Source organism: Arvicanthis niloticus, chromosome 6, assembly GCF_011762505.2.
Source record: "Arvicanthis niloticus isolate mArvNil1 chromosome 6, mArvNil1.pat.X, whole genome shotgun sequence".
Taxonomy (NCBI): Eukaryota; Metazoa; Chordata; class Mammalia; order Rodentia; family Muridae; genus Arvicanthis; species Arvicanthis niloticus.
The window spans coordinates 35,564,245-35,708,423 of record NC_047663.1 but is presented as its reverse complement, the minus strand read 5'-3'; the positions used below and the strand labels follow the sequence as shown (position 1 = coordinate 35,708,423).

General features: G+C 42.3%; 3 protein-coding genes, 1 non-coding gene and 1 pseudogene across 13 annotated transcripts; 3 read left to right on the top strand and 2 right to left on the bottom strand.

Annotated features, from left to right (window-relative positions):
* Positions 1-23,752: 23,752 nt before the first annotated feature.
* LOC117712111 (U6 spliceosomal RNA) lies at positions 23,753-23,858 on the bottom strand. Its single transcript, XR_004607188.1, has one exon. It is a non-coding gene; the product is annotated as a U6 spliceosomal RNA (small nuclear RNA).
* A 29,285-nt stretch (positions 23,859-53,143) lies between these two features.
* On the top strand, positions 53,144-53,484 carry LOC117711718 (large ribosomal subunit protein eL33 pseudogene; annotated as a pseudogene).
* Positions 53,485-65,330: 11,846 nt separating this feature from the next.
* Positions 65,331-76,470, top strand: Rnft1 (ring finger protein, transmembrane 1). The gene is made up of 9 exons (XM_034507778.2): positions 65,331-65,502; positions 66,814-67,264; positions 67,411-67,487; positions 69,372-69,472; positions 70,629-70,782; positions 71,619-71,777; positions 72,760-72,825; positions 74,697-74,798; positions 75,565-76,470. Exons 2-9 carry the CDS (start codon positions 66,865-66,867, stop codon positions 75,697-75,699), a joined length of 1,194 nt encoding a protein of 397 aa, XP_034363669.1. The 5' UTR covers positions 65,331-65,502; positions 66,814-66,864; the 3' UTR covers positions 75,700-76,470.
* Positions 76,471-76,566: 96 nt separating this feature from the next.
* Rps6kb1 (ribosomal protein S6 kinase B1) lies at positions 76,567-120,613 on the bottom strand. Of its 8 annotated transcripts, none has more exons than XM_076936092.1 (15): positions 120,365-120,605; positions 112,595-112,644; positions 111,173-111,293; positions 110,051-110,119; positions 101,800-101,947; positions 99,352-99,409; positions 97,857-97,957; positions 95,208-95,298; positions 94,962-95,052; positions 94,210-94,317; positions 93,559-93,621; positions 93,326-93,403; positions 86,806-86,913; positions 84,201-84,313; positions 76,567-76,752 (listed from the first exon to the last, which is right to left on the bottom strand). In XM_076936092.1, exons 1-15 carry the CDS (start codon positions 120,503-120,505, stop codon positions 76,707-76,709), a joined length of 1,386 nt encoding a protein of 461 aa, XP_076792207.1. In that variant the 5' UTR covers positions 120,506-120,605; the 3' UTR covers positions 76,567-76,706. The 8 variants fall into 8 exon arrangements, 7 of the variants coding, with proteins under 7 accessions (XP_076792207.1, XP_034360397.1, XP_076792206.1 ...); XM_034504506.2 differs by lacking the exon at positions 76,567-76,752 and adding an exon at positions 81,470-83,121 and having other exon boundaries at positions 120,365-120,604; XM_076936091.1 differs by lacking the exons at positions 76,567-76,752; positions 120,365-120,605 and adding exons at positions 81,470-83,121; positions 119,745-119,854.
* Positions 120,614-120,741: 128 nt separating this feature from the next.
* Positions 120,742-140,966, top strand: Tubd1 (tubulin delta 1). 3 transcript variants are annotated; one of them, XM_034504503.2, is made up of 9 exons: positions 120,742-120,926; positions 124,635-124,854; positions 125,158-125,305; positions 127,791-128,007; positions 129,955-130,186; positions 131,829-131,993; positions 134,686-134,826; positions 138,475-138,658; positions 139,849-140,966. In XM_034504503.2, the coding sequence occupies exons 2-9, from the start codon at positions 124,683-124,685 to the stop codon at positions 139,949-139,951; spliced, it is 1,362 nt and encodes a 453-aa protein (XP_034360394.1). In that variant the 5' UTR covers positions 120,742-120,926; positions 124,635-124,682; the 3' UTR covers positions 139,952-140,966. The 3 variants fall into 3 exon arrangements, with proteins under 3 accessions (XP_034360394.1, XP_034360395.1, XP_076792211.1); XM_034504504.2 differs by having other exon boundaries at positions 120,760-121,027; XM_076936096.1 differs by lacking the exon at positions 120,742-120,926 and adding an exon at positions 120,997-121,133.
* Positions 140,967-144,179: the final 3,213 nt, after the last annotated feature.

Genomic DNA, 144,179 nt, shown 5'->3' with positions numbered 1-144,179 from the left:
AAGCATGGTGATCACAATGTGCAGATAGACAGATAATTATAACCCAGTGTAGGACGGACAGTAGAACAAAGGGCACAAAGGTGTCTTTCAGAGGAGTAGCTCATGGTGAGCCTTATCCAACATCATCGGAAGGAGTTTAAGTGAGATGTTGTATATCGCAAACAAGAAGACGCTGTGCGCGAGCACCTTTGTGTTTAAATATATAGTCACTGCTGAGGAGAGTCTCAGTGTGTATGTGTGCATGCTGAGATAATGGGAGAACCGGCATTTGGATCCCGGGAACCCATGTAAGTGTCAGGTGGCTATGGTGGCTTGCCTGGAATCCTAACCTCAGAAGATGGAGACAGGAAACCCCAGAGCAAGCTGGCTAGCAAGACTAGCTGTATGGCTGTGCTCTGGATTTGAGTGAGAGATGCTGCCTTGATGAATAGGGTGGAAGAGCCATCGATAATGATTCCTGACATCAATCTTGGGCCTCCACACATTTGCACACACATGTTCATCTCCACTTGCACATGCATGTGTGCCCACTCACACATAAGCATGTATGAATATCACATATATGAAAATGAAAAAGAAAAATGCCTGTACATATTGCTCTCTCTTTTTCTTTCTCCTCACCAGGAATAAATAAGAAAGCAGAGTGCAGGGGCTGGAGCAACAGCGGCAAAGTGCTTACTTTCCAAGCACGAGGGCCTGGGTTCAAATCCCTAGGATCAGTGTAGAAAGAGCAGATGTGGTGGCCCATGCTTGTAATCTTAGTATTGGGAGACAGAGACAGGAGGATCCCTGAGGCTTACTGGCTAGTTACCCTGACCTAATTGGTAAGCTTCAGGCTAGTGAGAAACCCTGCCTCAAAAGAGATGGCTGGAATTTTTGAAAGTGTCTCTTGAGTTAACCCTCTGGCACAGACATACACACACACCTACATAAAACAATAAATAAATAAGCAACTAAATTCATAGAGCTTCCCTGGGTTAGTTCTGATGGTGCATGCCTGAAATCCCAGCCCTTGGAGGCAAAGGCAGAAAGATCAGGAGTTCAAGAACATCCTCAGCTACATAGGTAGTCTGTGGCTAGCCCTAACCACATAGGACTCTGTCTCAAAAAACCAAAGCAACAACAAAACCCAACCCAAAAGGCAGATACTTCTCTAGGTTAGAGTTTAGGCTCCACCACATCTGCATATGACCTGACGTATATTACATAACCTCCATTTTCCACTTACCTCATAGTATTGCCCTGAGGACTCAATAGGTAATTTACATACAGCGTGTACCTGACATTTAGGAAGTGCTCCACAATTGCTACCATTTTTATTATTGTTGTTGTGGCTGTCGTGAATCTATTCTTGTTACAATTTGAATAAATGTCAGCTGGGGAAGTCTGCATAGCGGTGCAGCTATGCTTGCCCAAGTTTAAGGTCTGGTCTTCAGCTTAGTTGCTATACATGGAAAGCAGCTGACCCTGGGCAAGCTGCTACATACACACCTGTTATTTATCACAGTACATTTTATTGCCAACTAGAGCGTCTGGAAAAGGTAGTGACTCTGAGTCAACTCTGCTCTCAGACCCAAGCAGACCATTAACACACTCTCCTTAAAAGTAAAATCAAACGTAATATTTCCTTAGAAATAACTTCATTTCAAGCCTGCTCCCTGAAAGTACCCACAGGCCCCCATGGTTGGTTTTTCGGTACACCCGCATCTTTGGTCTTATTTTAGCGGTAGGTTTCTTAGACTCATCATTCTTGCTGGTGGATAACCTCATCCATCATCCCTTGCATCCTTTCAAATTGTATTTCTCAGAGAGAAACCTTGACTTCAGGTCTAAGGTGTCGTCATTCCTAACATGAAAAGATCATATCGACTATTTAAAAATACCTTAGTGCAATTTAAAATTACCAGGTAAGGACTGGAGCTATGTCTCAGTGGTTAAGAGCACTTATTGTTCTTTGCAGAGGACAGGGGTTCCATTTCAAGTACCCAAATGGCAGCTCACGACATAAGCTCTGTTACTTCAGTTCCAGAGAACCCAATGTCCTCCTCTGGCCTCCCTGAACACACTCCTGCGTGTGGTGCAGGCAAACCTGCAAGCAAAAACACCTATACACATAAAATAATAATAGTAGTACAAATTTTTTAAAAATTACTATGTGTTTTCAGCCACGATAAAATGAACTAACGTTCTTTAAGCCGAATCTAAAATTGTCTTCCTCCCATCTTCTTGGAATTCTTACCATTTCGATAACTCCAGAGAGGCAAATGCTTTAAGCATTGACTCATCTTCGTGTGCGAGCGTGCTTGGCACTGGAGTATGCTTTAATAGCTATCACTCTGCAGAGCAGATGTTTGTATGTTTCGTGGGCATCATAAATATTAAGAGCGATGCTTGAAAAGCATTTCCCATTAATTGTTAATGTTCACTGCGTGGATGAAAGAGGGGGAAATCCTTGGGGGGGAATCAAGTCCATTTTTATGTCTAACATTCCAGTATTTCAACTCCAGGGCCGAAGCTAGGGAGCATTAGTCTCTGGTTTCTGGACTATCATGTGAACACTCTAATTAAGATGATGCTCCAGCACCCCTCTCTTCAGTGCTCCACACCAAGACACAGACTGTGTGGCTGCCATAGGAGACATGTGGAGAAGGAGAGGCAGATGTGAATTCCAACCCAAGCTCCATCTCTTCCTGGCTCAAGGAGAGTCACAGGTTTACCTGGCCTCCCTGAATTTAGTTATTTAACCTATGAAAGATGAGAGTGGTAATTAAAATAAGAGAGATGTGTAGCTGGTCTTTTTGTTTTGTTTTGTTTTGTTTTGTTTTGTTTTTCGAGACAGGGTTTCTCTGTGTAGTCCTGGTTGTCCTGGAACTCACTTTGTAGACCAGGCTGGCCTCAAACTCAGAAATCTGCCTGCCCAAGTGCTGGGATTAAAGGCGTGCACAACCACTGCCCGGCCATAGCTGGTCTTTTGTTTCTTTGTAGGTTCTTCTTTCTTCAGCCCTTCTCCCTTTCAACTCCCTACCACTAGAAAGGAGAGAAAAGGATAGAGGGGGACAAGCTCCCTGAATAAAGTCAGGGGTCAGAAAGGTGGGTGACGTTATTGTTAGACTACTTCCTGGTCGTTAGAGGCATGGAGTTCTTTGGTGGCAAGTTTGATCTTTGCTGTCAAGATCTCCTTCTCCTTCATTTCTCCTTCTTTTCCCCTTCCCCTTCCCTTTCCCCTTCCCCTTCTCCTTCCTTCCTCTTCCCTTTCCCCTTCCCCTTCCCCTTCCTTCCTCTTCCCCTTCTTCTTCCCCTTCCCCTTCTTCTCCTTCTCCTTCTTCTTCTTTCTCCTCTTTCTCCTCCTCCTCTTCCTTCTCCTTCTTCTCTTCTTCCTCTTCCTCCTCCTCTTCCTCCTCCTCTTCCTCCTTCTCCTTCTTCTCTTCCTCCTCTTCCTCCTCCTCTTCCTCCTCCTTCTCCTTCTCCTTCTCCTTCTTGCTGCTTCTTTTCTCAGGACTACTTAACAAACCACAACTAACAACAACCAACAACTAACAACCATCCACCCAGCTTCTCAGGGCCCTAGCATTTATATACTCTCTAAAGTCTCCAGAATTCTAAATGTCACACAATTGCAGAAGTATCTGCATCTGGCAGAATCACACTTCTGCTAGAGCACGAGGCAAATCATAGTCTGCTGCTTTGAAGTAGCCCCACACATGAGATTAAAACAAAAAATGTATTCTTCTACTATTTCTGTGTTTTTTAAAGAAACCAAAACTCCAAAGTTGTTAGTACAGGTATGTGTATGTCCTTAGTTAGGGTCACTATTGCTATGATGAAACACCATGATGAAAAACAAGTTGGGGAGAAAAGGGTTTACTTAGTTTACACTTCCAAGTTGTAGTTTATCATTGAAGGAAGTCAGGACAGGAACTCAAACAGGACAGGGACCTGGAGGCAGGAGCTTATGAAGAGGTCATGGTGCTTACTGGTTTGTTCCTTATGGCTTGTACAGCTTGAGATATATATATATACACGTATATATATATATATATATATAACCCAGGACCACCAGCCCAGGGATGGCACTACCCACAATGGGCTGGGTCTGCCACCATGTATCACTAAATAAGAAAATGCCTTATAGGCTTGTCTACAACCTGATTTTACGGAGGCATTTTCTTAACTGAGGCTCCTCTTCTCAGATGACTTTAGTTTGTGTTAAGTTGACATAAAATCATCCGGCGCAGTGAAACAGTGGATATACATAAACACACAAGGGGGTGGGGAGTGAAGGGGGAGTGGTAGGGGGAGAGGGAGAGGGAGACAGCCTCCTGAGTGCTCAGGTGAGCATTGTGATGTGTGGCTATTCATTGAGGGTCCATTAGTGATCTCTAACTTAAATAAATTCACATAATAAATTAGCTAAAGGCCAGAAACGACAAGACAATTGTATCATAATGAGTATTATAAAATTCAGGGGGAACTTACAGCTCTGTTCAGGTAAGGACAGAAGTGTATTTATTTAAAAAAAAAAAAAAAAAAAAAAAAAAAAAAAAAAAACGAGAAGCCAGGTGTGACCGTTAAGACCTGTAATTCCAGCATTCAGCAGTAGAAGCGGGGAGACAAGGACATCAAGGTCATCTGCAGGTACATAGTGAGTTTGAGACCAGACTGAACTACATAAGAGCATGTTCGAGGTGGGGTGAGGTCCATGCCTTTAATCTGCCTTCAAGTATTTTGGAGGCAGGTGGATCTCTGTGAGTTCAAAGATAGCCAGGGCTCCACAGTGAGAGAAAGAAAAGGGATCCAGACACCTGCACTAGGGATGCCACAACACCCAGCATTGTACAGATCACTCTTTTGTACCAAACACCTTACCTTCCTAGTGCAAGATTATTTGGTTCCGCGCGTAGCTAAGAAGACAATGCTTTCAGACAAAAATGAGAGGTCCATGACCGTCTCCACCCCTAAAACCCACAAAACCTCTCTGGCGCTGACCTGTGTGTGCTGAGTAGTTTCACCATGAGCAGCTGCAGATGAAATCAGTTGAAATTCTAAAATCAAATCATGCAGAGCACCAAGCTGGTTCTTTTTTTCCTGGGATGAATTTTAAATTGTTGCAAAGTCTAAATTTTAAGTCCTTCAGTATATCCCCCAAAGAGTCTGATTCAGTAAATTGCAAAGAAAATAGAAATGAGAACAAAAATTACAGAAAAAAAATGAGGTTTCTTTTTAAACAACTTGGACTCCGTATCCGCCACTGGGAGTGGTCAGCCTCCTTTACAGGTTAGTTTTGCTTTTGTTTTTTGTTTTCTTTTTGCAGTTCTAGACTGAAATCCACACTAGCCAGATACTCCACCACCGAGCTACAACCCTAGGCTCCTGCTCTTTATGTCATAAAAATATTGCTTTCTCTGTAACCCAACCTAATAAATACTTTAGACGTATTGTGTTCAAGCAGGAACTCCATTATTAGTTTATGTCCTCGTTAGATTTGTCAACTTGATGCAACCAGAGTCACCTGAGAAGGGAGTCTCCATTGAGGGATAAGCCAGATTACATTGGCCTGTGGGCCTATCTGTGGAGAATTTTCTTCATTTTATTTTTTTTTTAATTGATGAAGGAGGGCCAAGCCCACTGTGGGCGGCGCCATCCCTAGGCAGATTTTCCCAGGGTATATAGGAAAGAATCTGTGAGTGAGCTAGCCAGCAAGTACTGTTCTTTTATAGTAACTGCCCTGGCTTTTCTCCATGATGTATTGTGACCTGGAAGCATAAACCAAAGAAACTCTTTCTTGACCAAGTTGCTTTTGATCCGTGTTTTATCCTAGCTACAGAACGAAACCAGAACTATCTAATTCATAGTTCCACCTTACCCTGGGAAAGGACATCAAAGAGAAGGTGAGCTGAGGCTATCTCCAGGGACCAGACTGTACCTTCCTAGTTGGTGAGTGCAGTGGGTAATTTTGAGATCTTCACTTCACTGTTTTTTCTGTTAAGAGCTTCACTTTTCTGAGGTGCCTTCTTCCTCTGGCTTCTCGCAGTTACGTTCTCCTGTCTTCTGGACGCTCTCTTAGCCTCTTTCTACATCTATCTTTCTCCAAGTTTCACGCAAATGCCCTTTCCTCTGGCCCTGAGTCACAGGCTTCAGCCAAGCATGTGAGCATCTCCTATACCTAGACAAGTGACTCATAGGTTGTCAGTCTATTTACCTGAAATTCAAATCCTGTATCCACTTAGCTTTTGCATGGCTCATGGGCATCCCACGCTCCAAAATGGACCACACCATTTCATCTCAAAGTCTGCCTCTCTAGACACCAAGTATGGGGGTACACACCTGTTGCCCAGCACCTGGGAGCTGAAGTTAGAAGACTGCCTGAACAGTATAGTGAGGCACACCCCCTCCCCACCCCACTACACTTTTCTAGTGTTACCTAGCACTTTAATGACACGCCACTCCCTCAGGTAACCATGTTAGGAACTTGGGAGCCTTCCTTCAGATTGTTCCCTCCCTTAACACTGACTATTCTAACCAAACAGTGTATTTAACTTTGGCCTTTTTTCAGATAGGATCTCACATAGCCCAGGCTAGCCTCAAACCCCCTATGTAGCCAAGGATAACCTGCTGACCCTGATCCTCTTGCCTCTACCTCCTAAGCACTGCACCTTCACACCCCACCAAATACTGTTTTCAAGAACTAAGTGTTTTCAACACTGAAACGCTTGTAGATGAATGCCACATTTGTTTTCCGCTTTAGTGAAAGTGAAGTGCAATGTTCTGTGCTTTTATCACATAGCCCTGCAGTCAGTGACAACACGCATCTCTAGATGATGCAGTTTTCGTCTTCCCCAGTGGAAACCCTGACCTATGAAACATTAACTCTTCATTGCCTTCTCCTCCACCTGGTCCTAGCAACCACTACTTTCTACCTGCATTTAACAATGCCAGTCATTCATCCCAGGGGAATCGCAGTCTGTCTTTGTGGCTCATTTCTTTCACTTAACATGGTGTTATCAGCTAGATAGCATAACAAGTGTTCCAGGCCGGACCATATATCAGGTTATTCTTCCTTTTCTGAGGTGAGTAGTACTTCATTTGCAGATACCTGGCACGTTATTTGGTCCACGCAGCTACTATTCTGACTATCGGAAACAGCACTTTTGTGAATGTGTATGTACATTACATGCCCGAGCCCCTTTTGAAATGTATTCAGAGGTGGGATGGCTGGGTTATACAGAAATTCTATGTTTAATAATTCTTTTTAAAATTAAATTTATTTATTTATTGTGCATGGTCTAGGTGCGAGTGTATTCATGACACTGCGTGTGTGTGCATGCATACCAGAGGACAACTTGCAGGCATCAGTGATTTGAATGCACCTTGTCAGGCTTGGCAGAAAATACCTTTGCCTGCAGAGCCATGTCATCTGCCATTATTCTTAATAATCTTGAGGACCCATCACACCACTTTCCATAGTGGCTGTGTCATAGCACACTCCCATCAGAGTGACTTTGATTTCTCTGCTCACTTGCTGATGGTTGAGTGGGATGTTTTTATAATGGTCATCCACGTGGTGTGAAAGGGTCATCCATGTGGTGTGAGGGATCCTATCGATTAGGATTTTGATTTGTATTTCTCTGGTAATTGTTTTTTTCGTTCTCCCTGCCCCTCATGTTTGTTGGTGATCTGTTTGCCATCTTTGGGGAAAACTCTGTTTGTATCCTTCCCCTATTTTTAAATTGGATTGCTTAGGGGTTTTATTGTTGTTATTGAGTTATGGGAGTTATTTATACATTCTAGATCTCAAACCTGGCATGGTGGCACATGCCTTCAGTCCCAGCACTTGGGAGGCAGTGGCAGGTGGATCTCTGTGAGTTCGAGGCCAGCCTGGTCTACAGAGTGAGTTCCAAAAAACAGCCAGAGCTACAAACTGAGAACCTGTCTCAAGATAAATAAATAAACTCTAAATACCAACCTTTTTTCAGATAAGTAATTAGCAAACTTTTTTTTCTTTTCTTTTGAAAGGTGGTCCTTGCATTCGAAGTCCTTCCTTTATGTGGGAGGTGGGGTGGGGGGTTGGGGGCGGGGGTGCTGCATGTCAGAGAATTACACACAGGGATCGTTTTCTTCTTCTCGTTTGTGGGGTGTCAGGCTTGTGTCCACTGAGTCGCCTCACCAGCCCCTTTCCTCTTCTTTAGAACTTCCAGTGCTGGATCAAACCCAGAGTCCGTGAAGGACAAGCACTGTATGTGAGCTACGTCCGCAGCTTGGGAGCCTCGCAAGTGTCCTTTCAAACACAAAAGGTTTTTTCCCCCAGATTTTGATGAGGTCCAACACATCTATTTTTTCTTGTCTTGTCTGGACTCAGTATCATCCAAGAAACTGTCACCTACTTCAATGTCATGACTCTTCCTGTGTGGCTTACTGTTTTGTTGTTGTTTAATGAGAGTTTTAGTTCTTTTTCTTTTCACTTTTTAAAAACAGATTTTTTTCATACAATATACTATGATCATGTTTTCCCTTCCCCCAAGTCTCCGGCTCCTCCCCACTTCCGGCTCCTCCCCACTTCCGATCCTCCCCACCTCCCACCACTCAACTTTATGTTCTTAGATCCCTCAAAATAAATAATAAAACATAACAACAAAAACAACAAAGTCACAAAAATGGAAATCAAAACAAATAAAACAAAAATGCCAAAATAAAACAAAAAGTCTACACATTTTATTTAAAAAAAAAAAAAAAACCATAGAATTCATTATATGTTGGCTAACTACTCCTGGGTATGGGCCTGCCATGGAATGTGGGTGATACCCCCAGGGACACACTAGAGAAAGCTGATTTTCCCTTTGCCAGTGGGTATCAATTGCAGATACCTTCTCCACTTCCCCACCTCAGTACTGAGTCCACCTGGCTTGAACCTGTGTAGATCCTATGTGTGCTGCCACAGTGTCTTTGACATCACAGCGTCTGTGACGTCATGTGTACGTCAGTCCTTGTGCGTGCTGCCACAGCATCTGTGACGTCAAAGCATCTATGATGTCAAGTGTGCGTCAGTCTTGCTGTGTTCCTGGAGTCATCCACCACTTCTGGCTTTTACTATCTTTCTGTCTCCTCTTCTGAGTAGATCCATGGGCCTTAAGAGGAGAGATTTAACAAATACATCCCATGGAGAACCGAGTACTTCAATGTCTCTCACATTTTGCACGTCATCCAGTTACGGGTCTCTGTGTAAAAAAAAATCCCATCGACTGCAAGAAGAAGCTTGGCTGACGTGGGTTGAGCAACGTGTGGAGATTAGAGGACAACTTTCAGAAATTGGTTCTCACTATCCACCATGGAGATCCTAGGGAATGAACTCAGGTCGTCAGATATGTCAGCAATCACCTTTACCCATCTCGCTGGCCCCAATAGAGGCCCACCGTTCTTTGGAAGAAACTATCCATAACAGGTTAGTAAGATCGTTACTGCTCTTACAGTGTGCTGGTAAAGATAACATAATAACTGCCTAGCTGGCCTTTGTGTTAAATATCAATGCAATGAACATGGGTTTTTTTTTCTCTTTTTAAATTTTTATTTATTTCACGTGTATGAGTGCTATGTTTTTCATGCACATCAGAAGAGAGAATCAGATTCCATTACAGATGGTTGTGAGCCACCATGTGGTTGCTGGGAATTGAACTTAGGACCTCTAAAAGAAAGCAGCCAGTGCTCCTAACCACTGCGCTATCTCTCCTGCCTCACGTGATTTTTTTTTCTAATTAAAGATATGGTTCTGAGGACCCAGGTTCAATTCCCAGCACTCACATGATGACTTATAACCATTTATAACTCCAGTCCTAGAGGGTCCGACACCCTCTTTTGGCTTCTATAGGATGTACGCTTCTAGGTGCTCACAAACATACATGCAGGCAAGCACACATACATGTTAGTAAAATAAAAATAACTTTAGAACAGTCTACCTGAGGCTAAGCATGGTGATACATGACCATAATCCCAGCACAAAAGGGAGACTGAGGCAGAAAAGTAGCAAGTTTGAGCCTGTGTTGGGTGATAGAATGAGATTCTGTCTCAAAGAAACAGAATGAAAACCCCAAAACAAACAATAAATAAATGTAAATAAATAAAAAGCTTATCTTCTTTGTCCTACATTGCACGAGTTTTTAACATTTTCCCCCAGTTGAGACTTTAATTTAAACAATACATATAGGCAAAGATGGAAAAAAAAAAAAGCCAAGCTTGTAATTTATTCTATGGTATGTGTCATAAGCAGCACTAATAGCGAAATTCTTAACACGGATGCTTCCCAAAGCATTTGAAAGTTCATACAAATTTATGCGTGGAAACATACGAAGGGCTACTATCAAAATGCTACTCTCCATCAGCTCTGGGCGCCAGCAGAAGCAGAGGCAGATTTTTTTTTTTTTTTAACTCCCTTTTCTCTGCCCATATTTTCAGATTTTCTCAAATAAACCTATTAAAGTGTAGAGATAGTTCTCAGGAAAAAGAAAACTATCGTATGAGAAATGATCTTTGCGATATTAAATCTGACATTTGAAAAAGTCTAAGTCTTCACTTAGCATATTTTATCACTAGGTACGGCCTGGAATCGCAGCTCACCTGGCCATCGGTTAGATGGGACCGACTATGGAAAACAACTTTCTTAAATTGTTACTGTCAAAGCAGCCAGGAGCATTTAAAGCCCTTACAAGGGGTGGAGGTGCTATTTTCTTAGTGAACTGTGGCTTTCATTATTACTAGTATATGCTAAATATCTAAAAATAACCCCCCTTGGTGCCCTGGAAGCTTTATTTAAACATGTTTCCACACCAACTCGAGGCAGGCAAACGTTTAGCTCTGTTAGAAAAGGAAATCTGAGAATTAAGTGTTGTGTTTCTAAGTTGTCAGCTAATGAAGCATTTCAAATTCACAGACAAAAGAAATCCACCCACTTTCTCTTTCTACTTATCGGGGAAATATCAGGACTTGGAAAGTCCTCTCCTGTCCCCTATTTCCCTGCAGACAGTCACTGCCCCTCAGCTGACTTCAGACACATACTCATACTTTATATACATATGACCTACAGCCACACTTTATGCTCATAAATAATAACACTTGTTGTTATATAGTAGAAGAAAATCTTTATTATCTATGTGGTTTTGCTTGTGTTTATGTTAGGTCCGTGGTGCTTGAAGCCTGGGCCCCGTGCCTGTGAGGCCAGACCCCACCACCTTGCTGTGTCCGCCCCGCTCACTGATTTCTGTAGGGAACTGCAAATTCCAGTCAGAAATCCCATCCAGTTGGAATGTTTTTCGTCCTCATTTTCTCATTGTAATTCTACATCTGTTTTCATAAAGCTTTGCTCTATCAAAATGGAACGACTCCCATTATAAACCCTGATTTTCACGTTAGCCCATGCTTTGCTTTAAACTCAGTAGTTTCGGAAGGAGCCAGAGCCACCTGAGGCTGGCTGTAGAACAGCAATGTATCCACCTTCTAATTGTGACTGTTAAGACACAGGACTTAGAAAAGTAATCACAGTCTAATAAGTTTGTTCATTTGTTAAATTGGGTTTTGTTCTAAAATATTTATACTCATATGAACACAACAAATCAAATCAGTCAGTTTAGCCAAGGGACCACAGCTACACATAGCAATAAAATCTCTCTCTAATGCCTTAGTCAAATTGAAAGTACCAAGGAATTGTTGGGAAAGAATTAGCAATTTTCCAAATTATTATAACAATCCTATTATTTTAAATTTTGTTATTCAATCTTTTAAAATGTGATTTATGGTGAACGGGTATCATAAATTGTCAAGTAATTTAACCTAAAATACTGAGTTAATTAGCTAATTAATAAATAGATGTCGGTTTGAATAGTGACCAGTGTGGCCCCTAACGGACAGCTCTCTGTTCCTCAGTAACCACAAATCACCCACTTTGAAAACCATTCTTGGCTGCAGCCCACAGTGGCTGCCAAGCTCACTGGCAGTGTTATAGAATGGAGTGCCGTGTGCACTCTCAAAACCTAGTCCTCAGGCTCCCAGGCTAGCTGCTGTGCACAGGTGAGAGAAAATAATTGCAACAAATGAGTCAACTGGTTGGTGAGATTTTCACTCTCAGCTTGAATCACTCTGAGCCAAGAGCTTTAAAGTCAAAACAGTACCTATCCTCTTAGCATCATCTCCATGGTCCCTAGTCTGGTCAGAAATACTACTTTTTTAAAAAGCCCCCCCTTTTTTATGTCTATAAGTACTTAGCCTGCAGCTAGGTATTTATGTTTGTGTACCATGTTTGTGCCTGGTGCCCATGAAGGTGAGAACAGGGCCTGCATTCCCTGAAACGGGAGTTATCCACAGTTATGAGCTGCCATATCGTTGTTGGAAACCAAACCCTGGTCCTCTGTAAGACCAGCCACTGCTCTTAACCACAGAGCCATCTCCCGAGACCTTCTTCAAACCTTTACATTGTATCTCTCTGTCTCTCTCTGTCTCTCTCTGTCTCTCTCTGTCTCTCTGTCTCTCTCTCTCTCTCTGTCTCTCTCTCTCTCTGTGTGTGTGTGTGTGTGTGTGTGTGTGTGTGTGTGTCACAGCATGCAAGAAGAAGTCAGAGGACAACTTGCTACATAGAGTCAGTTCTCTAACTGTGGAGGTTTTGAGCATCCAACTTCGGTTGTCAGCTTTGGCTCTCGGCTTCTACCTGCTGGCCATCTCTCCAGACCCAGAAATACCCTTCTGTCTCAAAGCAGCAACATAGTACACCTCTCAACTCTCGCTTTTCAATTGACATCTATCATCTAGTCCAGAGTCTAGTTGCTGCCATTGGTACTAGAAACAAGGGAAGGGGCTGGGGCTGTAACTCCATGGGAGACTGCTGGCATACTATACATACGGCCAAGGTGCATTCCCCAGTAAACCCCCCAAAAATAAAGATTAAAGTCAAGAATGAGCCCAGTGGTGGCAGGGCATGCCTTTGATCCCAGCACTTAGAAGCAGAGGCAGGTGGATCTCTGTGAGTCTGAGGGCCAGCCTGAGTGAGTTCCAGGATAGCCAAGGCTATGCAGAGAAATCTTATCTAGAAAAACAAATGTAAGAACAAGAGAGTTAGAGGGACTTCTCCGGATTTTCAGTTTGCTTTGGTTTCCATCAGAAAGACTCTTGCTATTAACTCGGACAGCCTCAGCCGCACAGTTGCTGGGTTAAGTCATGCCACTACGCCTTCCAGTCTTTTTTTTTGCCACTGAGAAACAAACTCTTAAAACCCAATTTAAAAACAAACCGGCCTGGGGAGATGGCTCAGCAATTAAGAGCCCTCACTGTTTAACTGTTTAATCATGAGGCCTGGAGCTCCCACTCCAGCAACAAGCCAGGCAGACACATGTAACTCCAGCTCTGAGGGGTCGATGCCTTCCTCTGGCCTCCTCACACACACAAGTGTGCACAACCGAACATACATGTGCACCTACACTCACGAAGAAACATCATGCCCACAAATACACGAGTAAATAAATCTTTGAAACAAACAACACAATTAAAAATGAACAGCCAGGTAGTGGTAGCACGCACTTTAATCCCAGCACTCAGGAGGCAGAGGCAGGCAGATCTCTGAGTTTGAGGCCAGTCTGGTTTACAGATTGAGTTCCAGGCCAGCCAGGGCTACACAAAAAAACCTTGTCTTGTAATAAAAACAAAACCAAAACAAATAAACAAACAAAAACAACCCTAAGGATCAAAAGGAGACATACAGAAACGGTCAACATGCAAATGAAAATATCTTTGTCTTCACTAGTCCTTAGAAAAATGCACATCAAACTACCGTGAGAATCCTCTTCAAAACCCCTAGGGTACAGTTAAAAGGTCCAATACAAGTCCACACAAAAATGTGTACACATTTTTTTGTATGTTCACAGTAGCCAGTGCCTGTCACTGATGGATATTTACGTGGGATATGACATCTACATAGAATGAATTCTACTCAACCATCCAAAGAAATCAAGTGCTGTTGTAACCTTCAAAAGCGGTACAGACTTGAAAGTTTCATACTAAGTAGAAGCCAGTCACAAAAGACCACTTTTCTGGACCAGCAAGAAGGCTCGGTGGGTAAGGGCATTTTGCATCCAGTCCAACTACCTGAGTTTGATCCCCAGAACCTCCGCCGTGGGAGAAGAGGAGTGAGTCCAACAAGTTGTCTCCTGACCACACAGGTGCCATGCCTCATGTACACCACACTCACACACACACACACACACACACACACACACACACTCACACACACACACACACACACACACACACACACACACACACAAAACAAATATATTTAAAAAATGTAAAAAATAAACTTAAAGATAGCCAACTAGAAGAAAGAAAGGGCTTATTTTTAGCTTACAGGTTACAGTTCATCACTGATGGAAGACAGGGCAGGAACTCAAGGCAGAAACCTGGAGGCAGGAACTGACGGAGAGGCCACGGAGGAGCCCTGCTCACTGGCGTGCTCTATAGTTTACATTCAGCTAGCTTTCTTCTAACCACCCCGCCCACACACCAGGACCACCTGCCCAGGATGGGCTGAGCCCTTGGACTTGAATCATACTCAAGAAAATGCTCCCACAGAGTTGCCTGCTGGTCAATCTGATGGAGGTATTTCCTCAATTGAGGTTTCCTCATACCGGATTACTCTAGCTTGTGTCTAGTTGACCAAAAATAGATAATAAATAAATAAATTTAAATTTATAAATAAATAAACAAAGCCAACACAGAAGATAAGCATTTCTCTTAGGATTTAAAGTCACTAGGGATAAATAAGAAAGTCTTTTTCTTTTTTTTTTTTTCCCCGAGATAGGAGTTCTCTGTGTAGTCCTGATGTCCTGGAACTCACTCTGTAGACCAGGCTAACCTCAAACTTAAGAGATCCACTTGCCCCCTGCCCCCTGCCCCCTGCCCCCTGCCCCCTGCCCCCTGCCCCCTGCCCCCTGCCCCCTGCCCCCTGCCCCCTGCCCCCTGCCCCCTGCCCCCTGCCCCCTGCCCCCTGCCCCCTGCCCCCTGCCCCCTGCCCCCTGCCCCCTGCCCCCTGCCCCCTGCCCCCTGCCCCCTGCCCCCTGCCCCCTGCCCCCTGCCCCCTGCCCCCTGCCCCCTGCCCCCTGCCCCCTGCCCCCTGCCCCCTGCCCCCTGCCCCCTGCCCCCTGCCCCCTGCCCCCTGCCCCCTGCCCCCTGCCCCCTGCCCCGAGTGCTGGGATAAGAAACTCTGGCCAAATAAGAAACTCTTTTGTTTGTTTGTTTGTTTTTTGAGACAGGGTTTCTCTGTGTAGTCCTGGCTGTCCTGGAACTCACTCTGTAGACTAGGCTGGCCTTGAACTCAGAAATCCGCCTGTCTCTGCCTCCCAAGTGCTGGGATTAAAGGTGTGCGCCACTACCGCCCGGCAAGAAACTCTTAAGATAGCATTCAAACAGGAAGTTGAAATTGTCTGTGTGGTCAACCATGCTTGGTGGTTTATCAACGATGCGAATTCTAGAAGACAGATGAGCTCTGTCTCATCCATCCTTGATTTACACCACTGCTGACATAACAAATGTCCCATAAGCGCACAAATAAAGAAAGAAATAATTAAATAAAATTACTTTTAGTAAAGTTATATTCTCTGGCCTGGTTTATATACAATTATCCCAGACTGGTAAGACCTTTCTAAACAATAATGTCACTGACCAGCATTTATATTTCTTTAATTCTGATAATATTTTTTTCATATAACAGTACTTCTGAAATCATAGTGCCTCTCTTATGAGCGATTTATCTAGATAATGTGATGTTATCTTTTTTTTTCTGAAGAACTGTTATTAAATCAATGGTGCATCGTGTGACCATTGGCATCCCAGAGCTGCGGGAACTAGCTTGTCAGTAATATCTTGCTGTAAAAGCTTTGTGTCATTAGAAGTTGTAGAAGGCATACATATGAGTCGTTTAAAATGTTATATATGTAGAAGACAGACAATCTAACATGGATAAATATTACAGAAGATCCTAACCGGGACCTAAAAATCACCTGCATGGGTTTAAGATCAAGAGTGTGTGGGTTAACAGTAGCCGTGGCATGAAGGCAAGAAGTCTAGGAGTTTCAATAACCTTCAAGGTTGGCAAAATCACTGATGTAACCAGGCGTGGTGATATACTCCTGTAATCCCAGCATTCAGGAGGTTGAGGTAGGAGAATCATGAGTTCGAAGTCAGCCTAGGCTATATAAAAACAAAATTAATGCTTGGACTGGAGATTAATCAGCTAGTAGGGCACTTGTCTACCCCACATAAAGCCACGGATTCCCTCCCTGCAGTGGCATAAACCGAGCATGACAGCACACACCTGTAATCCCAGTGGAGACAGGAAGATCAGAAATTCAAGAATATCTTCAATTATATATAGTCCAATCTGGGCTACAGTGAGACTCTGTCTCAAAAAAGTATTTTGCTATCAATAGTCAAAAGTTATCAATATGAATAGGTCTCAACTCAAATTAAGATTCATCTTCTCCGAACTCTTGAGACAGAGGCAGGTGGATCTCTGAGTTCAGGAATCTTCTACCCACACGCTTGAAGAGGGAAGTGTGCCTACAGGCAAGCAATAAAAACAAAAAATGACACCCACCAAACCAATGTTATTACGGTTCCTCTGACTTTGGGAGTCAATGATACGGCATAAGATGACAGATTTGTCTGCAAGACTTCTTTTTTTTTTTTTTTTTTTATTCGTTTTTCCAGACAGGGTTTCTCTGTGTAGTCCTGGCTGTCCTGGAACTCACTCTGTAGACCAGGCTGGCCTCAAACTCAGAAATCCCTCAAATTCAGAAATCCGCCTGCCTCTGCCTCCCAAGTGCTGGGATTAAAGGCGTGCGCCACCACTGCCCTGCCGTCTGCAAAACTTCTAACCAAAGGGAGTTAGCTTTAAACAGATGAAAACGAATCACCACGGATAGGCAGTAGTTTGTAACTGCAGGCAAGTTCACCATGTAGGTTCTTACGTGGCAATGAAGTCCGATCCCTGTGGAATGGACCTGGATGGCCGGAAGTACTCCAGCCTCCAGAGGCTCTGCAGTTCAAGGATGAGAAGAAACACTGGTGGCAAAGTCTGGCTCATGAAGAAGCCACATCGCTGTGTCTGGGCCTCCACTCAGCTTGCCGCCTGCGTTTGCGCTCTTTCTTTAATGCCCGTTGCTTGGTTCTGACTTCTTTATCCAGATGCCATCTCCTTTAATTCTCTCTACAACCCCTTCAGGTAGGCATCGGTATTTTCCATTTTGGGGGCAAGAGTGAAGGCTTCGATTCCTAGTTATCCAGCTCTTTGCCTATTGCTCTTGCTGCCGCACCCCCACCCCGCCGGGTCTCTGCTTTTAGAATCTTTCTTCCAGCCCGGCCAGTTCAACTACGCCATCCCCTCACTCGTGCTGCTCCTGGGCCTGTTTTATTTATCTTTGTTTAAAGGGAGGCTTTGCCCAAGCCTGACCTGTCAGATGGGCAGTATTAAATCCAGCCTCTCCTTGCTGCCAGGATGCTTAGTCTTGGCATGTAGAATCTGACAGGTACAAAAATGCTGGCACACTTGGGAGTCTTCTGAGGGAAGGCTGCAGGGCTGCCTCAGATCTGCAGTCTCAGATAGGTGTTGTTGCTACAGTTCCTTGGGGGGTAGGGGGGAGAGGGGCGACATTTGTTGACTCTGGAGAAGTAATGATTTTTTTTTTTTTTTTTGGACTTAATTACAGAGCATAGGAAAGGGGGCTCCTACAGGAGTGTGGGTGCTCACACCAAAAAGATAACACAGGAAAGTCTTTACCTGAAAGATGACGGCTTTCGGACAGCCTCAGAGATGGATACCCACACATCCCTAGTCTTCCCCAGCCCACACTATAGTCCCTCCCCAAGGCCATGTGCAGTCATAGCAGTTTCGTTCAACAGGTGGGAGTGAGCTGCTGGATATTCAGGAGAGACCTCAAGGTGGAGGGCGTTTGTTTCAGAGGGGCAACTTATGGCTACCAAGGCCCAGTCTGTCCAGAACACTTAGTTTCTGCTCTAAACCTTGTTGTAGATGCTGGATCTTTCTTTCATGTAATATCTTACATGATTATTAAAGGTCTCTTCTCCGACAGAGAAATGCTGAAACAATGTTTAGATATTCATTTATATAACCACTCATTTATAAAATTTTAAAACAGTCTAAGAGCTATGGCACTGGGCATAGCTCCAGGCTCCCAGGATGAGCTGATTAACAGGATGCTCTGTCTCCTCCCCTTTCTCCTCTTCCTTCCTCTCCCTCTCCTCCTCCTCCCTATTTTCCCCCTCCTCTTCCTACCACTCTTTCTTCTCTCTTTCTCTCCCCTCCTCTTCTTTCCCCTCCCTCCTCTCCTCCTCTTCCTTCTCCATTTTTGGAGATGGGGGTCTCACTGTATCGCCTGGACTCCCCTCAGCCTCACAGTCCTCTAGCTTCACCCTGCACCAGGGTTACAGGCATCACACCTGGCCATGATACTTCTAAGGATATAGAACTGTGACAGAATAAGGCTCAAAGCCCTAATAAACACACAAATATCTACTTGAGAGTAACCAATTCCTGACTGTTTGCCTTGGCAGTGGTCTCCAAGATTCATGATTTCATGCCTGACAATTTTCTTTTTTTATTCCAATATGAAGGTAAATCAGGCAAATTCATATTGTTTTTTTTAAGACTCTTGGGCAAACTTGTGTCTACACCAACACCAACAGCTGCATTAAAAGTATGCGAGGAAGCCATATTTGGGATGTCCCTGTAAAGTTCTCATGGATACCCTGTCTGCTGCACAGTCACCGCTGACCACTTTGATCCTGGCTGCTCCAATTTCCATCCCCTTCCTCATCTGCAGGATTCACCCAGTCTATAGATACAATCTTGCAGAGACCTCAGCAATCAAGAGGCAACGCCACAGCCTCATTACCAGACTGTTCTGCCTTATTTTAGCACCTTATATTTCCCTCCCGCTTTACACCGTGTCAGTCCTGTATTGAGATCGGTCTGCAAAACGCTCCATGAAGGAAAGTGGTTGTCAGCCTCAGAAGATCTGAGCAGTCACACACCTGGCTCTTGGCAGTGGGCACTTCAAAGGCAAAGCAATCTAGCCACAGAGGGAGGAGAGTTCAACAGAAATTATGACTTTTCAGGGTCTGGATTACTTTGAAGACCAAAGCGTGTTTGATCTTCGCTCTGATACTGGCTTTCTGATCACATCACGTGTGGATGGCTAGTGGCTCATTCTTGCCCATGCCACCTTCTAAACAATCAGCATAAGCATTAAGACAATGTGGTGCTTAACAAACGCACGGCCAACACAGACGTCCTCTCTCATGTAGTGCTCTCAGTTCACCAGTTAAAAGAAATAGGCACTCATTACAAAAAAAATTAAACTGTCAAAAATAAGAAATCTTGAAGATCATATTTATAGATACCATCCAAAAAGATATTCCACTGCATCTCCTTTGGGGCTTTTATTTATACATTTTTAACAGCACTGGGATCATTCTAAAAATACTCTTATAGTGAGTATATACAGTTATGTCCTATTTTCACTTCTAATTATAACACAAGAAGAGCATACTTTGGGAGCTGATATGAGTTCAAGGTTTAGTAAAAAATATGCCTTTCTTTGGAACTGGAAGTTGGGGTTGTAGTTTTCTGATGAACCTCCTCATTCTGCTGGTTCCTTTTGCCTTAGTAGATTGAATATTTCATTTTTTCTAGATTTTAGAGTGAGATTTTTGATTTTAGATTTGGAACAGTGAATATGATTGCTTTGCGGTTAAGCTTTACAGAAAAAAAAATACATGAATTTAAATGTTTTGGGAACCAGATGTGGTGACGTCAGTACTCTCAACACTCGGAATGCAGGAGGAGCCTGTAGGACTGCATGATGGTATTCTGTCTTTTAAAAAATGTTTTGGGTTTAGTGAGATGGTTCAGACAATAAAGGTGCTTGCCAAGATGGACAGGGTCTTCTGCCCTCCACACCTGAGCTGTGGAGTACATGCACAGACCATGCACACACACACACACACACACACACACATATTAAATAAATACGTTTTAAAGTTTTAATTTCTTTTCAAAATGCAAACCAGTTTGCATTAGGTTTGATACTTATAAAATACATGTATTTAGCACATTACTGACACCTAGCACTACCTTCAAGATGAAACCAACCCACTTCCTACATAGGCTTCCCTGAGCAATGGTTTAGAGACTCTATATTACAAATATTTATTAAACTCTTGCATGTTATATCAGTTTCCTCCCACACACCCATACTGCAGACCTGGTATAAGACACATGAGGAGTGGTAATCAAGAATTAAATCTTTCTTTTAAAAAACTGTCAAAAGCTTGCTACATCAGCATCAAGTGACAGGAGGAGAAATGTCTCCAGTCTACTATACGCCCCTGCGAGCCAGGTTTTAATTTGTTGCGAACGAAGGAAAGAGCCTATAAAAAAATCTTGGCAAAACACAGAACTGCTAATTTAATCAATTTTAGTAGTTAAAGCAGTGACTCCAAGCGCTAACACAATCTGTTGAAAGAACTACTTTCCAAGGTAGGGAGATTCATTTATTTCTGCGTTTTCTTCCCAGTTTTCCAATCTAAGGATATATATGTGGGAAGCCATGGCGCACCCACTGAAAGCCTCCTCCCAATTAGGAAACAGACCCCGACCCAAACCGGAAGAGGCCTAAGAAGTAGCTCTCGAGATCTCAGGGGGAAGATGTGCAGGGACAGACTGACGATGGTTGACCGTGAAGGAAGAGACCCCTCTGACAGTACAGAAAGACGTGAAACTGGAGAAGGAAAAACAAAACTGGAAAACCAGTCACAATATATCATATGAAAATTAAAAAAAAAAAAAAGAGGAGAATCAATGAAGTTTCTGAGACAGCAAATGTTTAAGGTTATAATTTTAAACTGGTATATGGGTTAAAGCTCTTGGTGGCATTAATGCTCAAAAGAAAAACAAAAACAAAACCCACCTAACAAGTTTATTCAGAATAACCTGTAAATAAGGTCTTCCATTTACCTGTGAAAGCTGGAGGCCAAAATTCACTAATTCACTTTTTAATTAATTAATTTACTGGCAGTGGTGGTAGAGATTGGAGTAAGACAGGGTCTCTCTATGGAGTCTTGGCTGTCCTGGAACACTATGTAGTCCAGGCTGACCTCGAATTTACAGAGATCTGACTGCCTTTGCCTCCTGATTGCCAGAATTAAAGGTGTGTGCCACCATGCCCAGCTAAGAATTCAGGATTTTTTTTTTTTAACATAAAGCATATGAACTTGTGTTAAATACAATTTAGGGGCTTTAATCTTCATGAACAAAGTCTAAGTGTGCAAAATGTGCATATCGTCACAATGGCATTTAATTGCTTTATCAACTTTATTTCAAATTCCTTTTTTTTTTTTAAAAAAAGTTATTTATTTTAAAAAGTACAGCTTGGTTTCCTAGTGAGTTCCAAGGCAGCCAGAGCTACACAGCAAGACCTGCCTTAAAACAAAAGCAAAGAAAATTTGCAATGAACCTGGGGATGGAGCTGGTGGGGACTTCCTCTGCCCCAGATCAAGAAGGCTCTGCCTCTCCCTGATGCTGCTACTGTCCTGTCCTCCCTGCCTCTCAACTGGATTTCTTTGGCTGCAGTATTGTGGCGCTAGGTTCTCAGTATGTTTGTCATTACTGGTGCATCCTTTGTGGGAAAAGCCATACTCTCGATGAGCACTCAGTACCTGGGAAATGGTTGCTATAGCAGAGAAAGACTTTTTGGGAACAAGAAATCCAAACACTGGAGCTCTCAGAGCATGAACAGTTTGCAAGATCTGTGTGCCACCTGAGACTGGGTAATATGGATGTGGATTAGAGGGATGAAGAATTAGCAAGCAGCAAAGAAGGTTTAGACAGTAGTCTAGTCATCAAAACATGAGGGATCAGCCAGATGTGTTGCATGCCTGGAAGCAGAGGCAGGCAGAGCTCTGTGAGTTCGAGGCCAAGGCTGGTCTACAAAGTGGGTTCCAGGACAGACAAGGCTGTTACACAAAGAAACTCTGTCAAAAAAGAAGAAGAAGAAAAAGGAGGAGGAGGAAGAGGAAGAGGAGGATGAAGAAGAGGAAGAGGAAGAATTCAAGAGTAGAGCGTGTGATACAGACCCAAATAGAGCCCACAGGGGTTCAAGAGCCCACACCTCTCGCCCAGATGTACCTAGGTTGTGAGACTCACAAGTAGGACAGAGGTCGTAGCCTTGAGGCATCCTCTTGGGCTCAGTGTGTTATGCAGAGAAATAAAAGGCTTTGTAAACACCTGAGAGTAGCCCTGACTTAGGAGAGTGACTTGGGTACCCCATTTACTCTTGTACAGCTCAGGAAAAGTGGGTCATTAAAGTAGAAAGAGGCTGTACAATAAACTTCCCTGTCAGACAATACTATTAGACAAAGACTGAGGCATCAGATGGGAGAGGGACACTAGGAAGTTGTTGATGAAAACCAATAACCAAGGTCAGGGCACTGCCTACCCCACCCTGATGCTGTAGTCAGTCCCCAGGAGTAAAGGGAGAGAACAGGAGGAACTCTAAGGTGACTGGGTGACATGCAAACGAACAAACAAACAAACAAACTGGAGGGCTGGAAAGATGGCTTCAGTGCACAAACATGCTTGTCAGGAAAGCGTGAGCCCTAAGCTTGACTCCGTAGAATATGTGTAAAACTAAGCGCTGTAGCTCTGAGTGTCTATAATCTTAGGGCTCCTACAGGAGAGCAGAGAAACCCTGGAAGTCTGAGGGGCAGGGAGCGTGGCGTGTGCAGCAGAACAAGAGCACAGCGACCTTGTCTCAGACAAGGTGGAGACCAAGGTCCAGCATCCAAGGTTGTCTCTGACCACTCACAGTGTGCACACATATGCCCACACTCACACAAGTGAATGAGCACGCATGCACATCACACACACACACACACGCACACACGTGCGCACACACGCATACACACGTGTACATCACACACACACACACACACACGCACACACACGCACACACATGCACACGCATACACGGGCACACACATGCATACACACGTGCACACACACATAACACATGCACAGAGAGAGAGACACACACAGAAGATAGATATACATTTTTATTTTAAAAAAAAAAAAAAAACAAAGAAATTAAGAGGCTGAAAAGATGGCTCAGCAGTTAAGAGTGCTCACTGCTCTTATCAGAGAACCAGAGTTCTGATGCCAACACCCACATCATATGACTCAAAGATGCCTTAACTCCAGCTCGAAGAGATCCAGAGCCCCCTTCTGGCCTCAGTGGGTGCCTGCACCCACATGTTCTGTTTCTCTCTCTCTCTCTCTCTCTCTCTCTCTCTCTCTCTCTCTCTCTCTCTCCCTCTGTCTCTCTCTCTTTCTCTCTCTCTTTCTCTCTCTCTCTCTCTCTCTCTCTCTCTCGCTCTCCCTCTGTCTCTCTCTCTCTCTTTCTCTCTCTCTCTCTCTCTCTCTCTCTCTCTCTCTCACACACACACACACACACACATAATATGATAATAATAATAATAGAAATAATAATAAAATAAGTATTTTTTAATTTATTATGCTTTAAGATGATAATCTTACATCATTCCCAGTTCTCTCTCCTCCCTCCGCCACCCCCTCTTCCCACATGCCTCTCCTTGCTTCTTCAAATTCATGGCCTCCTTTTTCATTAATTGTTGCTACATGCACATATGAGACTGTAGAACTTACTTCACAAATGTGCATGTCATCTCTTTGCAGGGCTACACTAATCTTCTCTGTATTATTCCAATTTTAGTATACGTGCTGCCAAAGCAAGCACTAAAATAAATATTTATTTTTAAAGAAATCAAGCTGGAGAGAGGTGGAGCCAGGTCCGTTCATGCAATCTATCATGACATTTGTGCCAGTATATCCCCATAGATTCCCAATGGCGGTTCACTTTTTGAAACTGCTGAGTGTTTCAGACTTTGAATACGCGTTGGACGTGCCGTAGGAGGGAGAAGAGAGACATCTTTGTTGTGCCCTGATCAGAATCATCTTCAGATTGGAATCACAGCTTTGCTGCGTCTCTTTGGGGGTGGGGTAGCTTTCTGATTCATCAAGATTCTAGAAAGAGCCGAAGGACTGTATTATGCCACCTGCTTTCATTAACTGCTCAGTTGGTGGACTGACAGCGATGCAGCCATTTCTTCTCCATTTCAGTGACAAAATAATCCCACGTGCTGCTAACATCCTCTGCCTTCCCCACCTACTTTGACATCCCTGCCATGCCCTAATGCCCTGGGATACAGACAGAGGGGAGAGGCAAGCAAGGGTTGGCAGGGGAAGTTTCAGAAATGTACTTTTTTCAGAGAGTGTTTCCAAGCTGGTCTGTGTCCAAATCATTCAAGATGAATGACTGTTTATTCGTTTTCCCCCAGCCCTGGGGATCAAACCAGGTCCTTGCACATGTAGTTCCCTGACGCTGAGCTATAGCCCTGTGGTTCTTTTTTTTTTTTTTTTTTTAAGGAAGGCAATCTCTATTAACCTGTCCAACATCTGATCTATATTTTTTAATGTTCTTCCTTTTATCAAATCTAAGCCTAAATTTGCCCCCTTTGTTCTCCTTTCAGTGAATTGTGATTCTTAAAAATATACAATTTCATCTTGAAATCCTGTTTGCAGGTTATGGTTTATAGATAGCATTTATTCTGCCAGAGATGCCGGACCATTTTTTGAGATGTCGTCGTGAAGAGCCAGACACAGGGCAAAGAGGCAAAGAGGATGCTGTTCACAGTGCTGTCTGTGCTCAGAAGCTGTCTGTGCAGTGAAACCAGGAGAGGACCAGAAGGAGCTAGCTGCCTCGTCAGCTGTGAGGACGGGAAGACGGAATAAGAAGCCAAAATTAAGTTGTGTGTGGTAGATTCTTATAGTCCTAACACATGGAAGGCTGAGGCAGGAGGCTGGTAAATTTGAGGTCAGCCTGGGCTACAAACAAAGTCAGACACTCTCTCAAAATAGCAAGAGGCAGAGGAGCTCCCACCTGAGGTAAAACACCTCAGGCAGGTCAGAACAGAGACTTGGTGGCAAAGTGTCGTGAAGAATAAATATTCCAACGTCTCCACTGGAATCCTAGATGCACATCTGAGACAGTGTGCAAAGGAGTTAGAGGAGAGCATATTCCATTCAAGACTGAGGAAAAGCCAGGAGGATGCTTAAGAGCTGAAGAATAAATGTGTGAAGTGGACATTCGTGCTTTGTTTTCCCCAATGATATTTTAAGTTACACATGTAATATCAAAACAGATTATCTTTGAATATAGCAGAGTAAGCGTTAGGATTATGGTGACATGTGCTTGCTCCTCACCTGCCGCCCTGATGGCTTCTGAGAGGAGGGACATCCTTCTCTTTGAACATGACAAGAGCAGCCCTTCATCCTGAGGTAATGACAGTGGAAGGGGCAGAGCATGGGAGTAATTTTCTCTGTTCTTGGACACATAAAGGCTCTGAGGAGAATGGCTGAGCGTTGAAGTCCAACCCAATCATGGCACAATTAGGAGAAAGAATACATTATTTTGGCAAAGTATTTTATTTTTTAAATTTACAGTGTCATTAGCAATTTGGGTTTTTAAAATTACATTTATTTATTGTATAGCCATTTTGTGCCTGAGGTGCAGATCAGAGGACAATGTGTAAGAGTTAGTTTTCTCCTCCTACCCTATGGGTCCTGGGGATTGAATTCAGTTAATCAGGCTTAGTGCCAAGTGTCTTTATCCAATGAGCCATCTCACCAGGCCCCAGTTTGCTTCTTTGTGTCTTCACAGCTTCTTCCTTCCTTCCTTCCTTCCTTCCTTCCTTCCTTCCTTCCTTCTTTCCTTCCTTCCTTCCTTCCTTTGTTTCATTCTTGTTTTTTAGTTAGGTGTTGGTGAGACAGCTCATTGGGTGAGAGTGTCTGTACCAGCTTGAGGGTCTGAGTTCAGATCACCACTCCAGGAGAAAAGTGAAATGCAGCCTGGTGTGTTCCCTTAACCCCCAACACTGTGAGGAAGACACTGAAGGCTCTGGGCTCACTGGTTGCTGGCCTAGCTTCAGGTTCAATGAAAGAGAAATCTGTTCTCAAGGGATAAGAAAAAATGATAATGGAGCAGAACAAGTGACAGCCTCCCCTGGCCTCCATGCACCCCTTACACACACACACTCACACATACACACACACACACACACACACACATGCACTCACACATATTCACACACACTCTCACACACACACATACACTCACACACATACACACTCACACATACACACTCACACACATACATACACTCACACACACTCACACACGCATTCACACACACGCACTCTCACACACTCACATGCACACATACATACACTCACACACATACATTCACTCACACACATACATTCACACACACACACACACTCACATGCACACATACATACACTCACACACATACATTCACTCACACACATACATTCACACACACACACACACACACACACACGGTGAAGACAAACACACCTGTCACTAACAGTCCACTACAAGCTTTTTCTTCTCTCTCTCTAGGGTACTGTTAAAATTTCAAATGGAGTCCCTTGTTCCCTAAATCCTTAGCTACCCATTTTTCCACCCCTCTGATTCCTCCACACACAGTTAAAACATAAGCTACCACTGTTACCTTGTCAGGCAGAATGAAGTCTTGGTCGCTCAGACTGGCTCGTTCTGGAACATTCTAGATAAGTCCTACAACCTCTTTAGTTCTGGTTCCTCCCCACCCCTCCCAACACACACAGGTCCAGTGGGTCCACTCAAGATTTTGGTGTGCCTAGACCCTACTTATTGTCCCTGCAGCCCAAGAGAAGGTGACCTTAGAGAGAGTGTGAGCTGCCCTGCAAGGCGGAACCCTCCTGTGTTTTTTGTGAACGGGAGATGGTTGGTGTTTCCAGGAGTGGCCTCCTTCTTCAAGCACATTGATCCAGGAGATCTTGAGTTCAGTGATCTGGATGTCCCTATCCCAGGTCTCAGGGCTCCGTACCTGAGGTGCTAGAGTGCAGCCTGCATTGGAGGTCTGCTGCAGTATAATGAGGTCCGGCTCCTCGAACCCACTGCGAGTGAGGGGACAGTATTTGCTGCTGAGGAGCCTCTGTCTCCACACTCCACTTTGTGTAGGGGCTTGCTAATTGTTAGCTTTCCTGATCTTTTTCAATTGCACCAAAAGCCAGGGGGAGGGGCTGGACAGCTGGCTCAGTGGTTAAGAGCACTTCCTACTCTTCTGGAAGACCCGAACTCGGTTCTCAGCTACCAAGTCAGGTAACTCACAACTGCCTATAATTTCTGCTCCACAAATTCCAACACCTCTGGCCCCTGCAGGCACTGGTACTCCCATGCACACCACACACATATACACGTAATTAAAAATTAAATTAAATTTAAAAGAAAGCCAGAGGAAGCAGCCATCCAATTCCCAAATCATTATAGAAATATAATTTCCCTTGAAACTCTCAAGTGCCCTTCCAGTTGATCCACTCGGCGTTCATCCAAGCCCTCAGAGTCGAACCCAGTGCATGCTGGGTAATCACTCTTAACCTCTGAGCGCCCCCTCCCATGCCCTGTTAAAAATCTTAACAATTATACCACAATCTCTTGGAGTCAATATTTATTGTTAGTTTGACCAGGGGTTCACAGTAAGCCGGGGCATGATCTTGTGCGAGACAGTTCATTGCCGCTGAAGGCAATTCTCAGAGACACTTCCTTTTGAACCTTCATCTGCGCACAGCCCTGGCCAACTGGAGAACATGTGGCTGGGTACTGAAGAGTCCAGTCCCAGATTAGCACGCTTTCAGTACAGCCATTGAGCCAGATTCTTACAGGATCTCCCCATGATGCCTCTGCATATCAAAGCCTTGGAAGCATGAGTGTACGGGTCAGCTTTCTGTTGTTACGAGACCGGGACAGACAACTTATTTAAAAGTCTCATGAAGAGGTTTATTTCGGCTCATGGATTTGGAGATTCTAATCCAACATCAAGTGGGCCCATTGCTGTGGGCCTTGGGCAAACGGAGTATGCCTCATAGCCAGAATCTGGGCAAGCAGCAGAGGGTGGGAAGTAGGAAGAAGGGGAGATGAAAAGAGAGGGAGGGAGAGAAAGGGAGAGAGACAAAGATGGAGAAAGAGAATATTCCTCCCAGTGACCTAAAAACTTCCCACAGAGCTCCTTCTCAAGATCCACCACATCTCAAAAGTCCCACCACAGGGACCACATCTTTTCCCTCGTGGACCTTTTCACGTGGACCTTTGTTGGGGGAGCTTCGACATCCAAACTATGGTTCTTGGTTTAAAGCTGGTTCGCAAACTTCTGCGTCAGGGTCGTATGACAAGCTCCTTAAACTCCAGCTTCTTCTTGTCCTCCTTCAGCGCTCCTGGTGGCAGGGTTGAGCACTGAGGTTGACATTGTTGGTGACTGCTGGGCACTGCCGAGCTGCTTCACAGTCCTGAAGGAGGACTGGCTTAAATATCCAAGTACCGGTGGCGCACTCCTTTAGTCCTAGCACTCAGGAGGCAGAGGCAGGCCGATCTCTGTGAGTTCGAGGCCAGCCCGGTCTACACAGAGGACCATGACTCGAAAAGCCAATATATATATATTGTATATATACATATATACAATATACATATATATTGTATATATATATATACAAACATACAACGTACATATACACAAGTATCTAATCCAGGCATTGCTGTGCGTTTGAGGGTAGTCTGAACTACTAATTGAACTTAAGACCAACTTGGGCTACATGGACCTGGGTTACATGGCAGAAAGTCCTGTTGCAGAAATAAAATATAAATATATTAAATATATCTTAAAACATACCTAGAGATAGCTAGGGTTGCAGCTGGTTCCGTCTGCTCAGCTGCTCAGCCAGCACTAGTAGATTGGCCTTCTGACTTCAGGCAGTTCACTTCTGGTTTCCATGTAGCTGCATCTCCAGTTAGCACGCCTACAGTCAAGGCAGTGGTGGTGGGCAGCTGGGGCAGTGGTGGTGGGCAGCTGGGATCTGCCTCTTTTAGGAGGAAGCAAACACTTCTTTGGAAGTCCCCTGCTCATGGGGACTGCTGGGCTTTCTTTATTGCAATGATGTCCGTATGCAATGCGTTCTTTCAAAAGCCAATTGATGGGACGAGGGCAAGGCAATCCAAAGTCCTCAGTGCGAGTGTCACTCAGCGGGTAAGGAAACACCCTCCACAGTGTGCTCTTGTCCTGGGAAGGAGGCCTGCTATGATTATTTGTGGAGACGGGAACTCATGTATCCTATGCTGGCCTCAAACTTGATGTATAGCCAAAGGTAACCTTGAATTTATGATCCACTGACGTGCTGGGATTCCAGGCATCTTAGGGTTTCATGCTGTGATGAGACATCACGACCAAAAGCGACTTGAGGAGGAAAGGGCTGATTTCATTCATTTGTCCACAACATTGTCCATTATCAAAGGAAGTCAGGACAGGAACACAAACAGGGCAGGAACCTGGAGGCAGAAGCTGATGCAGAGGCCATGGAGGGGTGCTGCTTACTGGCTTGCTCCTCATCACTGTTCAACCTGCTTTCTTATAGAACGCAGGACAACCAGCCCAGGTGTAACCCTACCCACAATATACTGGGCCCTCCTCCGTCAATCACCAATTAAGGAAATGCCCTACAGTCTTGCCTCTAGCCCATTCTTACAGAGGGAATTTCTTAATGGAGGTCTCCTCCCTCAGATGATTATAGCTTGTGTCTAGCTGATACAAAACTGGCCAACTCAACAGGCACGTGCCACCAGGCTTGATTTATGAACTCCTAATTTAAAAAAAAAAAGAACATGCGGACTCAATTCAAGGAAACTACTTTTCTCTTCTATCCTAGACCCCCCCCTAGTGAGAGAGGGGAGGAATCTGAGTTCATTTCACGGCTACTATTTCATTAGATCTCCAGCCTAGGACACTGGTGTGGGCACCAGAGAAGACAATTAGCCAGAGTTAAAAGTGAAAGATCCATCTTCACTGAAGTCTCTAAAGGAATCCAGAGAGATAAGCTCGTGAGAGGACTGTCTGGGTGGCCTGAAATCTGAGTGTAGCTCCAAGAGTGTGACATTCTGCCCACAGGCCTCACAGGTCTGTGACAGTAGGAGGCCTCTGAAGGGCAGCGTAGCTTTGATATACCACAGCTTCAAGATCATGAGAGTCTTGCTCGGTGTAAGCCCAGCCCTGAGGCTCTGACACCAAGCACTTTGAATGAGAAGTAGAGCAGCAGTCTGGTGGAATTGCGAGAGGGCACTGCTGGCTGGGGATGTAAGTTAGTTGGTAGGGTGTTTACCTGGCATTTATGTGACCCTGGGTTCAATTCCCAACACCACATAAAACTGGACATGGACATGGTGAAGCATGACTTGAAACCCCAGCACATGGGAGGTAGAGGCAGAGGGATAAGACATTTAAGGTTATCTTAGGCTACATGGTTCACGTAGCAAGTTTGAGGCAAGGTTGTGACACATAAGACCCTGTTTCAAAATAGAGGGAGAGTGGATATCTACGCCTCATCATTAGTGGTCACTGCAGTATCCGAGAGCATCCTCACAGCAGTGAGCAGTTTCAGGGTTAGCCTCCCTGAGCTTCCCACCCAGACTGCCACTTACCAGTTCCCAGCTCTGCCTTCTCCATGGGATATTGACAGAATCCACTCTTAAATGCTTAACTGGAGTGCCTCTTCATGGCTGTCTCCCATGTGGGATTCATCAGGGTGTGGAGACCCCAGGAAGGCCTTGGCAAAGGCCAGTGATCAAGGGAAGAGAAGACGAGCCCCAGCCATAACAGCATCCATGCAGGAGAGGGGAAGGGGACAGGCCGAGCTAGGAGAACGCTGTTTGCTTTTATGAAGGTGAATAGATGTTTTTTACTCTCAGGTCTTAGACCTCAGAAGACATAAATTACTCAGGCCAGACAGGGAATAAAGCTGGAATTGATGGAGGGTTTTGCCTGCTTAGCTGAGGAGCCCGAGGTTTCATTTCAGGGGGTCTGAGGGACAATGAGAACGGCATGACCATCAGTCTAGAGATCTGTGCAGAGAAATCAGAAAGGGGAATGGAACCTCTGAGGAAGAGAAGCAATTAAAAGATGGTTCTCATGGACCATGGGAGAAGGCAGATGGTCCTGACATCCAAAGGTGTCACTGAGAACGAAAACACAGGGACAGATGTGAAGGAGAAGCTTAGCCACAGAACCATCCCAGGCTATATAAAGCACCTGCTCGCCCAAGTCTTCAGTGTGTTCAAGTGCAAGCCCCAGAGTTTTAGAGACTTGTATCAATAGAACCTTAATGTAGGTAGCCCACAGGCCTCTGGGCTGCTCGCCGCTGCTCATAGATACTGTTTTAAACAACAGTATGGTTCTCTTCAATTAGAGTTCTGATTGTTTCCAGTGAGCCGCACACTGCAGGATGAATTCTCCAGCACAAATGTCTCCATTGATTTCTTGTTCCCAAATCATTCTACATGTGTGGATATTGTGCTATTTTACCATCTGCTCATATTTAGAAATCAAATAAATTATTAATAAAGTACATGATAAGTAGCAACCAGACTTAATAAGATCATTTCTGGGATGTTGCTGACAAATGTCCATTCACACATCAGCGGTAGATTTTCCCTATCTATTGATTTAAAATATTTACTCTCTATAAGGGAGTAAGTTATAAAAATCATGATAAAAAATGTGACAAATTCACTAAAAAAAAGATAACCAGATTCCCAGTATTGAGGAAAATCTATAACATGGTTTTCTTATTGCCACTATTAGCCACTATTCTGGAATTCAGTTTTTTCCTCATGTGCCTGTGTGTGAGTGGGGGATGGGTGTGTATGCATGCATGTGAGTTTGAACGTGTGAGTGCATGTGTGTGCCCAGATTGCCCATCATGTGTGTGTGTGTGTGTGTGCGTGCGTGTGCGTGTGTGTGCATGTGGAGGTCTGAGGTTAACATTGGAGTCTTCCTCCATCTCTCTCCACCTTATTTATTGTGGCTGGGTCTCTCAGTTGAACCCAGAACTTGATGACATGGCTAGTCCTGCTAGCCAGCTTGCTCTGGAGATCCCCTGCCTGCCTTCAGAGTGCAGGAATTAAAGATAGGCCGCCATACCACCCAGTATTTACATGGTTTCTGGACATCCAAACTCCAGAGTCACAGTTAAGCAGCAAGTGTGGTACCCACTAAGCCATGGCCCCAGATCCTGGGAATTGGAATTCTGATGCTAAATTCAAGAACCAAGAATTAGAAATACTTAATCCAGGAGTAACAGCACATGCCTGTGATATAGGAGCATACGCCTGTAACACCAGAACCCCAGAGGAGGACGCAGAATATTGGGAGTTCAAAGTCATCCTCTGCTACATAGAGAGTTCAAAACCAACATGGGCAACATGACACTTTACCTCAAAAAAAAAAAAAAAAAAAAAAAGAGAGAGAGAGAAAGATCCACTTGAAATGACAATGCCAATGAGTACATCTGAAACTGTGACTTCTCTGGTCACCCAGAAATGGTACTATTGATATGATTGATATCAAGCTTGATTTTAAAAAGATTGATATATCCTTATTTTCTGTTTATGAGTGCTTTGTCTACATGTATGTATGTGTATCGTGTGCATGCCCGGTGCCCAAGGAGACCAGAAGAGCACGTAGGGTCTTCTAGAAATGAAGTTACAGATGTGTGAGCTGTTATGTGGGTGCTGCAAATCAAACTTGGGCCCTGAAAGATGGCTTCTAAACTCTGAGACATCTCTGGCCTCTAAGCTTGACTTTTCTTCTCATCTGTTAGCATAGGGAAGTACTATCTCCCTTCCTATGCTAAGTGAATGATGAAATATGATAGAGGTATTAATATGTTATTTTTCTAGTTGTCTAAAATACAAATACTGAGTGTGTGGGACACTAACAGTCATTCAGAAATCTAATTAATTTTTAAATCAAAACACAAGGCAGGGGTGGTACTGGTGAGATGGCCCAGCAGGTAAAGGTGCTTGCCATCAAGCCTGGAAACCTGAGCCACCCCCCACATGGTATAGGAAGAGAACTGAGTCCTGAAAGCAGTGTTCTGTCATCCTATGCTATGCTATGGTATGCACGCGCACACACACACATGCACACAGACATACACACACATACATGCATGCATATGTGCATGCATGCGTGCATAAAAGACAATAAGGCAGAAAAGCAAAGTAAGTAGGAAAATACCCAAGGATGCCGCAGATGCACACATACACATGAACAACATAGCCAAATGTCTTTTACATCTCACTGCATGCACAGACGACATCCGTAGTGACCCAACAGAGCTGTGAGCATTTTCTGAGTGGAGAGATTTACCTAACTGAATAGCTGGGTGAAGGGGAAACATTCTGTTGCTCACTATGTGTTTGTTTGCTTATCTGAGGCATGGTTTTCATGAGATACACCAGCCTGACCTTGAACTGACCTCTTGCCTCGGCCTCTGGAATGCTGGGATGACTTGCATGCGCTGTGCCCATAGTTGATGTTGGTTGTCAACTCGATAGCATCTAGAATCACCTAGGAGGCCAGTGTGTGGGCACGCCTAGGATGGGGAAAACCCATCCACTGTGGGTGGCACCATTCCCTGAGCTTGGATCCTAAACTGACTGAAAGGAAGAAAAAGCTGAGACACAGAATGCTGTGCTTTTGGACCATGGCTGAGAGGTGGCCACCTCCTGCCACCTTGAATTCCATGCCATGATGGACTGGATCCTCAAACTGGAGCCAAAATAAGCCTTTCCTTTTTTAATTTGCTTTTTCCAGATGCTTTATCACAGCCACAGCAAAAGTAACCAAGACAACCACCATGCCTGGCTGTACACACTGAAATAAGTTTAAATTTTTAGATCATGTTCATCTGTGACCTGTTTAAATTCTGAGTCGGTTTTCGAGGACATCACATTTGATACTTTTTATATCACAAACGAAATATGTGTTGCTCAAATATAATCCAAAAGGTCCTGTCACCAATCTTTAAGATATTCTTATTTAAAATAGCATTATTCGCTTTGTAGCCCCTTGTTCTTCCGTGGGAAAATCCTAAAGGAATATTTTGTTAACTTGAAGTTAAAATCGTGTCACTGCAGTTATCGCCCATGACTGTCCTAAGTTACTAAAAATATCTCTGCAGCTATGTGGTGCTAAATATGCACCCTTTCACCTTCCCTTCTACATTTAACATCCCTTGGAAATGCTTCATACTACTTCTGAATTAAAGATGGCTACAGAAAGTTTTGTTGCAGATTTAACTCAGTGTGTAAAGAGCTTGCTGCCACACCTGATGACATGTGTTTGATCCCCAGGACCCCAATGGTGGAAGGCAAGAAAGGACCCCTGCAAATGTCCTCTGAGCTCTGTATGTTCATAAGTACGTGCGTACACACACGCTTACACACACACCATGTAATAAGCTGAGTGTGATGATGCACACCTTTAATCACAGTACTGAGTAGGCAGAGGCAGGGGGATTCTCTGTGAGACCAAGGCCTGCCTGACCTGCATAATAAGCTTCAGGCCAGCCAGGGATACACAGTGAGAGGCTTTTAAAAACAATACTAATGATGGTATTATTAATGATGATGATGATGATGATGATTTTAATAAACTTTTTCCTGGGTTTACCTCTCCCCTTGGGTCTGTATGGTTCTGTTTCTTCAATTTGAAAGCATCAGCAAGTACCACTGTGCCCTGTGTAACAGAACATAAAACCAACTAAAATCAAGTCTCCAAGGAGTAACCAAGTAGCTGGGTTTCATATCCTTTATGGTGTTCATAAACATAGTGAACAATGACTTTTTAAAAACATCTTATGACAGGTTGCATGGTTTTTCATTAGAAATTATATAAAACTGGGCCTGATGGCATATGCCTATGGCCCCAGTTACTGGGAAGGCAAGAGTTCAAGTCCAGCCTGGGCAACATAAATGCAGGGCTGGGAATGAGGCTCAGCTGGTACAATGAGTGTTTAGCATGCTCGAGGCCCCGGGTTTGATCTCCAGCACCATAGTAACCAGGTGTGGTGCTCATGCCTGTAATCTCAGAGGCAAGTGAGTGCATCAGAAAGTCAAGGTCTCCTTGCTACATGGCAAAGTTTGAGGGAAACTTGACCTATGTGAGACACTGTCTGAAAACTGTCTGTTTAAATATTAATTAGCGTTGGCCTGGAGAGACAGCTCAGCAGTAGGGAGGACTTGCTGCTCTTCCAGAGGACCTGAGGACCTGAGTTCGGTTCCCAGCACCCATGTCTGAATCCACCCGGAACTTCAGCACCAGGGGATCTGATGCCCTCTTCTGGTCCCTGTGTATTTGCACTAAGAGATACACATGTTTACACACACACACACACACACACACACACACACACACACACACTTTATTTAAAATTATCAATCAGAGTTGCATGAGAGAGAGGGACATCTTGTTGATGTTTTCAAAGTACTTCTATGAAGCCTGTGGAGATGGCTCAGTGGAAAAGGCATCTGGCAGGCAAGGATTGGGATTGGCGTTTGAATACCCAGAACCCACATTAAAAAAAATCAGTCAAGCTTGATGGCCTGCCTGTAATCTCAGTCCTTAGGAGTTAGAACTAGGAAATCCCCAGAAGAACCAGGAGAGCTAAACTAATTGAATAAGCAACTTGGCTAATTAGATTAGCAGAGCTGATGAGATGCTACCTCAGTCAATGAAGTGGAGGGTGATTGAGGAAGACACCAGAACTCACGTATACACACACACATGCACACGTGCAAACCTGCACATATGTGCATGCACACACATGTATACGCACACATGCAAACACATACCAAAAAAGTAATTTTATGAAAAGTACTGGAGTTATAAAACTAGATGCTATACCCGAGGACTGTGAATAGATTCTCCACAGAATGTTGAGCTAGAATGAGGTTTATTTATACATTATTGAAATGTCAGCTAATATTACTAAATTGGTCAGCATTAAACATATATATATCGAGCTAGACATGATGGCCTTTAATCCCAGCAGACTCAGCCTATTCAACATAATGAGTTCCAAGACAGCCAAGGCTATATTAATTGTAACACAATAATGAGATTGATCAGATTACAGAAAGTACTACAACAACTGCAGTTTGGGCCCATCTGATAGCCTTTCTGTTAAATGAGAAATACTTAATTTTTTTCTTCCAGATAAATTAAGGAATTGAATCTTTGCAACTCCTTATTTTTTTCTGAAAAGAAAAAAATGTGTTAAAATACGAGATTGCCAAGACAGATACTGGCTTTTGAAAGAATACTAATAACTTTTTGTGGCAGAGAGCTTCTTTTTATACACAGAAGAAGAAAAAAAAACTCCTGCTATTCTTAAGTGTTTTGAAGATCCAAAGAAAGACTTTTGATTGAGGCTTGTACACAATGCTGCGGTTCTGTCATATGATGCTGTTCCAAGGAGGAGGGTGCAGCACACGCGAGCTCTAGCCAGCCTCTGAAGGGCTCTGCTTACAGCAGAATTTCCAGGAAGAAATGATGAACACCTGCTGCATCAGGATATTGTGAAAGAAAATGGTGGCATTTGGTGGCAAAATGGGTCCACTGGAACAGAATAATGTTCCGCGGAAAGGCACTTTTTGATGGTGTCTCTTAATCAGACTCGAGTCGGCAGATGTGAGAGTCTTTGTGCAGTGGACACTTGCTGGTGTCAGGCAGCCCAGTATCCTTCCCATCTCTGAGGGTTTACTCTTCACTGTGAACTTGAGTGCATTTAGGATACAGACCTCCGGGTGTGTCTGAAGATGTTTCCTGAGAGGTTTGACTGGCATGGGAGGCACCATGACATGGACTGGGGTCCCAAACCGAATAAAGAAAAAGTGGGGACAAGATGGTTGTGACTCCAGATCAATATCCAGAATCAATATGATAGAAAGAAGCAAATCCTGCAGCTTGTTCTTTGACCTCTATACACATGCCTCAGCACGTAGACACACACACACACACACACACACACACACACACACACACACACACCCCATACATAATTTTTTGAGAAGAAAGTGAGCAGAATACCCATATTATCCATCTCTGCTTCCAGAGCAGAGGCAATATATCTGGCCACCTCACATTCCTGCTGGCATGTCTTCCTGAAACAAAATACTGTTCCCTAAAACCATGGGCCAAAAATATCCTTCCTCCTGGTATGCCCTGAATGTGAAATGTCCCCCAGAGTCTGATGCATTCTAATATTTGGTTTCCAGATGAAGTGAAGTTTTAGAAGCTTCTAGAACCTTGAAGATGTTGAGCCTCGATGGAGGGTATCAGTGACTAGAGGCAGGCCTTTGGGACTTTATAGCGTCATCATGCTTCTGTCTGCCTCTTTTCCCTGACTGCCAATTGTCTTAGTCGATGTCCTATTGCTGTGAAGGACACCATGACCACAACAACTCTTACAGAGGAAAGCATTTAATTGAGATTGGCTTACAGTTCTGAGGTTTAGTCCATTGTCATCATGGCAGGAAGCATGGCAGCATGCAGGCAGGCATGGTACTCTAGAGGTAGCTGAGAGAGAGTTCTACATCTGGAAAGGCAGGTAGCAGGAGGAGAGAGAGTGACACTGGGCCTGGCCTGAGCACTTGAAACCTCAACGCCCACCCCTAGTGACATACTTCCTCCAACAAGGCCACACCTCTTAATAGTGCCACGCCCTGAACCTATGTGGGCCATTTCCATTCAAATACAGTATGACTAGCTACCTCGGGCCCCTGCCACCATGCCTTCTCTGCCATGCTTAGACTGTATGACCTACAACTGTAAACTAAAATAAGCCCTTCCTCCCTAAACTGCTTCTTTCCAGGTATTTGGTCAGAACAAGACAAACAACTAACACATCTCCTTAAGTATGACCTCTCCTGCCAGTGGAGGGCAGAAGCTGATGTCAGAAATTATCCTGAACCACTCAGTCTTCCACCCTGTTCACTGAGGTGGGATCTCTCATTCAAAATCAGGAGCTCACCAGTATGGTAAGTCTCACTGCCAGTGTACTCTACAGAGCCCATCTCCACCCGCCAAGACTGGAATTATCGGCAGGCTGCCTGGCATTTGCATGGGTTCTGCAGATCGGAACTCCTGCCCTTACTCTTCCGTGACAAGGCCTCTGTTTGCCCATTTGTTTTGTTTTTAGAGACGAGATCTCACTATGAAGAAGAGGAGGGTGGGGGAAGAGGAGGGGAGTAGCAGGGGAGGAGGAGGGAGAGGAGGAAGAGGAGGAGGAAGAGGAGGACCTTAATTCTATCTGTTTCCTTCTTTTGGGCATCATTGCCATGGACCAAGCCCTGGCCATCTTCCCTCTGCTTCCTGCTTCTCCAACTCCAACTCCTCCAACAGTTAATTCTACGGCTGTCCTGTGGAACACTCTTGGAAATCTAACTTAAGTAATGCTTCCTTGATTTCCACAAATAACTAATTATTTTTAAAGATAAAGCTGAAGTGTGTGTGTGTGAGAGAGAGAGAGAGACAGAGACAGAGACAGAGACAGAGACAGAGACAGAGACAGAGACAGAGAGATTGACTTAAGGGCCTTCACTGGATCCCTTTCACCCTTGTCTTTTCTCCATCATTCATTTCCCGTGTGCCTGGACTTTGGGCTTCTTTCTTATCTCCGAGCCTGTATTCTTGCTTGGCCGTAGTATTCAAGTAATCTGGAACAACAGGTGACTCAGCTTGGCAGGGAAAGAGAATGAGTAGTAGCATGCTATCCCGACAGACAAGGAATTAAGGTTGGCTGTGGTGGCACACACCTTTGGTCCCAGCACTCTTGAGGTAGAGGCAGGCAGATCTCTGTGAGTTTGAGGCCAGCCTGGTCTACATAGTGAGACCCTGTTTCACAAAAAGAAATTAAGTGTCTTAGGCAGCATTTTATGAATGGAGATACAGTATGGTGACCAGATTATTGTTTGTGCTTACTATTTGAGGCACCTTCCCTCTTAATATTGTGCCAGATTCCAACAACAGGTCATTAAAATGGTGGTCACTAGAAAGGAGATGAACAATGAATGACAATTATTTTTTGATAAACATTATTAAACACAATTCAACTAATTCATGTAAATCATTTATGAGTTTATTGTCTACATTTTTTATTTTTAAGTGTGGGCAGGTGAGTTGGTGGGCATGTGTGTATTTGAGTGCACTGCCAGTAGCAGCCAGAGGCAGCAGACCCCCTGGTGCCTCAGGTGAATCATGTGACATGGGGACTGAGAGCCAAGTCATATCTTTACGACACCCCATAAGAGGGCATTAGATCTCATTATGGATGGCTGTGAGCCACCATGTGGTTGCTGAGATTTGAACTCATGACCTCAGGAAGAGTAGTCAGTGCTCTTAACTGCTGAGCTATCTCTCCAGCCCAGCAGCAACCATTTTTAACCTTGCTTCTCCTACCTACTGAGCTATCTCTCCAGCTCCCTGTATGAATTCAAACTACTATATCCTGGTATAGTCAGAAATTACAGATCCATACAGGGAGGTCATTTTTTTGCTTTGTCAATAGTCTGCAATATATATATATATATATCAATTAAATGTCCAATGCAATGGCAAATCATTATACTCTGATGAAACAGAAGAAAGAAGACAGTTATCATGTGCAAATAGCGCTAACAATGACTCTGAAGTGAAATGATGTCTTTTCATCAGGACGAGGGTGAGTGAAATGATGACCTGGGGATATTTGCTGCAGAAGCTTTTCCATGAGCTAAGCTCCAACCCAAGTCAGACGGAATGGGATCGGAGCGAAAGGAAAACACTAGAATTAGACGTAATAAAGAAGTTTCGGGTGGGAGATCATTACAAGAACGAATTACTGAGCATGGAGAGACTTTCCTTGGCAGGGACAATTACCTGTCTGGGATGACTTAATTATGGAGCTGCCTGGAGGCATGAGGCTGAATTGATGACTTCTGCACTTAGATTTTATAGTTCTAACGAAAAGAATATAAAACCCACATAGTTTTAAATTCAAATTTATTGCAAGGCTTATATAGTCACATGCGTCCATATAAAGATCAAATTGTTGATTTACAGACAGAAAATCTATAACCTGGATCCTGTGGCATGCAAGTTCTACACAAGCTTTATAGAATGCTTCCTTGTAAAAAGTCTGATATAAAAGGAATCATAAATTTGATAGTTCTTGGCAATCTAGTACTTTCTTCGCTTAAAGGTATACTACATTGGATTAGTATGATATTACACATAATTGATTTAAGGTGCTCTCGTATGCTCAAATATGAAATTAATCATCTATAAACCTAGCCTTTCCATTGAGGCTACGGGTGTGAGTGGAGTGTGATCAGAGTTCCCCATCCTCCGCCCTCTTTAGATGGTCGTTTGATGAGGGTAATCAGTTGTAAGTCAGATTCCTGTGAGAGAAAAGAATTCACCATGGAGCCAGGGGAGTTGGGAGAGTACTGGGTGAGCATAGAGAGGCCCCAAGTTCCATCCAGCACCACACACAATGTTTGGTGGCATAAGTCTGTGGTGCTACACTCAGAGGCAAAAGCTAGAGGATCAGAAGTTCAAAGTCACCTTTGGCTACACAGTGAACTCCATTCCCGCATGAGATACAAAAGATCCTCAAAACAAAGACCAAAACCAGTCATGGTGCCTTCAGTCCCAGCACTCAGGAGGCAGAGCCAGGTGGATCTCTGTGAGTTCAAGGTCAGTTTGGTCTTCAAAGTTCCAGGCCAGGGGTACTTGGTGAGGTCTTTCTCCACAAAGAAACTAGGAAAGTGCAATCGGACATTGTTGCTCAGTGGAAGGGCATTTGCCTAGTTACAGGAGGCTCTGGATTGGATAGCCCAGAGAACCAAAGAGGTAAGGAAGAAAAATGAAAGAGAGAGAGAGAGAGAGAGAGAGAGAGAGAGAGAGAGAGAGCACTGTTTAAGTAAGATTGGAGAGAAATATAGCAGACTTCTATTTCTTATTTGAAAGGTTTCAAGTGATTTTCGGTATGTTCTTTCTATGAAGCATATTTGTAATTTTTATGCATATATATATGTGTGTGTGTGTTTATGTTGTGTGTGCACACGTGTGTGTGTGTGCACACGTGTGTATGTGTGTATGTGTGTGTTTATGTTGTGTGTGCACACGTGTGTGTGTGTGTGTGTGTGTGTGTGTGTACCAAAGACTAAAATCAGGTGTCTACCTCTGTCCTTTTCCACCCTCATTTTTGATTGTTTTCCTTTAAGACTGGGCCTCACTTGGGCTCATGAGACACTATTGAACTTGAGCTACAGAGGAGCTACTGAACGTGGTCGTATAAAAAAGGCTCCCTGCCTTTAACCCAAGCACTCGGGAGGCAGGTGGATCTCTGTGAGTTGGAGCCCAACCTAGTCTACAAACCGAGTTTCAGGATAGCCAAGGCTACAGAGACTCTGTCTTGAAAGAAGAAAAAAAAAAAAGATAAAAGGCTTTCTTGTATTAGGATATAGCTTGGTATTAAAGCACCTACTTACCACGTGTAAGACCTTGGATTCTATCCCAGCAACAAAGCGGAGAGTGACAGACAGACAGGCAGACATGCACTCACACACAGAAAAAGAGAGAGAGAAAGAGGGGGCAAAGAGACAAAGACAGACAGACAGAAACACTCGGTGGAGGGAGAGAGACAGACAGACAGACAGACAGACAGACAGACAGACAGAGAGATTAAGATTTCCCTGGCTGAATGGAGATTGCTATCATCTCAAAGTAATGAGCCAAAAAAAAAATAACAGGACAGCCAGCCATGAGCCCCCATCACCACCTCCTGGGGATCGAGCCAGGCTGTGCCCCTGTGCCTGACAGTTGCTTATAAAGTCTGGATCAGAGGGGGCTTGGACAGGCATGGGCCTTAGCGATGAATTCCATGTGGGATGTTAAAATAGTGAAGATATTCAGGCGTGTGCACACAAACAGAAACACTGTATTCCAAGATCTACATGGACCGCGCTGTGGCTTTGCCTCCAGGTCTTTTGGGAATTGCAAGACTGTGAAGATGCTTTCGTGGGAGGGGCACCATCCAACTTGAGCATGACGTCAGCACTTTTGGATTATGACTCAGCCTCACAATTCGGGGATATGGCGTGTTTCTCTGTGCATTATGTTATTTGACAAGGCTTTCTCCCATATCTTGTCCCCATGTAGCCGTGGCGATAGCACAAAGTACAGAGCTTTTGTGTGTGTCTGTGTGTATGTGTGTCTTGTCTTTTGTTGCTCTGTGTGAGTGTGTGTGTCATTTATGTCTTTTGTTACCCTAATTTATTTACAGATTGACAGCTTGTTGTCTTTCAGAGTTTGGAAATTAATGCTAAACCAATACTCTGTATGAATTTATTCTGATTTTTACCATAAATGTTTCACAATAGGTTATTGGACTGATGTGGTGTAAAACTCCATTGTATATAAATGACAACATTAAGCAAGTTGAAGGTATAAAAACCAGCTAACACCCTTGCATAGCAGCTTTGAGTGAGAAGCTATACAGCGTTTTGATGGAGCATATGGGGAAGCCATGCAGCCTGGGAGTTTTGAGCTAACATGTCAGTTTCTATCTCTGATGCAGCCAGACTTCAAGTGGGAAGTTTTCACTCGCTGCGCTGAAGGCGGAGTCTCTGCCAGGGTGGCGCTCGAGGGCGCTCATCTTCATAGAGCAAGTCTGGGCTACTTAAGGTCTAAACATGGAAATACTCCCAACTACAGGAGACTCCAAAACGCACTTCTTCTTCAAAACCCTTCCAAAATTACTCTGTTTTAAGCAATAAACGTTGTTTGTTTGTTTGAGACAGGGGCTCTCTCTCTATGTAACCCAGGCCGTCCTAGAATTCCATATGTAGACTGGCTTGGAGCTCACAGAGATCGGCCTGCTCGGCTGCCCGAGTTTTGGTATTAAGGGTGTGTACCACCACATCCCACTCTGAGCTTTTTATTCTAAGACTGTCCAGATACTTTCAGGATAGAAAAAGACTTTCTGACTCATAAAATGTAAATTCAGTCACACAGCCAAATGAATTTCTGTGTTTAAACTGAAACATATACACACGTAAACACCAGAGAGGATTAAATGGGGACCGAGGTTCATAATATACTACTATTTCTGTAACTGGGCCCTCAAAGAGGCACTGATCCAGTGCTGGCATTTGTTCAGTTTCCTAATTTACTTTGTCTTTTTTTATTATTACAATATAATTACATCATTTCCCACCATTCCCTTCTTCCCGCTAACTCCTCTCATGCTCCAGACACACCATGCACTTCCTCTCAAAGACTTGATCTCTTTTTTATTGTTAGTTGCTGAGTCTGTTTGGTGTTGCTTGTATGTCCATGATGGCTCGTCGCCTGGTATTGGATGAATTATGGGGCTCATCTCTGGGGGAAGACTGCTCCCACTCCACCGTTGGACTGAGTCTGACCCGCCAGCTCCTGAATAATCACACAGAAACTTATATTTATTTATGAAAGTTTAGGCTGTATAGCTTAGGCTATTTCCCAACTCGCTCATCTATCTTTTTTTAAATTTATGTCATGAGTGCTCTATCTGCATGTGCGCATGTATGCCAGAAGAGGGCGTTAGAACTCATTCTAGATGGTTGTGAGCCAACAAGTAGTTGCTGGGAATTGAACTCAGGACCAGTGGAAGAGCAGCCAGTGCCCTTAACTGCTGAGCCATCTCTCCAGCTCCACCTCATATATCTTAATTAACCCATTTATTGTAATTTATGATCTGCCACGTGGCTCATTAGTTACCTCTTCCGAACTGACACCTGTTGCTTTCTCCACAGCTGGCTGACAAATCTTCCCACTCCTGGTTCTTTCCCATAGTTCCTATCTCTGCCCGGATGTCCCGCCTTTGCTCTCCTGGCCTGCTATAGGCCACTTGCTCTTTATTAAACCAATCAGATGGTGATGGAGAAAAATGTTCATTCAACACTGAGACACGTGATGCTTCCTAAAGATAACAATCCCAAAGTCCAGAACTCAGCACTGTGTCGGTACAGAAATCAACATTTGAAACAATACAAAGACAGCATTTACCCGGTGCACGAGAAGACTATCCCAGCACCGCTCAGCATCTCTTAGCTGCCTATAGTTCTTTGTCCTGTGCGATTTTCCTTGTTTAGGTCTTGTAGCCACATTGTTGAGGTCTCATGAGTGAAGCTTCCCTGCCATTTCTAGGAGATCCAACCTCACAGCTGATTTGCAGGTCTTTTGGCTCTTACGGGCTTTGCGCCCTCTTTGTCCTTAATGTCCCCTGAGCCTTAGGTTCAGGAGCTATGCTGTAGATGTATCCGTTAGGGCTGGGCACTCAGGGTCAGGTCTCTGTATTTTGAACAACTGTGGTCTTCCATAATGATCTCTGTCTGTTGAAAAGAACAGTTTCTTTGGTGAGGACAGGGAGCTACACTTACCTGTGGGCACTGGGAGGCCAAACCTTTTAAGTTCAGACTCCATTTTAGAGAACCTGACCTAAGTTTGAACTCAGGTAAACTAACAGGCTGGTACCTAGCATTAGTTTCCAAGTTGCAGCGCCCCCCACCCCGCCCCCCGCCACCACTTCCCAACAAAACCCCAGCCTAGCTCCAGTCTCTAGGCTAATCCCCAACAAAGTTGTGGTCTCCAGGTTACACCCTCAACAAGACTATCATCTCCAGGTTATTCCCCCAACAAACCTGCACCCCCAGGTTACAAGCTCAACCCCTGCCTAAGGACCACCAATGCAGAGGGGAGCAGAAATTAAGTTTATGATATGACTCCCAGCACCAGCCAATTATATTAAAGACCACAGTAGCTTTCCAATTGGTTGCTTACACACTTAACACCTTGCTTGCTGCTTACTATAAAGCCTGGCCCGATAGATATTTGGGGCTCCTGCACCACCAAAACTGTCCTGTGTGATGCTGGTACATTGGAGAGGCCAGAGCTAGCTTGAATAGAATAAAGACCCTGGTGCGAGTTGCATCAGATCTGCTCCTGTCTGTTTTTTTGTTTTTTTTGTTTTTTTTTTTTTTTTTGAGGGGGGGGTGGTGGGATCAAACACTTCCTTGGCACTACAGGCATAAGGATAAACATTTAGGAGGCAGTTAGGAATTATGCTGCTTTAGGCTGGTGACAGTTGTAGGTTTTCTTTAAGATCCATGATTTCACTGGCTCTAGTTATTTGGCTGGATTTCTAGTACCAGGCATAATTTCCTTCCTGTTGAACAAGCCTTAAGTTCCACTTAGACAGCTATTGGTTACTGCCAAGATGTGAGTTCCATTACTGCACCTCTTGGGATGTCTCGCCTTGTGCTCACTGTCCACAGGCTTCACAGTGGTGCAGACTGTTGGTGGCTCCCTTAGCAGCTTAAATGAGCAGCTTCTGGGACTGTGAAGGTTAGTCTTCAGGGAGGAGGCTTTAAGGTCAGATCCAGATCAGCTCCTCCAAGTCCTGTGTCCTAAGTGCCTGGTGTCTTCAGCAATAGAGGGGCCTTACCTTCAACCTCTGGGAGGCAAAGGCAACAGAAAGAGCCTGTATTATTTTGGGAATCTAGGGGACTCCTCTGACCAGCAACTCAAAAGGGGGTTCATCATGCTCGGCTTTGGGGTTTTTATTAGATAGTCTATGGCTCTCAGAAGGAGCATTGTCAACCCAAGTCACTGAACTTCATTTAAGCAGTGTATGTGTAAGTATACATATGTACTTAGATGCATTACACATAATTTGGGGTAACTAGAAAAATAATATAATCCCTTATGACTTTTCCAACAGCCCAAATGTCATTTTTTTTAGGTGTTTTATATGTATGGGCATTTTGACTACATGTATGTCTACACATCAGGTGTGAGTCTGGTATCCACAGAAGCGAGAAGACACCAGAGTCCCTGGAACTGGAGTTACAGAGGGTTGTGTGCTGCCGTGCGGGTGCTGGGAATTGAATGTGGTTTCTCTGGAAGAGCAGTCAGTCCTCTTAACTGCATGGCCATCTCTCCAGCTCCTTCATTTTAAAACACTTATTTTTTTTTCCCAAGGAAAAAGAAGTCTTTAAAAAAAAGCAGACATGGGTTGTTGGAGAGAGAGCTCGGTGGCTGTCCAGGACCCAGATTCAGTTGCCAGCACCCGCATGGCAGCTCCAGGGGACCAACCTCCTCTTCTGGCATCAACAGGCACCACATGTACCGCGGTGCACAGACATGTAGGCAGGCAAAACACTCATGTGCATAAAATAAAAGTAAGTATTTTTTTTAAAAAGAAAAGGCAAAAATGGACCAGGAGTGACAGCACACACCTGAGACAGAGGTTGCTAGATCTCTGTGAGTTCGAGGCCAGCCTGGCCAATATATCCAGTTCCAGGCCAGCCAGGGCTACATAATGAGACTATGTCTCAAAAGAAAAACAAACAAACAACAACAAAAAAAGAAGGGGTGAAGGAGTTTGGAGAAACAGCTCCACCGTTAAGAGCATATGTTACCACGTCACTCTCAAAAACGACCTGAGTGTGATTCTTTTTTTGTTTGTTTGTTTGTTTTGTTTTGTTGGGTTTTTTTGTTTGTTTGTTTTTGGTTTTTCGAGACAGGATTTCTCTGTGTAGCCCTGGCTGGCCTGGAACTCACTCTGTAGACCAGGCTGGCCTGGAACTCAGAGATCCACCTGCCTCTGCCTCTCAAGTGCTGGGATTAAAGGCGTGCGCCACCACCGCCCGCCCCTGAGAGTGATTCTTAACATCCATGAGGTTCATAGAGGTTCATAGCCACATGTAACCCAGCGGCCTCTGGCCTCCACTGGCATGCCCGTGCACAGACCTACACAGAGACACATAATTAAGAATCATAAAATGGATTTTTGGAGGGGGAGGGGGAATGCAGAACTGTGGGACCAGACACTCACTGGGATGAGGAAGCACCTCTCTCATGATGGCATGAAGACCTTTTACATATAAAATACCTAAAAAATAAAATTAAAAAAAATGACATTTGGGCTGTTGGAAAAGCCATAAGGGATTATATTATTTTTCTAGTTACCCCAAATTATGTATAATGCATCTAAGTACATATGTATACTTAAACATATATTGTTTAAATGAAGTTAAGTGACTTGGGTTGACAATGCTCCTTCTGAGAGCCATAGACTATCTAATAAAAACCCCAAAGCCAATTTTGTAAAGCAAATGCCGTCACCTGCATACTGATGTCTAGAAAAAGTAATGTGTGCCCTATAGTCTCACCCTGTCTTGTCTTTGTGGGTGTTTACAGGCTTCTTCTAGCAAATCTATAGGCAACCAGGTAACTTTATGTTTGCCTGAAAATTGAGGAATGAACTAGCCGTATGCCAGAGATACGCAAAAGGCTACAGATCCCAAGAAAGCAGTTTGGGGTCAGAATTGATCATAGAAGACATGACACATTTCACATTGCAGAGGAAACATCATAAAAATAAGCATTTTTTTTTCAATATTGGGATTTAAACCCAGGATCTCACCCATTCCCAGCAAGGAGTCTCCACCCAGCTGCTTCTTGCCATTCATAAATGTTACTAACAAACTCATTCGCGATTTAAAGATATTATTCCAGGCCAACAGTAAACGTTTCAAATACAGATTTGCCAGAACACCAGTCAAATTCTCCAGCATAACTCCATTAAGCGGGGATTGCACAGACTCTTGTGGAATCCTAGAGCCCAGTCAACTCTCTAAGAACAGAGAATGTTGACTCCCAAACCTTTGAAACCTTGCTGTCTGTAGAAGTTCAGCAGGGCTTTTGATATCTCTCACAAACAGCTCTCTTGTTCCTACATACTGTTTCTGGCTGGTTATGGCGCCCCCGTGTGGGCCTTTGTTGTAATGTTTTACTGCTCCCAGGAGCAATACAATTAGTAATACTTCTGTTTTCCTATTTGTAATTATTTCAAGGAAACACTAAAGAATGTGATTAATCCTATACGTCAACTATCAGACTTGCTTTTTATTTCTGGGTATGTTTTGTTTTGTCTGTGGGGTTTTTTGTTTGTTTGTTAGTTTTCTTGATTTGTTTTGTTTTGTTTTCTCCTGGTGGGAGGGGAGGGACAGAGTCACACATATCCCAGGCTTTCCTGGAACTCCCTATACAGCCTGAAGATGACCTCCTGCCTCCACCTCTCCTGTGTTGGGATTACAGGCCTGTGCCATCATGCCTACTTCATGCAACGGTGAGATTCTAACCCAGGGCTTCATGCATGGTATAAACTCTACCAACCCATTTATATCCCTCCCAGGTTGTTTTATGAGATTTTAAAATCCTTTTTTAATTATGAGTGAGTGTACGTGTGTGTGTGTGTGTGTGTGTGTGTGTGTGTGTGTGTGTGTGTGTACATGAATGTGAGTGCAGATGCCTGTGACAACCAGGGGTGTCAGAATCCCCAGGAGCTGGAGTTACAGGTGGCTGTGTTGGGGTCCAGGAGTCACCCCACAAACCACACAAACACTGATCTCAGTCAGACAGGGGTGGTTTGTCGAGCACATAGTGTAATATTGATTGATCAGGGCCATAGCGCAGAACTCTGGGGCTGAGCCATGTCCACAAACATTTCTCAGGGCCAGCTTATAAAGGGAAAAATCCACAAAAACCACCGTGAGCTCACGCGCAGGTGCAGGAAGTGCTGCTCAGTGGTTAGCTCTGACTCAAGCTATTTTGGACATAACAGTTCATACTGACCTTTAATTTGGTGGGTCTTGTGGGATTTCTTAAGATTAACAAACTCATACAGAACACAACAGGATATGAGATCAGCACGGCCTTGCTCTGAGTCAAGTTATTTTTCTACATCAGTGACTGGCAGGCATATTACAGCAACAATGTGAAACTGCTGGCAGGCATGGGACAAAAATGGCTACAGCTATGCTGTGGGTGGGAGCAGGGCAGACCTCAAAAGTTGTGAGCCGTCAACATGGGAGCTGGGAATTGAACTCAGGTCCTCTGCGAGAGCGATGTGTGCCTTTAACCACTGAACCATCTCTCCAGTTCCCTGAAAGATTGTTTGTTTGTTTGTTTGTTTGGTGGGGGAGAGTAAGAGAGGATTTATATCACTTAGTAGCCCAAACTGCTACTCACAATTCTCCTGCCTCAGTTCCCCAAGTGTGTAGGCCATCATTACTAGCAACTAAACACTGTATTTCCCTGAGAACTTAGGGTACACTCTTTATTATAACCATCCTAGAAGAAAAAACAGTCAATAGACTCATCACTTATAATCCACGAGCTCCAGAAATTACCTCTTTAGAGGTTGGTAACGGCTTAGGGGCTGATTCTAATTCAATTTTTTCAAATAAATATGGATTTACTTAAATCATTTTAAAGACACTTCTGGGATACGGATACTTCATCCTCCTCTCAAAGACCACAGTAGATACAAACAGAAGGGATCTCGTTTTCTTTTTGTGTATTTTGTTTGTTTGTTTGTTTGTTTGTTTGTCAAGACAGGGTTTCTCTGTGTAGCCCTGGCTGTCCTGGAATTCACTCTGTAGACCAGGCTGGCCTCAAACTCACCAAGATCCACCTGCCTCTGCCTCATGAATGCCGGGATTAAAGGCGTGTGCCACCACTGCCAGGCCCTTACTCTCTTTTTAATTGTATTAGAAACCATTGTTTTAAATTCTACTTATATATAAAGGAATTCACCCAACACTGATTGAAGCCCCACTGTCTCAAGATCAAAATGCCAAAGTGGGTGGGCTCCAGTTGCTAAAGAAAAAAAAAAAAAGTAAAGCAAACCAATGAAACTATTTTCTTTTTCCTTCTATAAACCAATAATGACTGCCTCATGAGAATGGCCATAAAAGCCCAGGCTTTGAGGAGTGCCTTGTCATTAATGTTTACGAGGGAAGCCTCGTCAACTCCCAGAATATATTTTATGAATAGCTTTGTATGTAGAAAATCCCTGGATCTGAGGTTTTGCTGATTTTTTTTTTTTATTTAAAATTTTCCTGACAGGAAATGAAATTTGAAGACATGATCACCACTCCTAAAGAAAAGTCTGAACTTAGTAAAACCAGAATGGATCAGGTGAGATACCAGTTCTACCGAGAGGCTAGACAGGCTGTACTAGATGAGCCAGAACAAGTAACAAGACTCCCCTGGAGGAAGCCAGAGTTTTCACCTTCCAAAATACCTGAAACTAGACACCAGCAGCCCTTGAGTCTCAAAAGAAGGCAGCAAGTGAGGACTGTTTCAGTGGATCTCTGATCCTCGTGCCCTAAGGATAACTGAATGTTGTTTTAAATGTGTGTGTGTGTGTGTGTGTGTGTGTGTGTGTGTATGTATACATGTGTCATACTTAGAAATGTCATGCTGCTGTATGGAGGTCAGAGAACAGCTTGTGGGAGTTGGTTCTCTCCTGCTACCATATGAGTCCAGGGAATCCAAGCAGTGTGCTCAGGCCTGGCTGTGGAAGCCTCTACCCGCTAAGCCATCCCACTGGCCCTGAATATTGTTCTTGGTGTCTTCCCTCCAGAGACTAGAACCTGTTTCATGCTTTCTGCTGTTCTTTCTTGTCTCTTGAACACCTCAGCTTCCCTTCGTGCTTTCCTTTACGCATTCAGAACCCTCTGCTGTTTCCAAGAAAAGTCCATGCCCCACAATTCCCCAGGACCCAGTTTCAATCTCCGTGTTCTCACATCGATGTTGTCATCAACCTCTTAAAAACTTAACAATGCCCTCCTGATTTTAAACTTACTTGCTGCAGCTCCTTCTCCTCCTCCTCTCCTACTTCCTCCCCTTTCTTCCTCATTTTCTTCTTCTTCTTCTTCTTCTTCTTCTTCTTCTTCTTCTTCTTCTTCTTCTTCTTCTTCTTCTTCTTCTTTTCACTGGTTATCACTGTTTAGTTCTGGCTGGCCTGTCATTCCCTAAGTGTGCCAGGCTGTCCTTGAACTCATAGACCTATGCCTGCTTCTGCCTTCTGCCTACTGGAACTAAAGGTTTGTGCCACTAAACCCAACTTTAGCATGAAAAAAAAAAAGTAAGGTGTCAAAGGTAGATAAAGGGGATGGAGATATAGCTCAGTTGGAGGAGTGCTTGCCTGGCATGCATAAATCCCTGGCTCTTACTCCCAGCACTGCATAAACTGGGTGTGATGGCCCATGCCTTTAATCCCTGGCACTTGGATCACATCCTCCTGCCTAGTCATCCCTGGCGAGCTCAAGGGCAGCCTGGCCTAGGACATAAGCTTCATATGTCACCACCTGGCTTTAGCGTGCGAGTTAGTAAGGACAGTGGAGCACTCACCTGGCATGTGTAAGGCCCTGGTGCAATTCCCAGTGCTAGATGCTCAGCTCACTAGTCAGGAAACACACAAGCAAAACAAGGATGGCACACTCCTACTTACAGATGGGCAAAGATCACAGGAAGACTGTAAAGGAAGATACTGGGAAGGTTGTGTGGGAAATGCTGCATGCTGGTGGAAACACACTGCAACAACCAACCTGGAAGGTATTGGAGCTAGGGGTCTTATTTCGGGAAACCTTCCCTCCAGGAAGAAAAGCACTGATACTCAAGGTAAAACACTGTAGACACACCCTAACTGTACTCCCATGCCTCCGCCTCCAGTGTGGCATTCGTTTGTGATGGGATTTGCTGCTACTCACAAGAAGCCATGAAGTCTGTATCCACCTGCTCTTAAGCATGTGACTTCCTTGGGCTCAGCGCCCAACACAAACGTGACACAATTAGAAGGCTCAAGATTCTGAGCATTGAAACCCTCTCTTGCTTCAGCGAACCTTTCCATCCCTGTGTAAGGGGAAGTATCCGTCTCCTGGAGGCTCAAGAGGCCATGTGACGCTGGCCTCATCCCAGTCACCTAAGCTGATGTCCCAATTAATGAGTGAGGCCACTTTTCAGTTCCAGCTGTGAGCTGGCCTAAGGATTACTGATGTAACAGTTAACCTGTTGGTTTTTGTGTGTATGCGCGCGTGCGCGTGTCTGTGGTGTGTGTGTGTGTGTGTGTGTGGTATCTGCGCATGAATGTTTGGATATGTGTGTGCAGGTATGTATGTGAACGCACATGCATGTGGATATCAGAGGTTGATATCAGGGGTCTTCCTTTATCACTCTTATGTGTTAAGGCAAGTTTCTCATTGAACCTGAGCTCTCTGATTTGGCTTTCAGGGATGAGGTATCTCCCTCTCTCCAGTGTGTATAGGGGGGGGGGGGGGATGGGAGGCTTAGCTACCACACCCACTGCCCGATGCCCAGCACTTGCTTGGTTACTAGGACCCAAACTCAGCTTCTAGCATTTGCACTGCCAAATGCTCTACACACCGAATCTCCCCAGCCCTGGGGCGTCTAATCTTGGTTGCCAACTTGGTGGGATTTTGAATCAAGGAGGAAACAGATCTCTGGGCACGTCTGTGAGGGTGTTTTTAGATTAGGTTAAATGAAGCCAGAGGTCCCACCCTAAGTGTGGGAAGCACCATTTCATAGGCTGGGGGCCCAGAATGAATTTTAAAAATGCAAAACCCAACTGAGAGCAGAGCTCTTATCTCTGTCTCTGTTTCCTGACGTTGGACACAATGTGAGCAGCCCACCCTCTGGCCTGCTGCCTTGCCTTCCCCACTGTGATGGCTCAGGTTCTCCTGGGACCATAAACCTGAAGAAAGCCTCCTCCCTTCTTTACGTTTCTTCTGTCGACTGTCTTGTCCCAGTGACAGCACAAGTAACTCATTCACCATGGGGTACCTAGGATTATGAGAAATAATAAAGCTTTGATGTTTTAAGACATTATATTAATAGAATTTGATTCAAGCCGGGCAGTGGTGGCGCACGCCTTTAATCCCAGCACTTGGGAGGCAGAGGCAGGCGGATTTCTGAGTTTGAGGCCAGCCTGGTCTACAGAGTGAGTTCCAGAACAGCCAGGGCTACACAGAGAAACCCTGTCTCGAAAAACAAAAACAAAAACAAAAAAAAAAAAAGAAAGAAAGAAAGAAAGAAAGAAAGAAAGAAAGAATAAGCAGACTCCTTTGGCCATCTTGACACCTGTGGAGACCTGCTAGGAACAGGACTTCTAGAAGCAAGTATGTCTGGAAGGCTGTGGTGCAAGGCCACTTTTGCTGGCTATAAGTGAGGTCTCCGGAACCAAAGAGAGCACATGGCTCTTCTTAAAACTGAAGGCGTTTATGCCAGAGATGAAACTGAGTTCTACTTAGGCAAGAGATGTGCTTCTGTGTACAAAGCAAAAAAACAATACAGTGACTCCTAGAGCAAACCAAACAAGACCAGAGTGATCTGGGGAAAAGTAACTCGGGCCCACGGAAACAGTGGTCATGACAAATTCCAAAGCAACCTTCCTGCAAAGGCCATTGGACACAGAATCCGTGGGATGCTGTACCCATCCCGGGTTTAAACTAATGGAGAGTAAATAAATAAAAGTAGGTTTGTGCTCTTGTATTTTTTCACCTCTGTCCTAAAAATAAATAAATAAATAAATAAATAAATAAAAGTAGAATAGAAGTTCCATGTGGTGACCCTAAACTTAGTTTACATAAGTGTTTTGTCTTTTTGTTGCTTGTAATTATACAAACTATACACATAAAGAAAAGGTGGAAAAGCAGATTTAACTGTAAGTATGGGCTTGTTTGTGCATTAATAATAATCTTGACTAGCAGTACAGAATATATGGAATAGTCCAGGTACGTTTATCTTGACTTTGACTAATCAAAGGCTAAAGATGCGCTCAGTTGGCGGTGTGATGTGGTTACTGCGGTTATTGCATTGTCTTTCGTGTGTTATGGTTGTGTGCTGCGGGTGACGTCTGAGGCTGATGTTGTGTGGCGTGGTTGGTGTGGTGAGGTTTGGTTTTGTTCTTCTGCTGCCCTGAACTGCTCTTTCTCTTCGGGACCATCCACTGCAGAGAACTGAGTTCTTGCTCTCCACTACGGACGGACGTCGACGCTACTGGCTGGCGGTGACGGTGCGAATCTGTAATAACAGCGCCTGGAAAATGGGAACAAGAGAGGCAAGAATTCAAAGTCATCCTCAGGTAAAGAGGGAGCTAACAGCAGGGGGTTTTGACGTCCTGTCTTTCAGGAAAATCCACACATTAGATATGTCAGCGCTCCGTCCAACGCAAGAAGTAAACATAGGGTCTGATCTGGGCTTGTCTGGTCAGACGCCCCATGAGACTGTTGAAATCTCAAGTGGGGTTCCCAAAGGCACCTTTCTGTTTCCTGTATTTATCTTTTGGAGACAGGGTCTCACTCTGTAGCCCAGCTGGCTTCAAATGCATGGTCCCCCTGCCTTAGCTTCTCAGATGCTGGGCTTAGAGACATGTGCCTTCCCACTTAGCATCAGAACCCAGTTTTGATTCTGGTAGTCAAGGTCTCCACGCTGAGGCAGCACAACCTTTCCACTGGGTACAGGTGACACGCCCCTGCTGTTTCCGACTGCTGACCCCACTTGCTCAGTTTTTTAAGTCCACGTCTCCAGTTCCCTTGATCATTTCTTGTGTTCTTCAATGGTCTCTCCTTTTCTGCCTTGCTGAAAAGCCTTTCAATAAATCCTTGACCGCCTGTCCAAGAGATCCTATCAACTAATCCCTTAGCAACGAGACAACAGAAACATTTCTCTGGGCTGCTGGCGTAGGCCTGCGATAGTACACTTGTATAGCACGCGCACACTATAATGGGGTGGGGTGGATATAAACGGTGTCAAGAATGTGAAGAAACTAGAACCACACAGAAAGCTGTCCACGGGGCTATCTGGTGTATGCATGCACTCCTAGTATCTGGGAAGCTTGAGGCGGGAGGATTATGAGTTCTGAGCCAGCCTGGGCTACCCAGTAAAACCCTGCCCCAAAATAAAAACAAAACAAATGGCACAAAACTATTATACATGTATGTCAATAGTATGCTTAACAATAACCAAGAAACAAAACCACCCAAATTCCCATTGTGTGCTGTTATGGACGCTGGTATATTTATACAATGGGATATCACTGAACATTAGATATGAGAGACTAATGCATGGATCAACATTATAAAACCTGAAGACATTATGTCAATTGAAAGAAGCCAGTGATGCGAGCTGGTTATTGATGACTCTGCTTATGTCAAATGTCCAGAATGGGCAGGTCACCAGCAGACAGCAAGGTGGCAGCTGCCAGCACCAGGGGCTGAGGAGAGACAGGATGAGCATGGAGTTTGTATGAAAGGAAAAAAATGTTCGTCTTTGTAATGGTGGTCACTGTAGACATCTGTGAAAATAATAAAACCCACTGAGCTGGGTACTCTGCAGATGAATGTTATGCTATGTGAATTATAAACTTATTTAAAGGCACAGGCACATGGGGTTCTGTCGTCTGGTACAGAGAGGTGACCTTCAGATTCATGCTGGTGGCAAGAGGGGGGAGGAGCAACCGCCAGCACAGCGACTGCCGCTCAAGAAACGCCAGCAGTTTCTAATTTTACACTGCCCTATATTTGTTGCTTTTTGGAGCTTTTGACTCACTCTACGAGCTGGCCAAACAGAGATGCCTTTTATGTTTTATTACAACGGCTAAACTGGGAAATCAATCCACCAATTGCTTTCTTACAAAGGGAAATGAGCTAAAAACAACCTGGATGTAAAGTGAGCTCAGTGGGATGAACGTGTTTGCAGAGGAGGGAGCGTCCACTAGTAGTGCCGGGCTTCATTATTTTAGAGCGCGTTTCGTTTCATTTACAGTAAATGGCAAACACTGTTCTGAGAGGCATGGCAGATCTGTCGGATGGCAAAGCGAGATGACATCTTGTTTCCATTTTCATTTTCCTTCCAGCTCATCTTCTCATTGTAAATCATTTTCCATTGTGGGAGGATATTAAATTTAAATCAAATTGCGGGTGGAAAGAGATGCAATGGCTGCATTAATCAGCTCAGTTCCCTGACTGGCCGCCTCCTGCAGCGCTTTTTAGCAAACACTGTGGTCTGAATAGTTACAATTTTTAAAGAGTTTTCAAGGATCATGCCCTATCTTTCCTGGATCTGAACAAACTGGGTGTTTCTTTTCTTGAGCGGGGGGGGGGGGGGGGGGGGGAGAGCCCATTTTAAGGTCAAGGAACTGATTGGTCAAGAAAAAAATTTTTTTTTTTTTTTACTGAACTATGATATGAATATTTAAAATGCATTTGAATATTCTCTCACAGGGGAAAGATGGAGCTGGCGAGCATTTGAAGGATGGCGTTATAGTTGCTTTGTAAACATTAATAAAACTTGCTTACCCCTCCTTAGGCTGGCCTAGGTGCCCTGAAGGAGGGTGTGTGCAAACGTGTGCACCCCACAATTATCTAAGTCAGCCAAAGTTCATCACACAAGCCCATGAACATTCAGAAACTGAGACATAGCAAATCACTTCCCCAGCTGGACCTAAGAGAGCTTCTCGCGAGCATATGCTAACATACACACACACAGTCACATGCACACACTCAGACAGACACACACACACAGACACAGACACACTCACATGCACACATAGACACGCACACACTCACAGACACATGCATATACTCAGACACACATACAGTCAGACACATGCACACACTCAGACAGACACACACACACTCAGACACACAGACCCACATGTACACATAGATGCACACACTCACACACACACAGACACATGTATACACTTAAACAGACACACATATAGTCAGACACATGCACACACTTAGATATACACACAAACACTTGTACACATAGATGCACACACATTCACAGTTACACACACACTCACAGACATACATGAACATGGACACACAGGCATACATACACACACATGCACACACAAACACACAGACGAACAACCTATAAAATAGAACTAATTTCTGTTTTGAATTTTTCTGATATATAATGAAACTCTCCAAATGTAATGACTAATTTTATTTTTTTAATTTATGATTTTTTAATTTTATATGCATTGGTGTTTTGTCTGCATATCTGTCTGTGTGAGGTGTTTAATCCCCTACAACAGGAGTTACAGACAGTTGTGAGCTGCCATGTGGGTGCTGGGAATTGAACTGAGGTCCTCTGAGCAGCCAGTGCTCTTAACCACTGATCCATCTCTCTATCCCCTAGTGACTAATTTTAACATCCTCTTTTTTCAGTCCTCAGTAGATGAGTTTAGGATCACATGCAAATACATTTAAAAAGATGTGTTCAAAGGCCAGGCAACTTGGAGGCAGAGGCAGGTAGGTATCAGTGAGTTCAAGGCCAGCCTGGTTTACATAGTGAGTTGAAGGACAGCCAGGGCTATCTAGAGAGAGCTGGTCTCAATAAATGAATGAATGAATGAATGAATGAATGAATGAATGAATGAATAGCTGTTCAGCTTGTCAAGATGATGCTTGCCTGCAATCCCAAGATTCTGAAGGTGAGGCAGGAGGATTATGAATTTAAAGATGTATATTGAGCATATTTAATAAGTCAAGCAGGACCACATCAGCAACTAGCAATCTTGAGGGCAAAAGAAATAATTTTAATCCAAATGTTGACATGGTGCAGAAGGCTTCCTGGGTTCCAATGGGAAAGGGATTCTTAGACCTGTAGAGACTCTGCTTCTGGCCACACTTTGTGTTAGGAGTGCTCTGAAGACGCCAAAGAGCTGGTGAGGTTCTGGTTCTTCATAGAGAGTGCTTTCTCAGGTACCAGTTCTGTGAACATGGTATCTGTCCTCCAAATGTCTCCTGGAGTGGAACGGGTTCTGGAGATCTATTCCAGAGTGTCCCTGCCATCTGTGTTCTATCTAAGGCTCCCCGTCAGAGAGTCTGTTTTGTTACCATCAATCAATGGATTTTGAGACTTTTAAGTCTCTATAAAGAATTATTCTGGAGTGACAAAACACAGCCCCCTGAAAGTTTCCATGTGAATAACCCTTAACGAGGGATCTGAGACCTGACAGCAGGGCTAGGGCTTCAGTTCTTCTTGAGATCTATGGAAAGAAATCTGAACAAGATATAACCTGAAGTCTTATGCAAGCCCATCCTGAAGATTATATATATTTGGATGATGTTGTTCTTTTAGTAAGAATATAAGAATTGTCTTGAATATAATTCTGGGGACTCAGCCCTTCACTTTCAAGTCTGATTCCTACATGGCTACCACTTGACCTGTAGTTTTGTGGCTACCCTATACAAAACTAAAAGTATCTTCTCCAGTTTCCTCTATTTGGGTGCAGCCTCCCATGGTCTCCCCACAGGTTATAGCATGCCCCCATTTACTGTCCTGTAGCCTTGCAGCTCCTGGCCTGCTCAGCTCCTCCTGCAACTTCAAGAGCCACGGAGGGAGCCCCGTGTCTCCTGCTTATGTTTTGAATCTGAATCTCTTCAATGAACTTGGGGAATACTGTGTTCCCCAACACTAGGGTTACAGGTTCTTTACCCAGCTTCTCTTTGGGTGCTAGGGATGTGAACACACTGAGCTGGCTCTCTAGTCTCCCCAACCTTATTTCTAAAGCCAGATTAACCCTCAGACCTCCCTTCACCAAGGTTGCTCTTTCATTGGTCTGTGGTGTCGGAGTCTCACTTGGCAGCCCAGACTGCCCTGGAATTGAATATGTACCAGCTCAGATTTGCACGGGAATTGATGGCGATCCTCCCATCTCCCATCTCATGGTGGCTCACACTTGTAATGCTGGGATTACAGGTGTGAGCCACCATGCCCAACTTGTTTGTTTTTGTTTGGTTGGTTTCATTTGTTTGTTTGTTTTTAAGAAAAGGCCTCACTATGTAACCTAGCCTGGTCCCAAACAACGTTTCTCTTTGCCTCAGCTTCCTAGTGCTCAGATTATAGGTATGACCATTATTCCCCATTTTGCATCCACAAAAACCAGTCCTGGCCAGACACTGTGGCACATGACTGTATTCAGGAGACCAAAGCAGGTGATTTGCTACAAATTGAAGACTAATGTCGTTCAGGCTAGTCAGAGTGGCGAGACTAGGTCTTAAAGAAAACAAGGGCCAGTGGAATGACTCAGCAAGTGACAGCCACCAAGCCTGACAACCTGAATTCAATCCCCAGGACTAATAGAAGTTGCCCTTTCACGTCCACACGCCCCCTGCTGCATTCCCACGTGCCCACGTGAGATGGGCGTGGTACACACACTGAATAAACATCATCAATCATTTTAAATGGGGCCAGTGAGATGGCTCAGTGGGGAGAAGCGCCTGCCACCAAGCCAGATGACCTGATTCTGATCCCTGCTCCAGTTTGCTTTTCTGTTGCTGGGAGAAAAGTCTAACCAAAAGCAACATCAGAGGGGAGAGAATTTAATTTGGTTTCACTTCTAGGTCAAAGTCCATCATCACTGAGAGAAGTCAGAGCAAGAACTGAATCAGACATCACGGAAGATCACTACCCCGGCTTTCCCTTTGGCTCATGCTCAGCTAGCTTGCTTTCTCTTTTATTATATAACTTACTTTTATTTTAAAGAAAGATCAATTTCTGTATATTGAGCAATCTATTTGCATGTATGCCTGCAAGACAGGAGAGAGCATCCATCAGAAGACAGCATCATACCACTATGGAGGATTGTGAGCCAAGTGGTTGCTGGGAATTGAGCCATCTCTCCAGCCCAATTTATCATTATCTTATCTTCACTGGTGTTTTGCATGCTTGTCTCTGTGAAGGTGTCAGAAGCCCTGGAACTGGAGTTACAGACAGGTGTGAGCTGCCATGTGGGTGCTGGAAATTGAACCTGGGTCCTGTGGAAGAGCAGCTTGTGCTCTCAACCGCTGAGTCCTCTCCCCAGCACCTCAGCCAGCTTTCTTACACAACCCAGGCCCACGTGCCCAGGGACGATGCCACCACCATGGGCTGGGGCCTCTCACATCGAGTGCCAGTTAAGACAATCTTTCACAGACATGGCCACAGGCCAATGTGATTTGGGCATTTCTTCATCTTGAACTTCTCTTCCCAGGAGACTCTAGGTTATGTCACAAAGACAATAAACAAACAAAGGAACGAACCACAAAACTAGCTGGCACACACAGGACAAGGAGAAAGGAGAAAACTGAATTCCACAGTTCCACGAGTTATCCTCTGGCCTTCATCTATATGTCTACACACATACAAACAAATAAACAGGCAGATAGACAGACAGACAGACAGACAGACAGATGTTTAAAAAAAGAAGAAAGAAAGAAAAAGATGGAGCTGGGAAAATGGCTGAGCAGTTAAGAGCACGTGCTGCTCTTCCACAGGATATGACGATGGACAGTTCATAACTACCTGTGACTCTAGCTGCCAGGGACCGGACACCTTCTGGTCTCTGTAGGCACGGGCTCCCTGCTCACATGGTCACAGCAGTTAGTCACTTACTGTAGAGTTTTCTAACGTTAATGTGTCTAGCTACTCAAGCAAAGACTCTTCCTTTCCCACCCCACATCGAATCAGTCATTTAGGTATCTTATTAGGTATCTTAGGTATCTTAGGTTACTTACTGTTATGAAACAAATCTGACGCTCTCTAAACTGGAGGCATGAGATAAATGGTGGGTTTTTTCCCCCTTCTGTGCTGTATGTTGACTGGTTGACTGGTTGACTTTTGTGATCTGAATGACCTCAGTTGGGGGTAAGCAAGGGTGGCCTTATACATGTCTAGGGCACCTCGTAGGAAGCCAAGAGAGGCAGAATAACTGGGCCTCTCTCCAGTGGCCCCTTGTGTAAGAATCCAACCTTCATTGGACCACATGGTTGCAAAAGTTTGCCAGCCATAAGTTTTTGTCTCAATGTCCAGGAAGCTTTCAAGAATCTATTAACATAACTGCTATTATACCAACAGCCAGTACGCCTTGGCTGTCAACTTGACCTCACCTGGAAACAACTGAAACACGAGTTGCTTAGGCACTTTCTTGATCAGATCATTTCAAATAGGAAGACCCATCCTAAACGTGGGGGGCACATTCTATTGTCAGCCCAGGCAAAGGCATGGAAAAGGGGGACTTTGATTTTTGCCTGCTTACTTTCAACCTTGCTGGCAAATTCATTTACCCCTTTGCTGTGGCATTCCTTTGCTGATGTTAGAACCAACTTCTTTGGGGTTCCAACTAAAAGAAGCCCAAAGATGAAAGACCAGCAGCTCTCTAAGAATGCGCCATGTCTTCAGCAGCACCCGACTGGGACCTCTGAGATGCCCCCTTCTGGTGTGTCTGAAGACAGCTACTGTGTACTCACATACATAAAATAAACAAATAAATCTTTAAAAACAATCTTGGGTGCAATGTGGGAGGGAGTAGGGGGATGACGGCTGCCACCTGAAACCTGGGAATCCTCTCCTATAGCCTCTCCACTCTCATCTGCCCCCTGAATGCTGCTACACTAACAAGTTCAAGACCTTCTTGTCTCCTACCCAAAGGACTGAGAGTCATTTAATTCACCCTGCATTCGGTCCTACTAGCATGTGAATTTTCTGCAAACACACTCTTGGTCATAGAACTGATGCTTAAAACTCAGTAGTTCCTTCTGGACCATTAGAATAAAACTACAGGGGCAGGAGAGGCGTCTCGGCAGTGAAGAACATTGGCTGTTCTTGTAGAGAACCTGAGTTCAGTTCCCAGCACCCACATGGCAGCTCACAAATATCTGTGACTCCAGTTCCAGGGGATCCAGACACCTCACACAGACATTCATGCATGCAAAACAACAATGTCCACAAAATAAGAACAAAGAATAAACTACAGACTCTTAAGTGAGGACCCCAGCTGTTCTGTGTTCCTCCTCTGTACCCTGTGCCTTCTCTTCCTCTTCTCTGCTGTGCTTACTGCTGTAACAAAAAAAACAAAAAAACAAAAAACAAAAACAAACAAACAAACAAAAAAAACCCAAAAGCTACCTCCTTAAAGGACCATGGCATGTCAGTGGCATAGTCTTCCACCAAATGTTTCTACACGCTGATTCCGCTCTTCCACCTTCATCTCAGACGGCACGGCCGTAAGGACGTGTTTCTTGCTTGACAAAGTTAAAGGCTCCTGCCTCTTCCACAGCAACGCAAACCAAACAACCCTCGATGACAGCATCTGTTCCAATCTGCTGTAATTATTTGTTGTGAGGCCTATCTAACCACGGACTTCCCTGTGGGATTTGGACTGTGTTGTTTTTCATTCTCTTTCTAGTATCTAGGACAATTCTTGTCAGTAAATAGTAAATGCTTTTTTATTTTTTATTTTTATTTATTTATTTATTTTTTTGCTTGTTTTCTTGTTGGTTGGTTGGTTTGAGACAGGGCTTTCAAGCAGGCGAGACTGGCCTTGAACTCCAGATTCTCCTGCCTCCACCTCCCAGTGCTGGGATTACTGACTTGAACTTACTGATTTTGTTGTTGTTGCTTTTAGCAGATTATCCTTCATTATTTGACTATTTTATACATGTAAACAGTGCATCTTGTTCAAATATACCCATCCCTTCTGAGGCCCCCTCCTTCTCCTCCCCCCCCCCCCACCTCCAGCATGTCTCCCTTCCCTCCTCAAGTCTCCCTTTTTTTTTTTTTGTCAGTAACTCACCGAGTCCAATTAGTGATGCCTACTAGAATGTTAATCCTGTGTTAATACTTGATTTTGGTCAGACTTCGGTAAGCACATGCCACGTCCTCCCACCCTCCTCCCCAGATGTTTCCTTAGCCTGGCAGGGAGGGAGGATTTGATACAGAGGGCCAGTACCAGGGAGCACTCAACATCCTCAGCATTAACTGCTGACTACTGCAGAGAGAAGTGCCTCAGGCCCAAACCAAGGGTAGCACTAATCTATGGATATAAGCATATCCAGAAGATGGCTCCACGTATCCCTTAACAGAAACAGCAATAGGTTCCTCTTTGGGTCCTGTGACCTCCTAAGCCATGGGTTTTTGACCAGGTCGACAGTACCAGGTCTGACTTCCTTCCTGTAGAGCGGTCCTCAGATCCAATTCTGAAGTGGTTGGTTATCCTTGTGACGTCTGTGCCACTACTGCACCAGCAGGCACATCTTGCCTGGCACTATTCTTGCTTTCTTAACTAATTAATTAAAATGAAAATGCTCTTTCTAATATTCAGGATTCTGAGGCCAGCCTGGTCTACAGAGTGAGTTCCAGGACAGCAAGGGCTACACAGAGAAACGCTGTCTCAAAAAAACAAAACAAAACAAAACAAAACGAAAATTCAGGATTCAAGTGAAAATCTTATCCCAGAAGTCAAAGTTCATCTCAAATGCTCTCCTTCAAATCTGTGACTGTTTAGTCAAGGCATCTGAATAAAATGTACTAATACATTTCCAGTATGTACTGATATGCCTTCAATGTGTTATATTGTTAAAATGGGAATTTGGGGGTGGAGAGATGGCTCAGAGGTTAACAGCACTGGCTGCTCTTCCAAAGGTCCTGAGTTCAGTTCCCAGCAATCATGTGGTGGCTCACAACCATCTATAATGAGATCTGGTGCCTTTGTCCGGTGTGCAGGACGAACATTTTATATATAATAACTAAATATACGCAGGGAGAACATTTTATACATAATAACTAAATGAATCCTAAATAAATAAATAAATGGGAATTTGAACATTATGTATATTAAATTTACAAACATACTAAAACAAACTGTTGTTATGCTGTAGTTGGGGCTTGATTATGTGAAATTTCATGATTTTCCTGTTTCCTAAATTTGCATTTATGTTATCTTTTGAGATTAAGAGTCCCATTTTGTATCACAGACTGGCCTGGAACTCATAGCAATCTTCCTGCCTTACACTCCACAAGTCTGGGGTTACAATCATGAGGCACTAACATGCATTCATTTTGGTTTAAAATAAAACCATTCATGTAGGATCTCTGCTTTACACAAAACTGGCAATCTCAGTTGGCTCCCTGGAATTCAAGGAAAGGTAGGAGAGAAATTACCCACAGAGTGTCCTCTGATTGTCTTACCAGTTCAAGCACCATCTGCCATCATCATGCACAGGCACAAATAACATTTAAAAATTAATCATAAAACACTCGTGTACTGGAATGGGAGAATATATGCAAGTGTCTCAGAAGATTCACTTACAGACTGGAGCATGGCCCTCAATCTTACATAACCAGAAATATAATTTGTGAAAAAGCTTGAAGCTCAAAGCCTTCTATTCAAAAATGAAAAGAGCCAGGCATGAGAGCACACGCCTGTGATCCTGGCACTGAAGAAAATGAGGGTAGGGTCTTCAGGAGTTCAAGGCTACCATCCACTACAAAGCCAGTTCTAGGCCAGTCTGGGCTACATAAGACCAAGTCTTAAAAGAGAGCTAATGTGCAGGTCATAGTGAGGAGCAGATCCAAAAAAGGTTTGGGATTTTTTTTTAAGTGCTTTTTGACTTGAGAGAAATTTAAGTACAGTCTCAAGATGAATGCCCGAGGCTAAAAATAGTGGATTCAGTTTTACTACTATGAAAGAAAGACAAAATTTCATAGCTAAGGAATCACACCAGCGACTTTGACAAGGTATTTGAAAGTCAAGTGGAAAGACAAAATATTCAACAATTACTGGACACTTAACTCATCAGTGTGTGTAAAACGCCAGACCTTTGCCTGGTTCCTTCAACCTCTGATGAAATTCTTAATCTCAAGAATCTTAGGAAGTCTGTTAGTCTTTTGATGTCCTAGACTTTCCGGAACTGTTTTTTCCCCTTGCTATTGTCTCTCCCCCCCCCCCCCCCCCAACCTCCCCTTAGTAGCCTTTATTTTAGAAGTTCCCTGTTCGCTAACACGGGATTTTCTAAATCTACTTCCACGGCCTCACAAACTTCTCGGTGCTTCTGATATCCAGTTCTGGCACCCGGTTGTGACATGAACTAAGGCGCACTGTCAAGCTTGGAACCCGAATCCAGGTCACACAACCTCTTGGTCCAGGCAGCCCAGCGGGTCTGGTATAGCTAGCAACACGCAGCCGGAAGCCCCAATGTTCTCGTCCGGATCGCGGCTCCCGGTACGCAGCCCGCAGCCAAGCAGGTTCCTGGATCTACCCATTCTCAACCTCGAGTACTGGAGGACTCGGAAGCGTGTGACTGATTACCAATGCACGCAAGACCTGACAGCCACGCAGACTTAATTAGCGCACACACCCACCACAGCAACCCGGACACAGGGCGGGGCCTAGAGGCGCCCTCCTCCTCCTCCTGGTGAAGGCGGAGCTAGGTACCGGGGCGGGGCCTAAAGGTTCCCTTCTCCGCCAGGAAAGGGCGGGGCCGGGATGAGCTCGGGGCGGAGCCTAGAGGCGTGGCCCGGTGAAGGCGGGCCGCGCGTGACGACGTCTTGGGAGCGCGCGCGCCGCCGCTGGGCCAGGCCGAGCGCTGCTGGTGCTGGTGCTGGTGGCGTCCGAGACGGAAGGCTTGACGAGAAGGGCTTGCGGCCGCGTGTCGGGCTGTTGGTATTGTGGCTGCCGAGGCTGCCCGCTCCTGGTCATGAGAGGTCAGGCCTGGGAAAGGGGGTGAGGCGGAGGGTTTCCGGGGAGAAGAGCCGAAGCTCGGACGTGGGTGGAGAACTCTGTCCTCGCGGATTCCGGAAGAGTTGGCGTTTACTTTTCTTTCTCTCTTTCCCCTTTTCTTGTTTATGTATGAAGGAGGGCAGGTTTTGTTTTTCTTTTTTAATAGCAGAGACACAAACTGTCCTGTCCCAAGTCGCTCTTCAGAGAGTGGGGCGATAGAGCCGCCGTGGCTTCCGAGCCTCTTCGAAACGTCACACAGTAACTGCACGGTTTGAGCCAGCCTCCGCTGCAGCTAGCTCCCTCGCGGGGGAAACGGGAGAGGCCCGGCGGTGTGGGCTCTGCGTTTCGTCGGGCGACAGCGCGACTCTAGCACCCTGGTCCGAGATCCACACTGGATCACGTAGGGATCTTGCCCTGCTCACCGCCTCTCTTCTGACACCCCTACTCACGCCACACTGCCGATGGTGGCATTTTTATTCGGGGGTGGGGGTGGGGGACAAACTCCTTATTTAGACTAAAACATCACTTAGCAATTACATGATGATTCCCCCTATGGGCCCCCTTTCAAAGGTATTTGACTAACATTCTTTTGGGAGGAGAAGCAATATTCTCGGTAGCGCCATTAATTACTGAAAACCTTATTAGCTTTGTGGAAGCTGTTTCAGCATAAAATGAAATGTTTATTATCTTTGTTGATGCTTAATTAAGGCACTGATTTTTTCCTTCTAAACATTAATGAATTTGTAAAAAAAAAATGTATTTATTTAGTGTGCATGTCAGAGAACTTGTGGAAGTCAGTTCATTTTTTTCTACCATATGGGTTTAGGAGATTTAACTCAAATTAACGGTCTTGACTTACTCACCCAGCCATCTCACCCAGCCTTAGCAAACTTCTTAATGTGGGCTTTGCCTCAAAGTACATGTGCCTACTTATTCAGGATGAGTCCTGCTATTCATAGTGCTATCTGCTGGCCACCCCTTCTTTGACTGTTTGCTGATGTCGTTTGGCATTAGAGAAATAAAGACATCTGCAGTTCAAAAGCAAATGTTCACCAAATATGCTTTGTATTTTAAGTAGCTCCCAAGGTTCAAAACTCACTGGTTTGCCAAAGTTGGACCTTTGGGTGGGTTGGGGCAGGGCAGCAGAGCTTTGGCAGTAGTAAAGATCTTGAAGGACCTGAAAATCCGTCTGTGACTGTCAGCTGCCCTGTTAGTGAACAAAGGACACCTAATGAACCGATGCACTGCTTGTGATTAACTTACCATGCTTTCTGCTCTTTGATCTTACTTTTAAGGAGAAAGAATCCTGAAGCAAAGACATTTTAGAGAAAAACTACTCAAGGGCCATGCAAGCCGGCTGTAACCAACTGCATGGTCCTCCAGGCACTGCACATGATGAGGGTGCTGCAGCCTCCCCGTGTGTTCATTCATCAAGATCGACAGAAGGTTCCCTGCACCCTGGAGATGTACATATCCAAATAAACTCCAGACCGAAAGAATATTCTGAAAATCCAAGCTCTAGAAATACAAGGTCAGGCATCTGTACCTGTGCCCATGGATGTGTGCATAGTCGTTTACGGAGTTACCCCCACAGTGAAGCAAGGCCACCTGATGACTATGCCACAGAGTCTGGAGAACATGGAAGCGGCTCCTTCTCAGAATTCCACTATCTCTTCAAGTGGTTGCAAAAAAGTCTTCCTTATATTTTGATTCTGGGTATTAAACTTGTTATGCAGCACATAACAGGTAGGAAATAAAACTGCTGAATTCAGTTTCTCTTTTTATTGATAATTTTAACATATATTTTGGTTGCTAGCTTTAAAAAATTATATTAGTTTATATAATCTTCTTGGGTTTTTTCTTTCAATTAACTAGAACTTATTTTCTAACAGGAATTTCTCTTGGAATTGGGCTGCTAACAACCTTTATGTATGCAAACAAAAGCATTGTAAATCAGGTTTTTCTAAGAGTAAGTATAACAAGCAACTAAATTATTAACTGTTTCTCTTTACAGAATTAGAAATAACTTTGAGAGAACTAGGAGTCACTTTCTGGAGGACTAGGAAGCAACAGGATACATTGTGATGTCCACCACATGCTTTGTTTTGTTTTCTAAATGACTTGGAATAAGTTCCCTGTCCTAATGCTTAGTTATCTCACTTTACTTGTTTGATACCAAAAAAAAAAAAAAAAAAAAAAAAAAAAAAAAAAAGCCTACACAAGGGGATTAAGAGACTTAGAGCACACTGTGTGCTCTAGTTTGGCAATTTTATGAGTTAATTATACTGAGTAGTATAATATCACTTTAAAAAGTCAGTTGCTGCACTATGAGATGGACAGTAAATAAAGGCGAGCATTGAATGAATGGGCACTGGTGTTATAGGTGTGTATTTGATATAGGATTTCACTCTGACTTTCTGGTTGGCTTAGAACTCAGTGTGTAGACCAGGCTGGCCTCAAATTCAAGAGATTGGCCTGCCTCCTGAGTGCTGGGATTAAAGGCATGCCCTATGAGTGGCAGATGTTTCTTACTTAAAAAAAAAAATGATAATAATAACCTCAGGACTGGAGAGATGGCTCAGTGGTTAAGAGCACTGACTGCTCTTCCAGAGGTCCTGAGTTCAATTCCCAGCAACCACGTGGTGGCTCACAACCGTCTGTAATGGAATCCGATGCCCTCTTCTGGTGTGTCTGAAGACAGCGACAGTGTACTCACATACATGAAATAAATAAATCTTAAAAATTAAAAAAAAAACCTCAAGAAGTTTTTCTAGTAGTGTCAAGAAAGTTTTAATCATCTGAATCATTAGAAAAAGTTCTAAGAATCTATGAAATTTCACCTTAAAAGGGGTCATATCTGGGAATTTATAGTATAGCATATTAACAATAATTCTAGTGCATAGTTTAAAACGAGCACAGGTTACTCCTGGGCACAGTGGTATGTACTTATCATCCCAGCAATGGGGCTGCTGAAGCAAGAAGACTGCCATGAATTCAGAGCCCGTCTGGGATATTATAGTGAGCACCAGGCCATCCTCTCTTTAGAAAACAACAGTAACAAAAATATTCCTACCAGATTGACTTCTTTAACATTGGAAATTTTGCCCATATATGAGGTGCCTTTGAGTTGTCTTCTGTCTGCCTTATCCACACAGCCCAGAGGCATTCTTATATATTACTTTTAGTGTACTGGTGTTTTGACTTGCAGTGAAGTCACGTGTGGAAGTTTCCACTTTTGGGTATTTTGTTAGTGCTCAAAAAGTTGTTCAGTTTATGGATTAGGATACTCAACTGTAAAACTTTCAATTAAACTAGTAATAAAAATTGAATTTTAAAGATCAAAATTATTGCATATTTATGAACTGATTTACTGAAACGTGCATTTTAAAAAATTTCTGTTTTGTGGAGAAGAAAAAAAGCTGCAGACATAAAGATTGCTTTGGGTAGATGGGTCCTTTATGTCAGTGTGAAGATTGGTCTCTGGAACTCATTGGTCTTGGATTTTTAAATTTTTTATGGGGGTGATGGTTTGAAACAGGGTCTCTCTATATAGCCTGTCTGGGAACTCTTATGTAGACCAGGTTGGCCTCAAACTCACAGAGATCTGCCTGGCTCTGCTTCCCCAGTGCTGGAATTAAAGAGTTGCCACCATGCCCAGCTTGCATTTTAAAATTTTGTTCAGTTATGGTTTATTATTAACAAAAACAGTGGTTGTAATGAACAACTTAGAATGTTTTTTATTCTTAATATAGACTACCTGCTAAGTTAATACATTGATCATCAAATAAAAATGCTACTATTACTTAAAATTCCGGCCTAAACACAGTAAATTACAGAATTGTGTCTTTTTCAGGAACGGTCATCAAAGCTTCGGTGTGCTTGGTTACTGGTGTTCCTGGCAGGTTCTTCCACCCTCTTATATTACACCTTTCATTCTCAGTCACTTCATTACAGGTAATCAGAGATCCTAGTATACATCTGTTGTTTTTTGCGTATATCCTGTTTGCACGTAATGCTTATTAGAGTTCAATTTTCAATTGTCTCCTTTCATGATTGACAGGTGTGACTTACAGACTTGTATCCCTAACACCATGGCACATAGCATGTGCTCAATAAGTACTTTCTGATAAGTGGGTTTCTGTTGAATCAGTTTTTTGTTTTTTTTGAGGTAGAATCCCACTGTGTAGTCCAAGGTACCAGCTTGCATTCCTCCTGCCTCAGCCTCTTGAGTGCTGGAAATACAGGTAATGTGCCATTCACCAATTTTAATCAGAGTTTTATTTAGTAGCATTAGGTGGTATTACCAAACTTTTGTTTCTAAAAATCAATCAGTAAAAGACATATTAACATGCATTTCCATGCCGGATATTCTGACTTTTCAGCTTTAATCAGATAATTAGAAGGCCTGGGCCAGCAGCATTGATACAGACAAATCTGGGCTGCAATGAATGGGAGAGTGAGTGGGAGACACATCAGGCAGCTCACAAACTCCAGACCCAGGGTATCTGATGCCCTCTTCTAGCCTCTAAACTAAGAGACATGTAAATGAAGACTAGCTAGCCTGTGGCCTGGGAAGACCAGGCCTGCTACTTTCTAGAGGAGACTCCAGGTCCAGGGGTCTGATGCCCTCTGCTGATTTCACAGGAATCTGCAGTCAGACATATACATACTGTCCCTCACTACACAAAGACACAGCATGTTATCAGAATATATATGTCTGATAATTAAAAATCCCAAGACTGACTATATGTTTGATACTTAAAAATTCCAAGACTGGCTGGGCATAGCTTATCAACAGTGAGGTCAGCCTAAGTGAAAGAACACACGAAACAAAAGGGGCTCATGGTCCTGTACAAAAACTAACCAGGGAAATGAAGTTTAGATGAAGCAGGCTCAGTCTGGACATAAAAGGAGGTGAGATCTCTGACTTAGTAGATCTACTGTAGAAGTATATTGTTAGATGCCTGGAAAGAACAGGCTCAGGGTATATAGTTCAGTGCTAGAGCTCTGAAATATCTCATGAAATACATAAAATACTGCAGCAAACTTAAAACCTTTACCAATACTTTGTATGTTACTTTCATAAATGCTTATGTTTTTCTCTTGGTAGCTTAATTTTCTTAAATCCTACACTCGAACAGTTGAGCTTCTGGGAAGTTCTTTGGATTGTTGGAATTACAGACTTCATTCTGAAATTCTTTTTCATGGGTTTAAAATGCCTGATTTTACTGGTGCCTTCTTTCATTATGCCTTTTAAATCAAAGGTAAGAAACTACCTAATGCTTACTGGAATGTTAGCAAACTCCCTGAATGCTAGCTAGTCTTCATTTACATGTCTCTTAGTTTAGAGGCCAGAAGAGGGCGTCAGATACCCTGGGTCTGGAGTTTGTGAGCTGCCTGATGTGACTGTTGGGAACCTAACTCAGGTCCTCTGAAGAGCAAGGAGTACTTTCAACTGCAGAGCCATCTCTCCCACACCTAAATAACCTAATTTTTATTACTTCTATCTGGCAACCACTTGCTCAAGTACTACAACTGAAAATACTAATTGGCTAAAATCAGAATTATATTTTCTTCAAAATAATTGAAAACTCAATCTTCACATCTATTACCAGAAAAGTCTAGGTTTGTACTTCTGCTTTTCTCCAAGGCATTGCCAGTTGATAAATGTTGATAAGCAGTTAGATAGTGGCTTAGTGAGATAAGGTTTTACTCTATGGCCTGAGCTGCTCAGGAACTCACTGCAGTCCTACCAGAGCCTCTCAATGCTGGCTAAAAATGAGTCACCATACCCAGCTTATAAATTAAGATTTCATATTTATTATTTTGTGTGCACCTCTCCACCATATGGGTTTTAAAGCGCGAACTAAGGTCATCACCCATACTCACTGGGTCATCTCACTGGCCCAACACCAAGCCAAGCCATGTAATGACAATGGTATGTGATAGATTGAATTTGTGTTAATCATAATTCTGAAACATAATTTCAGTTATTGTAATTAGTGATTATATATTTATGATGTTATCCTTCCAATAGTGTTATGCTATGTATTTAATACCTTAGGTAGCTGAATTTATTTCTTTTTCCTTCCATTTATAGGGATATTGGTACATGCTTTTAGAAGAACTGTGTCAGTATTACCGAATTTTTGTTCCCATACCAGTTTGGTTTCGGTACCTTATAAGCTACGGGGAGTTTGGTAATGTAACTACATGGAGTCTCGGGATATTGCTGGCTTTACTCTACCTCATACTAAAAGTAAGTATCATTCTAACCTAGCGTTGACAAAGTGACTGCTATACCAATTCCTGGCTTTACATCACTACTGCCTCAAAATTTATTTTCCTATCACTAATTGAAAGTAATGGCAGACTCTTACCTGTTTAGAAATGTAGAGCTGACATATACCTGTAATCCCAGCTAGAGAGGCAGGAAAATCACGAGTTTGCCAGCATTGGCAATCAGGAAGACCTCACCTCAGTGAAGACAGTGATCAAGAAAGAGGAAAAGAAGGATCCTGGTGGTCTGAGGGCGTGGGGGACTACATTGGTTCTTGTGTTGTCTCCTAAGTACCTGCACCATGCTAAGCTCAGTTTTTGTTGAGGAGTAGCAGAGAAGATTAGCATACATGTGATACCTATCTAAGGAAGATAAAGTAAAAAAGACACTAACCCTCACAGTACCATCTGTAGTACACAGTTCTCAAACCTGAGGAATATCTTCTTCTCTTCACTTGATGCCTGATCCCTTCAACTTAGTACTTTATTAAACTTTTTAAGAGTGAGACAGTGTGTGTTTGTGTGTGTGTTGGAGCATTGAGACAGGGTCTCACTGTGTAGCTCTAGCTGTCCTGAAACTTGTTACATAGACCATTGAAACTTGTTTTCTGAGACATGATTTCCCTATGTAGCCCTGGATCTCACTCTGTAGACCAGATAGAGGTTGAGCCTCTATATGAGTGCCATATGGGTGCTAGGGATGGAATGGAACAGCAGCCAGTGCTCTTACCTGCTAGCCTGCTGCAGTGTCTTTGACATAGGTTTATTTGTCTTGATTAAATTGTAGCTGAGGTTAAGAGGTGGCTCAGATCTATGTACTACTTTACTGAGGTTGAAATAAATTCATGACTACTAGTGTGACATAATGAACATTAGGGTAGGTGGGAATTGAATTTTACCTTTGGTCTTTAGATTTAGCATATAGAGGTTTTGAATTAGTAAACTATCTCTTTCTCTTTTAGCTTTTGGACTTTTTTGGACATTTGAGAACGTTCCGACAGGTCTTACGAGTATTTTTTACACGACCAGTAAGTATTGTTTATCAGTTAAAGGGAAGTACTTCTACCGTGTCTCACCCTTACTTTCTTTAGTTTAGCAGTGTTAGAAACAGAAATTCATGAACTGCTCCTCTTCTACTCTAAAATTTTTTTCTAATGTTTTGGCACTTGGGGCTGTAATGACTTAGAAGTTTGAATTCCACGAGCAGTCTCTTAAATTTCACTGCCCACCGGTTGCTTCAGTGCTTCTGTCCTGGAATGTCTCCTGCCCTTGCAATAATCCCTTTGTCATTTTGGATCTGGGGCTCAATGGCAGACACTTAGATATCCTGTAAAAGGAAGCACAAAGCAAATCCATTGGGCATCTTTTAGGACTGACAAACACACTTCAAAAACCTTGTCATGGACTTTTGTTTCTTTTCCTTTTTTAATCCGCTGATGTTTGCTTTCTATATTTTTATTAACGTTTCCTATTTCACTTTTATGAAAACACTTAACTATGACTTTAGTTTGAGGACAACTCAGTAAAGATTTATGTTCCTTGCAATTTTCGTACTAAAAGAAATTTCCTCTTACTCAATTCTGTATTTGAAAATTAAGTTTTCTAGGCAAGCACTCTACCAACAGCAATATCTCAGTTCATAACAGGCTATTAGGTTTTAGGAGAGGTAAGGGTAGGAATGGAAGACTGATCCCCAAATTAAAGGTTAAGGGCCAGCCTGAGCACTTCAACAAGAAAGTCTAGCAAAAAAAAAAAAAAAAGAAGAAGAAGAAGAAGAAAGAAAAAAGGTAAAAAATTATTTATAGAATAATCCAAACTAACTAGGGGACTTTTTTTTTTTTTTTTTTAAGTATAGAATAGAGTTTATTTAGGGCATGGGGAGGGGAGTTGCTGCATAAGCCCAGCCATGAGCACATGGAGAGAGAAGGGGGAAGGGAATGGGTAGAGAGAGGTAGTAAGAGGAGGAGAAGAAAACAAGAATGGGGGACTTTTTTTTTTTTTTTAAAGATCATTAATGATACAAAAGCAAATGCTAGGTGAGTGCTGTGGCATCTGCCTCTGATCCCAGCATTTGGGAGGCAGAGCAGATGGATCTCTGTGACTTGAGGCCAGTCTGGTCTACAAAGCCAGTTCCAGGAGACCCAGGGCTACACAAAGAAACCCTCTTAAAACAAAGAGAACATTAAAAAAAAATACAGTAAAATTCAGAGTTCAGCTTTAAGTTAGTTCAGTTGTGGTTATAAGAATTTCACTTGGTTGAATCTAGTAAGATTAGTGCTGAAACCGCCTCAAACCAATGCCCCTGTGGGCTGTTGGTGTAACTTGAGAGTGCTTGTCTAGCATGTGTGTGAGGCCCTAGGTTCAATACCTAACACAGAAAAACAAAATATTAAAGAAGCACCGAGTGCATATACATACCTTCATCAACCTTATGAACAAAATGGAAGTGACCGTAAGGGTAAATCCTCACTTAAAGGACTTTGATTTTAGCTTTTGTTAGCCCATCACAATAGGACCTATCCTGCTTTCTGTTTCTATGAAGCCCTCAGGTGTTGTTCACCGTCTTCCCCTTTCATGTCGACAGAAAGCTTTGATTGTTCGTAACTGCTGTGTATGGATAATGATTAAACCCTTTCAACTTTAGTAAAAAAGTCAAGATCTTAGAGCTCAAACTATTCGTAGGACTTTAGAATGAATCCCATCTTAGAATGCCTAATGTCTAGGCTACTAAATCAATCTCCAGTGTGGAATACCACCTTATTTTTTTGTTGAAATAGTTCTAGGGATTGAGCCCTGGGCCTCAAACATGTGCTACCACTGAGCCATATCCCAGACCAGATATGTATTTCACAACCAAACTCTCCACAGGGATTACTTTTAACAGAATTTGTCTTCATAGAGTTATGGAGTGCCTGCCAGCAAGAGACAGTGTTCAGATATGGATGGTATTTGTTCAATATGTCAAGCTGAATTTCAGAAGCCAGTTCTTCTCTTTTGTCAGGTAAGATTTCTAAACAAATTATAAATAGCATTTTTCAGATTTGTTAAAATCTCATTTATGTTTGTTACATGGCAGTAAAGGTAATATTTAATGGAAGGTTGCAGTTAAGTAAATGCTGTTAACTTGTTCAGGATGGAAGGGATATGGTAGACTGTCCCTCAGGTTCTGATTTGTGTGCAGAGGACCATAAGAAAAGGGAAGGATAATTTGATCAACTACTTAGACACCAAAGCAGCTGGCAAGTAGGCTCCGTTTCTAACTGGATACTAGTCTTGCTCAACTGTAGCAGTTGTTAATAAATGTGTAGTGCTCCTTGCTATATTTCACAGTAACTGCCCATAAGTTACCACTAAGCAGGTAAGTGATCATACTTAAAAGGCAGTACCTGGGAAAATAGTTAAGTAGAATGAGAGCTCTTGCCGGGCAGTGGTAGCACGCCTTTAATCCCAGCACTTGGGAGGCAGAGGCAGGCGGATTTCTGAGTTCGAGGCCAGCCTGGTCTACAGAGTGAGTTCCAGGACAGCCAGGGCTACACAGAGAAACCCTGACTCGAAAAACCAAAAAAAAAAAAAAAAAAAAAAAAAAAGAAAGAAAGAAAGAAAGAAAAAGAATGAATGAGAGCACTTGTACTGGCTCAGCCATTAAAACAGTCATTTTCACACTGTAAATTGCTGGGACTGATGTTTTCTGAAATCCTTTATAACTTGAAAGAATGTGACCTTCTAGAGTGTCATTCTGTAAGATCTGCTTCTTCATTCCCTTACAGCATATATTCTGTGAAGAATGTATTACCTTATGGTTTAACAGAGAGAAAACATGTCCACTGTGCAGAACTGTGATTTCAGAACGTATAAACAAATGGAAAGATGGAGCCACGTCATCTCACCTTCAGATGTACTAAGTTGTACAAACTATTAAGGCCTCAAGACACTAATTTTATCTGGTTTGGTAACATTGATAAAGGCAATCATAATTGGTCTTCAGCAGTAGAAAAAAATTGTTTTCCAGGAGTAGAAAAATGGTTTTAGGGTATCATGAGACATATGTTTATAGTTCAGTTTCTCAAAAGATTAAGTGCAAGAGCCCTGCATTTTTAAACTATATATTCACCTTAATAAATATGCAACATTTATTCCACCTATTTGACAGATAATTGCAGTGTTAAATTGGAAATGTGGTTTCTTATCAATAATACCAAAACAGCAATTAGAAACTAGAACTAGCCATTTTAAAGGGGTTCAGTGTCTGTTTCCTGACATGGTTTTCAGAATAAAGATTTGCATAGTAGTATTTAAGATATATATATATATATATATATATATATATATACACACACACACATATATACATATATATACATATATATGTATATATATTCTTTAAAATTATATATACATATATCTTAAAATATAAGATATATATATATATATATATATATATATATATATATAGTATCTGAAACAATTTCAGACTTTTATAATTCCCATTCTAAAAATGCTTAAATTTTTCATAAAATTGTATTTTTAAATTAAAGTTCTAAATGCTATATTTTACCTATAACAATCACATTTTCTAAGTGAAGATTTACTGAGGATGATCTATATTTTAATACTGTATTATGCTCTATGACTAGTAATCAGTGAGAATAAATGATTTAGATTCATTCACCTGGTGGACCTGTTATGTGCTCCTTGCCATTAGCTGTCTTGTGTTTTGTGTAGTACCATGTAATAGCTTGAAATAAAATGATTTGAATGTGGGCTGGGGATGTAGCTCACAAGTTTTATAATCACCATCCGTTGAGATATGAAAGCTTGCACTCAAGAGTTGGTGGAGTGCCTGCTTAGTGTGCACGTGTCCTGGCTGAATTCCACATCGAGGAGAAAGGGTGAAAACAGCAACTTTCACTCAGGGGAAGCCAGAACATTTGGTGCTAGTCATCTCCAGCTGATTTCTGCAAGAAGAAAAGGTAATGGAGCACTTTATCTTTCCTCATGTTTCCTCTGAAGAGTCTGAAATCTTTACCATGTCTGAAGGGCTGCTGCTGCTAAGTTAAGGCTTCCACCCATTCATCATCAGTAACAAGGAAATGAAGGTGGGAAGGAGAAGTTGAGGCAAAAACAAATTTTCAGTGTAAGACTAAACTGGGTTCTAGAGATGGCTCAGCAGATCAGAACCTGTACTGCTCTTCCAGGGCCAGAGTTTATGCTGAATGCTGGGATTAAAGGTGTGTGCCACCACCACCTGACTAAGAATAGTGACCAAGTGTCATAAGTGAAATCACGTCTGCACAGCTACTGCCAATATTGACAGCGGTACAGGAAAACTGTAATACACTCAACCAGATAAATGCCACATTACTACTACTTTCAAATGAGTATTCAGCCACTCTATATATGTGTATATTGTATGTGTGTCTATTATACACACACACCTTGCCTATTGAGAATCCCCGCTAAGTACATTAAATCATCTTCCTGGCTTTGTGGTGAAGTTTAGTTGTATTAGATATACAAGGAATGAATGGAAGAAAGCAATCTGTGATTAAAATTTGGCTGTGAAAGTCAGCTGAAATGACTTCCTATTCAAAACTACCACATTCAGCCCTCTTAGAACACTTGCACTTACCTAATAGCTGTTAAGGCAGCTTGGTTTTTTTAAAATATGATTAAATAACAAAACAAGTTTGTAGAAGACTGCAGGGTTTTTTCCCAGAAAGGTAGCACTTAAAAATAGAAAATGAGCAGTAAGTAGTAGCAAATACTTTAATCCTAGCACTTAAAAGGCAGAAGCAGGTGGATCTGAGTTTGATGCCCATCTGGTCTACAGAACGAGTTACAGGACAGGCAGGGCTATATATAGAGAAACCCTGTCTTGCAGGGGTGAAGGATGGAAGAGTGTGATGGGGCTAGTGCAGTGCACAAAGGCACTTGCTGCCACACCGGATGACTTAAGTTTGGTCCCAAGAACTAACATGAATGAAAGAAGTGAGCCAACTTCTGCTAGCTGTTCTCTGACCTCACATACACATAGGGATACGTGTACACACATGACAATTTTACATTGAAAAAATTTTAAAATTGACACCAGATGTGGTGGTTCATACCTTTGATCCCAGGCCTTGGGAAATAGAGAGACAGACCTCTTGAGTTCAAGGATAGCTTGGTCTACATAGCAAGTTCCAGACCACGTAGGGCTACATAAAGAGATCTTGTCTCAAAACAAAAACCAGAAAATGTAATAAGGTTGTGTGGTACTCATTACCAATAATAAACTGAAGCATTTCTCTTGATTCTATCTTCTTTGCTTTCACCTCAAAGTAAGAGCATCAATTTTGTGAATTGAGATCATACTCTCTAAACTTACTGTACCAGCATTAAGAACTGCTAGGGGACAGAGCAGTGGCTCAGCAGTTAAGAGCACTGTTCTAACAGAGGCCTGGGGTTGAATCCCACATGGCAGCTAACAACCACCTTAACTCCAGTTCCAGGGAGATCTTATGCCCTCTTCTGGCTTCTTTGAGCACGACACACATGATGCAGACGTATGTAGGCAAAACACACACATAAAAACAAATGTCCAAAGAGGGAGGGGAGGTAAGGGGGCCAGAAATGCTACCAACCACCAGGGATTAAGACTATAACTCCTTTCTAGAGATACTTTTGGGTTTTTTTGTTTGTTTTTTTTTCAAGATTAGGTTTCTGAGTAGCCCTTGCTGTCCTGGAACTTGCTTTGTAGACCAGGCTAGCTGCAGACACTCTTAACTGCCTCTGCTTCCTGGGGGCAGGGACTGAAGGCAGGCACCACTGCATGTGGCAAAATGGGCAATTTTTTTGTTTTTCAGATTTATTTTGTGATGGTTGTGATGAACCACTATTATGTGGGTACTAGAAACCAAACCCATGTCCCCCCGCAAGGCATAGCATTGCTCCTAACTGTGGAGCCATCTGACTGACATATTTGCTAACTTTTTGTACAATTATTTTGCACAGGAACATTACGTTATCAAAGCTAGCTATGAGGTGTACTTAGGCAAACTGTTGATTATTAATACAAGAAAGTATTCCTACTATTTTTATGTGAAGCTAGATTCCACATAGCTTGTTGTTTGTTGCATGAATATTTTTAAAAGCAAACAATTCAAGTATATTCAAAAATAACAAGAATCTGTAACATTTAATACATAGAGTGACCACTAAAATATGTTATATATTTAAATAGTTCCAGTATCTCGGGAGAAAGTTTTATAACTGTCATTTTTCATACAAAAGTAGTTTATTAAATATGATAACATGAACATATCTAACATGTTAATGAAAAAATTGTACATCTGTTATATATACTATAATAAATATGTATGCTAAATTTTTTTCTCTCCGGTAATAAAAAAAATCACTTCTTTTTTATGTTCATTCAAATTTGCATTTAATTTCTATTTACATTCATTCAATCTGAAATCAAATATCTTAACACAGTCAACTAATACAAGATGAAAAGCAGAAAAGGTGTTGCCCTCATAGAACTCCTAATAAGGCAGCTGAAGAACTTATTTAATAGATGCAAAGCCAACTTGGGGTAGAAGAAAACAGTTTAAAGGACAAACACTGTCAGAGACTTGTCTTTTAGATGCTCCTTCAGAGAATCCAGGGAAACAATACTTGTGCTATAGTGCTGAGTCACATGAGAAAAGTACTATGTTGTTCAGCAACAAACCATAGGCCCTGTGTGACAAATATTGTCAATGACTGTCTGGCTAGAGGATGTCTGCTCCTAGGACGAAACCACAGATGTTTGGATACTGACATCTTTTGAGATACTAACCATTTTCATTTTCAATGCCTCAAAATCCAATCTTCATAAATTCAACATTTCTCATGAGAATATCTTAGAACTAGCCCTTGTAAGCTAGGAAATACACAACTAACTGAATATTTCTAAAATGGTCCTGTATTAAATATGATATTCAAGGCTCAGGATATTAATGCTAAGATACATTTTGTTTATAGTTGTCACCTATAGTACAGAATGTTGAATTTATGGAGTCTCATACATGCATCCTCTCCTCAGATCTCAAATAATCTCAAAAACAGTATGGGGGAAAAATTCTTTTAAGAGCATACAAGGGGAAGAAATAACATAATTTTCCTAATGGTCTGGTTCAAGTTCAATAATTAATACATTGTTAATCACAGCTGGTTTATAAATCCCAGTTATTCTGTAACACTACAAACCTTATAAAACAAATTTAGTAAACTTCAGCTCAGTGAGTACATATTAATTAAAAACAGCATGTAGAAAATAAAAAAATATCCTGTAATAGCTGATTTTAAAGAAAATAATCAAGTAATGAAAGAAAAAGCACGTAATCTTTTTTTATATATATACTTACCTGGTACAAGCATGAACACCTCTCTTAGAAACTCAAACTAGTATTGACATATACTTTATGCTTCAGTTTTTACAAATAAATACAGAATAGGCCATATTGCATAGGCATGTGCTTTCTGTCTGTGACACTCATGTGACACCTGACATGTTTCACAGTCATAGTAGGGATATCAATTTATGAAAGTTTCTCAATAAACTTGCCACAGCATGATCAACTTCACTTAGTGTTGTGATAGAAAAGCTATAGATTTGTGTAGATGGAAGTAGATGGAAGGTGTACAGTTAATGTGTTCTACACAAAAACACTGCAATATTTGCCACTATTGCTGGCAGTAATTATATGAATAGTTTAACACTTTATGGGGTGGTCACAGTGCACATATTACTAGCAACTACAGCTAAGGAGGAATCATTTAGTGTAAAAGTTTTGTTGGAATTTGGCCAGGCAGTCAAGGCTATAGTTAGTAAACACATTTGGAAACAGATATCAGAGTAGCACGAGCCATTTGCAGTCTGAAATGATTCCTATATGCATTGCCACAGGTTTTTGGGTGGTTCTATTTTTTTAAGATACCACAAACTCTCATTACTGCAGCTTTTATTTACTGCTACAATTATGAAGTTCTCAAAATGCTGTTACAGTCAGAGAATCAGGAGTGATCATTTAAATGATAAAAAACCTTCTCTGTCCAAAGATGGACTTTTACGGCCACAATTGAAATCATCTGTCATGGCTCTGTTTTTTTGTTTTTGTTTTAAAGATTTTATGCATATGAATGTTTTGACTGCATGTATGCATACAAGAGAGCATCTGATCCAAGGAACTGAAGTTTATAGTTGTGAGCTATCACGTGTGTGCTGGGAATTGAACTCTGGACCTCTGGAAAAGTAGCCAGAGTTCTTAACTGCTGAGTCATCTTTTCAGCCCCTCAAGGTTCTATTTTTGCTCACTGTTAAAAATTTCTTCCGATCTCACTTCAATTACAATTTAAATAAGCAAGGTCTGGGTCATTCCTGACTAGTTCTGACATGCATAAAGAATTTTATGGCTTGGATCCTATGAGGAACACAGCAAGAGCATCTGCATAAAGAAACCCGAGGGCTGCAACTATTATTACCAAGTGAGTTGTTCAGACTGAAGACAAAAGACCAACAGAGTAGTATGACAGGACTCACTGTGTGATCATCTAGGGAGACCAGTATGTCTGAAGTATATTTATAAAGCTCTGCAGATACTAAACCCTTTCACCAGCTAGTCATGGAAATGCTCCTTAAGGCAGGAAGTAGTTAAGAAAAGTAAAGTTACCTTTATTTTTATTCTTTGTACCTGTAAATCATTTATGTAGATTTTGTTACAATTTCAAAAACAGTGACTTGTTAACATGTTTCCTAAATTAAGCCACTAGGTTTTCTTACTCACTATGGAAGACATTCATCAAAAGGCCATCAAATATTTTTACAATTAAAAAATGTAGCCCCAGTACAGGAGGGAAAAAACACCTTTTTTTTTTTTTTTCTTTTTTAGACTCTTAAGAAAGAAAACCGTTAAGGAAGGAAGGTAAACAGCAACAGTACAAAGTGAAACTAAAACCATACCGATATGCTGTAAAGAGACAGAAAGAGGATGGCCCGAGGCAACACCCTCCTCCCTGCAGGCCCATTTCCCTGCTTACTGCCCTCATTACACACTTTAGCCTGACTCTCTTCTGGCCCTCCTTGGCCATGGGCTTGACTCAAATACTGGTATAAGAACAGGTGGTGATATTTTTTTTTCCAGTGTAGTGCAGGCCCAGGACAAGGATGCAATGTAGATCATATAACTTTTGCCTGTCCCAAGGCTTGCAGTTACGCCTAAAATACAGCAGTACTGCAAGTAAAAATGATTAAACAGACTTTTCCCTCCTAGTATAACAGACAAGTATTGCAGCTAGGTTACTAAAACAAAAAAATAAACACCCCAGGTCCACCCCAAGCCCTCAAACAAGCCACAGCTGTGGTTAACAATGATTCATTTGCATTTTATTTCATCAAGAGAAGAACAAAAGCTGGCTTTCTTCACACCAACCAATAACTTTGCATTTTAAAGTTTGGGATGTTTTTCATAATGAGCTGAATCAAAAATCTATTTGAAAAATATATATTTATATAAAAAAAAGATTCAGGTTGTTTGCACGTAAAACATCAATCGATAAGTTTCTTTTGTCTTTGATTCCGTGTTGCTGGAGAAAGTTTGACAAAGCTTGCATGCTAATTTGTCCTTAGTTGCAAGTATTACAGGCAATCTCATACTTTGCCTATTAGAATAACCCTTATTTGACATCGTCAGACTTCAACGGTGATTCGGAAGCAACATCCTACCCTAATACTGTCAGTCTGCAGCCACCAGCATGAGAACCCTTGTGAACGCTGAGATGTTGCTAGGATAGGAACCAGTCAGTTGATGTGTCTGTGGGTTCCACAATACTATTTTGCTTTTGTTTTTTGTGGGTTTTTTTTTTTTTTTTTTTTTTTTGCACCATTGATTGATTTTTTTAAATCCATTGTTTATTTTTTCCTCTATCGAAAGCATTCCAGGTAATGACACTGACTCTTTGAGACTGCCTTTTTGATTCTCATTCTTATCTTGCCGGATGCTCACACATCCCCTTCCCAGATTTGTTTCCTTTTTGCATCTGCATTAATAAAAGCACTGTTTCATCATAGATTCATACGCAGGTGCTCTGGCCGTTTGGAGATCATAGGAAAAGCTTGTTTTTTGTATGGCCCAGAGTTGGGCTGTCGGATTGGAAGTGGCGCTGATGCTTCCCCGCTCACTGTCACATCCATCTGCTCTATTCCACTTGTTTCCATTGGGTATTCCACAGGTGGCTGGGGATTTGCCGTGCTGGCTGAAGCACCTCGTCCCCAGAAATCCCCAGGAGAGAATTTGACTGGGCTTTAAGACAAGGAAGAGCTATCATTCATTTGTCTCAAGGATCATCTTAACAAGAAATATTCCCCTTGTGTTTAAAGGGAACGGCGATGTGACCTTATTTATCTAATTTTATTTTCATGTGGACTGTCCCAAAGGCAAAGGTTGAGCCATCTTTCCCCTAGACTAATAGCTAGTGTGTCCACACCAGCCTCCTTACCTCTATGCTTGACCCTTAAAGCCTTTAATGACATACTGTTAAGTCATTTTATGCTCCCACTTAAAAACGACTTCTGATTGCACTTCAAATAAAAGACTTTCCCAAATTACTGGCCATTTTCCTTATTTACCACATTGCAAGAACTCTAACTTATTTCCAAAAAGCATGTTCCCCTCCCCAGGGCTTTGTCCTGGCTGCTGTTCTGCCTCCAATACTTTGTATCTTTTTTTTTTCTTGCATAGCTATCTTTTTCTTTATTCTTAGAAGGTACTTCACCAGCGAGACCATGTTGCCCATAGGTAATGGAAGCCTCATCTTTTCTCTGCTTTCTACTACTACCTTTTTAAAAAAAAAATGTGTGTATACTGTGTGCAGGTACATTTAGCATAACTTGGTAGGTACATAGATTTGTGTATATTTCTATCTATCAGGAAGGAAAGATTCTGTATTCTATGTATTATACATATACTATGCAGCATATATAAAATGTTGATAAATGCATAAAGAGGACACTTGGTGTGAGAAGATGGATGTTATGCTTATATTAGGCAAACATGCATTTCTTAAGCTATTTTCTTCTAGGCTTAAAAAAAATGTTTTCCTTGCAAGCACAAGCACCTGAGTTCAATACCCACAACCCATGTAAGAAAAAGAATTGGGTACTATGGCACATGGTTGTAATCGCAGCACTGAGGAGGAGACAAATAGGTTTCTTGGCCCTCCCTAGCCATTCGAGCCAAGTTCCAGGCCAATGAGAGAGATGGAGATTACCTGAGGAGTAACATCTAAGGCTGTTTTCTCTGCATGCACCTGAACCTGCATACACACAAACACGGATACAAGAACATGAACAGAAAAAAAGAATAAAAAGAGTCTGAAATACCTGACAGGCGTTCGTGGGCTACCAATAAATCTTCTAGGCGATCGGATTTTTGGTTCAAAAGAAAACTTTTCTTTCACACTTTCAAGTACAGACGGAGCCACATATGTAAAACCCTGAAAAACAGCACAATATACTACAGGATGATGTTTGGTCACACACATCAAGAAAATGGCTTTTTAGTCTGAGACACCAACATTATGATGTACAACTAAAATCACCAATGTGTATATTCCTCCATATTCTTTTTCTTTTTTTCTGAGAAAGGATTTCTCTATGTATAGCTTTGGCTATCCTAAAACTTACTCTGTAGACCAGGCTGGCCTTGAACTCACAGAGATCCACCTGCTTCTGCCTCCCCAAGTGCTGGGATTAAAGGCAAGCACCACCACATGTGGCATTTTTATACATTTTTTTAAGCCTGATATGCTAATTAACAAAATTTTACTACATTGTTAGTAATAGGGAAGAAAAGACAACTGCGGGAAATGTAGCTTGAACATTAAAATGTTGCCTATAAAGATGAACATAAATTGGTGCACTGCCAGCTACCCATTGTTTATATAGATTACATGTTATACACACACTCATATCTATACACACACACACATATGTATTTATAAAATCAGTTAGGATTAATATTCTAAAACAGTTGCTTACTAAGCCAAAATTAGAATTCTCTGACTTAGCATGTGCGACCTTTCCTTCACACCAATAGTAGTATAAATTAATTTTTTAATATTTTATTTTTAATTCTGTATATGTATGCATGTCTGTATGTAGGTATGTGCATATGAGTACAGACACCTGAGGACATGAGGCATCCAGATCCTTTGAACCTGTATTACATGCAATTTTGAGCTACCTAACAGTTGCTGGGAGCTAAATCCAGGTTCCTCTACAAGAGTACAACACAATAATAATAACTGAGCCACATTTGTTTTGTTTTGTGATCAAGTGCCACCATTATGAAACTTCTACTGTGCAGTGCACAAATGCTGTTGTTTTAGTTTTGGTTGTCTTTATTTGGCTCCCGCCTCTCCTCTTGCTGCACATTTGTTTGTTCAGTCATTAGTCCTGTTGCCTACATGCTTTCCCTATCTATGCATTACCAGCTGAGTGAGCATAAGCATAGCAGTAGCATCACAGGCCGCTAGACTCTAGGTAGAGCCCAAAAGGAAGGTGCAGCTCCTCACTGTACACTGTGGTTTCAAAGGCCATTTCTTTGTATGTTCTAGGGACTAAAGACAAGTTTGTATTTTTTAAAAATAGTTCCATTAATTTTTTAATGAGATATTATCCAGGAGATTAAATATTTGTTAAACTTGAGGTTATTAAAACTGAAATATACAGGTAAGTGGGATGTTAGTGGTTTACTTAGTTATTTTTAGCTGTTCTAGAGACCAAATTCTAGGCCACACTTAAGTATATGCTCTCAACTGAGCTATGTCCCTTGCTATTTTTAGATTAATTTCTAAAGAAACTTTGAACTAGAGATACAGTACACAGACACCTCTTCAATAAAAACTAATGCATTTATTATCAAAGACGAATCAATATTTCTGCTATCAAATATTAATTAACATTACAAATGTTCTGCAGAATTAGGTTGATAGTAACCATTGTATTGAGAGTTTTGGTTTCTTTGAAAATCCAATTATGTTTTGTGAATGTTTTGTTTTAATCCCAGATGTGGGATATGGAGCTGCTTTAGTTTATCTAAAGCTGTTAACTATGACTGTCTGGTACTCTAAGAGGGGCATGATTTTTGCCAGCTGCAGATGGTTTAATTCTGGGGACTCTGGAGAGGGTGTAAACTTGAGAACCTTGAGAGGGACTGAGGCAGCTGCTGCCACTGGTCCCTGCTGCTGCATTTGCTGAATTGCTGGTTTGCTGGATTGCTGCTTGGAGAGACTGGACTTGTGCCTAGGAAGCTGACAGCCCTAGTCAGCAGGAAATAATTTAAAGAAGTCTATGCTCCTTTGCCCCTCTAGCCTTCTTCCTCTCCTTCCTAGTGTTGGGGGATTGGGAAGGAGGTAGAGGTATAAGAACCAAATAAAAGAGCTACACAAATATGCCAACAAACTATTATTATTATTATTATTATTATTATTATTATTATTATCATCATCATTATTATCATCATCATCATCATCATCATCATCATCATCATCATCATCATTATCCTGGATCTCACTCTGTAGAGCAGGCTGGTCTCAAACTCAAGAGATCTGACTGCCTCTGCACATTTTTGATGCCAAGTGCTGGCATCAAAAATGTGCATCAGCAGTGCCTGGTCATAGTGTCCATACTTTATGATGACTATCTGGGAATAAAACAGTTGTATTCTGGTTGGGTTTTGTTGGTAATGCTGAGCCACACATCACTGAAGTCACTACCACTCAACCAAACATGAACCACTCCAAAGATTCAAACATTCTCACTGTAATTTCTAAAACAGAATGTTAAGATTATGAAAATCAATTTGTAGGTACCAGTAAGATATCAAGGAAATGGCTTAAAAGCAAAGTCATTAAGGCTTCCCACTTCTCACTGCATCATACTTAAGTTTCCTATGGCTGCATGGACTTAAATTCCTTTCACTTACCAGAAAGACCTGGTTGGCACTTTCACTGAGAGTTGAGTCATCGGGGCTGTCAACAGGTGTCTGACGTGTAAACTTTGAATCAAACTGACTTACATCCTCTTCAGATTGCTTCATAAGAACAATGGTTAGAAAATGGTGAATAGTCTATATTATTCCTATCAATCAAAAGTGCCACAAGCCCTATATTCTTTGCACAGGGTTTGACTGTAATAAAACATGAGAATAATTTTAGCAGCCACAAAGAAAAAAAATGCAGGTAGAAAGAATGTCAATGGTATATTTACATCAGTGTCTTTTTAAAAAAAAATTTAATGTTTATTTTATGTCCAGGTGTTTTGATTGCATATATTTCCATGCACTGTATGTGTACCTGGTACCCACAGAGACCAGAAGATGTTGGATCCGTAGAACTGCAATTACATGGGTGCTGGGATTCTCTCCAGCCCCATGGCATCATCCCTTTGTATATGGATGGTACTTGAGTTCAAACCCAGGGCTTCCACACTTGCTAGGCAAGCAAATGGTCTACCAGTGAGCCAAAGCCTACATCTTCAAATTTTATATATGAATTAACATAGATTTCAGTAGTTACCATCCTTATTAAAAGTGAATATCAGTTTCCCCTCATAACTCTTTAGTTTATCTAGCCACTCAATAAATTCCTAGAGATAATGTGCTCAATGGGCACTGTACATCTACAGTAAGTTTGGTGAACTGTAGAAGAAAAGCTCAAATGAGGCACAGAGATAAGATGACAGAGTTAGCCACCCAGGATGTAAACTTTGTTTACACTCCATGTAAAGCACTTGCCTGGGCATGTGCAATCAAGAAACACACCAACATCAAACTTTCCCTGTCCTGAGAGTCTTCTTGTGGATTAATTCACATCTTACGGATATAAAGTGGTGGTTTGCTCTGAGTACATTTTCTTGTTAAAGAATAGTTTCATGTAAGTTCTATGCACCAGATTCCTTTAATTTCTTCCTTTCATGATGTGTCTAGTCTAACTCGTAAACCAAATAGAAGAAATATCAATTTAAAAACATGACTTGTGCTGAACATGGGGATACATGCCTGTAATCAATCCAGCACTTAGGAGGTAAAGGCAAGAGGATCAAAGCTATTCTTGGCTAAAATGTGAGCTTTAGGGCAGCCTGTGCTCTGTGTGTGTGTGTGTGTGTGTGTGTGTGTGTGTGTGAGAGAGAGAGAGAGAGAGAGAGAGAGAGAGAGAGAGAGAGAGAGAGACAGGCAGAGAGAGAGAGACAGAGAGAGAAAGGGAAGAGGAGAAGGAGGAGGAGGAAGAGAAGGAAGAGGAAGAAGAAGAGAGGAGGAAGAAGAGGACAAAGAAAAAAGGAAGAAAAATATTGCTAGAACAAATTGAAATATTAAGACCAAGTTCATAATAACACTAAAATTTAAATAATTCAGGCTGAAGAGATGATTCAGAGATTGAGAGCACTGTGCTCTTCAAGAGGTCCTGTGTTCAATTCCCAGCAAACACCTATAATGAGATTTGCAGGTATACAGAAAGAATACTATATACATAATAAAGAAATAAATCTTTTTTTTTTTTTTTTTTTTTTTTTTTTTTTTTTTTTTTTTTTTTTTTGGTTTTTCCAGACAAGGTTTCTCTGTGTAGCCCTGGCTGTCCTGGAACTCACTTTGTAGACCAGGCTGGCTTCGAACTCAGAAATCCACCTGCCTCTGCCTCCCAAGTGTTGGGATTAAAGGTGTGTGCACCACCACTGCCCAGCAAAATAAATCTTTTTAAAAATCTTATAATTCATTATTTAATATTAGAAGATACTAAGGAGCTACTTCATTATTTTTAAGAATATTTTTTAAAAAACCAAACATTTAGCCTACATTCCTGGTATCTATTATACCTTGAAAAACCAAACAACTGATGTCTGCTTTATGGAAAACTTCTGGCTAATAAAGAATGAACAAGATGATGAGAATACAGAACTAGAGTTTCTCACCTCAGCACTACTGACATTATGGACCTTGATAATTTTAATTCTTTTAATTTTTTTATTTTATGTATCTATGTGTTTGCTTGCACTACATGCATGCCTGGTGCCTGCAGAAGCCAGAAAGTGTAGGATACCCTGGAACTGGAGACAGCTGTAAGACACTATGTTAGTGCTGGAAACTGAACTTAGGTTCTCTGAAAGCAGCAAGTATGCTAGTTTTTACTGCAGAGCCATCTCTCTAGCTCCTGGGCTTGATAATTCTTCAAAGTAGAGAGCTGTCATGTGCTGGCCCTTACACTGTAGGTACTAGGCACAGAGCCCTCCTGCAACACAACCAAAATGCTTCTAGCCTTTAGTCCCTAGTTAAGAACTATTGACTTACAGGCATTCATTAATGACTACCAACAGCTCTAAAAGAAATAAAACTTTACTGTAAGATAAGCTTCCTTGTCAAAGCAAATAGCATGAAGAATTCCATCTGAGCCAGGCGGTGGTGGCGCACGCCTTTAATCCCAGCACTTGGGAGGCAGAGGCAGGTGGATTTCTGAGTTCGAGGTTAGCCTGGTCTACAGAGTGAGTTCCAGGACAGCCAGTGCTACACAGAGAAACCCTGACTCAAAACCCCTCCCCACCCCCCAAAGAAAGAATTCCATCTGTATCCCAAGCTCCTTAATTTGGAAACTAGATAAACATAGTAAATGACACAATGGGGATAAAATGAGCAAAAATTAAAATGTAAGGAATGCAGGAATGGAAAAATGGATTGGATATTAAGAGCACTTGCTGCTCTTCCAAAAGACTTTGGTTACGTTCCTAGCATCCACATAGTGGCTCACAACCATTCATAACTCCAATTCCAAGGCATCTGATGCCCACTTCTGACCTTCACAAATATCAGGTGCACGCATGCACGCACACACACACACACACAAAATCTACTGCATATTATCTATATATGCAGCAAAATACTCATACACATAAAATCTAAAAAAAAAAAAAAAAAAAAAAACCCACTTTTCTAACCTGAGGAATTCTACAAACAGATGGACCAGAAGATATGAGAGGATATCTGTATATAGTAAGAAAAAGAGCACTTAAAACTATACATAGACTGACATCTTATTGAAAATAATGAGGAAAATGGGAAATCAAAATAAACAATTGGTCAGTTGTATAACTGTAATGTGTTACACTTTAAAAGGGATGACCTGATCATTTCTGAAGTTAAGAAGTAGGTATCTGAGCTAATTATCCTCCCTATACCTGTATCTATACCTGTATGCAGACATCTTAAGGTTTACATAAATTTCTTGAGTATTTTCTGTGTGCACGTCCTAGTGCCCTTGGAGATCAGAGTGCTGGCTCCCTGGAAATGTACTTATGAACCACTGTGAGCTACCATATGGGTAAAGGGGATAAAACTTGGGTCCTCTGCAAAAAAAAACAAGTGCTCTTAAACACTGAGGCATCTCTCTAGCCCTATATGTGTTGACATCTTATGCTCTGTGATCAAGTAGTTATCAGCCTGTGTAGGTTAGAATATGTGTGGTCCAGGGAGTGGTACTATTAGGAGATGTGGCCTTGTTGGAGGAACTGTATCACTATGGGGGTGGAAAATGAGATCCTCTTCCTAGTTTCCTGGCTGCCTTTGGATCAAGATGTAGAACTCTTAGCTCCTTCAGCACCATGTCTGCCTGTAGGCTGCCATGCTTTCCACCATGAATGACAATGGACTAAACCTCTGAAACTGTAAGCCAGCCCCACTTAAATGGTTTCCTTTATACAAACTGCCTTGGTTATGTATGGTGTCTCTTCATAGCAGTGGAAATCCTAAATAAGATAGAAGTTGGTACCAGGAGTGGGGTATTGCTGTGATTGGCCTGACCATGATTTTGTTTGGAGGAATGTGGATTCTGGAATTTTGGATCTGGAAAGCTGTAGAATGCTTTAACCATGGCTTAATGGGCTATCCTAGTAGGAATATAGAAGACAGTAGTGTCAAGGGTGATTTGACAATTTTTGGCTTGGCAATTTTTTCAGAGGAGAAAAATTTTAGTATGTGGCCTAGAGAGTGTTCTTTCGATATTTTGGTCAAGAATGTGGCTGCTTTTTGTCAGAAGAATCTGCCTGAGGGTAAGGTGAAGAAATTCAGATTAATTAATTGTACTGACAAAGGAGGTCTCAAAACAACCCAGTTTTAGAATCTGTGTTGTGGTTAACTTTCATGAAGAGTGTTTTGATCAAGCATAGCAAGCTTAGAAAGGAAAAATACAAAATTCATGGTTCAAAGAGTAAAGGGGCACCAGGAAGTGGAATGAAGTTAAATCCTGTGTTCAAGGATATTAAATGGAATTAAGTAAGTGGTGCTATCAGGGCTAACTCCTATCCAGCTAAATTTAGGCATTTGCAGTTGTATGAGGGAAGATTATGTCATGTTAAGCACTATTATGACCTAATTATTGTTTTCATTTGGACATAAGGAGATATGATTATGTGTCAAGGTGTGGATTGTGACTATTCTCAAGTTGTCAACTTGACTAAGATCTATAATTAAAGCTTAGGTCCAGGCATGTTGGTATATACCTTTAATCCCAGGAGACAGAGTCAAATAGATCTCTGAGTTCAAGGACAGCCTGGAATAGATCAAGTTCAAGCAAAAAAAGCTTAGGTCCAGACATGGTGTTACACACCTTTAATCCCAGAACTCAGGAGACAGAGACATGCAGATCTCTGAGTTCAATATCAGTCTACAGAGCAAGTTCCAAGACAGCCAAACTTAGGTAGTGAAGGGGATGGAAAACACAAAAATGGTGATAATGTAATAAAACAAAGGGCTATGTTCCAGCCCCACTAAGCAGCAGGATTCAGTAGCTTCAGCCATGTGGCTCTGGCTTTAGAGTCGAGAGTTAGTGGTACAACTGGGGCTAAGAAATTAGCCATTATTAATAAGAGACCAGCATCACTGAGGTGAAATCTTTTGGAAAGTGTTTTCTGAGAACACAAGGAAGCTACATTCCAGAGATAGCCAAGGTTGTTCCTTGTGCTGCAGCTAGACTTAGTAATGTGTAAGAATTACCCAGGTGGTAGTGGGTTTGAAGGCATGAAGAGAAGCTGAGGAGGCTTGGCACTGTGAGAGGCCAGGGAAGGCTGTTGAAGCCTCAGTTACAGTTGATAGCCCAGGACTGAAGGAGTCATACAAAGAAACTGAGGGTCAGCATTATGAAAGAAGCCTGTAAGAGGCTATTGGTGAAGCCTAGTTTCAGTGAAAAGCCCCAGCATGTTGGAGATGCCAGGACCATAAGATGACCACCAAGAACAGCAGCAGCAGTGGAGTGGAGTCAACTAGACCCTGGAGTGCTACAGAAGGCAGAGCTGGAGAAGTGACCCAAGCCCTTTGGAGTGGCACAGAAGATCATGTGTCGATCCCAGACATTGAAATAATAAGCTGTAACAATGAAGTTGCCTTGGATACCCCAAGATGCTTACTGATGTCAGAGCCATGGGATATCTGCTGAAAAAAGTTGCTAATAGAGAGTGGGACCAGCCCAAGAGAAAGGAGTTGTTGCAGTCAACAAAGATGAAGGAAGTTGTCGATATGAAGACTACCTTAACATCAGACATAGAGGTGCAGAGTTTGGAGTTTGCCCAGTTGGTTTGCTGTCTTGCTTTTGGAATGGTAATGTATATTCTGTGATGTTCGAAGTATGTGATCTGCTTTTTGATTTTATACAGGATTATAGTTAAAAGATTGCATGAATCTCAGAGGAGACTCTGAACTTTTGATTTTATGCTATGGCTATGTTTGGCCCCCATAGACTCATGTATTTGAACAAGCCTGTGGGGGATAGGGAGAAGAATGTGGTGGTTTGAATATGCTTAGTCCAGGGAGTGGGAAATGAGATCCTCCTCCTAGCTTCCTGGAAGATAGTCTCCTTTTGGCTGCCTTTGGATCAAAATGTAGAAGTCTCAGCTCCTCTAGCACCATGTCTGCCTGTAGGCTGCCATGCTTTCCACCATGAATGACAATGGACTAAACCTCTGAAACTGGAAGACAGCCCCAATTAAATGTTTTCCTTTATAAGAATTGCCTTGGTTATGGTGTCTCTTCAGAGCAATGAAAACCCTAACTAAGGTTTCAGCCTCATTCTCCTCTTCCTTTCCCCAAAATAGAAAGCATATTTTCTCAGGTTCTGAGGTAAAAGACAGAAGTTAAATAAGCATTATTTTAACCATAAGCATTTTTATAGACTGAAGTATGTTCTCTTGACCTCACATTCATATGTTGACATTCAAATTCCTGGTTCCTCAGAAATCGATCTTATTTGGAAATGGTCACTGCAGATGTCATTAATAAAGACACTATCATACAGGAGTACACCACTACACCTGGTTTGTCTGATTTTTCTTATTTCAAAGAATTACCAGGACTGAGGTGTCAGTGTAGATAGAGCACCTGGCTGACATGTGTGAGGTCCAAGATTCAGCCCCAGTATTGGAAATGAGTTATAGATCCCCTCATATCACATGCTTCCTTATATACGTACCAACAGAGGCTTAAAGGGAGGCTCCACCTTCCGAGCCAGAAGTTCTTCCCAGTTAATGTGTCTGAAAAATGGATGAGCCTAGAAAATTCAAGGGGGATGACTGAAATGATAAAGCACCTTTCTAAAGTCATAAATCATAAAATAAGCTAAATATATGAGTGCCCAATATAACCATCACAAATAAGCACAATTAGCATTATGTTCCCCCAAAGAGCAAACATCTTAGTTCCTACTTGGACTTCTCCAGCATCCCCAGGGCCAGCTCCAAGACGAGAAGCAGCGTTTCTCTTCAGCAGCTTTGGGAGGAAAGAAAATAAGCACTGGTGAAAATCTGTAGCTAATGGAAATGACTTTCTCCTTTATAGAAGGTTGTCCGTATGTGTGCTCAAGAAATATGATTTATTAATACCAGATCATATTTGAGAACAAATGAAAATCTTTTAAATAGGTACTCTGCTTTAAAAAAATTGCAAGATTTTTGTTTAGTATCCATTGTGTGTGTGAGAGAGAGAGAAAGGCACAGAGAGACACAGAGATGGAGAAAGAGAGAGAAAGTGTGTATGTGTGAGAGAGAGGAACAGAGGGAGAGAGGGAGGGAGGGAGGAAGGGAAGAAGGGGAGAGTGCATACACTGTGTACCAAATTCTACCAAATTAAGCCTCATTGCTGATGAGGCTGTCATTTAAAGAGTCCTACCTTGCCGGGTGGTGGTGGCGCACGCCTTTAATCCCAGCACTTGGGAGGCAGAGGCAGGCAGATTTCTGAGTTCAAGGCCAGCCTGGTCTACAGAGTTAGTTCCAGGACAGCCAGGGCTACACAGAGAAACCCTGTCTCGAAAAACAAAAACAAAAACAAAAACAAAACAAAAAAAAAAAAGAGTCCTACCTTTTTAAGCAGATCTCGAGCTTCTTGTGTGAGGTAGGGAGGCAAATTAAGTTTACATTTGAGGATTTTGTCAATTGTTTTCTTTCTATTCTCCCCAGTGAATGGAGGCTAGGGGTAGAAAAAAAAATTAGTATATAAATCAAAATTTTAATTAAGAATATTATATAGTTCCTGAATTGGATGGTTATACACTGAGATAAAAAAGCATGTTTAGAAATAGTTAACTCAAAGACATCTGGCTTTAAGTAGTGAACCCTAAGGATCAATACCCTGGAAGTCTTGCATGGTCAGTGAGGCATCTCATTTTATGCTCCTATTTCTCTCTCTGCATTTCATTAGTTTGCCATAAGTCAGTCTAATTTTTTTTTATTTTTAATTCTGTGTACACATGGCATTGTGGGTTTGTGCCATGTGTATGGGTGCCCACAAAAACCAAAGGTATCAGCTCCCCTGGAACTACAGTTCCAGGAGGCTGTGAGCAGCCTGACAAGATGCTAGGAACTGAGCTAGGGCAGACTTCACTCTTCTACCACTAGGCAATCTCTCCAGCCCCAAAACGTCACTTTAATAAAAATATCTTTAAAAGTACGGGCTCCCTCAAAATTATAAGCCAACATTAATGCTAAAGTACGGATAACAACAAATGTTTGGGCTTTGAACATGTTCTAAAAGCACAGCACAGTGCTCTCCGTAAATGGCTTAGGAACCATCCAGCACAGAGCATAACACATGCAGGTTTAACGTGCACCTACTGCTCCAGTCAGCATGTCATACATTAATGCTCCCAAACTCCACCAATCCACGGCACGGTTGTGGCCGCTTCTCATCAAGATTTCAGGGGCCCTACAAGGAGAAAAATAACATTCCTTACAATTTACCCACATTCACATCATCTGAATAAAATTATTAAACTAAAAAAACTAAGAGTAATTTAAACCAGGTAAAAGTTAGATATTACCCCCAAACCAGTTATATTTCTTTTAACATGCAGCTCTCACATGTATTCTATTGTTCCACAAAATGTGTGTGTGACAGTTCCATCATGAATAGACTCTTTGCATAGTCCAAAGTCTGTTAACTTCACGTGACCTACAATGAAAGATTAAAGTATGGTTATTCTGAGAATTTCAAGAATATGCAGTATTTGAACATAGCACACAGATTTCCATTTAGCTTTTCCTTTCTAAAACTTTTCTTGAAGATGCTGAGAAGTAGATGCCGTATCTACTATAGGTTAAAAACTACTTAAAGACAGGGTACTGCCAGTGATATAATCAGTGCAGGAGGAGAAAATACAAAAACTAATGCAACTGTTTAAAGCTCTGGCTTTAACTATATACAGAATTCTGTTCTGTCCTGAAAAAGCACCTTTGAAAATCTGGCATAAGTAATATATACCCTTAGTAAACATTCTGTATTCAAACAAAATTCATGGCATACTTCAACTGTATTGTTGCACTTAGGAGTTCTTATAGGCTGGGCAGTGGTGGCGCAAGCCTTTAATCCCAGCATTTGGGAGGCAGAGGCAGGCGGATTTCTGAGTTCGAGGCCAGCCTGGTCTACAGAGTGAGTTCCAGGACAGCCAGGACTACACAGAGAAACCCTGTCTCGAAAAACCAAAAAAAAAAAAAAAAAAAAAAAAAAAGAGTTCTTATATTTACTGCGAAAAGCTGCCAGTCTAGGAAAAGAACTAAAATTTGCATGGGATATCATTTCTGCTCAGAAGGTGGAATTCCACCTTATACAAAAATTCTTTCAGTTCCTCTCAGCTGTCATTTAATCAATCAGTGGCTCACCAACAGCAGGGGCCTATTACTGAAGGTTCCTTTCAGACAAAAGGCAATGGGTCATTTACTCACATTCACTCAACTGTGGACATCTACGACATTCAGATACAAAAGAAGAAACTGAGCTATATTTATTTATTTTCTCATTTTTAAGAAATGTATTTTACGTATGAGTAATTTTGCCTGCATGAATATAAGTGCAACATGTGTACTGATGCCTAAGTAAGTCATAGAGGGCTCAGAAACCCTGCAACTGGAATTTGAATGGCTGTGAGTCTATATGCAGGGCTGGGAACCCAGGTCTGCTGAGAAGCAGCACAGGGTCTTAGCCACTGAGCCATCTCTCCAGCCCCCTAGAGCCCTTTTGGAGACTGGATCTGGGTGGGAGACAGAACCTGGCCTGGAACTCAAGTACCTACTCAGGTTACCCTTGAATTTGATTCTCTTTAGTTAGACTCTTCAGTGCTAGAATTATAGGTTGGGTGCCACTGTACCTGACCATAGCTTTTTCCTCAGAGAACCAAATCATATATGCAAAGTTATGGGCTTAAAAAGTAATTTTGCTATTCCACCACTCTCTTGTTCTATCCTTTGCCTTAGAACTGAGAATCAGAAGGGTTGGGAGCCATAGCTTGGTGGTAGCATACACAAAGAACAGGGTTCAGTTCTCAGAACAGGAAAAATAACTTTAAATGAATATCTTAAAATCAACAACAAAGAATTCAGAATCAGAATGTAGGTTTGGGATAGAAAGGGAGGAATACAAGCACAGTTCCAACAATGCAGTTTGTCAATTCTATCATTTTTTCCACTAAAGAAAGTGTTTTCTTTTATTTCATATGTATGAGGGTTTTGCCTGTGTGTATGTATGTACACTACATGTGTGCCTGGTGCCAGCAAACCCTAGTTTCAGACTCCTAGGAACTAAATTTTCAGCTGTTGTAAGATACCTAGAATTAAGCCCAGGTCCTCTGCATGAACAGATGTTCTAAACCCTGAGCCACCTCTCCAGCCCCTCACAAACTAATGTTTAAAGAGCATCATTTGTGACATTAACTAGGCCCCACCATTTTCTGTCTATGAGTTTACATTGGTTAACTACCTCATAAATCATCCTATGGAGACCTACGGATCAGCAAATGCTCACAGCCTTGTAGATGCCTCGGTCTGTTAGTTTGTTCCTTGAGTAAGCTGCAGTCTTCCCAATCAGACTCCAACAGCAGAGCCTGAGCTGTAGAGCATGACGCTATAGCCAGTGCTTGCTCTGCTGTATTGACAGTGGTACAGAATGTCTGTTTCTCTGATTAACCTATACCTAGTGAATATTTTATTACGGGGGCTGTATCAAATAATGTGGTTCAATTTCAGCCCTTTTCTTCTTCAAACATTAGTTAAAATGTATTATAAAAAGTTTTGCTTTTAGCTGCATGGTGGTGGTACACATATGTATGCCCTACACTTGGGAGATTGAAGCAGGAAGACCCTAGACAGCTGGCTGCACAAAAAGACCATGTCTAAGAAAACAAACAGGTTTTGCTTCTACTATTTCTGCATTTTTCTCATTAAAATACAATGGCATAAATCAATATCAACATCTGAATTGGCTTTAGAGACAAAACATTTTATATAACTTTTTTTTAAGTTGTAAAGAATGGCTAATATGTTTAACTCTATTTAAGCTCAATCATAAAATAGTAAATACTTCAAGTACCAGAAAGTATTGTGGTGCTATATATTCTGAGGGGGAAATATATGTAAAAAGACAGAGATAAACATGGAAGCCTTGAAAATGGCCATCATCTGTGTAGAAGGATTGTATGCTGACTATTTATTATAGAATTGTTCATGATAAATCTCCACCTTGGTGATTAAGCATGATGTTCTCCGGCTTCAGGTCTCTGTAGATGATCCCTTTTTGATGTAAATGCCCCAAAGCCATGGAGATTTCAGCCAAGTAAAAGCTGGAAACAAAAGTGATTTAATAAAAATTTAAAAAGTAAACTATCCAAAGCAGTTTATGTATGGAACAAAATTCCTTGAAAGAAACAGACATGCACCAAAGACCAAATTAGTGGGGGCAAAAGAATGTACTGGGAAAAGAGATGGCACAGGATGATGCCACAACGAGGGGGACATTTGTCACTCATTTTAGTCAAACTAAACCATGTTTTAATTTTTCCATTAGAACATAGTGCTAAAAGTGCGAAGATGTCCAGTCTATTCTAACTATTACTGATGAGGTTCTAACCTCTCTGTGTAGGAATTAGGCCAACAGTTATTCAGATCAAACAAATTCCTCCCATCCTCCCCCAATTTTTAAGATTCTACAGGAAATAGGGACTTTATTATTCTAAGAAATCAAGTCTTGGTCATTATGGCCTGACCCGTAGAAGCCCACTCATCCCTTACATAATACGGCTGTGTATTTATAGACAGCAATGCCCACAGTATCTGCCCACCCTCTTGCCAGCCAGCCCACAACTATAAACTCTGTGACACTCAAATTTATCTACCTCAAAAGATTAAAGGGCTGAATCAACCCTGTCTGGATTCGAAAAGCACAAAGCACTGCAATACTGGCTGTGTAACAATGTTGCAATCCTGCAGATTACTCCAGGATGGAGAGGGTGTGTCCTAGAGGACTGAGGCAGTTTCACAGCCAGCAGGACCACAGCCTCCAACAGGGCTCAGAGAGCCTCCTCCAAAAAGGGGCACTTCATCCCTAAGGCTCTTAAATGCAGCTTCTGTGTTAGAAAAGGCCTGAAATTAAACAATGGAATGCAGTTCGGTAATTAAGATAGAAAAAACATTTAAGTGTTTTCTAGTCAATTAATGTGTAGGTCAAACTGATTTACTGTTACCCAATACAGTCACTTCACAAAAGGATGTGTATATTTTTAATTTGAAGCAGATGCCATCTTACGAATAGGAGGGCAGATCCCATCCTGGCTATAAAATCAATCCACAGATGTATGTTCAGGGTTATCACCTCCCTAAGACTGCACCTTGGGAACTGGAAAGTCTAAAAAAAAGAGGAGATGATTTCTGATACTTTCCATTGCTCCACATACAAAATTTCACTGGAAAACCACACTCACCCACAACCAAGGCAGGCAGCTTACCAATTCAAGGAAATTCTGCAGTGAAGAGCGGTCCACCCAAGGCCTGGGGGCAAAGGAATCACGTGACCTCCAATAGCTGCCCAGTCCCAAAGTTCCCCCTTGATGTTCTGAGTGACTGACTGCCTCCAGATCAACTTATTGAATCATGTGGCTGCCCACAGTGGGAAGGTAGTTTTGCTTTTAATTGCATGAATCATTACCTGAATCCATATAACCACAAAAACTTTACTTACCAAGCTGTGTCTTCCATGAATATTCCCTCTCTTTCTAACTGCATAAATAGTTCTCCTCCTATAAAGGAAAGTATTAGGAATAAATATCTTTACTTTAGTCCTCTAAGGGTTTGTACTTTCTTCTATTTGTAAGATTGAGTCCTTAAAAATCAAAAAACAAAAAGCTGCTAAAAACTGAGGTTTTAAAGTCTCCAGGAAGCTATTTTTTAGCAGCATTGTTATTCTATAAAGCATCTAAGTTTAAGAACTAAAATTGGCTTGAAATTACAACTTTCATACCTGCAAACTTCAAAATATATAGATTTCAGGCCTGAAGTTTAAAGTCTTGATTAAAGCCTCTCTAGTACTTTTCCCATATGTAAAAAAGTTAGTACACAATTAAGTCACCTAAATTTTACTGAACGTGACCTTCCTTTTTTTCAGAACCCTTACATAAAATGAATAAATTTGACAGTGACATATAGTAACAAAAGATTATACTGTAAAATTCAGGACCCCATGATGATGTAAATAAATGAACAGATATATTTTTCAATAGAAAATGGAAAGCTCTGCATTGCAGGAGAGCATCAAGTACAGTGATAAATGAAAGTGGCAGGATGGAGTAAGAAAACCACTTGACAAACACCATTAACTGTTACAGTTAGGAAGCAATGGACGCCAACACTGGACCTGATGAGATGAGATTCTGAAGCAATCCCAAAGTATCTCTTCAAGATACTTTTTGCCGGGCAGTGGTGGCGCATGCCTTTAATCCCAGCACTTGGGAGGCAGAGGCAGGCAGATTTCTGAGTTCGAGGCCAGCCTGGTCTATCGAGTGAGTTCCAGGACAGCCAGGGCTATACAGAGAAACCCTGCCTCGAAAAACCAAAAATAATAATAATAATAATAATAATAATAATAAAGAAAAAGAAAAAAAAGAGAGACACTTGTTAATTCTAAAGGGGAAAACCCACAGACATCATGTGACCACAATGAATATCAACAGCAGTGGGACAAAGATCTAAATTTATCATGCAACCCCCCCCCCCTTGTTCTGAACGCTGAGAAGGAACACAGTGTCACTTGGACAGTTCTGTCAAAATGCATAACCTGGATCTATTCCTAAGGAAACATCATATAAATTCAAATTGATGGCATTCTAAAGAAACTGTGCTATATGCGTTTTAAAAAATGTCAATGTGACAAAGACAGACTAAGGAACTGCTCTCTCTACATTAAAGAAAACTAAAAGTTGTTATTATATCAATGTTAATTTCTTAATAATTTTATAACTAGTTACATAAGAAAATGTCCTTGAACTTAGAAAATGTTAGAGTTTTAGTTATATAAATCTTTAAATAGTACAAAAAGTGTTGACTGTGTTTATGTGTGCACATGTATGTACACACATGCACATGCATGAGGGGAAGATAGACAAATGCAATGAGATGATGGAATGTGGAAAATCTAGTGGGTGAGGGGGCAGGAATTCCAGTGTCTGGAGGATCTGTACTACTCATAAAATCTTATAAATCTGAAATTACAAAATAAAGTCACAAGATAAGTAGCATTAACAAAAAAAGGAATGAAATTGTGAAGCTTTCAGGTCTATAAGAGCTACTATGAAACTTGCTGGAGATATGTAGGCCTGGTGGCGCACGCCTTTAATATTAGCGCTCAGGTCAATCTCTGAGTTCAAAGCCATCCTCATCTACATAGTGAGTTCTAGGACAGCCAGAACTGTATAAAGAGATCTTGTCTAAAAAAGAAAGGAAGGAAGGAAGGGAGGGAGGGAGGGAGGGAGGGAGGGAGGGAGGGAGGGAGGGAGACAAAAAATAGCAGGTGTGTGTGCACATCTGTGATGTAGATTTGATTCAGGAACCACATGTGGTAGTTCATACTTGTAGTAATCCCAACACATAGGCGGCTGAAGCAGGACTGCCAGGACTCACAGGCAGCATGTCATCAGCTACACAGTGAGCTCCAGGCCAGCCTGGTTTGCAGAAGGAGACCTTGTCTCAAAACAAACAAACAAACCAATCAACCAAAGAAAAAAATAAAGGGAGTTGGAAATCCCCAGCAGGGAGCAGGTCCTTGAAAATGTAATTAAAAGATAATTCAAAACCATTCAGTATCTTGTAATACTCTCAGTAAGCGTCCACATTTTGATTTAGAAAGAAATATTTAATGGGGTATGTGGATTACAGTAGAAACCCCAGCTTATTATTATGTTAATACTTGATTACAAGGAGATTTTAAATACAATTTTACAGACAGAAAAACCTTCCAAGTTTCTTTTATATTTGTCTGTAAATAGAACCATTTGTTCACATGTGAATTTCTTTCTTCAATGTATTCATAAATTTTTAGCCTTGTTCACAATGAGAAAAAAGCATTTTTCACTGGAAAGAACTGTTTGAACCCAGTCTCTGGAGCACATGTAAATCACAGGAACTGTGTACTGACCACTGAGATACTCAAGGATGAGGTAGAGTTTTCCACCGGTCTGAAAGGCATAAATTAAGTCCACAATGAAGGGATGCTTTACTTCCTCCAGAATATTCCGCTCTGCTTTTGTATGAGCTGTATCTTTAGCATTTCTTACTATCATTGCCTAAAGAAAAAGAGATGATCTATAAGAACAAAATAGTGAACATTTTTATCCCATGATAACTGGAAAAATCTACTTTATGCTTTTCTGGCTAATACAGAATAGTTTCTACCAGACACAGAGGTGGGTAAGGGTAATGGGAGCTACTCACTGTTTATAAATATCTAAACTTGCTGGGTTTGTAGTAAACATGTAAATGGAAACCTAGATGGTTTTCTAGGCGTCTGTAGACAGAACAAGTTTATGCATATACTCACTAACAGGTGAGGCCTTAGTGTGCTCCCAACTTTAGATCAAGAGAGCAGAAATAACATAAGGAATCCTGTCCTTGGAGCCCAGAGGATCAAGAGAAAAGATGTCAATGAAAGCAAGAACAGAACACTATGGGTAAGCAGGGCAACTGCACTCAACCTGGCAAGATGCTTTCCTGAACACCAGACACCAAACTGTCAAGGTGCAATGTGAAAAGTTTAAAAAGCACTCCATGGAAAAGTGGTCCAACAGGACGGAAGGTGTCCAGGGAACCCACAAGGTCACCATTCAAATGAGGGGTTAGATTCAGCTGGAGAAGGAGACAGGCCAAGAAATGCAATCCAGGCAAAAGTGCTGAAAGCTTAGAGGCAAAGAAATACTGAGATGAGTGTAATGAAAAACCCTCAGCTTTTAGTGGAACTGTGATAATTAGGGAAGAAATGAGAGAAAGCAGGTGCCCAGTACAAGAACCTAGGGAACTTGCCTTATAAGTAAGAAAATGAAGATAAATAAAAATTAGAAAGGCCAAAGGTTTATCATTTGTGCTTGTAGCCTGATTGGTTTTAAGAAATAATGAAAGACCAGTGTGAAGGCACATTCCTATAATTTCAGCACTTGAGAGAGACAGAGAAGCAGGAAGATCAGGAGTTCAGGGCCAGTTATAGTTATTAATACATTTGAGGTAAGTCTAAACTACATAAGATCTTATCAATAATAATAGTAATAGAATTTTGAGAAAATTATGTAGTTTGGACACATTAAGCATAAGTTCCAGGAAATTATTCCAGTGGCAAGCCCCCAGTATTATGGGATACTTACACAAATTATCAGTTGTAACAATATCTACAAAGGTTAAAAGACTAGAAACAAACTGAATGTCCACATGTAGTATATTAGCTGAAAGACTACAGAATCTACATACACAGACATAAAAATAAGAAGCAACATTTCTATGAAGGTGAGGTAAAAAGAACACATAAAGTAATGTATCACTTACAGTGCATATTACAGGCCTAGAATTCCAGTTCGTGAAAGTGGAAGCAGATAACTGTAAGTATGAGGTTAGCTTATGCCAAGCTAACCAGAACATACCATAAGACCCTGACTTGGAAAGTCCAACCAAACAAATATCTGGTTTCTATCTATAAAATTAAACACAACTAAGAATTTAGGGGGAATTACACATATGTGTCAGCAGAGAAGAATGAATTGTAGATAGACAAACTACAACAAACTATAGTGTGGCCCTGGGGAAATGACTATGTCAGAGTAACAGCTCTGCAAGCATGAGAATCTGAGGAACTGAGTTCAAATTCCCTGCACTCACATAAAGAGCTACACATAACTGTGTATCTTTAACTCCAGCACTGAGAAACAGAGTCAGGTAGATCTCAAGAGCTTACTGGCCAAGCTTGCTGAGAAATCAACTCCCGGTTAAGTAAGAAACTATACTGTGTCTTAGGGCAGTAAAGCAGAGGATGATAGAAGATACTACATCCCTGGGCCTGGTGGCATACACCTTAAATCTCAGGAGGTAGAGGCAGGTGGATATCTTCCAGTGTGAGGTCAGCCTGATCTATATAGAGAGTTCCAGACTAGCCAGAGCTATATAGTGAGACATTGTCTTTAAACAAGGAAGGGAGGGAGGGAGGGAGGGAGGGAGGGGAAAAAGGAGAAACAAAATGCTGTGGTCAGGTGGCTAGAAAGACGGCTGAGTGCTTAAGGGCATCTGCTTGCTGCTGTTGGCTATTGCAGAGGACCCAGGCTTGGCTCCCAGCACTCCCACTGCAGCTCACAGCCATTTGGAACTCTGTGGGATTCAATGTTCTCTTCTGGCTTCAACAAGCACCAGGCATGTATGTTGTACACAAACATACTACATATAGGCAAACATTCATACATATAAAATACAAATAAATCTTTAAAAAAATTAAGATCTGTGGTCAATAGCTTCAGAGCATAGCGATGTAAATTAAATCCCTAAGTAAAGATTATTGGATTTAGCATCTGGAAAGTCAGTAATGACTCAGAGACAAGAGTATCATTTAAAAAGTCACAAGGCAAAATACTGTGAGTGAAAAGCAAAAACACAACTTGAAAAGGCACAGGCGAAATCGGTGGGAAGGTTCAGCAGTTACACATACATGCTGTCAAGCCTAACCACCTAAATTTAATCCCTGGGACCCAAATGGTAGAGAGAACCAATTCCTGCAAATTTTCCTCTGAGCTCCATACACACACACAGCAGAGGTCGTAGGTAATGTGAACCTTACTTCTCAAGCCAAGTTCTGAAAATGTAAAAGGAGATCTTGAGCAAAGGAAGGTTTTCCTTAAACATGTAACAGACATGTATTTCTTTAAAGAAAGAAGTGATGGGAAGTTGCACATGTTGATATATACCTGTAATCCCAGAACTGAGAAAACTAAAGCAGAATGGTAATAGGTTTGGTGCCAGCCAGAGCAACATAACAAACTCTTGACGTCTGCCATAGCTAAAGCCCGCTGTGGCAGTGTACATTTAATTCCAGCACTCCTACCTCAAGAAGGGAGGTCTTCAGTAGGAGAGCTGTCTGGAAGCTTGCAGGCAGCCAGCCTAAATTATACACTGTGAAAGAAACAAGATGAAAGCAGAGGACCAATTCCCAAATACTGTCCTCTGCCATCCACTCACACTGAGGTGCGATGCATGTGCATGTGCCCAGACAAACACAAATAATAAAATTATCTAGGGGGGAAAAAAGTCAGGAGAGAGGACAGAATAAGAGTCATTAAATCACAGAGTAAAGTACCCAAACAGGTAGAAAGGAATAGGATCCAAAACAGAGCAGTCTGCTCCAGAAAAATACACACTTTGCTAAGTAAAAAATGCAGGTAAGACAGTGCTGGAATAGGGACTAGAAAGGGCAGCTGAAAGAAATCATAGAGGACTGTCTCACAAGCTGGACCAGAGGGCATGGTACTGGTTGAGCAAGAAGAGGGGCAGACAGAAACAGCTTTGAGCAGCTAAGAGAACAGAGGATTTGTGCAGGCTGATGCCAAAAATGTTGTTGGGGCACTTGGGTTCTGAACAAGTAATAAAATGAAGTTGGAGTTTCTCAATTTTTCCCAAAAGCAATCTATAGATTTGTGCAATTTCTGCTGGAAAATGCTCAGTGGGTGATAAAGGAACATAGAGAAACAATCTGATTCAGATTAGCATCTCACTAAATATAAGCTCAGTAGGGTAACGAGTGAATCAATTACAGACTATGTTAATTAGAAAGCCTCAGAATAAAATTAGAAGGACACAAAGACCTTGACTTAGAATGGAAATGGAAACTGATGGAGCTGAAGGCTGGACTTGATTAGTTAGGTAATACAAAGGCAATGGCGACAGCCAGAATAATAAAGCCTGCACAAGAGGAAGAAGACTTAAATACTAGTGAGTGAATATGAAGAAAACAACAAAGAGACTATAGGTGCATAGGTGTGTGTATGTGTGTGTATGCGTACACACACACACCAGTTTAAACTTTAATGGAAAAGGGGTTTTGACTAGAGAGTGGCCAATTTTAAAAATAAGCTTATTCAGGCTGGAGAGATGGCTCAGTGGCTAAGAGCACTGATTGTTCCTCCAGAGGTCATAAGTTCAATTCCCAGCAACTACAAGGTGTCTCAAAACCATCTGTAATGGGATCTGATACCCTCTTCTGGTGTGTCTAAAGACAGCTACAATGTACAGCATACAGCTACAGTGTACATAATATAAATAATTTTAAAAAGCGTATTCATTGTTCCCTTGAATGACAGAGCAAGTAAATTAGAAAGAGAATATATTTCACCTAAATGAAGAATATTAGCATCTAGCATGTTATGTGTATACTATGTATTAAACACTGTTTACAATACAAGGTAAAAACCTTGTTTAATACAAGGTGGAACACAGGCACAGGCAATCTTGTGAGTCACAAAACTTTGGCCAAAGGCTCTAGAATTTATAATGTAGGTGAGTGAATGCCTTGGGCAAGATTAGAGTAGCTTGTTTCCAAAGATGGTTACTAAGAGTCTTTCCCTCAATATTCTGAGTAAATAACCAAGTAGGGCCATTCCCATCAGGAATAAAATCTGATAAATCTGATAGAAAGGTCTGGTAGATGGGTCATCTGCCTCCATGATGTAAGAAAAATCAAAACAAAAACACTTTAAAGAAGCCTATTATCATCTCATTTAGGGGTTTAGAATCAAAACCCTAGCTGTTTGAAGAAATATGTTTAGCCTGATTTGAATTATCACACAATATATCCGTGCATTGAAAGAGTACATGAGGACAAGGAGGGCAGGTGAGATGGCTCAGCAAGTACAGGAGACTGCCACTAAGCCTGACAACCTGAGTTTGATCCTCAGGACCCACATGGTAGGAGGAGGAAACTAACTCCCAAAGTTATCCTTTAGCCCAAACAGACAAAAAATTTAAAATATAATAAAAAATTTTTTTTAAAGATAACATGATACTCACTAAAATATATAAATTTTAGAAGTTTTGTTTGGTTTGTTGGTTTTGGTTTTTGTGTGTGACAGTCTCTTTATGTAGCCCTGTCTGTCCTGAAGCTCACTATATATAGACTACTTTGACCTCAAAATTGACAAGAGATCTGCCTGCATCTGCCTCCTAAATGCTGGGATTAAAGTCCTGTGCCATCACATCCAGGTATTTAAAAAAACTTTTTTTCCAAATATATTTTATATGTGTGGATGCTTTGTCTGAATATACATGCATGCCTGGTACTCAGTGGCCTGAAGGACGTATCAGATCCCCTCAGATTGGAGTTACAGATGGTTGTGAGGCAGGTCCTCTGGAATAGCAGCCAGTACTCTCAATTGCTGAGCCATCTCTCCAGCCCCACTGTCCCCCTTTAAGGAGTAGTATACGAATGGGTGATATGGTGTAGTGGCAGGATATGTGCTTATTTCTATTCTTCACCTTCTAACAACAAATCAACATCACTAATATGGCAAGTCATTAAAAAGGATATAGACAACAGATGACAGTATTCTTAGATAAAACTTACAAAATTCCAGGGCCACTAGGACTACATAGGAAGAGCCTGACTCAAAGAAAAAAAGGGGAGCGAGACCATATTGGAAAGAAATATTGAACTCTAGTTGTGTACCTTGACAGGAATAAAGCATAATGTAGAGAGATGGCTCAGTGGTTCACAGCACTAGCTGCTCATCCAAAAGACCTGGGCCCAATTCCCAGCAACCCACATGACAGCTCCTAACCTTCTGTGACTCCAGTTCCAGAGGATCCAACAACCTCACCCAGACATACATGCAAGCAAAGCAGCAATGCACAGAAAATGAAAATAAATGTCATTTTTAAAAGGAAAAACAATAAAACAGAACTTTAAAACATTTTTCTGCTGGAGCTGGAGAGGTAACTCAGAGGTGGTTAGTAGCACTTGTCACTCTTACAGAGGAATTCACAGCCATCTCGAACTCCAGGGATCCAATGCATTCTTCTGACCCCAATCATCAATAGGCATACATATGGTACATGCACACACATGCAGCAAAACACACACAAAATAAATACATCTCTAAAACTGATTGTAAATTATTGATTTTAAAAACAAAAATTAAGCCGGGCGGTGGTGGCGCACGCCTTTAATCCCAGCACTTGGGAGGCAGAGGCAGGCAGATTTCTGAGTTCGAGGCCAGCCTGGTCTACAGAGTGAGTTCCAGGACAGCCAGGGCTACACAGAGAAACCCTGTCTCGAAAAACCAAAAAAAAAAAAAAAACCTTCCCTTCCCCCCCACCAAAAAAAAAAAAAATTACTTTTGACACCAAAAATATTCTCAGAGATTGGGTGGGGAGTGTAACACAGTAATAATTGGCTTGGTTAGCATGTATGAGGGCCTATGTTCAAATCCCAGACACACACACACACACACACACACACACACACACACACACACACCCTCCTAAACAATCAAAGAAGTATAAAGATATAACAAAGAGAGCCTTAACCAGGTGAGTCAACACATGCCCATAATCAAGAGGCTGAGATGGAAGGAAAATTGGAAATTTGAGGCCAGGCTAGTTTACATAGCAAGCAAGACTCTGCCTCAAAATACAGTTTAAAAAATGAGACTCTAAAAGGCCTGCTGGCGTATGCTTTTGATACTCTGGTAGCAGAGACAGGTAACTTTCAAAGTTTGGGGCCAGCCTGGTATACATAATGAGTTTCCAGGCTATAGTGAGTCCCTGTCCCGCCCCCCCCCCCCCTTAAGACAAAGGCTAAGGTAGTCTCAGTGGTATAGTGCCTACCTAAAACAGCCAAACAGTAAGAGGCATGGCTGGGGAGAATGCTCACTGGGTAAAATCCTTGCCTTACAACTATGAGGACTTGAGTTTGATTCCTAGAACCCACATAAAAACCAGATATTGTCATGCTAGTCTATAATCCCAGCACTCTGCAGCAGTGACGGGAGGCAGAAGACAGGAGCTGCTCAGAAGCTTGGTGGATCAGTTAGTCTGGTGCATAACGTGGAGAACAACAAAAGACTTTACTTCAAACAAGGTGAAAAGTGAGGACCCAACCCATCATCCTCTCTCCTCCATATACACACCATGGCACATGAATACACTTGAACACTCGTACTCACACATATGCACAGACATGTACACATACGGAGATTGAAAATAAATAAAAATTTTAAATATGAATCAAATTTGTTCTAATGTCATTAGTGCAGTACTAGGAAACAGGGAAGAGTCAGTGAGGACCCAGAGCTCCTCCCTAAAGCTCCAGACTGCTTACTGCCTCCATGCTATCACTAGCTCCCAGACACACCTCTCCTGTGGGCTTCCCCTTGGACTACGCTCCATACTTTCTATTCGACAATCTGCTATTTGCTTGGTTATCACCTATATGAACTCAGCCACAAAAGCAACATATCTTGAATGCTGGTACATACTTGTAAATTATGCCTGAATTTGGAAGGGTAAGGCAACAGAATCATGAGTTCAAGGCTAACCTAGACTACACAGTAACCCTGTCTCACTACCACCACCACCAATAAAAAGCAATTATAAACAAACATCTTTAAGAACTCTTTCTCAAGGCAAGATGGTCACTACAAACAAGAAAACAGTGTATAAGTAAAGAATTACGAAGTCATGACATGCAGAAAACAGAATGGGATATTAAAGGAGCCAAGATCCAAGGATTGTGGCAACGAGGGTCTCTTAACAACAGATATGTCTAGAGGGACGAGGAACAAAAGGTCCCTAAGGAAGCCAGGCATAGTAGTGAACACCTGTAATCCCAGCAGATGATGACAGGGGCCAGCTCGAGGCCAGTCTTGGTTATATGAGACCCTGTCTCAAAAAAGAATATAAAAACAACCACTAGAGAACACAATAGTAGAGTCAATGAAAATAAACCAAAAGGCAAGATAGGAAAAAAAAAAAAAAAGTGACTTAGGAGTGAAAGAAATTAAATCCTTAACTAGCTTAATAGTTACTAGAACTGCTATATTAAACGCAGTAATAATATGCTTAACGTTTAGGATGTGGAGACCAGAAGCTGAGAGTTCAGAGTGTTCACAATGGAAAGTGCTCTCCTTTCTGCCCTCACCAGAAATAAAACACATATAAAACAAAATACACTTCATAACATAGTTCCCATTCTGGGAGAATTGTTATAAATACTGTTCCTGTTCTGGGAAGAAAGGATAGTGTAGATTAAACCCTGGGTCTCATATATACTGAATATGCACTCTAGTCCTGGGTTAAAACCACAGCACATACAGACGTATTTTATAGCAATTAAGATATAGCATAGAGAGTGAAAGCGGGGAAGAAGTCACCTTTTTAAGCACCTTCATGGCAAATATCTTCCCAGTATTTGCTCCTGTTACTTTTCGTACTTGAAAAACCTGGACAAAGAAATGAGTATTTGCATGTTATCATGTAGGTCATCTTTCATAACTCCCATTTATAAGAAGCATGTGATACTGTTGTTTATACTATAAAAAGTGCATCACAAAGGACTGTGCACAAAGATGATCTATAACTAAAGGCCACATTTTAGGATTAGGGAAGTCTGTGAAACGTGGGCCTCTCTGTGGTTTGCTGCCACCTGATGGCAGTATTTGGAAATACCCAACTAACAGGCACTCAAAATCCTAGTTCACTTAGCACAAACTATCAGTGCTCCCAGCCTTGAAAAACAAATTTCTAGTTTTCTGTATAAATTGATTCCAGGGACAAATTGCTATTATTTCACAGACTTTTTTACTCACTCTATTGAGTACCCAACACTTATAACAACTAACATATGTAAGATTCAAACTGTTACATATTCAGGATGATTAGAACATATTCCAATGTTCCCTTAACCTTAAGAATAAACTACAAATGTCACACTTCTAAATACTGATATGAGATTAGTATAGACAGTTCAGTTCTTAATCTAATTAAGTTGTTAAACTGTCTTAGAAGTGAATGTCTGCGGAATGAGTTATTCTGAGCAGAACACATAAAAATAAGACCTTAAATTATAAAGCCTAGGGCAAAACTATGAAACCCCTTTCTTACAAACTTTCAGCTTTCCTAGCTTATTTCTTAGATACTCCAAGTTAAAGAAAACGCATTCAGATTCAAGCCTCAGTGACACATAATTTAACATACATGAGGTGAGGTGTAGCATACCCATGTTTAAAAAGGAATCCTGTATAAAGTTCCATTGGGCAAAAGAAAAGAAACAATCCTCTAATAGCAGAGCTGACCTGGTGCACTACCTGTTTAACTTATTCAATAATACTGAGGGTTTCCATTATGCCTACGTGTAGTGGTAGGGAAGGAAGGGGAACTGAACTTCAACCCCTCAAATCATACGAGTCATGGTCAGATCCTACACTGATGAATGGAACCAGTGTATAAAAACCAGCCACCACAGTCAAAGATAACTATTTCAAAACATGTCCTACCTTTCCATAGCCCCCTTTACCAAGTACCCGAAGTAGCTCAAAACATTCTGGTCTGATTTTTTCTGGCCCTCTGTTCACACTAGTTTCTGAGATTTCAAATTTCTCACAATGTTCCATGCCACTGGGAAGAAAAGCAAAACCAAAAGTGAACTTGCAAAATGTTCAATTATATCCAGCACGCTGTTAGAAAGGAAAGAGAAATGGATGCACTTAGGCAAAAGAAGAATAAGTACATGACAGTAAGTGTGGTATCTGTGATCTAAGTCACCTGATGATTGAGAGGATGACACGGCTGGGTCAAGATCAGGGCAGACTGGGACTGTTTACCTGCTTGCTCACAGAACTTGCGTTATTACTTATTTCCTTAAATATCAAGCACCAGGGCTGGAGAGATGGCTCAGCAGTTAAGAGCACTGACTACTCTACCCTAGGTCCTGAGTTTAATTTCCAGCAACCACACGTTGGCTCACAACCATCTGTAATGGGATCTGATGCTTTCATCTGCTGTGTCTGAAGACAGTGACAGTGTTCTCATATACATTAAATAAACAAAGAATTCTTTAAAAAAATATACCAAGCACCCCCAAACTAAGAAAATTAGAACATGTTTACTAAGCTGACAGAGTAAACAAGCCTTCTACTTACTCAAATTTTGTTCATTCAAAATGTCCACGAGATTAGTTATTACCCAACATTCAGCAACTTTAGCAGAAGATCTAGGATCTTTCAGAAATGATTCAAATTAGTTGTTAAACAGCCCAGGCCTATCTCAAACTGATCAGGTAAGCCAGGCTGGCCTCAAAGTCATCCTCCTGCCTCAGCCTCCTGAGTGCAAGGATTACAGGAATTTACCACCATACCCAGGTTTGTTTTGTTTAAAATTTCTTGATAATAAAATATATCTGCATTTCTTCTCATGTCTGACTTTTCCAAATTACCAGCTTAAAGACTCCAAAAAGGAATGGCGTGTGTCTGTCATATACATGCTCCTTAGATAAGTAGCTAGTCTTCTGCATCTCTTGTCATGCTCTCTACTGGAGGGTGGAGCAAGGAGCAGATTAATGACATACTCACCTAACAGAACCCACTCTACATGATTTTAAATTGCATTAATCTCTCTGTCTAAATGATATATTCAAGTATTTTGGGAACATTAGCAATAATTTTCCATAAGAAAAAGTTACAAACACAGTTTTCTCTATTAAATGAGTAAACCTTCCTAATAACTTAAACTCACACATATTTCATCTTTTTCTACATACAGAATATTAAAATTCTCATGTTCTATTCAGCAACTCGATAAGTGATTTTATAAACATGAGTGGTGTTTAAAAACAGGTTATGAAAGCCCCTTGAGTCTCTGGACAGGTACAACCTACTTGAAAGAAACAGCACAATTGAAGTCTTTCCATATACACTTACAGTTCATATGGTCCAACTCCCCCATGGTCCATGCTTTCATTTAACTGACCCTGAAAAATATTTTAAGTTTTAGAAATAAATAACACCAGAAACTGAAATTTTAAGAAGTTCAATGCTTTATAATACAGAGAAAACAAATGAAGTAAGCCAGTTTAAAGTTTCTATTTCACTACTGAGCAAACATGGCGAACAAAATAAAGTACACAAACACTGGAGACTGCACTTCCGAAGTTCTTCACTTTCTATAACCAACTACAGCAGCTACTCATTCATAACCTAAAACAACAAGGGCGTTTCCTTCAGTAATTACACTTATCATCTATGAAATGTTATTTTTGATGAAGCTAAAGGCATTACATGATGAGATACTAAATCAAATGCTATACTTCCGTTAGGTAGATTAACAACATGTCATGAACATGCCTAAGACAGCCACAACTAGCCCAAGATATACAATGTACAATGTGGCAAATTGAAGCAAAATGATTAACGAACCAACGGTTAAGCATCACACTGATCAAACATTTATTCTAGCATAGAATAAATGAAAATTGGAATTAACCTATTATGCATTGGCAATGAACAATCCCAAAATTAAATCAAGAAAATGCTATTTACCACAGAATCAGTTAAAAATAGCTTAGAAAGTCTGGTATGATGGCCTTTAATACCAACACCTGGGTGGTAGAGCAAGGCAGATTTCTTTGAATTTGAAACCAGCCTGGTCTATATAGTGAGACCATGTCTTTAAAAAAAACAAAAACCCTCAATAGCTTATAGTGGGCTGGAGGGATGACTCAGGGTTAAGAGGAGGTTCAATGTCAATTCCCAGGACCCACAAAGGGCAGCTCCCAAGAGCTTGTAACTCCAACACGGGAAGGACTGGGGGAGAATTTGAAATCTTTTTCTGTCTTCCTCAGGAACTTCCAGTCCTATGTACAGACACAAGCACACACATAACTTAAAATAAAATTTATCTTTTTAAAAGTATAGCTTAGTTGTTGGGTATGGTACTGAATGCCTGTAACCCCAGCACTCTAAAGATCAAGGCAAGAGAAATGCTGAAGGTCTGAGGCTAGCCTAGTCTAACTGAAGGTTTGAGGCTATCCTAAACAGTGAGTTCCAGGCCAATCAGGATAAAACAGTCATATTCTACTAAATAAATAAACAAATATGATTTTTTTAAATAAGAATAAAAATCCCATCTGGTAGAATAGTACTGTAGTCAATTCTAATTACTTGATTAAGAGACTGAGATCATAAATTCAAGAGTTGCATAGAGTATGTTCACAGTCACCCTGAACTTGACAAGAACTCATATCAAAAACAAAAGGTCTTGATATATATCTCAGTGTCAGAGCACTGGACTGGTATGTGCAAAGTCCTGGGTCTGATCCTCAACAGGTCTAGCCACTCTTAAAAAAAAAAAAAAAAAATAGAAGAAGAATAAAAAGATAATTTTGAAAAACAAGTTAGGGTATTAATTGGTGTTTCTCCAAAGAAGACATAAAAGAAAAAATAGCCACACAGAAAAATATTCAACATTAGTACTAGAAGGAAGATGCACAGAGACAGATGAAGTGACATCTTCCCATTCACTAGATCTGCAGAGAGGGCAAGGGGGATCGGGATGGAGGAAGAGGAAGAGAGAAGGAGAGGGAGAGGTACAGGGAGAGAAAAAGAACTATTATACTCTGCTAGTGTGAATGTAAAATGTACAAGTACTTCAGAAAATAGTTTAGAGATCTCCTAAAAAGTTCAACACAGCCTGATTGGACAGCTGGCTCAGCAGTTAAGAGCACTGCCTGCTCTTCCAGAGGACCCAGGTTAAATTTCTAGTATCTGTATACTAGCTCACAAGTGTCCTTAACTAATCTGGTTCAGGAAATCTGACATCTTCTGGCCTCTGAGAGCAACATATAACATGCAAGTGGCACAGACATACATGCAGAGAAAGCATGCCTATACATAAAATATTTTTTAAAAAGTTAAGCATAGTCTGTGCAGGACTGCACTCCTTTAATCCCAGCACTCTGGAGGCACAGGCAGGAGAATATCTGTGAGTTCAAGGCCAGCCTGGTCTACACAGGAGACCCTATCTCAAACAAACAAACAAACAGGTTAAACATAACCAGGCAGGGCTGAAGAGATGGCTCAGTGACTAAGAGCACTGGCTGCTCTTCCAAAGGACTAGGGTTCAATTCCCAGCACCCATGAGGTGGGTTCATATACATCAATAATTCCAGTCCCAGGGGATACAAGGCCTTTTTCTGGCCTCCAAGAGCCTATATACACAAGGTGTACAGGCAAAACACAAATATATATAAAAATAAACATTTTAAAAAAAAGTTGGGAATAGTGGAGAATGCCTTTAATCCCAAAACTTGTAAGGCAGAGTCAGGCAGATCTCTGTAAGTTTCACATTAAACTGTTCTACACAGAGTTCCAGGCCAGCCTAAAATGAGCTCATGTATCTAAAACCAAAAAAAAAACCACTAATTAACCAGCTTCTTTAGTTTCTGTCCTCCATACAATCACAGCTATACTTAAAAAACAAAAGACTAACTACTATCAGATGTGATAAAACTGGTGTTACATAATTGTTTATTTCTTTAATGTTGGCTTTACTTAATTTTAAATTAAAGACCATAGAGTAGTTAACAGGGAACCTCCTTTGAAGCCACCACAGCAGACATGCCCTCGGGCTGTGGTTCATTTCCTGAGCCTGTCCCACCACCAGCACCTGCACTACAAATTTTCTACCGTTACTTTACAAAACAATGCATCTGACGCACAGTTCTTTTCTGTGGTACACTCACTACACCTTTACAAAAGCTCTCACTTTAAGTTTCACCTGTGTGAAGTAGAGCCCTGCTACAGCAAAGTATTATATAAGATAGGCTGTGTCAAACGAGCCGACAGACCATAGTATTTGCAAAGTATTTACATTATAATCTCAAAGTCTTTCTTAAAAATTCTATGTAGCCAGGAGGTGGTGAACACCTTTAATCCCAGCACTTGGGAGGCAAAAACAGGTGGACCTATGAGTTTGAGACTAGCCTGGTCTACAGAGTGAGTTCCAGGACAGCCAGGGCTACACAAAAAAAAAAAAAAAAAAAAAAAAAAAAAAAAAAAAAACCAACCAACCAACCAACCAATCTAAACTCTAATTAATAAACATGAAATCTTAATGAAGATTGAACACTTCATAAAAATTAAAGTGAATTGTTCCCCACTAGGAAAAATTATCCTTAATCCAGACATGAACTAAAGCAAATATCCAAGCCATATCGTGGCACATGTAAGGGCTCCTCTTGGATGCTAGGACGATAGGTCTCAAGTTTGACACGAAGCTGGACTGCACAACGAGACCCTATTTCAAAACACAAAGCAAAGGTGAGAGTGCACAGTATGGACATAGTAGGATATACTTGTATCCTAGTGTTTGGGAGGTGAAGGAAGGGCAGTCGAGGCTACATGCTACACTATCTCAAAAATAATAAATAGGCTAAGTATGGTGGTTCACACTTTGGGAGACAAAAGCACATGGATTTCTGCGAGTTCCAGGCTAGCCAGTGCTACATAATGAGATCCTGTCTTTTAAAAAAAAGTTCTTTTTAAATCAAAAGAATAAAGAATGAGTGTGTGCAACGTATGTGCATTTAAGTGTGTGTAGTGTGTGCACCATCTCAATGATGACATGGTATATATGTAGAGGTCAGGGGACAACTTGTGAAAATCAGTTCCCTCTTTCCATCCTGTGGGTTCCAGGAATCAAACTCAGGTCGTCAAGCTCCTTTACCCACTGAGCCATTTGGCAGGACCTTAAATAATAAACATTTTTTTCCCTTTGAGACAGGGTCATTCTATGTAGTCCTGGCTATAACTTACTGTTCAGACCAGGCTGGCCTTAAACTTAAAGATCCCCCTGACTACTGAAATTAAATGCATGTCCTTCCACACCTGGCCATATGCCCTAATTTTTTGTCAAACAAAAATCTGCTATCTCATTCTAAAACTTGTGTAATATGTCTCTCAATTATTTCAGATTTTTAACTGACAGAAAAAAAAAAAAAAACAAATTTCTCCAGAGGAAAACTTATCCTTAGTTTCAACTTATTACTACAGAAATATAGACAAACACAGGAAGAAAAAAAAAACCCTCTCATTATCAAAACCCTCTTACTCATTATTGTGACTAACTACTTTATTCCTCTAAGGTTTTTATTCTGTTTTTTAAACTCAGATAACAGACACTCAGCTTCATCTAAAAATTATCAATTTAGTTTCATCACTTACTGTCTAAAGAATTAACTACATAAATGCCTATACTTATAGATTCCAGTACAAAATACTCACAAAGGCGTGATCTGTGTGACCAATGACTAAAAACAAATGAACAAAGTACAATAGTTCTAAAGAGATAGTAGTAGCTCTGGATACTTGGACTTGTTATGGAGTAGCTATGCACAGCTGATGGTAAAATGGCTTGGACTCAGAAATGGCTGGTTCTGATAAGGTACAATTCATGAACCAGAAAAATGTCCAATAAGCCGGGGTATTTTGAGAAATCTTTACATTTTATTTCATTTAACTCTCACTTTACAAAGAAAGAAAATATCAACTTACTCTAAATCCCATAGTTAATGAGTATGACCCAAGAGACATGTATTCCCTGTTTTTCTTTTTACTGAATTCAATTTGACATATAAATAGGGACACTGTGAATGAGGCTAATAAATGCAATCAAGTATCTATGCAGTGCTGTGAGGTGGCTCTTTGAGTAAAGGACCTTGTCACTAATTCTGATGTCCTGAGCTCACTCTTCTGGTGGAGAGAGAGAACAACCGCAAGTTGTCACCTGACCCCCAATGCTGTACTATGACATTATGCAATCGCATGTGCACGCACACACCCACGTACTCACACATATTCACACATGTATGCATGCAAATAAATAAATAAATAAATAAATAAATAAATGCAGTAATAATTTGAAAAAGAATCTATGCAGAAGCCAACAAAATGGCTTAGCTGGTAAAAGCCCTTGCTGCCAAGACTGAGGACCTAATTTTATCCTTAGATTCCTCATGACTCTCCCAAGTTTTCCTCTGACCCCCTACACATGTGCACACTGTCCCCATCAAAAGAAATATGAAAAAAATTCTTGTGCAAGCTGGATTTGGGGATATAAAATTATATATTACTCAGGAGACAGAGGTAGGAGGATCGAGGAGAACTACAGGTGAAGGCTAGGATAATCAACACAGTCAAACTCAATCAAAACTGTCAAACTCAAGTCTTCAGGCTCAGAGCTTCCAGTAGCCAAGTTTCATTTGCCCAGTGGGCTATCTCTCTGGTTCAAGACATTTAAATCTATACGATATAATCTGCTGAATTCAGTCAGAGGACACTAATTGTGGGCAATCATTTCCCTGGCTTATGCCTCAATTCCTTTACTATAAAAGAAAGAACTGAGGCAACTCTGGCATGTACCAATGTCAAAGCAAGGATTACATAACAAACTAGAAGTTGTACACTCACCATAGGAAACATAAGATTTTTTAAGAACCTAAACTGTTCCCATACTTTAGATTTTTAATACTTTTTTTTTTCCAGAGTAATCTAGACTCTCTTTAAGGTGGCTGACCCAACAACATCTTAAGTCTTCTTTTATCCACCTTGAGACATTAAGACATCTCTTAGTAATACACTCAAGGCCTGGCAGTACACACCACCTGTATTCTTGGCACTCAGAAACCTACTGCAGGGGGATTTGCAAACTCAAAAACACATTTGAATTTGAAGCCACCTGGCTACTCTTGACACAATGCTTTTTGGGGTTTTGTTTCTTTCTTTCTTTTTTTTTTTTTAAAGAACACACTCAAGAGAAACATTTCAACTCTAAAAGCATCTTCTTCAAAATCCTCTTCCATTACTTCCGCTCTTCCTCCTAATTTCCTTTCCCTAAGGTTGTGGTCCCATTTCATTCTCTGATCCACTTTCCCTGCCCACCTCCTCTACACCCTTTCAGAATCCTTCCTGCAAAACAAAAGCCCAAGAGTAGGCCAACACTCAAACACCTACTGACCCTGAAGCACGTTAAGAAAGAGAAAAGAAAACAAGGCTCCAGTTCATACCAAGAATTGTAACACACTACTGTACTCTCAAAGGATGATAAACAGACTGAAAATTCCACCAGTAACTAATCACAGTACTCACAGAAAACAACCCTCCTCACCAGTTTTCTCTCTGGCCCTACTCCAAAACCATTGCCATATGAAACCAATTGAACTCAACAGTGTATCATATTTATAATTAAAGTAATCCTGTGTGTTTCAAATTTAGAACTCACCACGTTTGAGTTTGATTAAAAGGCTAAGTGGAATCCACATGAAAACATGAATTTTAAAAGTGCGTGTAATACCCACATTTGGAACTCTGAAATTTTGACTGAGACTCACTTGATTATGAAAAGAATAATCTATGTGGACCCACTTAATTTCATAAAGTGTTCAAAGTCCTTTATACATAGCATTTTAGTATTTTGCCAGAAGGGCATAATTTACTCACTAAAGGAAAACTAGGGTTGAGAAGGAGGCCTCATGTAAATACAGCAAATACCCAACATCAGCCTTAAATTCATATTCTTCTACAGATGATGGCATTTAGACCTAATGGCATTTAACACCAGGAGGTTATTACTGATGACAGTTGTCCAGGATTGGTTCTTTAGTTTGATATACCATTTTTTTAAACCTTTGGTATAAAATATGTATGTTTCAATAAATATTACTGTAGAAAAAGTTATATAGCATAAATAACAAACTACTAGGACAGCAAAGGTAAAACCAAGATGTGCACTAGAAAAGCGATTCTAAATTTAAACTTCAGCAAGGAAAACCCTCACACCACTATTCACAAGTCTCGGTTCAAGCAATTTATTTTTGGCGAGACAAATCACAGCTGTCAACGCTTTTTTTTTCCCACCCTACAATTACATAAATTATTCCGAAAAAAAATATAGACATCTTCAACTTGAAGGGAATTAACTTACAAATGCCGTGTGTCGTTATGAATGGTTTGGTTTTTTTTTCCTTTAAAAAGTCACACGGAAGAGGGGTTAAAAATAAAAGGCAAACAAACAAACCCTGGAAGATGCAGCAGAGCCCCCTTGCTCCCGAAATAAAACTCCTGGTGGCTGTCACAGCAGTGCTACTCCCGACAGAAGTTTTCAGCTGTCACTTCTAACAGCTGAGCGCTTCCTAGGAGAGAAGCGACAGGCCGAGAAGAGAGGTGGTTGTGGGGAGTCTGAAGACTTAAAAACTTGCAATCTTACACTCCAAAGGGAAACCCTTCCGCGCCTCACCTGCACTAAGGGGGGGGGGACACCCAGCAAGATCAGCCCTCCCCACCCCCAGCACACGCTCACACCACCCGGGCCACACTCAAGCCCCACAGTTGCAGAAGCCGACCGCGCGCCTTTTCTCCTCGGCGCTCCAGAAACACAGCGCTCGGGGCAGCGCTCGGCTAGGGATCAGGGCGAGACCTGCACCTGCGCGCCCCGCAGAGGCCTCGCACCTAGGGGCCAGGTCCGCCCGCCCGCTCCCCCGCTCGACCGCGCGGCGCCTCAGCTCCTCCTGGAGACCGCTCGCGTCCCCCGGGGTCTCCGCGCCCTAGGACACACCAGGCTTCCCGGGCCCACGCCGCCACCCCGGCCCTGTCACCTCGCCGGACCCCCCCCCATCCCCCGGGGACCCCGGGCCTCACCCCCTCCTCCAGCTCATCCTCAGAGCCTGCATCCTCTGGCTGGTCCAGGTCTATGTCAAACACTCCTGCCATGTCCTCAGCTTCCCTGTGTCGGAAGTCAGTCGCTGGGTAGAAGCCGTCCCGCCTCCGTCGTCGCCTCATGGGCCCGGACCCGCCGCAGACTGTAGGGCTGCTGCCGCCATCACCGGCTGCTTAAGCTCAATGCGTCTGCGCCTAGGCCCCAGACTGGCTCCTCAAGTTCAGCCCCGGAGCATGCGTACAAGGTCTTCTGAAGCCATACAGTGGGCAGCGGACATGCGTAGCATTATCTCCCGGGGCCAGGTACTGGCAGGAACATGCGCAGAACACTAACCGAAGCCAAGCCCGGAAAGTACAGCATGCGCGTTTCTGTCTAAGGCGTTTGCCGGACACGGAGCATGCGTACGGTATCTGAAGTTGATAAATTGAAATTGAACACGCGTGATTAACCTTTCTAAATAGAAAAAGGGACACGGGGGTCGAAAAAAGACAAACCCGCAGCAGAGCTCTTTGCATAAGAAGAAAGAGCATTTATTTGTTCTAGGTAGTATTTTTTTAAAGTATTGAAAGTGAGCATGCGCATAGTGAGAGGGTTGGTCTCCTGAAGTTTGAACCGAACTGAAACTGCGGGTCGGAGAGCTGTCAGTGAGTGTGGGGTTAACGGGGAGCTGATAGGGAAGAAAGGCAAAGAGAGACTCTTGCCTTTGCTATTTGCTAATTCAGTGGCTTGAAAAAGTTACATAACCCTTCGGTAACTCAATTTTCTTAACTGTAAAGTGAGAATAGTATTACCTGCGATGCAGGCTTAGACGTTAAGTTGGAAGTCTGGTTTGCTTGCAAGCCTCTGCTCGTTTCCGGGATACATACACTTGATGTGAAGTATTTATCAAAAATAATCTTTTTTTTTTTTTTAATAGTTCCTGTTCTCGGAGAGCCTGAGGCAGAAGGATCATGTGTTTGAAATCAGCCCAGATTACTTAGACCGTTTCAGGCCTGACTGGGCTACATAGGGAGACCCTGTCTCAAAACAAACAACTCTCTTTTGTTGTTTAAAAATAATATTTACTTTCATATTTTATCTGGTCTTTCACTAAGCTCCAACTTTGTTTTTCCTTCTTTTCTTTCTGAGAGATGGTCTCACTATGTAGCTCTGGCTGTCCTGGAACTCACTGTGTAGGTGCAAACCCATAGAGATCGGTCTGGCTCTGTCTCCCAAGTGCTGGGATGGAAAGGCTTGAGCCGCTCTGCCTGGATCCAACTTTATGTTTGTTCGGTTTTTGGTTTTCTGAGACAGGATTTCTCTATTTGGCCCTGGCTGCCCTGAAACTCACTGTGTCCTTAAACTCAAGAAATCTACTTACTTCTGTCTCTCGAGTGCTGGGATTAAAGGTGTAGCCACCACCACCGAGCTTATTGATCTTAATTGTGCTTACCAGGCCAGAAGATGGTTGGTGAGAAAATAAATAAGTCATTTTCTTGGAAGACAGAAAATGAATGTTATTGAATGTTCTATTGTTGAGCTAACTTCTGGTGACCATGCAGTGTGAAATGTATACAAAGAGTTCCTTCAATATTGTATTTCATTTAGATAATTTATGTGTGTGAGTATATATGCACATGTGTGTGAATATGAGCATTTATGAAAATGTTCAGGAGATGAGGGCATCCGGTATCACTTTGAGGCAAGATATCTCTCTCTCTCTCTCTCTCTCTCTCTCTCTCTCTCTGTCTGAACTTGGGGCTGAGTTTTCTCAACCAAGTAAGAAGCTATCTACAGTGGTCCTTCTGTCTGCACTGGACTTGCATCTATAACTACAGGCCTGCACAGGACACCTGGCTTGTTATGTGGATGCTAGCATCTAAACTCTGGCCCTCATGATTACACAGTTCCCACAACCAACATTTTTGTTATGGTTTGTTTTCTTTTAAAAAATGCATACTTGGGAAAACAGTGAATATGAATCATATTTTGGAAACTGTTGAATTGTGTGTGAATGAATTTGGGCACAGTAAACCCTAAATTCCCCCAAATTATAGAGTGAGGGAATTTCTTTAAATGACTTGATTCTTAGATGGAGACAGGAAAAATTGAGGAACATGGGGAGATCAGGAAAAGGATGCTTTATTCCAAAATTTAGTTGAGGTCCCACCATCTGAGCATCAGGGTTCCAGCTCAGAGGACTGGGGAAGATGGCTCAGGGGCAAAGTACTCACAATGCAAGCCTGAGGATCTGAGTATGAATCTCAAGAATCCATGTAAATACAGATGTGTTAGCACACATCTGTAATCCCAACACTCCTATGGAAAGTTGGTGAGTGGAGACAGGAGATTCCCTAGAATCATGGGCCAGCGAATCTGATACATAGCTGCAAACAACAAAAGAGAGGCCTATCCTCAGACCTGGTAGATAGCAAGGACCACACACATATGTATACAGAATTAACAAAGTTCTCTGTGAAAGTTGCTGATGTAGAGACAACATTTCTTGTATAAAGGGCTATTTCAAATAAGAATGTTAAAATAGTAATGAGTTGTGCTTACAGCCTAAGAGTATATGATATCTTGACTTCTTAATCTGTTTCCAAATATAAGCCTTCAGCTTTCTGGGACTCCATTTACAGAAAAACATGTTATAACTCTCTTGCTGCAACCTTTGTGCCCTTTGGTTTTATCTTGTCAGCCTGTTGACCTCCCCAGTACATTCTAGGAAACACTTTGTAATTACACACAAAAGTAAGAAGAGGGAAAGAAAAACAGGTCTCTTGGAAAGTCTTTGAACAGTATAATGTCAAGACAATAAAATCTGGCTGGAGAGATGGCTCAGTAGTTAAGAGAACTTGCTGCTCTTGCAGAAGACCCAGGTTCAGTTCCAGGCATCTACAAGGCAATTGTGACTGCAGTCCCAGATGATATGTGTGACACCCTCTTCTGGCCCTTGAGGGCACTGCATGCGTGTAGTCAACAGAAAGACATGCAAGCAAAACATACACATAAGGTAGGAATAAATTCACAGCACTCAGGAGGCAGAGACAAGATGACCTCTGTGACTTTGAGGTTAGCCTGATCTATATAGTGAGTTCCAGGACAAACAGAGCCACACAATGAGGCCCTGTCTCAAAAACAAAAACAAAACAAACAAACAAACAAAAAAGATTAAGTACTTTTAAAAAGAAGACAACAAAATTCACATTAATATACGTGGTTATTGCTAAAACACTTAAATATGATTCTCTCTTAAAAAGTTCACACCCCACACTGGGAATGCAATACCCTTTTCTTAAGTGCCTTTCTTTCCATGAATATACTGCGTTAAAAATCTCATGAAAATCAGTTAAGAAACCTCAATGATGCTTTACATTGCCCTCCTGAAGTGCTTTCTGATGACAAAGCTAAGAATCATAGTTTGCAGAGCATGGTGCTACATGCCCTTAATCCCCGAATCCCAGAGACAGAAACAAGCTGATCTCTGTGAGTTCTAGGCCAGCCAGAGCTACCTCATGAGATCCTGTCTTAAAAACAAATACATATACATACATGCATATATGTGTATATACATATATATGCTTATCTGTGCATTCATATATATATATATACATATATATAATACATATTCATACATACACACACACACACATATACATGCACAGTCTTTTTGGTTTGGTTTGGTTTTTTGTTTTTCGAGACAGGGTTTCTCTGTGTAGCCCTGGCTAGCCTCGAACTCAGAAATTTGCCTGCCTCTGCCTCCCAAGTGCTGGGATTAAAGGCATGCACCACCACTGCCTGGCTATACATGCACAGTCTTATAAGCTGCCTGGAACTCACAGAACTCTACCTTCATCTGCCTCCTTAGTGCTAGGACTAAGCATGTGTGCCACCATGCCTAAACTAAAAAAAAAAAAAAAAAAAAAAAAAAAAAAAAAAAAAAAAAAAAAAAAGGGTTTTTTACATATATTTTTAATTTTCTAAAAATGTTCTTTGTATGTTGTATGAGAATACCTACATGACTATATGTACACCATAGGTATGCAGTGCCTGAGAAGGCCATAAGAGGGCAATTGGATCCCCCAGAGCTGAAGTTCCAGACAGCAGTGTAGGTGCTGAGCTCCATCCTGGGGCTTGTGAAGGAGGAGCAAGTGCTTTAACCACTGAGCCATCCCTCCACCCCTTACTGATGGAATGTGCGCATGTGATACTGTTTGTTCTTGTTAGCACTGTGGTAGCTTCTCATATGTGTGTCTTTTTCTTTTACAGGTGTCCCGTCCCCTTGTGTTTTAGATTAGGCCCCGTTTGTGGCTTGGCATGTCGATAGTGACAGTACAGCTGGGGCAATGTGGCAACCAGATTGGCTTTGAGGTGTTTGATGCTTTATTTAGAGACTCGCACTGTTCCCAGGGACTCTGTTCTAAGAGAGAAAACGAGGCATATCAAGCATCCTGCAAAGAAAGATTTTTCAGGGAGGAAGAAAATGGAGGTAAACATCGTCAAGAGTCCTCCCCTCACCATACGTCAGCATCTTCAAAGTCTGTCTCCCAACAAGTATCTAAACCCCATCTCTTCCACCTCATTAGAGAAGGCCTTTGCTTGTCTCCCCCTCCCCCATGCTAGGGTTTGAATCCAAAGCCTCAGCAGGCTATACAACGCCTGAATTTAAAAAAATACAAAACAAACAAACAAACAAAACCCTGAATGTAGGGCTGGCAATATGGTTCAGTGACTTAGAAGTTAATGCTCTGTGGTACCCACATAAAATATATAATTTTGCCTTCTACTCTAGTTCCAGTGGCCCGGGCTGTTCTTGTTGACATGGAACCTAAAGTTATTAATCAAACACTATCAAAAGCTGCCCAGTCTGGCCGATGGAAATACGGTCAGCACACAAGCTTTTGTCAGAAACAAGGATCTGGGAACAACTGGGCATATGGGTAAGAACAACTCTGTAACAGTAACTCTTACTCTCCTAATGTAATCCGAGGCTGACTGCCACCATCTACTAACCTAGGTGGAGACCTGGAGGCTCCTAGCCTCTGTACAATCTAATCTAGAACTAGAATGTTTTCAGCCTCTGACACTTACTGCTGAATAAGCTCACCCTTTCTTGTTCTTTCTGAGCTCTGGCTGTTTCGACTCAGCTGTTCTGGTTCAAGCTCCTCTCCAAGCTGACTGATTCAGTCTGGTTTCTCTGCCTCTGACTGAATTGCTCTGCTTGGCCTTGTACTAACTTTGGCAATATGTTCTAATCTTCTGGCTCCTTCTCATTCTCTGGCTTGTTAGTCCTCATCTGTGAACAGCTTGTTCTCTCTCTCTGCAACCTGTCTCTCTATAACTGTCCCAGTAAAACTATTCCTCCCCTCCACTCTGCCCCTCAAGTAGCTTCCCTTTCCTCTCTCTTCTTGTGAGAGTTGAGCATATCCTGTCAAATCTTTCTCTGATTTGTCACTTTGCCACTCAATTAGACATCACTTTCAAACATGGGTGCTTCCTTCTACAAACTAACCTTACCTTTGTTTAAGATTAAAGATGTGCACTGAAGGCCTCTCTGAGGAATTAAAGGTGTGCACTAAGGGCTGAGCTACACCACAACTAGGAATATGATTTTTCAGTAAGTAACACAATCTTGGGGTTCACAGTGTGATCAGGTATCCTGTAACACAACTCCTCTTGCTTTTCAGTGAAGTTACAGCAATACAGTTAAGTTTTCATACCACTATCACTGCGTAGTTGATGCAACAAGCTCAAAATCTTGGAAGTGTTATATTAAAATTTAGAAGTTAGAGCTATTGTGGTGGCACATGCCTTTCATCCCAGTTCTCAGGAGGCAGAGGCAGGCAGGTCTCTGTGAATTCAGCCTAGCTGGGAGTACTTAGTGAGTTCCAGGCTATCTTGTTTATTGTTCTCTTGCTGTAAAGAGATACCATGACCAAAGCAACTCCTATAAAAGAAAACATTTAATTGGGCTGGCTTACAGTTTCGGAGGCTTAGTCCATTATCATCATGGTGGGGAGCGTTGAGACATGCAGGCAGACATGGTGCTGGAGAAGGAGCTGAGAATTCACTTGGATTCACAGGCAGCAGGAAGAGAGACACTGGGCCTCACATGGACGTTTAAAGCCTCAAAGCCCCAGTGATGTACTTCCCCCCACAAGGTTACAGCTACTTCCAATAAGGCCACACCTTCTAACCCTTCACAAGCAGTTCTGCTTCCTGTTGACTAATTCAAATATATGAACCTATGGGGTCCATTCTTATTCAAACCATCACATAAGCCACCAAGACTAACTAGTCAAATCTTGTCTCAAACCAAAACTAAAATAAAATTAAGACTTTGGAGCTGGGCAGTGGTAGCACATGCCTTTAATCCCAGCACTTTGGAGGCAGAGGCAGGTAGATCTCTGTGAGTTCAAGGACAGCCTGGTCTATTGAGTGAGCTCCAGGATAGCCAGGACATCTATGTAAAAAGACCCTGTCTTGAAAAACCGAAGATAAATACATTTTTAAAAAAATTGGGGCCAGTGAGATGGCTCAGGGGGTAAAGGCGTTCCCCTCCAACCTGAAGAACTTAGTTCGATTCCCAAAACCCACAATGTAGAAAGAGGGACCTGACTCCCCAGATTATCTTTTGACATCCATACATGTATAATGGCACATGCATGCCCTCCTGTAAATATATACAATAAAATAAATAAATAAAATTTATAGTGTGTTGGGCCTGGTGCAAGCCTATAATCCCAGCTACTCAGAAAGATCTCTGGTTTATTCTGCCTGAGCTATAAAGCTACTTCAAAGTCAGCCTTGGCAGCTTAGCAAACTCCTGTCTCAAAATTCAAAGTATATAAACAAAGGGGCTGAGGGTGTAGCTCTGGGATAGAGCTCTTGCCCAGTAGCTCCCAAGTTTTGCTGCACCATAGAATTTCCAGAAGGCAGCTAGGTAGTCCCAGCACTTGGGAGGCTGAGGCAGGATGTTGAGTTCCTGGGCCACTGTTACAAAATATGAGGCCAGAGAGAGATGACTCAGTAGGTAAAGGCAATTGCTTCCAGGCCTGAGGATCTGAGTTCAGTCCCCAGGAGTTGTCTTCTGGCCTCTACATTTGCACCATGGCCTACACACACACACACACACCATACATGTTGTATAATAATAAAATAATAACAACGAATAAAATAATCCCATTGTTCTCAGTTAAAAGGAACTTCCTAAATCCTGTAATTTATTCTTTTAGCCATACTATTCACCTGTTAAATATATTTAATCTATGTCTATTAAGTGTTGTCCATCAGGGCACCTGAGCCTTACATGAGACCCACTGCCATAGCTTTGGAAAGGGCTGTCTCCTAAACAGCCTCCCTCTGTACCACCTCCCTCTGGGTAAACTAATGGGCGCTGTGTTTGTTCCTCTTGCTTTGGCATAGTTACTCTGTGCATGGACCGAAGCATGAAGAATCTATAATGAACTTAATCCAAACAGAGGTGGAGAAATGTGACTCTTTGAGTGGATTTTTCATCATAATGAGTATGGCCGGGGGAACAGGATCAGGGCTGGGAGCCTTCATCACCCAGAAGCTACAAAATCAGTACTCCAGTTCCTTGAAAATGAACCAGATTATATGGCCTTATGGAACGGGTGAGGTATGAGCATGTTAATTAAAAGTTATGTTTATTATATGCGTGTTATACTTGCCTGTATGTATGTGCACACATCCATGCCTAGTGCCATGCCTAGTGCCCAAGGAGACTAGAAGAGGGCAGATTTTTGGTACTAGGGTCATAAGGTTGTAAGCCATCATGTAGGTTCTGGGAACCACACCCATGTCTTCTGGAAGACCAGCAAGTGGAAGACCACTGAGCCATTTCTCCAGGCCCTGATTCAAAGGTTTTATGTTGTATATTCTTTTCTCTCTCTCTTTTTTCAGTCAATTTAGCCACAAGTAGGAGTCTGGTATCATCATATGCTATTTCTCCTTGGTAACTACTCACTAGGGGAGTAATTAGATCATGAATATTTTCTTTCTTTTTAAATTTTATCTGTTTTATGTTATGTTTATGTATGTATGAATGCATGTCTATGCATCATGTGGTGTCAGATGTCCTGGAACTGGACTTAGACAGTTGTGAGCTGTCACATGGTTGACAGTTGTGAGCTGTCATGTGGTTGCTGGAATCAAACCCTGATCCTCTGGAAGAGAATCTAGTGCTTTAACCACTGAGCTATCTCTCTAGCCCCTATGTTCTCTGTTTTTAAGGTGAATATGAATAAATGGATCTCACTCTTTGGGAATGTTGAGTTCTAGCTTCAGGACTGATTGTAATATTTATGTGAACGATTAATTTAATCTTGTTTACATTTCCCACACATGTGAAGTATCCTTTGTTTTTTTTTTTTAAAATGGTTGTGTGTGTGTGTGTCTTGTTGTATGTGGTGCATGCATTTTTTTCAAAGATTTGTTTGTTTGTTTGTTATTGTATATGAGTACACTGTAATTGTCTTCAGACATACCAGAAGAGGGCGTCAGATCACTTTGCAGATGGTTGTGAGCCACCATGTGGTTGCTGGGAATTGAACTCAGGACCTTTGGAAGAACAGTCAGTGCTCTTCACCACTGAGCCATCTCTCCAGCCCCATCCTTTGTTTTTTAAATGTTTTGTTTCATTTTGGTTTTAGGATTTTTGAGACAGCCTTACTTATATAGGCTGGCCTCTGCCTCAAGACCTGTCTACCCAATGCATGGCCGAGGTGTCTTTAAGAACAAAGCAAAACAAACAAACAAAAAACTTAAGCCTGTCATGATGGCAAATGTCTTTAAATAAATTAAAAAAAAAAAAGAGAGAGAGAGAGAGTATAGATTCCAAAGTCACCCTGCCTGGCTTCAAACCCTTGGTCTGTTACTTTCCATCACATTGAGGTTATTTAATTTCTCTATGCATTGCTTTCCTCTGTGTAAAATGGGGACAAAAATATCTGCCTCCTGAAGGTGAAGGATATAATACAAGCAAAGCATACAGTAAGGCAGATCATGGTGGCACAGCCTTTAATTCCAGCACTCTGGAGGCAGAGGCAGAGAGGCAGGTTAATCTCTGCCAGTCTACATAGCAAGTTCTGGACTAGCCAGGGCTATACAGTTTCAAAACAAAACCAAAAAGTTATTGCTACCACACTTCTTTCCTGAATCATTTCCTACATTCGGTTTTTCTACTAGGAAGATCAACAGGAAATTGGTAGGCATATGAATTTCTTCTCAATAGAGAGAAATTAAGATCATTTGAAGACTAGCCACAATACCATGGACCCCAAAACGAGGTCCCTCTTTGCAGTACCAGAAGGACCAACCCAGAAGTGGGCTCCTGAGAGATACACAATCATCTTCGAATTCATTGATGGGGTGTGTGTGTGTGTGTGTGTGTGTGTGTGTGTGTGTGTCTAGGTTTGTCTGTGTAGCCCTGGCTGTCCTGGAATTCACTCTGTAGACCAGGCTGTTACCAAACTGCTGGGAGTGAGATGTGATCACCACCACAGGGCTGCTATCTACACTCTAACTACTCAGCCTCTCTTCCTGTCTTTGGCTCTTTTCTCTCCAGGTTATTGTGCAGAACTACAACTCCATCTTGACTCTCTCTCACTTGTACCGGTCTTCAGATGCCCTTCTTATCCACGAGAATGACGCTATCCATAAGATCTGTGCCAAACGGATGAACATCAAGCAGATCTCCTTCAGAGATTTAAATCAAGTTCTTGCTCATCAGCTGGGCAGTGTGCTCCAGCCTGCATACTCTGAGGGCAGCTCATCTCACTACCGCAGAAATCTACTAGGTATTTGGCCCCTCTGAAACCATACTGAAAGCCCCAAAGTTATTTTTCAATGTCTCTTCCCCTCTGCCTGGAGATATATGCCCCCAACCCTGCCTCCATCCCTGAACTGTCTTACTGGAAAGCTCAAGAAGTTACCAAGTTTCTCAGAAGCATACAGTGTGGTATCTAAATGTTCCTCATGGACTACACCGTTTGTGGAGCCGCTGTTCTCCTAGGACCTAAACCAGGGCATGGCAAATAGCAAGCACTTGGTAGAACATTCATTGGGTAGAACGTGTATGTGTTTTGTACTGCTGGGGATAGAAGCTAGGGTCTTACACACTCTAAGCAGTCTTACACCACTGAACTACAACCAACAAGTAAAAAGAAGAGAGATGTACAGTCCTCAGAAATGATGGGGCTGGGCTGGAGAGATGGCTTAGTGCTTAAGAGCACTTGTTCTTGCAGAGGACATTCCTGGCTCCTCTAGTGATTCACAAGCAACCATAACTCCAGGTCATGGAGATCTGACTCCCTCTTCTGACCTCAGGGGCACCAGGCATGCACATAGTGCACAGACCTACATGCAGGCAGAACATCCATACACATAAAATAAGTAGAGGAGGAGGAGGAGGAAGAGAAGGAAGAAGAGGAGGAGGAGGAAGAAGAGGAGGAGGAGGAGGTGGTAGTAGTGGTGGTGGTATTGGTGGTAGTGGTGATGTGGTGGCTGTCTACCACAGACCTATGTTTCTATCCCCAAACAGGTTTGATTATCATTTAGCAAGATAAATAGAAGATCTGGAATGTTTTCTAAGGAACATTCAGTGACTACAGAATGAAAGAAAAGTATCTTAATTATCTTTTATAATTGGTTTTCCTCGAGTTTAGTGAATTGGTCACCCATATTTCCACGGATAATTCTTTTGACAAAGTGTATGGTGTTTGATTTTGTCTTTTTCTCTTCCCTCCCTCCCTTCTCTCCCTCCCTCCTTCCTTTCTTCCCTCTCTTCCTACCTCCCTCCCTCTTCTTTTTTTGAGACAAGGTCTCACTCTGGTAGCTCTGACTATCCTGGAACTCATTCTGGACCAGGTTGGCCTTGAACTCACAGAAATCTCCCTGCCTCTGCATCCCAAGTGCTAGGATTAAAGGTATACACAACTGTGCCTGGATATCTGTTTCAGTTTTGAGTCAGGGTCTTACTATGTAATCCCTTGAGTTGGCCTGGAAGCTGTGGGCAGTCTCTTGCCTCTGACTTCTTAGCGCTGGGATTACACGCATGAGCCACCATACCCACTTTAAGTATGCTTTCTCAGCCATGCTAAAATGAAGCAAAGATCTAGGCTTGATGGTGCATGCCTTTAATCCCAGCATTCTGAACGCAGAGGCAGATGGATCTCTGTGCATTCAAGACCAGCTTAGTGTACAAAGGGAGTTCCAGGTCAGTCAGGGCTACACAGTGAGGCCCTCATAAATCATAAATAAAAAGTGAATGAAATGAAGCAAAAATGTAGTCTGTAGCACACACTGTGTCTAAAAATTCACTATTTTAATGCTTAAGCAATTCTAGTATGGAGAAAACACATTTGACTCTAAACTTCATCAAGTCACACGTATTAAAGTCAATTGAGTTCATACTGCATTATTATTATTTTTTCCCTACAGGAGACTTAATGGAGCATTTAGTTCCCCACCCCGAGTTTAAGATGCTGGGTGTCCGTAACATTCCTCAGATGTCTGCGGAGTCCCTGGCATACAGCACGTTTACCTGGGCTGGCCTCCTCAAGCATTTAAGACAGATGCTTATTTCCAGTGCAAAAATGGAAGAAGGTAAAGGGATATTTTAAAAATAGACAACCCACATACCAGGGAAGCGCCTGTCCTGGAGCCCTGGGTATAAACTGGCTCAGGCTGGTTGAAATAAAGGCCTCTTCTTCTGGCCTAGGAGCCTCTACAGAAACTCCCTGGGACATTGCTAAGGGCCTCTTGATGGCTTTAAAGTTTCATCTGGAAAGGGCATGTCAGGCAAGTGCCATGTTATTTAAAATCTTTATTTTAATTTGTTCAAAGTAAAATATGAATGTAGTTTTAAAAATCAAGTAGTTAGCTTACCTAACCTGTGTAAGGACCTTCGTTCAGCCTTAAGCCCCCCAAAAAATCAGGGGTGGAGGTGCATGCATGTCTGTGACCCCAACACTGCAGATATAGAACAGGGAGATCGGCCACTGAGCCTGACCTGCTACATAGCAAGTTTCAGGTCAGCCTCGGCTGTATTAGACCCTGCCTCAGAAGAAAACTAAATCGTTCGCAGTGAGAAGATCCAGGGGTAAAGGCGCTGTGTCCAAGCTGACTGCCTGAGTCGAGTCCCTGGGACCCACAAGGTGGAAGGAGAGGACCGGCTCCCACACACTGTCCCTGACTTCTACACATGTTCTGTGGCACACATGAGCACACACCTACATGTATGAACACACTAACCACATGCAAATAAATAAATCAATTTTCTTTTCAAGGCAGGGTTTCTTTGTGTAGCCCTGGCTGTCCTAGAACTCACTGTGTGGCACAGGCTGGCCTCAAACTCACAGAGATCCCCCCGCCTCTGCCTCCTGAGTGCTGGGAATAAAGGCATATGCCACCACCACCTAGTCAATTAATTTTTTTTATAAATCAAATAATTAAGTAGTTAAAATTCACTTAAGGACTAGGGGTGTACCCAGTGGCAGTATACACGATTTTGAAATGCTTTCTTTATTTTCTATGTATGGGAGTTTTGCCTGCATGTATGTCTACATACATGCTTGGTACTGTGGAGACCAAGAGTTCATCTTGGGACCAGAGTTACAGACAATTGTGAATCACCATATGGATGCTGGGAATAGAACCTGGGTCCTGTTGAAGAGCAGCCCGTGAGCAATCTCTCCAGGAGTGTTACTGATGTTCTCCATGTCTGCTCCTGGTTTTCCTGTGTTAAGACATCCCTACAGTATACTGGAGTATATGTGGTCCTTTGTCTTTAACTAGAAATCACTGGATGTCATCTAGTAGTAGGCATTATAGGAAAATATAAACTAACAGGTTGATTTCCCTCAGTCTGCTAGTTGGCAGTGCCGGTGTAGAAAGTCTACATCTTAAAGTAATACTTTCCATTTTTTTTTTTTTTTTTTGGCCCCAGCACTTGTTTTCCTAACAATACCTGCTAATATTTCATAGAGCACAGTGTTCTTCAAAGGAGTGTGAGGCACCCTGCACCTGCTCTGTCGGGTGCATAAAGAGCGGTTTGTTAAGCATTTTCCCACACAGAACTAACTGTAGGATATCGATGGTCTTTTTTATAGTTAGTTATAGAGTTTAAGCATGTAAAAAAAATTGTAGTACAGGGATTGAACTTTTTCAGTTTCACATATACTGGGCTAGGTCACTACCATTGAGCTATGCATCCCCGAGTGTTTTCAGTTTTTGAATATATGACTAAGGATATGGGTAAACATATTTATGGCACAGACAAAGGTGAAGGATCTAGCTTTGCGACAGTTCACGTTATCAGATTGCTCTGCATGAAGATTGGCCCAATTCTTGTACCATATCGTGTATCCCATGTATCCCAGCAACAGACACGGGGGGGGGGGGGGGGGGGCTGAGGATGAATGATTGAAGCAAGAGAGAGTAAAACCACCAGATGCATATAACACACACCTCTAATCCCAGCACTCAGGAGGCAGAGGCAGGCAGAACTCTGAGTTCAAGGCCAGTCTGGTCTACATAGCAAATTCCACGACAGCCAGAGCTACTTAATTGATAGACCCTAGGGAGAAAGAGAGCTAGAGATACAGACAGAGAGAGAGAGACAGAGACAGAGATATACAGAGACAGAGAGAGACAGAGATACAAGACAGACTTAGACAAAAACAGACAAGAGACACAGACACAGAGAGGTTACAGTGTCATTGAATACCTAGCTTCAAAGCTGAGCATGGTTATGCATACTTGTAATCCCAGCACTTTGAGGCAGGAGGATTGTGAAATTGAGGCAACCCTAGGGCTACATAGCAAGACCTAAAAAAAAAAAAGAAAGAAAAGAAAAGAAAAAAGAAGAAAGAAAGAGAAAGAGAGAGAAAAGGAAAAAGGAAAGAAAGAAAAAAAAACCAATAAGAACAAAAACCAGACAGACATGGTGGCTAATACCTGTAACTCCTGCAACCCTGGCTCTTCAGATGCCAAAGCAGAAGTCCCAGGCTAGCCTAGGCTACATTTTGAGTTCTAGGCTACATAGCATGGCCCTGACTCAAAAAAAAAAAAAAAAAAAAAAAAAAAAAAAAAAAAAAAAAAACCCAACTAGACAAACAAATCTGTCTCAGTACGGGTGGATTATCCAAGGGCCCTAAACTCCTGACTGCTGACTCTCCTACTTTACTGTCCAGGTGCTGGGACTATGGGCATGTGCTACCACACCCAGCCTGAGACAGCCATACTCTTACGTTGTTCAGTGTCATTTCTAAGCGCTCTTACTTTTCCTCTGTGCTAGGTATCGACTGGCAGGTGCGGCCTCCTCTGTCAGGCCTCCCACCTATTGGCAAAGTGTCTGCCCACAAGGAACCCCAGTTTAACACTTCTCTTGCTAACTTGGTCATCCTCCGAGGGAGAGAGGTGCACAGTGCGGACGTGGGTAAGCATAAATTCAGGGAAATTTGAGGCATATATTTTGGAGCATGTGAATGTTCTAAAAACAACTTCTAGGACTGTCATGATGGAGCAGTGGGGAGAAGCACTTACCTCGAGCCTGACACACCTGAGTGTGGTACCGGAACTCATGTAAAGGTGGGCAAAGGGGCTGACTGCACATAGCTACCCAAACTCCACACACGCTTAAAACAGATTTAAGCATTTTTAGCTAGGTATTTAACCACACTAGTCCCAGATTGGGAGAATAGAAGCAGGGAGATCTCTGTGAGTTTGTACACACTCATGGACACCTGAGGAAGGACACACACTGGCTAGTTCCAGGCTAGCCAGGGTTATTTAGTGAAACCCTGTCTCAAAAAAACCAAACAAGCCAGTTATGGTGAAGCATTCCTGTAGTCCCAGCACTCAGGAGGCAGAGGCAGGTGCATCTCTAACTTTGAGGCCAACCTGGCCTACAGAGTGAGTTCTAGCACAGCCAGGACTACACAAAGACACCCTGTCTGGAAAACCCAAAACACCAAATCAAACCAAACAAAAAACCCCACACATACACCCCCAAAACAAAACAAAGCAAACGAACAAGCTCAAACCTAATTAAGGATTGGAGTATGTAACCCACTGAGCTGTCTTTCCAGCCAAGCCAGTATTATCTGGAATTCAATAGTGCATGAGTGTGTATGTGCGTGCCTGTGGAGGCCAGAGGCCAGTGTGTGTCCTTCCTTAGTGTCCATGAGTGTGTCTGTGCATGTGTGTGCCTGTGGAGGCCAGTATGTGTCCTTCAGGTGTCATCTACCCTGCGATTTTGTTTCTTTGCTGTTTTAGACTGAGTTTCTCATGTATGTGAGAGACCAAACTTGCTATGTAGGTATGTAGCTGTGGCTGACTTTGAACGTCTGATCTTCCTGCCTCTACTTTACAAGTACTAGGGTTACAGGTATGTGCCACCCTCCACATTTGAGACAAAGTCTCTTACTAACCCGGTACTTGCTGAGGAACTTAGATATGGCTGGCCAGTGATTCCCAGTCTACACTCCCCAGTGCCCACGCCCAGCTCTGGGGATGAAGTGAGATCCTCATGCAGACTGAGCCACGTCCTCTCCCACATCTTAGGAAGAGAAGCTTAGTACATCGATTTGTATGTGTGTTGGGGTTCACAGGTACTGTATATAAGGGTGAGAAACAATTGGTTGGTTCTTTCTGTCCACTGTGTAGGTCCCAGAGATCGAATCAGGTCATTAGGCTTAGGGGCCAGCATCCTTTGTCCAAGAAGAAATTATTAGCATAGGTGTAAACATCCAGGTTCAAAGAAACAGGCACATAGAGAGACGATAAAACACACTCAAGAGAGAACCATGCTTAAGTGTCTTTACCTCTCTCTCTCTCTCTCTCTCTCTCTCTCTCTCTCTCTCTCTCTCTGTGTGTGTGTGTGTGTGTGTGTGTGTGTGTGTGTGTGTGTTGCATGTACATGAATGTATGGGTACATATGCCTGTACATTTACATGCAGAGACCAGAGGAGGATATGGGGTGTCTTCATCTGTTGCTGCTCCCTGCTTTACTCCTTTGAATCAAGGTCTCTCACTGAACCTGAAGCTTGCCCTGTCAGCTATGCAGGCTGACTGGAAAGCTCCTGGGGTTTGCCCATCCCTGCCTACTAGCACTTACTACTCACTGCGCCATCTCTCAACCTCTGGATGTGTTCAATATTGGTGGCTTCCAAAGTCAGATTTCAAAGCCTTGCCTAGGGACCTGAATGAACAGATACAGTGGGTCTATGCACATTGGGTTACAGCTGACAAGGTGACATGAGGTGGGCTAGAAGAGGGAAATTTGGGGACTTAGGAAAGCAAAGGGGCCTCTTACCACCCAAAAAGTGAAGATTCCAGTTTGTCAGCATAGACATGGTATTTTTTGTAGAAGTATCTTCAAACAAGAATGTCAAGTGAACAGTGACCCAGGCTTAGGGCCTGAATGTGTAGGACCCTGGGCATGACCCCTCTCCTCTTGCACACATTTTCTGGGATCTCATAAACAAAACTAACACTTTGTTTCCAGTGAAGACACCCTACCCTCCTTCATCCCTGTGATCTAGAGTTTACCTCCTCATTGCAATCCTGTTTGGGGCCCTTCAGGAACCACCTATGACCTCATTAAAATTTCTTAGCAGCTCCTTGAAGACAGTAAGTTCAGAAATCACCACAGTACTGTACAGGACAATGGGGCCCAGCTCTTCTATGGACTTCCACTGCTGGGTACCAGGGCGAGGGTGGGGAGAGCTTTACTCCCGTCCTCAGGATCCTTCTCTCAGTCTCTGGACTTAAGCTCCATATAAAGGTCATCTGTCAGTAAAGCCCAGTTCTGTCTCCTGCTGGCTCTTCTGAGATCTTTTTCTCCCACAGAACTGAGGAGTCACCTCAGTCTGAGCCACTGACAAAATGCTAGGTCAGGGAGTTAAGACAATGTTGACTGCGCTCGGGTTTATCATGTTGTTCTCGATATTCCCAGGCCACAGGTTCACATCTGAGAAATGGATGAGGAAGCCCAAAGACCCTTAGGTCTCAAGCAGGCCTCCCTGCTACTTTAACATTTGTATTTGAATGGCATTTTAAAGGTTTCTGTGTAACCCTGGCTGTCCTGAAACTCACGCTGAAGACTAAGCTGGCCTGGAACTAAGAGATCCACCCGCCTCTGCCTCCTGACGTGAGCCACCATACCCGATAGAAAATGTTGTTTATTGTATTATGATTCTTTTTTAAAATTTATTATTTTATGTGCATGTTTTCGTGCATGTATTTTGTACCACATGCATGCCTGGTGCCCTCAGATGCCTGAAGAGGATGTCAGATCCCCTGGGACCAGAGTTACAGACAGTTGTGACTGCCTCTGTGGGTACAGGGAATTGAACCTGGGTCCTCTGGAAGAGCAGCCAGTACTCTTAAATTCTGGGTCATCTTTCCAGCCCCTACTCTTTAACTGGAGTCCAGAGTGGGGGTCTCCTTTCTCTTTCTCTCTCTCTTTCTCTCTTCTCTCTCTCTCTCTCTCTCTCTCTCTCTCTCTCTCTCTCTCTTTCTCTCTCTCTCTTTAAGACTGGTTTATTTTATTTATGTGAGTATACTGTTGCTGTCTTCAGACACACCAGAAAAGGGCATCAGATCCCATTACAGATGATTGTGAACCACTGTGTGGTTGCAGGGAATTGAACTCACGACCCCTGAAAGAGCAGTTAGGCTCTTAACAACTGAATCATCTCTCCAACTCTGCCTTCTCTCTTTAATTCCCACTTTCTAGTCTTTCTCAGAATTACTAGCTGTTTTCCCTTTTTTGTTTTTAAACGTGTAAGTGAGTGTGTGTGTGTGTGTGTGTGTGTGTGTGTATGCATGCGCACGCACATGCATTTGTCATGGCATGTTGCCACAGTGCATGTACCACAGAACACATGTGGAGATCAGAGGACAACTTGCAGAAGAATCAGTTCTCTCCTTCCATCATGTGGGTCCCAGGAATTGAACTCATGTCATCAGGCTTGGCAGCAAGCACTTGTACTCCCTAAGCCATCTTGCCACCCTTCATTATAACGTTTTCACATGTGTATAGAAGGGACTGTGTTCATATGTACGGTGTTTTTAACTCTAGAGGGATTTAAAGACCCAGCTCTCTACGCTTCCTGGTTGGAGCCTGTTGATGCTTTCAGCGTGTGGAAAACCCAGCGAGCCTTTGACAAGTATGAGAAGTCTGCAGCCCTGGTCAGCAATAGCCAGCTCTTAGTAAAGCCACTGAATATGATTGTGGGCAAGGCGTGGAATATGTTCTCATCCAAGTAAGTAAAACACAAGTCTCTAGACTTCCCCACCTTAGCCAGATAATGCCCAGGTAAAGCATGAGTGGGTTGTGGAGCAAGCCTGGCTGCCCCCATGCAGCTATGAAGCCTTGGCCATGTGACTTAAAGGCCCTGCTCCTCATCTGTGCAGCTGGATCCAGTGAGGTAATCATGCAAACCACCTAGTACACCGCTTGGCTATGCTCAGCAAGGGTTCTGTACTATTATTTTTATTTTCTTTTTGTTTTATGTGTATGGGTATTTTGCCTACATGTAAGTCTATGTATTATAGGCATTACCAGAGCTCTTAGAGGCTAAAAGGGAGCGTTAGACTCCCTGGGACTAGAGTTACAGATGGTTTGGAGTCTCTATGTAGATGCTGGGAATAGAACCTATTCCTTTGAACAGTTTCTAGGCAAAATTCAAATTTTCATAGTAAGATGGTTTTCAGAAGAAGATCTTTGGGATCAGGGCCGTTCTTGGGAGTAGAGCACTTGCCCAGCATGTGTGGCCTGTCTGTGTTCTGTCTCTAGCTCTGGGATGAGTCAGGAAAATGGTCCTGGGGCATGGAGGAGACTCTAGTCTTCCTCAGTAATAGCACTGAAGGGCTCGGCCCACTGGGTACAACACACTGGATTGTGTGTTGTCAAAATCAAATTTCCAAGATGACTGAACAGGGTTAGGGTTCCCCAGGGCCCAGGCTGTCCCCAGTCTGTCTCCTCCTCACCTGGATCCCAAGTCCTCTCTTGGTCCAAGCTCTTTTTCTCTATGATGTCAGTTGATTTGTGTCTGCCCTTGCTGTTCTTCTGGGATCTGGGGGTGGGGGTCTGAAAAAACCACTCAGGCAGAACCCCGGCTTTGTCTCTAATTTCAAACCTTAAGGGAAACTTCTGAGCTCTTTTTTAGAGTCAGTCTGGAGGTAGTCACCTCCTGTGTACTGAGCCTACACACCGGACCTCAGAGTCCAATGTGCTGTCTTTCCCGTGCCCTCTGGGACACTAAAAGCAGAGGCAGCACGGTGACAGCTAAAGTCTGCTAACGTTATTTATTGATTCAGAGTAAACAAGTGACCCACATGTAACAAGGACCCTAAGAGGCTGTGTGAGCTGTGTGCGCTCACAAGTCTGTTCATTGTTTAAGTTTCTCGTTTGCCTGGAATAGTTGATTGACAATTTCTGCTTTCTCCCCAGAGCCTACATCCATCAGTACACAAAATTTGGAATGGAGGAAGAAGACTTTTTGGACAGCTTTACATTGTTGGAACAAGTTGTTGCCAGCTATGGTAGTCTTTGACCCTAAGCCGAGAGGAAAAGCTCTTTACAGGATTTTTGGACTAAAATATTTTCAAAATTGAGCTGTGCTCAGTGGTGCTTGCCTGTGATCCCAGCACTCTGGAATTAGAAGCAGGGGGATCAGAAGCTCAAGGTCATCCTTGGCTACATTGAAAGTTTCAGGCCAACCTGGACTACATGAGACCCTGTCTCAGACTAGATAAATAAATACAAATACTTGCTTTCAAGTTCAGTCTCTTAAGTAATAAAGTTGAATGCTGATTCTGGTTTATGTGCTCTGTCCACAGACACGAAGAAAACACTTCCAGCGGAGTGGAGCGTGTTTTCAGTGAAAACATGTATTTTGTATTTCGTTTGTAAGAAGAAAAAAAGCAATGCTTCTATAAAGAACACCGTTTCTGTTGCGGGTCTCAAACTCTTGGGCTCCAGATCCCTGACGCGGCCTCCAGGGCAGACTCTGGGCCTCGGAGTCTAGTTTAAAGGAACTCCTTTAAGAGAATGCAAGGAGAGGGGTGTTCTGTTGCCCTCTGTGTTTCTAAAGCTTCAGTCTTTACAATGAAAAAGCTTCACTAAACATGATGTAAACGTCCACAGTTCAAATGAAAGCAACAGAGACTTTGAGTGTGCATGTGGACTTTAAAAAAAGATTGTATTTGTGTGTGTATGTATGTATGTGCGTGTGTGTGTGTTCATGTGTGCACATGAACATGTATGAAGCTACCCATGGAGGGAACATTAGACGCTTTGGAGCTGGAGGTGCAGGTGGGTTCTGACCCTCTACAAGTACAGTAAGCATGCTGAGCCGTCTCTCCAGCTCCAGCGTGGTTAGTTGGTTTGTTTCCGATTTTTTAGACAGGGTCTCTGTAGCTCAGGATGGCCTGGAACTTGCTGTGATACTTCAGCCTCAGCTTCAGCTTCCAAACTGTTAAGCACTGTACTTGTTAGGCACTGAAGTGAGCCACTGTACTTGGGTCTGAGAATTACAATTTTGTAAATATACTTGCCTTTGAAAATGATTCCTTTGAACCACAAGGGGGAGATGTTGTCAAATGCTACGCTGTGACCATCGGTTCTGAATACAGTAAGATACTCTATATAGCCATTTAAAAAGGACCCCTGGGCCACGTGCAGCTGTGCGCTGTACTTCAGCACTCAGGTGGCTGGGACAGGAGGATCTGTTCAGGTTGGAATAGAAGGTGTGGCAAATGGCTGTAATCCCAGTTCTTGAGAGAGGAAGGTGAGAAGATCAGGAGTAATGGGCAGCCTTGAGCACACACCAAGCTCCAGGCCAGATGGGTGTACACACAGCAAGACCTCATCTCAAACACCAAAGCCAGGTGTTGGAGACGTTGCTCAGCAGGTAAGGGCACTTGCTGCCAAGCCTGACAACTGAGACTCATCCCTGGACCTACACGATGGGAGAAGAGAAGCTACTCCTCTGAACACACTTGTGCCATGGCATGTGCATGCCCCCACACTCATAAATAAAACATTTAATTTGAGACAGGATCTCACTGTACAGTCCTGTCCGGCCTCGAACTCGTTTTGTAGACCAGATTGACCTCAGACTCGGAGACCCAACTGCCTCTGCCTCCTGAGTGTTGGGATTAAAGGCTTGGCTAACATGACCAGCTTTTTTTTTTTTTTTTTTTTTTTTTTTTTTTTTTTTAAAGTAAACAGGTAAATGTGATAATTGTGTGCCTTTTGAGGGGGAGATTGATTGATTGATTGATTTGATTGATTGATTGATTGAAACTGGGTTTCTCTGTGAGGCCCTGACTGTCCCCGAACTCACTTTGTAGACCATTCTGCCCTTGAACACACAAGGATCCACTTGCCTCTGCCTCCTGTGTGCTGAGATCAAAGGTGTGTGTCACCATGACTGTTTCCTTTGTTTGGGTTTTTTTTGTATGTGTGACAGAGTTTCTCTGTGTAGCTTTAGCTGTCTTAGAACAAGGTCTGTAGCCTGGGCTGGCCTCTAACTCAGAACTCAAGAGATCTGCCTGTCTCTGCCTCCTGAGTGGTGGGATTAAAGGCGTGCATCGCCACTGGCCAGCAAGACTACTAGGTTTTGAGCTGCTATAGAAGGAAGTTTATATGCTTTGTGACAAATCAGAATTATATTTACGTATGTGTTTGTTTGTTTGTTTGAGTGTGTGTACATGAGTGGGCATGCTTGTGCTGCAATGTGGATTAGGAGGTCAGAGGACAGCTTGGAGGAGTTGGTTCTGTGTTCAGAGGCTCACAGTCCATTCATAAGGCTTGGTGGAGGGTACCTTTACCAGGTTAGCCGTCTTGTTAGCCCTTTAGTAAGGATCTCACAGCTGGATGTGGCATGCACCTTTAATCCCACAGGCAGAGGCAGAGAGAGACAGAGAGGGACAAATAGGCAGAGGCTCTGAGGCAGATCACTGTGAGTTCCAGGACAGTCTGGTCTACAGAGTGAGTTCTAGGACAGCCAGGGAAGCAGAGAAACCCTGTCTCTAAAAACAACACAAAGCAAAAAGGTGTGGAATTAACAAAGGAAGACACAGGAGTCACAGCTGCATAAAATGTGGCAGTAAGTGCGAGGGAAACGGTGTATCAACAAATATAAAATAAGGGCAAAATAGAAGCCTTGGCTATTTCTGCCCAGGCTACCAGTCCTGACATATTGTTGCATGGAAAAAAACGACAGTTCCCAGCTTCACCACTCTCTCTCCATATGGAAATGATTACCGGTTTGCTGTTTTTCTTATCAACTGTTGCCATGGTTTAAAATACTGGACTATATCTTATTTCGAAAGAATGTAGACAGTGGTCTGTTCAGCTGCTAGAAGGCACACCCCGCTGGCTGCATTCCGTTAAATATACTTGAGAAATAATTAGATCATAATTCTCACAAGACACATCCAAGGCCTTAACTTCCCAGATGAAACCAATGTTAATGCAGACCTGTGGCTGCATGACCTGGAGGGGGGGGGGGTGAGCTGACTCAGGAATCTTGCTAGAAGGAACGCACACCAGAGAAGTCAGGAGTTGAAATCACTTGACATTTGAGACAGGAATTCATGAGGTACAAATGGGGTGAAAGTATTTTTATTTGAAAGCCATGTAATCAACAGCAGGTGAATATTTGAAACTCCAACAAGCGCTCAGGCCTCATCCTTGTGTGTGACCTCCCCCCCACCCCAGGACTCTTTTAGTTGATATATGTGGATACCAAAATATCTGAAGCTTGTTTTAAACATTTACATGGAAAATAGTGTTTTAAGAATTTTTATAATGCCTGTTTTTTTTTTTTTAATTAGAGTTGCAGTTTTAACACAAATTAACACCATAGGCCAGATGTGGAGGCATGTGCTTAAACCTTTAACTGTAGGGAAGGCTAAAGCAGGGGGATCAGTTGAGCCCTGGACTGAAGTAAACCCTGGCAATATATTGAGATGCCTTGCCCTCATCAAATCAAACCAACACGATCCACAGAAAGCTCAAGTCAAAGCTTTGGAATTTAGGATGAGAAATGCACCAACCAGGCAGAAAGCAGAGCCCTAAATTCGCGGGTAGACACAGAAAACATTTGAAACGTAATTTTGAAGCCAAGCATGGCGGCACACACCTGTAACCTTAAGCCTTCAGGAGGCTCAGGCAGGTGCACCGGCCTAGACTGCATACTCTGGGTGAGGATGCACCCTACGGGCAATGGGTGTGGTATGAGCAGGCAGATTGTTCGCAGGCTTTTTCACCTCTTTTCTCTATTTGCCGGCTTCCCAAGAGCCTTTTTCTTTAAACCACGGAAGCCATCTCTTCCCACCCTGCTCTCTCCCTCTCTTCCAGCTTTGGACTCCCCGTCCCCGCAGCAGTGGCGGTTCCATCAATTATAAAGCCTTTCATGCCTCCCGACCCTGTCACTTAAACTCCCTGCTCTCAGCCAGTCCATTCACTCATTCAGTGACGTATTCGATGCTCCGCAGGCATCCAAGGAGAAGTGATGGATGCTGGATCAGTACTGCAGGGGATGGGATGCTTAGATGCAGGGTTTCTTTGGTTGTATGAAGCTCCGATTCTGTCTTCCTAATTACTGCTTTTTGTTTACACACACACACACACACACACACACACACACACACACACACACGCACCCCTTTTAAATGGGAAAGAATGTAGTTCCAGAAAGAACAACAGTAGGGATTGCTGGCCTGGCCTTTGAATGTTGCAATGTCTGCTCTGGCTCGGGACCGCTTTGCAGC

Bases quoted from the DNA above. Each gene is read 5' to 3' on its own strand.
- Rnft1 (XM_034507778.2), top strand. From the start codon at position 66,865: ATGCAAGCCGGCTGTAACCAACTGCATGGTCCTCCAGGCACTGCACAT. The intron at 67,488-69,371 runs GTAAGTATAACA...TGTCTTTTTCAG, and splicing joins TAAATCAGGTTTTTCTAAGA to GAACGGTCATCAAAGCTTCG. The intron at 74,799-75,564 runs GTAAGATTTCTA...ATTCCCTTACAG, and splicing joins CAGTTCTTCTCTTTTGTCAG to CATATATTCTGTGAAGAATG.
- Rps6kb1 (XM_034504506.2), bottom strand. From the start codon at position 120,505: ATGAGGCGACGACGGAGGCGGGACGGCTTCTACCCAGCGACTGACTTC. The intron at 111,294-112,594 runs GTAAGTGTATAT...TTTTCTTCCCAG, and splicing joins GGAGTTGGACCATATGAACT to TGGCATGGAACATTGTGAGA. The intron at 97,958-99,351 runs GTAAGTAAAGTT...TTTTGTTTCCAG, and splicing joins TTCATGGAAGACACAGCTTG to CTTTTACTTGGCTGAAATCT.
- Tubd1 (XM_034504503.2), top strand. From the start codon at position 124,683: ATGTCGATAGTGACAGTACAGCTGGGGCAATGTGGCAACCAGATTGGC. The intron at 125,306-127,790 runs GTAAGAACAACT...GCTTTGGCATAG, and splicing joins GGGAACAACTGGGCATATGG to TTACTCTGTGCATGGACCGA. The intron at 138,659-139,848 runs GTAAGTAAAACA...CTTTCTCCCCAG, and splicing joins TGGAATATGTTCTCATCCAA to AGCCTACATCCATCAGTACA.